The following is a 106,457-nucleotide window of genomic DNA, read 5'->3' on the forward strand; positions in this document are numbered from 1 at the left end:
GGGGACACTGCGCAGAGAGGGGCCTGGCACATCTCCCTGGGCTGCAGGTGCCGCTTCTGGCCTTGGGCCAGCCTCTCCCAGCACTGGCAGGCGTGCGTGCGGGCGCGCGGGCGCTGCCGGTTCAGGCGGGACCCAGCCAGGCTCCAGGGCAGCTCTGCCCAGGTTGTCTGCAGGTGCTGGTGGGGTGGGGGAAGCAGGCCCTCCTGGGGCTCTGTGCCTGCGAGCGGAGCTGTGGGGCAGGCGTCCTTTAGGGGACGTGGACACTTCCGGAACTGGCAGAGGGAAGGTGCCAAGGAAGCAGGAGACCTCCCCAGCCCCCATCCTGCCCGGCGACCGTTGAGGTGGACAGAGTGACCACAGATGCCCTGCTGAGGCTGGCCTTTCCCCCTTGGCCTTCTCCACCCCTCACCCATGAAAATGTGCCAGTCTGTGTCCTCTCTGTCCCTCTGTGCCTGACCTCTGAGAGGTGACACTCAGCTCCCCTGGCACCTGGTGCCCAAATGCTTCTGTCATGGGGACCCCATTTGTGATCTGCCAGGGTCCGCTGAGCCCACAGCTCAGTCAAAGAGCAGCAGCCCCAGCGGGGAGTTCTGGCAGGTCAGAGGTCGTCATCTCCTCTCCTGGGTGGTGGGGGCAGGAGCCAGCCTGCCTGTCTCCCCAGGACCCTGGGATAATGGGAGAAATTGGCTCTAAAGACCACCAACAGCCCCCCGACCCTGTCATATTTCCTCTGTACTCTGTGTGGCCCTGTGGGGAGGGTCTGGTGGTTCCAGAAAGGGTGGGGAGGCAGGTGGAGCATGTGCCGTTGGCCATGTCTGAAGGGTCCCCACGGCCCCCTTTCCAGAGGCCCGACTGCTCGGTGGCCCCGCCTGGCCTGCGCCTGACCAGAGGCCGCGGCCCTGTGCCCGGGGTGTGAGAGGGCTGACCCTTTTTCAGGCCAGGCAGTGTGTGCCGTGCCTGGGGCTTCCCAGAATTGGCGGGGTTGGTGGTGGTTCCGGTGGCCTTGATGTCTTGGACGTGGTGCATCCAGGGTGCACAGTGAGCCCGAGGCTGGGCTGGGGTGTCTAGGGGTCATGCCTGACACCCAGCCACGGATGCTGCTTTTGAGGGGCAGCTGGGGGCACTGGGAGGATGTCCAGCAGGCTGGCAGTGGCCCCTCCTGTGGGTGACCAGCCAGGGACCCCCTCAGCCGGTGCTTGGGCCAGGTCTGTGGGGTCCCATAGGTGCCAGAGGGACTTGTGGGTGGAGAGACCCCTGCAGACGCTCTTGGGGGTTCCCCGAGGCCCTCACCCTCTGTAGCTGAGAGCTCAGCTTACATAATCCCCCCGCCTGGCACACGGGTTGCTGTAAGCAGCAGCAGCCAGGTTTGACAATACGAGTTGTAATTGGATTTTAATTTTTAATGTCTGCAGTAGATGGAGAGATACGGGGCAATTTGTATATACTCTGTTACCCTGCGCCTAATAGGCCTGCTTCATTAGCTGCTGACTATTGTGCCCGCCCTGCGCCCCGCTCCCCGCTCCCTGGAAGGGAGTCTGGTTTGGAGACCCGCGGGTTGCCTGCCACCTGCTCCACTGCTGTCACTGCTGGGCCAGCCGTCCCCTCCCCTGTCCCGCACCCATGTCCACTGTAGCCCCCAGGCCCTGTGTGCTGGGGGTCACTGGGAAGGGACAGCCATCAGGGGCCACTGGAAATGCAGCTTCCTTGTGGACTAGCTGGGGCTTTTGACCCCAAGGGCCACAGGGCACAGATGGGTCTTCTGGGCTTCTGCCTGCCACTCCCAACAGCCAGGCCGGTCCCTGGGAGCCAGGGATGGGGGCAGGAGTCAGGAGTCTGCGGTCTGGTCTCCCAGGTGCTGGGGGTGGGCGTGCCCCGAGGTGCCCCCAGGCCTCCAGACAGAGCCAGGCCCCAGGCCCCAGGCAGAAGCAGGACCTACCTGCCCGGCCCCATGGCCTACCATAGCCTGAGGGGTCCTAGGAGGCTGGACGGCCTTCTCCCCTGCACTGCCCTTCCCCCAGATTATTCTTAGGTCTGTTGTGTAACAGGCCCGCATCCACGGCTTGGGTAGGAAGGGCTCCTGGGAGACGTCTCCAGTGCAGCCGCTCGCCAGCCGAGAGCGGAGCTTTTGTCCCTTCTGCTGCGGGGCACAAAGGGACAGAGGAGGCTGCCTGGCCGCCCAGCCCAGCCCAGGCTGTGGCGAGGGGCCCAGGGCCGGTGGGCGCTCGCTCCCTGGGGCTGATCTGGCTTGGGTCTCCTCCAGCCTCCGGCCCCTGCAGCTGTGTGTGTGTGTGTGTGTGTGTCCCTCTGGGGCAGAGTGGCCTGGGGGGCCCCACCCCGCTCCCGTTCTGCCCCCCCCACCCCCCGGCTCTTCTTCCTGCCTTCTTCCCTGCTCTCTGCTCCCAGCAGCCTCTGGGGCGTTGATCTCAGGGTCCCCACCCCCATGGATCGGAGCAGACGCTTCACACCTGTTTTCACAGCTGCTGCTCTGTTCAGACGGGGTGGGCCGGGGGCTCCAGGAGGCTCAGGCTCAATGGCAAGCAAGCTGGGCCTGGGGAGGCCCAGGGTCGGGCCATCCCCTCACAGCCCAGAACGTGTGTGGGGGAAGGCTCCGAAATGTTCACCTCACCTGCATCCCGTGGGGCCAGCAACCACTTCATCGCCTCCTTCCCCATGGGGCCCTCGGAGACGTGCAGACCCCGGCCCTCGTGCACACACACTCACCCCCAGCTCCCCCGGGGAAGAGGGTGAGTGGCCGGCACGTTGGGGCTCCCACTTTCCACCTGTACTCAGAGGGGGGCCCGTCCCACTGGCTAATGGGACCCAGCAGCTGGGTTGGTGTGGGGAGCAGGGAGAGACATGGGCCGGCACCACAGGTGTGATGCAGGGATCCGGGGACCAAATGCAGTCCGGGGGCGTGGGGCTTTACCTGGGGCTTCACTTGTGACTGAACCCCCGACCCCACGAGCCAGGAGGGCAGGGAGGTGGGGGGTAGGGTGCAGTCTCTGAAATGTCCCTGCCCTGTCCCGCAGGGAGGCCTCTGACCTGAGCAAGGAGCCCGGTTCCCCCGCCTCGCCTCCCCTGGTCCCCTCACTGCTGCGGGACCTTGGGTCTGTCACCAAGGTGCCTGCCCTCCCTGCTCTCCTCCAGGGAGTTATGACCAAGTGCTTCTTTAATGGAGCTCTCTGCCAGCATGGGGCGGCTCCTGGGCCTGAGGCCTCTGTGGTCCTCATCGGTGGCCTCCTGGGCAGCCAGACCCGAGCAGAGACACCCACCTCATCAGGAAGGCATCCTGCTTCCTGAACCCATGTGCCCTGCGGCCAACTCGAGAGGGCGGCATGAGTGTCCTGGGGCTTCCGGAACAAAAGACCACAAACTAGAGGGCTTAAAACTACAGACATTTATCCTCTCACGTCTGGAGGCTGGAAGTCTGAGCTCAAGGTGTCGGCAGGACCTCACTCTCTCTGAAACCTGCAGGGGAGGGTCCTTCCTGCCTCATCCAGCTCCTGGCGACCCCAGGCTTCCTTGGCTGCAGCCTCTGTCTCCGTCTTCACATGGGCTGGTCCCCCATGTGTCCTGTCCCCCCTCTTCTTGTGAGGACACTTGTCATTGGATTTAGGGCTCCCTCGAGTAACCGAGGATGGCCTCATCTCAAGGTCCTTAACTTGATTACATCTACAAAGACCTTTTTCCAAATAAGTCCTGGGATGCAGCCGCATCCTTTGGGGGCCACCATTCAGCCCACTACAATGGTTGTGTTGTCTGCCCGCTGCACCCACTGGTGGACACCTGTGAGCCAGAGGCAGGGCCCGTATCTCACCCCTCTGGGCCCCATGGGCTGAGGATGGGCTGGCATGGAATTCCCTGACAGCACGAGCAGAGCTGCCCAGGGTGGAGCCCTGCCCGCTGCTTCCTGGGTTCCCACCACTGCAGTCTCTCCTTGGGCTGGACACTGGCTCCAGAGGCTCCTGGGGGGAGGAGGGAAGGGGGCCCTGGAGGTCCTGGCCTCCTGGGGGATGTGGCGGCCAGGTGGGTCCTGGGCAGGGGCCTCACCCTCTCTCAGTGAATGGCTGCTCCGAGATCCCGCAGGCCCACTGCTCACAGCGCCCCTGCTGGGGAGGGCAGGCAGGGTCTCCCAAATGCCCCCTCATCAAAACCTGACCTCTGTGGCCAGCGGTCTGGGGGCTCCAGTGCGTCTCTGCGCCAGGAGCAGCCCGCCAGCTCCAGCGCATCGTTGGCTGCTCTGACCAGGCCCTCCTGGCCCCAGCACGGCTCTGAGCAGCCCCAGAATGGTATGTACCTGGCTTTAGGCATTACCTGGGAGCATGGAAAAACATATTTGAGAGAGGTGGGGGCTACTTTAGTAGAAATACACGTTTTAACCAGGATGCCAGGTGAGGGGTGGGTGGAGACCAGGTCTGCAGGTGGCTCGGCGCTTCCTGGGAGCACCCTCTGCTCGGGGCTGGCCCTCCCAGGATGGGCGGGATGCGGGGGTGGGAGGGCCCTGCTCCAGAGCGGGCGGGTGTGGCTTGGCTCCTGTTCTGCCACCGGCTCCCGTGTGGCCTTGGGTGGGGGTTCAGCCTCAATGTCTCCACCTGTGAACTGGGCGAATAGTAGCCTGCAGAGCAGTGAAGGGGGGGCTGTGTGTGGGGCTGTGCCCTCCGCCCCCGCCCGTGGGGACCACCGCTGCCCCTCGTCCCTCTCCCGTTCCCCGAGCTCCCCTCGGCCTGTTCCCCGCCGTTCCGCAGAACTTGGCTCTTCCCGCTGCTCTTCCCTGGAGAACCGCCAGCGCTCAGCCTCCCCTGCTTCCGAGCGCTGAGCAGCGGCTGCTGGCCTCACGGGCCTTGGGACGTGGGTGAGCGAGGCCGCTTCTCTGCACCCAGAGCTCAGCGGAGCTCAGCCTCCACCAGGGCCCTCAAGGGAGCCCACAGCACCCGCCCAGCAGTGGCCGGCACCTCGAGGCTGGTTGGAGGTGGTCAGCCCCTCCCTGTGGCTGAGCTGCCAGGCGGCCGATACCGGGAGCCCCACCCACCAGGGCCTGGTTCTCCACCTGCAGAATGATGGTGGGGGCCGTCCTGCACCTCCTACCTGCTGGAGACGTTCCGTGTCCTCGAGGGTCACTTCCTTCCTTGGTGGCCTTTCAGCGCAGGGTGTTGCTCTGGACCAGTTACCAAATGGCCCACTTTTCCAAGAGCCTCCAATTGCCTGTCTGAGCAGCGAGGCCGAGGGCCTCCAGGAGGCCCCCTGCAGCCTTCGGAAACCGGCAAAGGGGCAAATTCACAAGCCTGGTCTGGAGCCACGCCTCCCACCCACCCAGGCTCCCAGGCTGCCGCTTCCTGGGCTGTGGGTTCCTGGGCCAGATGCCGGTCTCCCCGAGCCTCGGCGTTCCCACCTGTCACGAGGGGTGCTGGGCATGGTGGGGTGAGCGAGTTAACCTGTAGCCAAGGTGAGGGACACGCGGAAGGCGGTGATCGCTCCACCAGACCTGGAGCTTCTTTGCTCGCCGTGGGGGGACGTGGGCTCCTGTTGCTCGGCCCCTGGAAGCAGGACCCAGGATGCCAGGCAGGGGGCAGGGGGCCCGGTGGTCCGGGAGGGAGGCCTCTGTTGGCCTCCACAGCGCCGAGGGGCCGAGGTGCCTCTCGATCCCCCAGGCCCCGCAATCTCTGGATGGGGGCCGGGAGGCGGCCCTGCCCCGGCTCCTAACTGTGGGTCTGGAGCCTAGAGCTGTGTGTGCTCGGTGGTGCTGCCTCATCCCACAGTTACTTGGGGGAGCATTGCCAAGGGTTGCAATCTGCAGCGACAGGCCAGGAACTGCCACCAAGAAAGTGGCTAATGAAGATGGATTCAGGGGCAATGCCGGCCGCTGGGAAGCCCAGTGAGCTCCTGCCTCCCCGGAAGCCCCTCCCCCTGCCCGGTAGCCTCTCTCCAGCCGCGGGAACTGGCTCCTCGGGCCACAGCTCACCCCCAGAGCTGCTGCCCCTACACCCCCTCGTGAGAAGGGCCGTGGGCAGCCCTGCGGGCCTGTGGTATGGACGGCCACGGCCCCTCACCCCGTGCAGGGGCTGCCCAGAGCGGGTCCCCTGCACTTGGAAGCAGAGTGCCCCTGCGACCGTGGATCGGACCCTCCCAGGGGGCTGGGCCAGCATCGCGGGGCGCAGGTGGGTGGCCCCACGGGGCAGTGGGCCTCCGCCTCCTGCGGCCATGGGCTCTGGGCCCCCGGCCCCGCCCCCCCGCCGTGCACCAGGGCTGCTGGGAGGTGACGATTCAGGCCCGAGCTATGGGGAGGCTCTGGCATCCGGCACACCGTGCACAAGCGTCTGTTCAGACAGAACACAGGTTCGGAGCCCCGGGACCTTTGTCACCCTCCACAAACGCCAAACCCGTGCCGTGGGGCTTGTGTTCCCAGCGGCCTATGCAGGGCAGGCTGAGCAGGGCCCCCCGGCAGCACAGGTACAGCTCGGCTCCCCTGCCGGGAGGGGGCGCCCCTGGGGACTGGTGGAGGCCTGTGCCACTGTCTCCTCACGGGCACTGTGTCCACCCTGGTTTACAGAAGGAGAGGTGAGCCCAGGGGATGGCTGGGCCTGGGTGCTGGACCGGACCCTTCAGGGAGCAAACCGGGGCTTCCCGGAGCAGTGCCTGGGCCGGGATCCCCAGCTGACCATGCGGCCCACCCTGCGCGCGGGAGATCAGCCTGGGGGAGGATTTAATCTCAGCTCAGAGGCAGCAGCGCCGACCTACAGTGAGCCCCGGGGACAGGGCTGGCCAAGGCGGCCGTGGTACTGCCTCCGCCCTCCCCTCCTGCCCCCGCCCCCCCTCGCTGCCCAGGAGAGCAGCGGGTGGGCCTGGGCAGGTGCCTAGATAATTCCCAGTGGGGAGGCTTGGCCAGGCCTCCCCACGCAGAAGCAGGAACAGGCCTCCCTTCCTGGGGGCCTCGCCCATCGGTCTGGGTCTTGGGAGACCCCCTTGTGCGTGTTATTCCCAGGCCTAGAAGCCTTGGTCCTGCTGTCGCCCCAGTTACATGGAGGCTGGGTGGGATGACCTGCCGTGGTCCTGGGGCGGCAGGCGAGGAGCGGGCGAGACCCTCGGCGTCCGGTTCGCTGGGGCTGTCTGTGCACACAGCAGGCGCTCACTGGGTGCTGGTTCCGCTTCCCTTCATGGAAGGGGTCGTGGGCCCCAGGCGTGCTGGCTGCGGTGCGGGGGTCAGGGCCGCTCCTCCTGGCACGGACAGGACCCTCCACCCTCTGCACCGCCCGTCCGTCCACTCCCCAAGCTCCATCTTCCCCTCTGAGGAAAGCCGTGCCTGAGGGTCCAGGTCCTGCTGCCCGCCCGGGGTCCTCGTGCCTGTGCACACTGCCCCCGGGATGCTATCGCCCCGCTCTCGCCAACCCCAGCAGTGGGCACCCCCCGGGTGTGGCCCCCCCGAGCTGGCGTGGGCTGCTGCAGCTCCCAGTGTCCCCAGGACTGTGGCCCACAGTGGGGCAGGGGTTGCTGGGAAAGCCCTTCCTGCATTTCTCAAGTGGGGAGGAGTAGCAAGGGGACCCCCATCCCTGGATGGGCAGGAGTCCTGGGGCGGCCTGGGCCTGCTCCCCCAGGTTGCGGGGAGGGGACCGTTGGGGAGCCCTCCCCAGGTCCAGGCTGGTGAGCGCACCCCGGGGAAGGGGCTCCGGGCCAGGGCACCTCTGCTGCCTGCAGCTCCCTGCAGGCCACCTGCCGCAGAGGCAGATCCCGTGACCATGGAGCGTTTCCGAGCAACCGCTTTCCAGGCCAGGCCGTGGCCCACTTCTCAGGCTGCAGCGGGATTGGCAAAGCTGAATTCCACAGCAGCAGGTGGCTGCCCGCTCCAGCCAGCGGGCAGCGAGGCCAGGGCTCCAGCAGAGCTCTGTTTGCCTTGGTGGCCTTGGGGATGGAGGGGTGGGGAGGGGGTCTGCTTCCCCAGAACAAAGCCAGCCTGTGCCCCTCTGGGTGGAGCTGCGTCCCGAGGGACTGAGCAAATGGATGTCACCGTGGCCTGTCCTCATTGCCCTCACCTGTCCAGCCTGGTGTGGCCTGCGTTGCTGTCCCCGGGGGTGGCTGCAATGAGGGGTTATTCTGTGCAGGCTCTGGGTGTCCAAGTCCTGGCCCTGTCATTCTGTAGGGCTGGACCAGCAGTGCCCTGTGTGGGCTGGACCCCTTTACCTGCAGGGGGTGGCCTGATGGCCGACCCCAGCCTTCCTGGGGATCCTGGGGTCGGGATCCTGGGGTGTGGGGCTCAGTAGGGCCCTTGGAGCTCCCCTCTCGGAAAAAGCCCCGAGTTTGGGGAGGGGAGGATTTGGGCGCCGGTGGGCTTCTGCAGCCATTCATGGAGTCCGACTGGCCTCTGCAGCGTTTGGGCCCTGCAGGATTCTCAGTGGCTGAAGAAGAGCCGCTGGACCTGATGTCTCAGGAACAGCCCCTGGTGCCGTGGGATGCAGGGAGCCGGCCCGTCCCAGGACCCTCTGGCGAGGGAGCCAAGGCACCAAGCCAGTGGGCACCTGGAACTGGGTGCCAGCCGCTCTGGGTCTGGAACTGCCAGAGACCCAATAGGCGCCTCCTGCACCTGCCCTGGACAGATGTGCACCTGGCCCGCAAGAGGCACCCCACCCCCTCAGCGGAGCCGGAGAACGGCCGCCCGACAGGCCCACCTATGCCTCCCTCGGGTGTGGGGGGCATTGGCTGCTCCTCGGGTTGGTGGGGGGAGCACAGGAGAGCAGAGAGGGGCGGAGGGCCCAAGAGGGGGCCGGGGCGGGTGGGGGTGGGTGGAGGCCTGGGTAGCCCCACCTTCTGGAAGAGGGGAGCTCATCCAGCACCGCCCCCCATGCCGGGGGAGCATGTCCCAGGAGGTCTCGTGGGCAGGGTTGGGGAGGGCCGGGGGTCAGAGCCCTTGGAGGACTTGGCCGTGGTCAGGGGCGGGAGAGCGCTTTCGGGGCGCCCCGTGTGCCCCTCCGCCTGCACCGCTGCCTGGGGCCTTCTGTCAGCCGCTGGGGTGGGGAGGACAGGGTCCCCCTCCCGCCTGTGCCCTCACCTTCACCACCTACCTGCCGGGGGCGGGGCAGGCATCCTCGAGGCGGGTCTGTGTGTGTGTTTGCGTGTGTGTGTGTGTGTGTGTGTGTGTGTGCATGTTTAGGGTATTTTTAAAGCAACTCTGCAGCTGTGCTCAGCTCAGCCGCATTCTCCGGTGAGAGCTTGGCACGTGGCTCATTGTGGGGTTATTTTGGGCTTGGCGTTATCGGGGGTTATATTCTGTGTCTGTAAGGAAACAGCATCATTGCAGGCTGAGTTGGGGGTACTTGATGCACCTTGGAAAGCGGGGCCCAGAGTGAGGTGGGGCCCTTGGGGGCTGTCAGAGTGGCAAGGTGGCCATCTCCTGGGGGCTGCCCCCCTCCGCCCGCCCATGGGTTCTGATGGCCTTGCCTGGGGAGTCCTGCCCTGGCTCCGCTTGCGGGGGCTGCTCCGCAGAGACCTGCCGGCTTGAGCTGGACGGCCGAGGGGCCGGGCAGGACAGGCTCTGGGCGGTGCCTGATCCTGGGGGGCTTTTCTCAGGACAGCAGACAGTCAGGCAGATGGACAGGGATAGATGAAGGCCCAGGGAGAGTCAGCGCGGCCGCGTGGGGACGTGGGGCACAGGGGGCCCACCAGCCCACACCCCTCGGGTCTGTAGCTGCAGTTGGGGCCACCAAGCTGCCAGGACCAGATGGCACATCAGACCACAGCTCCAGACCCCTACTGGCCTTTGATCTCCTCCGCCAGCTGCCCGGGACAGGAGGACAGGAGTGGGATGGGGACTGCCAGGCCATCCCTCCTAGGAAGACCCTCAAAGGGCCACAGCCCGTCTCTAGGACACGACACCCCCAGTCGTGCAGCAAGGCCCACCTGGCCCTGCCAGGCCAGCAAGCGCACCACGCACCCTGCCTCCGGGACGCCTGCTCCTGTTCCGCTGAGGCCCCAGCTGCAGCTGCGGCCCTCGTGCCTGCGGGATCTGGGGGGCATCCCGTGGGGGGCACGTGGCTGTGTGCTCAGCCCTGACCTCGTGTTCTCTGCCACATGCTCTCACGTCTCCTAAAAAAGACCTAAATTGCCCCCTGCACTCAGCTGTGCCTTAAAAAGCCCCGGCGGTGACTCAGCCATCGCCACTGGGCCTGGCTCCTGGAGGCACACAAGGTCACTGGAGCCACTCGGCCTCACTGAAACCCCCAGGCAGCTCCCCAGCAGCTGGTCTCCTGTGGAGCCCAGACTGTTCGTGACCGTCCCCTGGCCCCAGAGGGCGGGAGGGAAGATGGCAGGACAGGGCGCTGGCCTGCGTAGGGGACCCAGGCTGGACACTGCCACCACCTCAGGTGCCTCCCCTCCTGGGACTCGGGAGCTGGGCCTTCCTCTGACTTTGCCTTGTCCAGGGGTCTTGGTGGGAGGAGTGCCTCGGGCTTGTAGCCCACCCCGTCCTCAGAGGACCAGCCCTCAGCTGGGGTAGGACCCCTCCCACCCATTCCGGGGCCACGCAGGCTCCCAGAAGGGGAGGGACCTCGGGGTTTGCTCCCACTATTGGGACACCACGGGGGTGGTTCACACCTTCCCGGGGCCTCTGCTTTGGGTCCTCTGGCTAGCCTGGGTCCCGGGCCGCCGTCCTTTCCTAAGGAGTGGGGAGCCGTCCCCCAAACCCCCGGGCTGGCCTCCCCTGGCCTCAGGCACCCAAGTGTGGCTGCAGTGGCTTTCGGTCCTGCCCTGACGGTCATTACACTGGCGAGTCCTTACCCAGGGTGGTCTGGGGTTGGGGCACTCATGGCTCTCTCATGGTGGGCTGCATGGGGACGGCCACTCTTGGAAGAAAGCCTGGACTGACCGGCCGGTGGCTCCATCCATCAGGGACAGGAATGCGGTCTGGACCTGGGGACCTGTTCTGGGTCAGCCTGCCCCCGATTTGCTGGGACTCCTGCCTGCCTGCCCACTCCGGGGTTGAGGGCACGTCCGGTGGTGGGGTGGGGGCTGTGAGGGACCAAGGGTTTGGGAGGCCTGTGCACCTCCGCAGCCCCGTGGGCTGTGATACAGCGTCCCTGTCCCCTCTGCTTCCATTTCCAGCTGCCAACAGCTTCTCTCCAGGTCGCCCGAATGAATGAGGCTCCTGGGGGAACCGAGGTGTGCTGAGATGGGTGGGGGGTGAGCCTGCAGGACAGGCTTCCGCTCCTGAGGGGCACCGAGGAACTGCAGGTGGTCAGTGAGGACTCCCTGGAGGGGGCAGCTTTCCTCGAAGTGACTGCCCGGAGGCTGACCAGCGCTCACGCCATGTCAAGGTGGCACCGGCACCTGCAGGGGTGGGTGTGGCGGGGCAGTTTCCGTCCTGCCCACAGGGTGCTGGGCGCTGCTCCACGCCCTTTGCTGGACACCCCAGTGACTCACCTGCCCTATAGGCTGATCCTCTTGCTGCTTTTCTTTCCTTGCCCTGAAGAGAAAATAAACATTTGCATATGTAGCGCTTGATGGCTGCTGGGTCCACTCATCCGCGGGAGGAGCTGGGGGTACAGAGGGCACAGGGGAGGGCAGGTGGCCAAGGGCGTGGTGCCCAGGCTCCCAGTGCTGTCCTCCAGGGCTTGACTCCCCCCAGGCTGCCGGTGAAAGTGCGTGTCGAGGGGACCCGTGTGGCAGTCACCATGGGGCAGGGGATGTGACCGGTCACCACCCAAGGTCTGTCATCTTCGGGAGCCTGAGAGTGAAGGAAAGGTGACTGGCTGGGGTTGGGGCCTCGGGGAAGCTGCGCAGGAGGCTTATGGACACGGGTGCCCAGACCGACCGCTTGTGGCTGGAGCCTCTGCCTGGGGCTGCCGGAGGGACCCCTCCACATCCCACCAGGCACTGAACCCACGGCTGTCTGGTGGGTGGGTCCCCTGGTCGAGTAGGATCTTGGGGTCTCTGTCTTGTCTTGAGGGAAAATGTTTTCCGGGTGCCCTGGCCCCGCTCTGTATTCACCCCCCTACACCCTGAGTTGTGTATTCACACCCTCCCCTCCCCCAGCTGTGTGTTCACACACCCACCTCCCAGAGCTCTGTGTTCACACCCCCCACCTCCCTGAGCTCTGTGTTCACACCCCCCAGCTGAGTGTTCACACCCCCACCTCCCTGGGCTCTGTGTTCACACCACCCCAGCAGAGTGTTCACACCCCCCCACCTCCCCGAGCTCTGTGTTCACACGCCCCAGCTGTGCGTTCCCACCCCCCCACCTCCCCGAGCTCTGTGTTCATACACCCCCAGCTGTGCGTTCACACCCCACCCACCTCCCCAGGCTCTGTGTTCACACACCGCCCCCCACCGACACACTGCGTCCCTGTTGCTAAGTGCTCAGGGCACTGCCCGAGTCTCCAAAGGAGCGAGGTCAGGATTAGAGCCCCAGTGACTCCAGTGCAGGGGGAGGGGTGGAGGGATAGTGGCTCTGAACTGGGCGCTGGCGAGGCCTCCTGGCAGACCTGTGCTCTCAGAAGCTGGCACGGGGTTACCCCCCGACCCCCCATAGACCGTCTCCACAGGATGGTCTCGAGGCCGAGCTTCATTCCTCTCGTCCACCTCTTGTGTCCCCAGCCTCACTGGCTTTGAACATCTGTGGGGATGCAACCATCGTCCCTCTGGTGTAAAGAAGGTTAAAGCTGGGGTGTCATGGTGTGGGCGGCCGGCTCCTTGCACTGGGGCTCCCTCTCCCAGTGACCGGGGCAGCCCGTGGCCACTGGTCAGGATGACATGACCCTCCAGAGAGTTCTCGCCCCTGTGCTGACCATGGCCTTGTAGGGACCCGGCCCCTCTTTGTAAAGAGTCAGCCCTGAAGCCCCTCCCAGTCCACGTCTAGGGCTGGAGCTCAGGATGCGCTGAGGGACCGGTTGGGAATCTGGCAGGTGCCGAGTGTTGGCAAGGCTCTCTCCACGCGCCAGGAGCCCCCGGGGCTGAACCATGGGCCGTTCCCTCCGTGGCCTCGTCCCAGGCGGCCTCGCCTTCCCCGTGTAAGTCATCATGACAAATTCAGCCCTCACCGTGAGCCCTCTCTAACTTGTTTATTGGGTTTTGTGGTTGGAGACGCATGTGCAAGCACCCAGGATTTTTGAATGGTTTCCATTCTACCAGTGAACACCAAGTAAGCAGTTGTCTGGATGTAGTGATGCGGGAAAGTTGGAAATAATTTGTACGTAAAATTGCACTGCCGGGAGGACCCAGGACAGGCAGCCTTTGGAGGATGGTTTCAGGCGAGCGCCCTGTCACAGGGCTGTACATCCTCGGCACGGGGAGGGGGTGGGAGCTGATGGCCAAGGAGGGGTCTAGTATCCCACCCCCCCACCAACTCCCTCTCCTCGGCCCATTTGTGCCCTGAGCTGGGTCCTGGGCCGAGAGCTCTTCTCGCTGTGGTGAGCATGGCCCAGCCGACACCTCTGCCCCTGACCCGGCGCTCCCTGATGGTGGAGGCTGCTTCTGCTTTGCTCATTACTCCCCGGCCCCAAGCACAATGCCTGGCACACAGCAGGTGCTTAATGAACGTTGGCTGTCGGCTGGGGGTTGGGCAGTGGAATAGGTGGTAGGGGGAAGGGCAAGGGAAGATGGCCCAGGGGCACACAGGTGGCCGAATCTGGCCTGGGATGGTGGGAGCATGCCGCCTGCGCCCCCTCTGGCCCGGGAACACGTGCAGGGCCTGAGAGCCTGGTAGCCAAAAGCAGGGCTTTGCATGCACGTGCTTCTAATTTCAAGGATGTTTGTATTTTTAATCGAAGCAAGTTGCCAAGTGGCTTCCCGTCCCCATGCCTGGGTGGCACACGGGCGCCAAGACGGTGCAGCGCAGGCTGGCGAGGCTGAAGGGGACGCCCAGGTGCTGGGGGCCTGGCCTGGCCTGCCACGGGGCAAGTGGTGGGCAGCTCCGCACAGACCCTGCTGGGGGCGTTGGGGGTTGCCCTGGGTGGGCCGGGCCAGCGACTGTGTGGCCGCGTTTGGCCCGGCATCTGGCCCCTGTCTTGGTGCCAGGCTGGCCGTGGCTCTGCCCGGCACGCATGTGGGCGCGGAATCTAGGTCAGGCTGGTGCAGGGGGGCCAGGAGGTGGGGGCAGTGCCGGCTCCCACGGGCTCTGTCCAGTGACTGGGCTGCGGCAGCCTGGGGCTGGGTGCTGACCCAGTGACCCGGCCAGGCCCCTGGCTGATCAGGGCTTGAGGTTATCCTGAGGGGGCGTGGAGGGAGGCGCATGGATGTGCTGTGGCTGCAGGTACCACTGTCCAAGTGCAGACCGGGCCCCTGGGCAGCTGCGGGCCTGGGCACGAGGGTGTGGCCTCGGCCATTCAGGCAGAGCCTTCTGGAAGCTCTCCTCCCTCCCGCTGTCCGTGGCCTCCTCTCCCTGCCAGCCCATCGTCGCCCTGGATCGCCCCATTCTTCTTGCGTCCTCCCACGGGTTCGTCTGCTGCCCCAGGGCTCTGGCCAGATGAGGGCCTCAGCTCCCTCCTGCCCCAGCAGCCCTTGAGGAGGCTGTGGGGATGAGGACCTCCCCGGCCAGCGGGACTCCACCGCCCCGGGTGCATCCTGAATCCAACCATTCCGGGCTGTCGTTTCCACTTTGTTTCGTTCTTCTGCCTGGGAGTGTGGCGAAGACGGTCCTTTCGAAGTGTCTGCTGGCTCCACCAGGCTTGGGGGACCAGGAGACAGGTTCATGCCCGTGTTGGGGGCTGGCACGGGGGTGCTGGGGGCAGTGGGGGTGCCAGGCCCAGAGCAGCACCCTTCCCACCCGGTGCCTCTGCGTTGGGGGTCTCCTGGGCTGTTCACCCCATACCCCAAGTTTCTGGGTTCCTCGGGTCCCACTTTCTCGAGGCATCTTCTCAGATGCCGCTCCCTTGGTTTGCGCAGGCTGCACACCTCACTGCTACTTTATACTCCAGCCGGCCCCCTCCATCTCCCCCAACGGCCTGTGGTCACTCTGGGCAGCTGTGGTCGATCTGGGCGGCTGTGGGCAGGCTGGCTCCCCTGGGTCTGTGACCACAACCTCAGGCCCGAGCCCTGGACTCAGCTCATCACAGGGGTGACCCCATGGGCGTACCGTAACACTAACCCGTACCCTAACCTGTACCCTAACCGTAACCCGTCGCCATACCCTAACCGGTACCCTAAACTGTACCCGTACCCTAACCCTAACCCGTACCCTAACCGTAACCTGTTGCCATACCCTAACCTGTACCCTAAACTGTACCCATACCCTAACCCTAACCCGTACCCTAAACCGTACCCTAATCCTAACCCGTACCTTAATCCGGGCCTGGGGGAGCAGGGACTCTTCATATGGGGGACATCACGGGGCCCAGACAGAGGGGCTGTCCCCTGCCTGGTCCCCGTGTGCCACTTGCTTCTCCCTCCCCAGCTGCTTCCCAAAGCAGGATGTTGCTAAGCCCGTACTGGCGTGTTGAGTGTGTGTCTCAGGTGGTGGGGTGGGTCCGGCCACCCACGAGGGCCTCCCGAGCGGCTCAGTACCTTAACAGAAGCCTTACCATTTACAGAGCTCTTAAACCAACCAAGAAAGTGACACTAAATTGGCTTCAGTGTTGAATAATTAATAAAACTTCCCCCGTGTGGCTGCCGGGCCCTGTGTCTCTCCCAACAGCGGGGCTGTCAGTACTGTGTCGTCACCCAAGCGGCCGCCTTTCCATCTTTTTTTTTTTTTTTTTTTTTTGCGGTACGCGGGCCTCTCACTGCTGTGGCCTCTCCCGTTGCGGAGCACAGGCTCCGGACGCGCAGGCCCAGCGGCCATGGCTCACAGACCCAGCCGCTCCGCGGCATGTGGGATCTTCCCGGACCGGGGCACGAACCCGTGTCCCCTGCATCGGCAGGCGGACTCTCAACCACTGCGCCACCAGGGAAACCCCGCCTTTCCATCTCTAAACAAGCGCTCGACTCTTTGGAGAGGTGGCTAAGATGTGCCGCGTGCTGGCTGGGGTGGGCCGCGGTGCCCACACTTGAGGTGGCAGGAGGGGCCAGTGTGACCTTCGGGGTGACCCGACTGGAAGGGGAGCTGCCTGGGGTCAGGGCCTGGGTCCTGGTCTCGGCTCTGCCTGGCTGTGAACCCCGGGCAAGACCCCTCTGTTCGGTTTTCCTTTCGGAAAAGCAGAGAGGTTGGACCTGGTGGCCTCTGGGGCCCCTTCTAACTGGGACATTCTGAAGAAGCAGCCTAGGAGAAGCAGCATCAGGGACCCGCCGGGGCCCCTCTGCTGTGCATGGGTTCCCTGCTGCTGGTGGGCCCTCGGCAGAGCCCTGCCTGCAACTGGGCTGCTCAAATCAGTTTCTTGAGCGGGTCGTGGGGAAGTGTTTCCTTGGAGATTTATGTAGGACGGAAGTCGGAAGCCGAAATCGAGGTGCCCCGTGGAGGTTTCTGAGGGTGTACGTCTGCTTTTACTCCACTGGTGGGAAGGTGATCGCTCATGGCCTCTTGCTCCTGGGGTCTGTCAGGCTCAGTGGCTGCTGCTGCCCAGGCACGGGTCAGGGCCGTGCTCTTCGCACAGCGGCCCCCCTCAAAGTGGGCATTGCCCTTGGACCTTTGGCGCAAGATGGCCTGGCTCCGGCTGGTACCCCACCAGGTGCCCACTGCTCCGCACTGCCCTCCAGACCTTCTTCCGTGGCCTCAGGTGGGGCTCCAGGCTGGCCACCCCCTCAGACCTGCTGGACCTTCCTCGATTACAGACACGAACGCTGAGGGCAGAGGGCGGTGAATTCCACGTGTCACGTGGAGGCTGACCCAGGCTGTGCACGGAGGCGCCCCTACGAGCCTCTGGGCACACACACGTGCACACACACAGGCCCTTGCGACCCCCCCAAGACGGGAGAGGCCCTGGCCTGGTCATGGCCCACGTCTCCAGCCTCGCCCTGGGACAGGGGCTGCCTAATGGGTTTTTTGGGAGATCAGAGGTGTAGGAGTGTTTCCTGCAGGACCACAAGAGAGGGGCTGCATTATACCCTTCAAGTAAATCGTGAAGCTCTGAGTGGAAAGTGGGTTTCAGGCTGTGGCAGGGCACTGGCGGGCCATGGAAGTCGGGGACGCAGGTTCTGACCCCTGAGGCCCTGGGCTGCCCCTGCCCTTCTTGGGCTCGCGTGGGGAGCATCAGGGCCAGGTGTGGGTGGGGCAGCCCAGGGCTGGGAGGAGGGGAGGGCTCGGCAGGGTCCCCACGCGGCCCTGGTTGTTGGGCGCAGACAGTGAGGGGCTGCCCCCCTTTGCAGAGCCTGGCCCCGGGAGCACGTGTGCAGTGTTCCCATTGTTCAGGCAAGGAAACCGAGGTGACACATGAGGTTTGCCCACTTACAGGCCTGGCCGGGAACCCAGGGCTCTGGGTCCAAGGTCCAGGCTGGCCTCCACGTCTTAGGGCACAGTCTCCTCCTGGCAATGCTTGGGTGGACCCAGCTGGAGCTCATGGCCAGGTCCATCCTCAGACTGGCCCCTGTCCGGACACAGCGCTTTAGACCTGGAACGCAGGGACCCCATCCCAGAGGCAGGGTAGGGGGACGACTGCTCTAGGCTCAGTCCTCCGCTGTTTTGACCTGTGAGGCCACACCCACTGCCCCCGCCCTGGGTGTAACCCCAGGCCTGAGCAAGGCCGTCTGCCTCCCAGTCAGGCAGGTTTATGCAGCTGGGCCTGATCCCCAAGCCGGGGTGCTGCACACAGGAGCAGGGTGGTGGGAGGGAGGCAGCTCAGGCTGTAGGAGGGGCAGTGCACCCGGCCGGGGACAGAGGTGGGGCTCAAGGGCACAAGGTGCCCGCCCCAGCGACAGGGGCCCCGCGCCCACCCCCCATCACCTGACTGTGTATTCCAGTCCCCTTCCTCAAACAAGAAGGAAATTAAACCCCCGGGAGCCGGCAGGCCCTTCCTCCCACCCACTGCTAGCCAGGCCAAAGGCTCTCAAAGGCGGAATTTTGCTTAAATGCCCAGAAAGGAGATTTAGGAGATCAGAATCTTAAGCAAATTAACATGTGCCGTAGGCGGCTTTTAATCACCGCCTTGAATCGCAGGCCCAGGTAACGGAGCGGTGGGTGGGGCTAGCGACACCGATGGATTATTCATTAGAACCTGAACCTGAGTTTCATCCGACTTCTTCTTCGCACTCCAGGGAGACGAGGCGGGGCCAGCCAGGGCCCCCTCCCCCAGGGACCCTGTGGTCCGCACGCCCTCCCGCGCATTCTCACTCTCTCGGGTCTGGCTTTGGTTTTGCCTCTCATCTCCTCTCCCTTGGTCCCCTCTCTCCCTGCCTCGGTTTCTCCTCTTCTGAGAGTTTGGGGCTGCTGGGCCTTTCCCAGAGGTGACCGGACTTACCAAAGCCAGGTGTGGGCTGCTGGACCGCCCCTCCCCGCTTCGCTCGCCGGCCGCTGGTCGGCTCTTGCACATCTGCACTTGGTGCCGCTGCTTGGACTGACTGCACACCCGTCCTTGGCTTCAGCTGTAGGACCCCCTCCTGCTGCCACCAGCGGGAACTTCAGTCAGACTTGGTGCCGGAGGGAGGGTGCAGCCCCTCCCTTCCGTGGTCTCTGCCGGCCCTGCGGACCCTGGCTGTGCTGAGCAAACACACGACCAGTGTGGACACGGGAGGGTCACAGTGTCAGGTCATGAGGGCAGGTCCCCAGGGCCCAGGCGCTGGCCAATCTGGCCCAAGGGCCAGGTCTCCAGGAGGGCAGCCAAGGGGTGACGGCTGCCCCTCTAAGGGAGCTGGGCAGTGGGCCCTGGGTCTTCCCTGGGTGGGATCCAGGCGGTGGTGGTGACAGCTGACGTGCTCCCCTCCCGTCGGCACCTGGGTGCCTTGCCTGGCAGGGGGCAGTCACCCCTTGGAAGGCAGCAACTCAGAGAGCCCTGAGGAGCCCCAGGCCCTCCTGCTCAGGCCTGACGCCCGCCTGCCCGTCCCCAGACCAGGGTCCCCATTCCCGTAAACCTCCCCAGGCCACCCCCTGGGCTGTGGGTCAGCCCTGATGGACGGGGCTTCGGGCAGAAGCGGCAGCTTTCCCAACAGCCCCCCAGGGACGGAAATCTCTTTTGCTGATGTGGGAAATGTAATTTCCCTCAAATGCTGGATGCAGCAGGTCAAACCAGAGCACAGCGGGGGGACACGGGCTTTGCTGGGGATCGGGACCAGGTGGGGGCTGCTTGGCACTTGCCCTCCTGAGACTCTGCCCCCGGCTTCGCTCCCAGCAGGACCCCTCCAGGCGGCGTGCAGAGGCGGGCGTGGGAGGCTATTCTCCGGTACCCCCAGCAGCCCCCCCACCTCCCAGCCCCCACAGGCCTCTGCAGGGCCCTCCCTGGAGGATGCGTGGAAGGCGGGGGGGAGCACAGGAGGGATCTGGATGCCGAGGGGGCTGGGCTGTCGCCGAGGGGGCTGGGCTCTCACCAGGGGCCCTGGGACCCCCGCTGTTGTCATCCTGCACACTCCCCACCAGGACAGCCAGTGAAATGTCACCTTAGCCACCTCTGAAGCGCCGAGCCTTCGTGGGGGCCCCTTGTGGGGTGGGGTGACTTGTCCTGGATCCAGCCCATGGGCCTGGGAGGAGGCTCTGTGCAGTGAGGTGGGGGGATGCCAGCTGGGGGACATTTGGCTTCTGGGGGGATGCAAGCGTCTCCCGCTCTGGTAGGAGGGCCAACCTGGAGGATGGGAGGGAGGCCAGGAACAGCCAGGGTGGTGGGCAGAGCCCCTGCTGGAGGAGCGCACAGCACCACCCCCACCCCGTGCTCCTGCCTCCGCCCGCGCCCCCTGCCCCCCACTCCCACCCCTACACGTGCCCTGTGTGCACCATTCCACCCTCTGTGGTTCCCAGCCTGTCGGCGGCAGTGGCAGCGAAGGGTTAAGGCAGGCGGGGAACCCGCGGGCAGGGCGGTCCCGGCAGCAGCGGCAGCCAGCACGGGCAGCGTGTTGATCGGGCATAGGCACGCGAGGGCTGCCCAGCTTGGACACGGGGACACACGGGGCCAGCACGCTGCCTGGGGACCCCTCAGGCTGTGCCGGTGGCAGCCGGGGTGGAGCCTGTGGGCCATGGCAGTGCCCGGGGACCCTGGCGGGCTCAGCCGGGACCAAGGTAAGGGGGACAGGAGGGGCTCAAGGAAGAAGGCTGTGATGGGCCCCGTGGGGAGCCCAGGACCAGGTGCCGAGCTGCCCATCGGTGACCCGCCAATCCCACATGGGCGGTGCCTGACGCCCCCGACCAGGGACCTCGCCGACGACCCCATTCGCACCAACACCCGCACACTTCTCCCCACCTCTGGCCTCTGGCCCCCACGTCAGCCCTACCTGCGCTGGCATCCACTCTGAAGGGTGGTGACAATCCCGGTGGGCAGCAGGGGGCGGTGCCCTGTCAGAGCCGACACAGTCCCCTGACCGCCACCCTGCCCCCAACGGACTTCAGCCTTGTTGGGGGTCAGAGCTGGGTGTCCTGACCTGTGGGACCCAGGGGCCAAGCCTGTTCACGCTGTCCCCATCCAAGGCCGTGGAGGCAGCCCCGAGCCTCTGTCAGCACCATGGACAGGGCAGCGGCAGCCTCTACCTGAGGGACCTGCCCTTGTTTGCTGAACCCTGGCACCTGTGTGGGCAAGTTCTTGCTCAAATCTGTCATGCTGTCTTGATCTGGGTGCTGCTCTGGGCAGACAGCACAGATCATCAGGGCTGGCGGGAGCCCTCTGAGGCTGCCCGGAGCTGCCCGGCACCAAGGAGCTTAGATGTAGAGGGGCCGGGTGCTTGGTGTCGGGGCCTGTCCTGCAGGGACAGGATGGGGCCGAGCTTCTCCAAAGAGGGTCTCTGTCTGTCCCCAATGCAGCACTTGCTCCGGACCAGGAGTGGGAGTGGCAGGGAGGGAAGGGGGGCCGGCGCCACAGCTGCAGCAGGAGTGACTTGGGTCAGACAGCAGAAGAACTTCCTGACTGAGGGCTGGGATTCCAAGGGCAGTAGGAGCTGCCTTCTGGTGATTTGTCTGGATCCTGGTTGCTCTGGACCCGATTTGTTCTGCCCTCTGATTGGCATGGACGCGGGGGAGGGCCTGGGGAGCCTTGGAAAGCATGTGTAGCAGGCAGGGGCGTTACTACCAGGCGGACTGAGGATGGGTCCCTGCCGGTGCCTCTGATGAGCTGTGTGACCTCAAGCAAGGCACTGACCCTCTCTGAGCCTCTCATGGAGGAGAGGGGCAGCAGGGGGTTGCCTTCATAGGGTGGCCTTAAGGAGAGTGCGCCTGGCCCGCGTGGCTGCTCCGGGAACACCTGTCCCCTCCTGCATCCCGAGATGAGTTGCCCTTTATGAGCGGAGGACGGTGTGGCGTGTGCAGACGGGGCTGGTGGTGCAGGCGTTCCCAGCTCGGCCGGGTGCTCAGGCCACCCCCGGTACACCCACTCCCTGACCGCAGGCCCCAGCACAGGGCAGGGTTCCCATGGGTGGGTGGTCCCTGGGGAGGGCCTGGCCCAGCACATTCCTGCCAATCTGGCCTGCAGAGAACTCTGTGGAATCAACAGTCCTGGGCCGGCCCGGCCTCGTTCAGAACCGCTGGGTGCAGGATGCCCGCTTGAAGACGGTGCAGGAATGGCTGCTGCCATGTGGCCCCAGGGCCCCAAGGTCCAGGTAGCCCCGACATAGCCAGTGTCTTCAGCCAGCGAGGGAGCAGCCTGGGCTGGGGAGGGGGTTGGCAGCAGGAGCCTCCGTGAGCCCCCCTCCGTGCCCTGTCCTCTGGGCTGAGGGCTCGGCCAGCCTCGAGTGTGGGGATGAGCGGCGTGGCCGAGCGTGCTGGGCCCCCCTCCCAGGGAAGGAGCGGTCTCAAACGTGCAGCTGAGGATGGAGCAGCTGGCTGGAGTCTTGGGTCCGGCCTCCAGCTGCACAGCTGATGAGCCGACGGCCGAGGTTTCGGCTCTCCTGTCACCTGTCTACTGAACAGCCAGTGGTCCGGCCCCCACCGGGAAGCACCCCTCTCCAGGGGCAGGGTGCGGGTGAGGGGCATGCGGGGCCCCCTCCTGTGCCGTGCCCGGGCCGGCTCCACGTTCTCTGAGAGCTGTCGGTGGGAGGGGGCTTGAGGTGGGGCACGAGTAATCGGAAATGTCTGTTTCTTCCTGGGACTCTGCTTCCAGCTCGTGGGCTCCCGCGGGCTGGACGGACGTCCCGTGTGGGAAAGGCCAGTGGGCGTGGGCCTCCAGGTGGAGCAGTGGATGCCCGCCCCAGGACAGGATGTTTCTGTGGCTCCTGCGAACTGTGGGGAGAGGAGGTCACCCACCTGGGCAGCCCTCCACCAGGGTTTCCACCCGCCGGGGCAGCGTGTGCGGAGGGTCCCAGGGTGGGGCCTCGTGTGCCGGCCGGTCAGCTGAGGGGACTGAGCTGCTAGGAGTCTGCCTGCTCAAGTAGCGGCAGAGCCCGTGGAGCCTCAAGCTCAGTGTCCCAAGGATGGGAATGCAGTCATGTTGGCCCAGGAAGGCTCCGTCTGCAGGCGGGTCCTCGGGAGCCATGATGAAGCCACCACTCGGGGAAAGAGGGCCACCCTGTCCTGGGGGTCCCCTCAGCCTGCCCAGGTCTGGGGACCCACAGACAAGCCTCCAGGTGACTCAGGGCGGTCCCAATTTCACACTGAACGGGACCTGGCCTGGCCCATGCCCCGGGCCCTGCCTCAGCTGAGCTGCTGCTTCCTTTGGCGGTCAGGCCCCCGCGGTGGAGCTGACCGTGGGCCGGGTGCAGGCGGCTCTTCCTGGGCATCCTTCCCGGTCAGCAGTGTGCGTCTGGGGGCTTCATGGAGGGGAGTCAGGGTGAGGCCCAGGCAGGTCCACCGGGCCCCTCGGGGCAGGAGCAGGGGCAGGCAGCTGGCCCAGCCCCCAAGTGGGGTGGGAGGGGCGTCCTGCACGAGATGTGGGACACTAGTCAAACTTGGAGGACCTGCCTGGTTCTGGAACATCCCCTCTGTGCTGAGGCCCTTGGGCTCTCGCGGCAGCTGCTTTGGCGGTGGCTGGCCACCCTGGCTGGGAGGCGAGGCCGGGCTGGGGGAAGGGCTCAGCCTTCGTCTGTTTCTTGTCTCCCCCGTGGTTCTGCCTGGTGGCCGTCCAGCCCCATGGGCTGCTGCCCCCCGACTCCCCGCACGGGCCTGGGCGGGTGAGGGCTGGGGTGGGGCCGGCTGTCCAGTACCGTGAGGACCCCTCCCCTGGAGCTGCCCCCCAGCCCTGCAGGAGTTTCCTCTCCTCCCCACAGGTGGACCAGGTTCCATCTGGTGACTTTTCAGGGAAGTGCCCCCCGCCCCCGGTGCCGCTGTGAGCCTCTCTCTCCCTCTGCAGCCACTTGCTGGGGCTCCCTGGGCCCCTCCCGATGTGGGCCGGCACCAGCCTCGGCCCCCCACCGCCTGCCCGCCCTCGCAGCCTCACCCAAGTGATGCCAGGGCAGGAGCCCCCAGAACACAGGCACCAGGGCAGCTTTGAGGGCAGGAGGCCGTGGACGGCTGCTAGCGGAGTCCTCTCCTGAAGGTCTGTCGGATGTGATTAATGCCGCCGCTGTAGCTGAGTGGGGGACCGCCAGGGCTGGGCCTGTCCCTGCCAATGCGAGGAGGCCCTGGCTCTGCTGGGTGGGCAGAGGAAGACGAAACGTTGGGACCCCGCTGTGCTGCAGACCCCCCGGCCCCCCGTGGTGCTCAGACGGCTCCATGTCAGCGTGGGGGCCCACTGCGGGGGAAGGGGCTTGTCCAGGGGGCACGTGCGGGCACTGGACACCCTCTGCCTCAGAGAGTGTCCTGTCCACCAGTGCCCACTGCCACAGGAGGCTGGGACAGCTGTGGAACCCTTCTGCTCCATCACTCTCTGTTGGGTGGTGGACAGAAAGTTCCCGCTGGCCTTCCCAGGGCTGATCCTGGAAGGAGCTCAGGCCACCGGCTGGGGGGCCAGTGGAGCAGGCTGCTGCCGTCCCCACCCAGAGCAGGAGCACCAGAGGCCTCTGTGGGCAGGTGGAAGTGCAGGCCCAGCCCGGCTGGTCAGTCGGCCTGCTGGATGGAGCGTGGCTGGCCACCAGTCTGTCCCCACCCTCTAGGACACTCTCTGTCCCCGACTCCCTGAGGTCTAGCGCACAGGCCCAGAGAGGGCAGGTGGCCAGAAGCAGCCCAAGGCGGCAGAGCAGAGCCTGGCCCGCTCACGCCCCGTCCCCCTCTGGCCCTTCTCATGGCCCAGCTGGACGATACAGGGGGGCCAGGCCCCCATCCACCGCACGCTCATCTCTCCCGCTGCCTGCCCCGTGGGGGGTGGGCCCTGCAGGAGGAAAAGGGCACATCCTGGTGACAGGGCGTCTCCCTCCCCGGCTGCTGCCCTGCCCCCCGGGCCCTCAGCTCTCACCCAGGCTTGCCTGGGGCCAGGCCCAGGCCTTGCTGACCTGGCCAAAGGACCCTCCGGCCCCACTGCCGTGGTGCGGACCCCTCGGGCCAGCCAGGGCTCCTGTGTTCCCTGACCTGGAGCACAGCCACCTTGAGGTCTTGCCTGGGAGGGTGGGCTTGAAGGAGGCAGCTCACACTCCCTGATAAAATAAAAATAGTTGGGGAGGAGACACCCAGACGTGTGGGGGCGTGCCGCTTCTCAGACTAAACGTTTAAATAATCTCCACCACACGTGAGTGGGCCCGTCTCTCCCTCCTGGAGGCCCCAGCCTCCTTCCCCTTTTCCACCTGAGCACTGTCTGGGCGCCTACTGCACGCTGAGCAGGGCCCCCCGTGCAGTGCGGGGGGAGGCTGGTGGGGGGCTGAGGACCCTGTGTGTCCCGCTGTTACTGACCATTCTGAGTAAAGTGGACACGGGGAGGGTCCACTGGAAGGTCCTTCAAGAAGGCAAAGAAGCTTCGGAGGAGGAAAGGGCTGGAAGCAGACAAGCAGGGAGGGCAGATGCTGGTTTGCCCCACGAAGGGCAAGAGAACAGGGCGTGTCCCTGCTGGGGCGGGCCTGCGGCTCCGCAGGGGTCCATGCGTGCGCACGTGCGTGTGTGTGTGTGTGCGCGCGTGTGCGTGTGTGCGCTCGCGCTGGGAAGCCTGTGGGTGTAATTTGTGGGTGTTGTTGGAAGAGTAAATTGATTTCCCAGCCTTCCCTGGGGAGAGGCGGAGATGCTGCTGCCACTGCTCCCTCGTTGCTGCCGCGTTAGGACAAGATCAGTCTCGGCCATGAAAACAAAATGAAGCCAGAGCTACCCGGCTTCTGACCGCGAGGGCGCTCCTTCCTTGGAGCCATGGCCGCCCGTGTCCTGCGGCTGCCCGCCATCCTCCGTGGGGCTTGGGGCAGGAAGGAGCCGGGGGCTGGGGGCCGCCTTCTGACAGCTGGGGGACCTGAGGCAGGGGGCCGGGCGAGGGCCGTCTGAGGCCTCCGCTTCCTGGCGGCTGCTGGGCCAGGTGTCCTGGGCGGCGGTTCTGCCGCAGTGCAGCGGCCGAGGCGAGGAGGGCCCCAGGCGCCTCTCCCCTGGGGGTCGTGTGGGGTCGAGGGTGCTGTGCTCTCTCCCCGCCTCGGGAGATGGCCCTGCCCGTCCCGTGTGCTGGGCGCGTCTGCACGCCAGGCTCTGCGGCTGGAGGTGTCGGTGCTGCCTGGTGAGGCTGAGCCCTAGAAAGCTGGACGGCCAGGCCAGACGCCGGCTCCGTGTCACCTCCTGGAGCTGGCTTGGTGGCCTGGGCCCTGTGCCCACCCCCACTCGAGCGCCTGGTCCCAGCTGGTGCAGGGGCAGAGCCGGACAGGCCCGGGACGTCCCCTCCCTGGAGCACACAGCGTGCAGGCGAACGCACGTGGTCCTGTCAGCAGCCACAAGGCAGTGTGAGAAGCCTTGAAGGAATCACCGTGGTCACAGGGCAGGACCTGGAGAGGGGAGCCCAGGGGAGGGCCCGGCACGTGGTGCCCCTCTGGGTGCCGGTGGGCGTGAGGGTGGAGGGGCCTGGGGAACCCCCTCCCCGACAGAGCCCTCCTGCCCCTTCCTGACCTGGGTAGCTGGCCCCCAGCTGTCCTGGCCTGGGGGTGCAGGGGGTCCCAGTGCAGGGCAGGCCTCCCAGTGGGCCTGTCGTTCAGGGTGGGACAGGTAGGAGGGCCTGGAGGCCAGGTGTGCTGCTTCCTCCCACCTGAGCCCCACACGGCTGGGCCAGGGCGGCGGGCTGGGCACCTGCAGCAGGTGTCCGGGCTCGAGCAGGGAGGCCCCTGACCGAGGGCGTGGACCACAGTTGGGGTCTGGGGCCCTGTGAGGAATGGCAGCCCCCACCCCGGGGAAGGGTGCGTGGGTCCCAGGCAGTGGGGGGAGCACACCAGGTTGCGGTGGGCTCCCCTGCCTTTGTGGGGGTGGACCTGGCCCAGGTGTGAAGGGCGCCCCAGGGCCCCATCTGTGGCCCCCGTTATGGGGCCGAGGGGGCGCTGGGCCCTGCTCCCTCCAGGGGTCACCCAAGTCTGCTCTCAGGCAGCCCCCCGGGGGGCTGTTTCTCAGGCCTTGGGACCTGGGCCCCGAGTGGGACTCTGCGGGAGTGGGGGTCCCAGCTGGTGTTGCTGGCCTGGCACCTTTGGGGGGCTGCTGGGGGTGTGAGGCAGGGGTCCCACACCTCCTGGTTTGGGAGGCTGAGCCGTGTGGGCTTGGGGCCTGTAGGGGGTTCACCTCCGGCTTGGCAATTACCGGGGGCGTGGCCTTTGCACCCAGTGTGCTCCGCTGCACCATGCAGGTGACACAGCCACCCCCGGGAGGGGTGCTCCCCGCCAGCGTCCTGCAGCCCTGGGGCATCCCCGTCTTGCACAGCAGCTGTGGTTCTGCGCCCACCTGACTCCTGGAGCGTCAGAGGAGGAGCGGGGGTCCCCTGGGCAGCGGCCTCGCCAGCAGAGCCCTGCCTGAGGCAGATTAGCCGGACCTCATCTGCCTGGTCAGTGGAGGATTACGGCCTGGGGCAGCCGTGGAGACTCAGGGAGTCTGGGATGCAGGGGCCGGGCCCCCTCCCAGAACTCCTGCCCAGGAAGATGGGGGCACCCAAGCCCCCCGGGGTGGCGGCAGGAGACCCTTGATCAGCCAGTGGCTGAGAGCCCAAAGGCGTGGCCTGGGGGGACAGCTTAGTGTGGGGAGCTTTCGGGGGGAGGCGAGGGCACCTCCAGTCTACAGCCAGCTCTGGGGAGGGCAGAGCAGGAGGGACCAGGTGTGAGCTGGGCTCGAGGAGACGCAGGCTTTGGGGCGGGAGTGTGTGGTCCAGGGCCACGGACGGGATGAGGGCAGTGACCGCAGGAAGCGTCAGCAGGAAGGAGGGGTGGGTATCACACGGGGCCCAGGGCACCGAGAGTGTGGGCCAGTGGGCCTCGGCCGGGGCTATCCCTGGCCTTGCTCTGGTCCTGATGCTCCCGGGGCTTTCTGGTTCCCCTCCCCCCGCCGCCCATCACAGGGGCTCCGGCAGCCTGCGTCTTCCTGAGGACGCCCAGGACGGAGTCCCCTTTCCAGTTCCGTGCAGAGCCACCTCCTGCAGGGACGGAGCCAGTGCCTCCTGGGCAAAGCTCCTAACTGGGTTCGGGCACTTGACTCTGAGTCGATGACGGGACCCTGGTTCTTGTGGTCAGCCCAGGTGACCCGTTCTGACTCCTCAGAGCTTGCGCCACCTACCCTCCCTGACCCTGGACCCAAGGGAGTGTCCCAGGCTGCCCGGCCTCTGGTGCCCTCTGGCCCTGGCTCTGTGGCCTGGCCCGGGCTCCGCCCCTGTGGCTGGGGAGGGAAGGCTGATGGCCCCGGTACAGCCCAGGAGCAGTGAGGACTGGGGGGGTGCAGGCCCAGCATTGCCACAGGCGGCCTGGGACACGGATTCATGCTGTCCCTGCGGTGCCTGGGCAGGGGGCACAGGGTGGGCTGGGGTCTTGTGGGCCCAGCGGAGGAGGAACGTGAGGTCTTCGGGGCAAGACCCCAGTCCTCCCCGCTGCCGTGACTGGGGTGGGGTTCTGCCCCCCGGCCTGTGCCCCCTTGTCTGCCAGGCTGGCCTGCCCTGGGAGCCTCCGACGCCCGGCAGCCCCTGGCCCATAGGAGGAGGGGGTGCCGCCCGTTCTGCCTCTCCTGGTTGCCCCTCGTCTGGGCCTTAGCTGGGTGGCCTTGACTGGGCCTTGTGTCCGGTCAGCAGGCAGCAGGCGGGTCTCCCCTAGGCCCGGCCCTCCTCCCCCAGGACAGGTCGGTCATGAGCAGGGCAGCTGGCCCAGGCCAGCCCAGCCTCTGGGGGCAGAATGCTGTGAGGAATGTGCCCCCTCCACTGGGAAAGGTCAGTCTTGGGGGCTGGTCCTTGGGGACTGCGGCTGCATGCCAGGGGCCTGGAGCTGGGTGACGGAGACAAGGAGGGCTAGACCCAGGCTTGGGGACCTGCACCCTTCAGCCAGTGCTGGTAGTCGCAGCAGAAAGGGGCCCAGTAGGCCCAGGGTCGCCCGTGGGCCAAACAGGCCTGGCCAGGCAGGCCCGCCCAGCTTGGCTCTCGGGCGCCAGCCCACGGGGAGCTGGGTGCTGGGGGGCAGGATACTACTGCTTCCGTCCCACCTCCAGGCCCACTGGGACTTCAGGAATCCACTCGGAGTTTCCCTGGAGTACGAGAGATGTGGGGTGAGATCAGGGCCTTCTCCTGGGGCACAGGCTGGGATGCAGCAGAGCATCCAGCCTGCGGAGGGGGGTAGGGAGACCCCCTGGTAGGGCCTGAGAGTGCGCCCCAGTGGGTGGTCCCATGAGGACCATCACCCCAGGCCTTAGAGCTGTGGTCTTCAGGTCCCCGGGGAGACCACCTGTCTCTCCTGCCTGTCGTTACTCAGCCGGGGCGTGGGGGCTGGTGGCCTGGGGCCTTGGTCGACACTGCCACCTGCCTGGTCCCCTCCCGGTCCCCGGCCGGGAGTTCCCTTGGCCTAAATCCTCTGGCCAGCTGGGCTGGATCCAGGCTTGGATTAGCGCAGGGGATTGGTCAGAGGGTGGGCGGGGCGGGCAGAGGCCCCGCAGCTTCCCCACCTCAGGCCTGGGGCGTTGCTTCTCCTGGGACCCCTCTGTGGTGGGTGGGCTGGCTCGGGGGCCATCGGGGACAGCAGGTGAGAGGCCAATGCCAGAGGCGCCTGGGAGCAGCCCTGCGGGGGCCTCGGTGGGCAGTGACGGGGAGGAAGACGCCGAGGAGAGAAGGGGGCCCCGTGGAGCCCCCGGGCTGCCTGCCACCGCCTGACCTGCCGCTGAGGTGGGGCGGGGGCTGGCCCTCTCTGGCCTCCGTGAGCCCACCCCTGGCCATCATCGGGGCATGTCTGTCCCCTGGCCATTTACCCCCAGCCGGACCAAGGCAACGGTGGCCTGCCTGGCAGAGGCCCTCCTCTGGGTCGGCGGCAGCGTGGCTGTGTCCCCGCAGTGGCAGCTTGGCCTGCTAGGTAAGGGAGCAGCCTGGTCTGGTCATCTGGGGCGGGGCCGGTCTGCTCCTCCCTGGCTAGAGCCCCGCCCAGGCCCAGGGTCACTGGGCTCAGGAGCGGGGCGGGGGGCTGCTCCTGGGGCTGTGAAAGGCCTGGGGGCTCCCACCCCACCTCCATGCAAACCTGTAGCCTCCTGACCCCTCGGGTCTCCCTCTGGGGATCATGGGGCTCCGGCAGCATCCCCCGGTGCGCCTGTCTGACCCCACCTCCCGCTCAGGGCCTGGAGGCTGAACCCCAGGCGGGCAGTGGGGAAGGAAGGGGTGGGGGAGTCAGGGGTAAAGGAGGGGCCGGGGCCACGGTCCTGGTGGATGTGCGGCTGGACACTCTCTGAGGGGGTCCCTGTTACTTTGGGGGGCAGTGGCACCTTCAGCCCAGGTGTGGTGAGGCCAGCATGCTGGTGCCAGACATGTCGGCCCTTAGAGGCCGGCAGGGTGCCCGTCACTGCGGTGAGACTCTGGAGGGTACAGTGTCCGTCCTCGTGGGGCCGGCCCACGGAAGGCCCCATTCGGGTCCGCCCGCCCCTCCGGCTCTCTGTTCCAGCTGGTGGATGGGGCCTGGTCCAGGTACCACCTTCCAGAACCTGGTTCTAGGTCTCTGGGGCCCGTCCCTGTCCCCATCCCCAGCCTCCCCCCTCCCCCCTGCTACCTGTGTCCTGGCAGCCACAACACGTCTTTACCTCCCGATGTCTCCCCTGGAGCCCAGCCTCCTTGTGCACGGCTCCCCACTGCGCCCCCCACCCAAGGCCTGCAGTTCAAGGTCAGAGGTTGGCTTCCTCTGAGAAGCCCTCACTGCCTGTTCCCTCGGGCTGACGCTGCCCACGGGCCTCCACAACACCACCCGAGGGTTCCTCATCGGGGGGACCTCGTGGGGTAATTACTTGGTGCTTCACCAGATGGTACTTCCTGGGTCCCGGGCTTTCTGTAGGCAGTTGTGAAGGGCCAGAGGGGGGCCAGGACAGACCTGTCCCTGGGACTTCTGGAGCCTGCTGCCTCTCCAGCCTGGCCAGCCACGGCCTCCCCTGGTACCTGGGAGACATGCAAGCTGCAGACAGGAGGCTGAATAGATGGAGGAGGAGGAGGGGAGGAGGAGAGGGGAGGGGAGGGGAGGGGAGGGGAGGGGAGGGGAGGAGAGGGGAGGGGAGGAGAGGGGAGGGGAGGAGGAGGGGGAGGGGAGGAGGAGGGGAGGAGGAGGGGAGGGGAGGAGGAGGGGAGGAGGAGGGGAGGGGAGGGGAGGAGGGGGAGGGATTGGGAGGGAAAGGGAAGGGAGGGGAGGGGAGGGGAGGGGAGGGGACTAGGGGAGGGAGGGGAGGGGGAGGAGGAGGGGAAGGGGAGGGGGAGGAGGAGGAGTCGAGGAGGGGAGGGGAGGGGAGGAGGGGGAGGAGGAGGGGAGGAGGAGGGGAGGGGAGGGGGAGGAGGAGGGGAAGGGGAGGGGGAGGAGGAGGGGAGGAGGAGAGGGGAGGGAGGAGAGGGGAGGGGAGGAGGGGGAGGAGGAGGGGAGGAGGAGGGGAGGGGAGGGGGAGGAGGAGGGGAAGGGGAGGGGGAGGAGGAGGGGAGGAGGAGAGGAGAGGGGAGGGGAGGAGGGGGAGGAGGAGGGGAGGAGGGGGAGGAGGAGGGGAGGAGGAGAGGGGAGGGGAGGAGGAGGGGAGGGGGGAGGGGAGGGGAGGGAGGGATTGGGAGGGGAGGGGAGGGATTGGGAGGGAAAGGGAAGGGAGGGGAGGGGAGGGGAGGGGGGAGGGGAGGAGGAGGGGAGGGGGGAGGGGAGGAGGGGAGGGGGGAGGAGGAGAGGGGAGGATTGGGAGGGGAGGGGAGGGGAGGGGAGGGATTGGGAGGGGAGGGGAGGGATTGGGAGGGAAAGGGAAGGGAGGGGAGGGGAGGGGAGGGGGGAGGGGAGGAGGAGGGGAGGGGGGGAGGAGGAGAGGGGAGGATTGGGAGGGGAGGGGAGGGGAGGGGAGGGATTGGGAGGGAAAGGGAAGGGAGGGGAGGGGAGGGGAGGGGAGGGGACTAGGGGAGGGGAGGGGAGAGGCAGTGGGGCCCCCTGGGGGAAGGTGTGGGGCCTTGGTCTCGTGGAGCCTCCTCCGTGGCCTCCGGGTGGATGTGTGTGGTGCCACCCTTGTGGCGCGTGTGAGGAGGGCGGCTTTCCTGAAGATGCCACGGGAAGGGGATGCAGGCTCTCAGGAGTGCCTGCAGCCGGGCCAGTGAGCCAGGCTGGGCATCGTGGGGGGCTGCCTGCATGCCGCCCACCTGGGTCCACCCTGTGCCTGGCCCGGGACCTCGTTGCATAGCAGCTCCTGAGAGCGGGCTCGGCCACCCATGCCTGTGTCCTCTCGTGTGTCGTAGCCTTTGGGGCAGGTCATGGTGGTGGAAGGGGGTGGGTGGGAGGTCGCTGAAGCAGGGTAGAGCTGGGGGGTGGGCAGGGTCCCATCTGGGACCTCGCCTGGCCCTTGGGCCGCAGGACCATCGGGGAGGCCAACAGGAGCCTGGCTGCGCAGAATCGGTCCGATTCTCTGTGTGGACTCTGGCCTTTGATCAGGGTCCCAGATTGGATCTGTGACCTGAGCCAGCACCTGGGGCCGCAGGCAGGCCTGGGGTCTGAGTTTGGTGCCCTGGTGGGTGGGTGGTCTCTGCACCCCCTTGAGCATGTGGGGGGTGGGGCTGAGGCTGCGATGAGCACAGAGGGGCTGCTGCAGCGCTCACCGGCACCCCCGTCTGTGTCTGTCTGTCTGTGTTGGTCCGTCTGTGTGCCGGGTCGGCGGGCCACCAGTGGAGCGATGTATGAGCGCCATGCAGGCGGGGACACAGATGGTGAAGCTCCGTGGCAGCTCCAAGGGCCTGGTCCGCTTCTACTTCCTGGATGAGCATCGCTCCTGCATCCGCTGGCGGCCCTCACGCAAGAATGAGAAGGCCAAGAGTGAGTGGGGTGGCCCTGGGTGGGGGAGCGGTGGGCAGGGCAGAGCCCCCAGACCAGCACCCAGCGGGGCAGAGGACCCTCCCAGAGCAGCCACTGGGCAGCTGAAGGGGCAGCAAGACCCTGAGCCCTGGAAGTCCCCAGGCCTGGCCCATGGGCTCAGCTGGCCTTGGAGATCCTCGGGGACATCTGGACGCAGTGGGGTGAGGGCCCTGGCCCTGCTGCCCACCTAGCAGAGCCCTCTGGGACTCAGTGGAGGCTGAGTGGCCCCAGCACCCAGCCCTGCACCGGATGCTGAGATGGGCTGAGAGGCAAAAGTCCTCCAGTCTAGCCGGGGAGATAAGACCACTCATGAGCAGAGAGAGAGACCCTGCTGGGCACCCTGAGGGCATGACCCCGGGTGCGGTGCCGGATGCTGGCCCAGGCCGCCTGGGGTGTGAGCAGCTGACAGGCGTGTGGAGGCTGCAGAGCTGTCTGGATGGGTGGTGGCGGGTAATGAGCTGTGAGGATTTGGGCAGGGACCAGGCTGGGGGTCCAGGGGGTCAGGAAGAGACACATGGGTCCTTACAGACGAGAGAGGGGACTTTACGGCCCCTCCTCTGGCTTTGGTGACTGGAGAGACGCAGGTGTGCCGGGGCAGGGCCTCAGCCCCGTGGTTGCTAAGGGCACTGCTGCCACCACGGGGCCCAGGAGAGAGCCATGCTGTGGAGCCCCCTGGGAGGGTGTCTTGGAGGAGGGGGCTGGGACTGCCCTGTGGGCCCCGGGGAGGTGGAACCGCCACTGGCTGCTCAGGCAGGAGCCCCTGTGCTCCATCCGGAGCGCCTGCTCTGTGCCAGGCACTGTTCCCAGCACTGGGCATCCTTTGGGAACTGAGCCGCCATGAAGCTGGTCTTCTGAGTGCGAGGTGGGTGACACCACCTAATGCTAGGACAACTTCATATCATGCTGAGTGACGAGAAGAACACAGGACGGCAAACAGAGGGGAGCAGCCGGGTGGGGGTCGTGGAGGCCCCTCTGGGGAGGGAGTGACAGGGCAGAGACCAGCAGGCTAGGACGGGGGGAGACCAGGGGCTCTGGCCGTGGAGGGGTCCCCAGGAGGGAGGAACAGTGTGGGGGCAGCTGTCTCCTGACTGTCAGCGCCCCCTAATCTGGGGGCCCAGAACCCCCACCCCTGCCACGAACGTGCGTGCGCACAGGGAGCTGGGGAAGCGGGAGCTCCCAGGGAGGGGGTAGTGGGGGCAGAAGACGGAAGGACTCGCGCACCCTTCACTGCGCGAGTGGGGAAGCCCCATCGTTACTGCCCCGGACACGGTAACGTCCAGGGTGGTGCCGAGCCTGCCGCCGGGGGCAGGAGCCGGGCAGGGGGTGCAGGGCTGGAGTCCCTGGCTGTGCTGAGCCCAGGGTGCCTGCTGCCAGCGGGGATGCTGCCCACCTGTGCCCCGACTGCCTGAGAGGGGGCCCTGCCTCAGGCACAGGAACAGACCCTACAAACGCCCTTCTCAGCTCATCTCCTTGCGGTGACTCAGCCTCTGAACAGATGCTCCACGGAGCTGCAGGCGCTGTAGCCAGTGATGAAATTCCTGATGGTGCCTGAGCTGGCGCGCGCCAAGCGGGACCCCGCTGCACCCCCGGCCCCCACCTGCTGGTGCCAGACTTTATTACCGAGGAGGCCCCAGGCTCAGACGGGGCGGGAAACCCCAAAGGGCCCCAGCTGTTGCTGAGAGCAACCTTGGGGCCTGCGGGTGGAGGATGCCTGGCCCCGGGGAGGGCTGTGACCGTGCCCCCCGCCCCCTGCAGTCTCCATCGACTCCATCCAGGAGGTGAGCGAGGGGCGGCAGTCAGAGGTCTTCCAGCGCTTCCCCGACAGCAGCTTCGACCCCAACTGCTGCTTCAGCATCTACTACGGCAGCCACCGAGAGTCGCTGGACCTGGTCTCGCCCAGCGGCGACGAGGCGCGCACCTGGGTCACCGGCCTGCGCTACCTCATGGCTGGCATCCGCGACGAGGACAGCCTGGCCCGCCGCCAGCGCACCCGGGACCAATATCCTCGCGGACGGCGGGAGGGCCCCAGGGACCACCCCTCACTGTCCACCGTGTGGGGCGGGTGAGCCCCAGCTGGCTCACATATTTCGGGAAGTGGAGCTTGGGGGTCTTCCACGCCTTCCTGCCCGGGGAGGGGAGGGGAGGGGAGGGGGAGAGGGGAGGGGAGGGGAGGCGAGGGAGGCACGGCCGGCCTTGCTGCACCTCCGTTGGCCCCTAACTTGGCCCCAAAGTGGCTGAAGCAGACGTTTGACGAGGCCGACAAGAACGGCGACGGCAGCCTGAGCATCGGGGAGGTCCTGCAGCTGCTGCACAAGCTGAACGTGAACCTGCCGCGGCAGAGGGTGAAGCAGATGTTCAAGGTGAGGCCGGTGGGGCCGCCAGGGGTCTCGGGCCCCGAGCGAGGGCTCCTGGGGACAGGTGTGTGTCCGGCAGCAGGCCGGCCCTGTCCAAGCTGCAGCAAATGGCAGGGAAGCAGCCATCCTGCACCTGTGTGGGGCGGCCAGTCAGATGCCCCAAGCTGTCCCCTGTTCGCGGCTGTGCCGGCACCACTGCAGCAGCTCCTGGGGCCTCCCCAGGCTGGCGGACCGGGCATGTGGGCAGGTGCCGGGTCAGCGAGGGGAACCACCCACGGGGCCTGCACCCCACGTCCCACACTGCCCCACGATTCCCCAGACTTAGTGGGGTGCACGGGCCCTGCCTTTTGGGCAGCAGCTCTGGTTACCCACCGCCCAGCCTGTGGTCCCCAGCCACCCCGGTGTTAGCAGTTATGAAAATGCATCCTCAGCTGAGCGGCCGCCTTTATTGTCTGTAATTAGTTTCTCTCTTTGCGGAGCCCCTGCTGGGCCGGGGGAGGAAGGCGGTGTCAGCAGGTCCTGGATCCGGGTGGGGACGGGAGAGCAAACGCCACCCTCACTCAGGCCTCACTGTCTTGCTGCCACCAGGGAGACACACACACACACACACACACACACACACACACACACACACACACACACACACACACACACACACACACACACACACACACACACACACACACACACACACACACACACAGAGCCAACCGCTCCACGAGGCTCGGCCCCCGGCTGCTCCCTTCTGGGCTCTCATGAGGGACGGGAGGTTGTGGTTGGCTGGAGGAAGGGGAGCTGGCGGCTCAGAGCACGTGGATCCGTGCGTGAACGGCGGGGGCGGGGTGGTGTGAGCAGGATGCTCTCGGACTGCTGGGTGAGGACTGGGGGGCCCACAGGGCCCCTCCTGAAGGCCCCAGCGGGACAGAGCCTGCCTGGGCCGTGAGGGGCCGGCAGATAGCTCAGGCCCGCAGAGCAGCCCCACCGTTCCCTGCCTGCCCTGCTTCCAGGGGCAGCTCAGGGGTCAGCAGTGCCTTCCAGAACGGTGAGGCTGTGTCAGGGGCTCAGATTGGCCTCGGAGGCAGGACGAGAGACGAGTGCCCCCCACGGAATGGGTGCGAGTGGGCACAGGCTTCTGGGACCTGAAGGTCCACCACCAAGACCTGGCTTGAAAATGCCCCCCGCTGGGAGCTCCGGACAGTCCACGCCCCCTGCCCCTCCTGTAAGGAGGCTGGTCCTCTCCCGCACCCCCTGGGCACAAAAGGGGCTCCCCACAAAGCCCTCTGACCAGCCCCAGGACTAGTGGTGTCTGGGCGCTGTCTAGACTGCTTCAAGGAGGACCTGCCGGTGGGGCCCTGTAGAAAGGCCAGCAGGGGGCTGTAGGCCAGAAACTGCTGACCCCAGACCCTGGGCAGCTCAGCCCCAAGTGGGCGTTGTCCACAGTGGCCCCTGAGCACCTGGACCTTCCTGCCCATCTGCACCGGGCCTTCTGTGGGCGCTCGGGAGCCCAGGGAGGGAGGGCTGACCTCCAGCCAGGCAGAGCGACTCTGATAATTAGTAACAATTTTATGGTCGAGAAATCTCAATATTGTTTCCACTGCCTGGAACTGCCCCAATCAAAGGAGAGGTCTGTATGGTGGGTAAAGAGTGGCTTGAGCGTAATTTCATTAAGCCTAAAATAACCGTGGAACATAGGCCAGGCCGCCCACTGGGCGGCTCTGAGGCCTGGCCCAGCAGCACAGCTCCGGCCGGCGTGTGCTTTCACCCGCTGCGGTTTCCCTTTGTGGAGAGGAGAGCGGCTGCGTGACCTCATTGGAGGCGTTTCTGGGGCCGAGGGCTCAGAGCCGCCTTTCCGGCCCCTGAGGGCCTCGTCATCACAAAGCATTTTCAGCTACCACCTCGGCATGCTGCCCAGCTCGGAGCCTGCGGAGAGGCCAGATCACCCTGCAGGTGGACACTCAGCAGATGGGCATCTCTGCCCAGCTGCAGCCACGGCCCCTGGGAGGGCTACCAGCCGGCCTCTGTCCCGAAGGGGCCCTTTGACCTGCAGTGAGTGCCCTGCCCGGGTCTGTCTCACCAGCTCTAGACACAGGGCTGCCCCCAAACCTGGCACAGACACAGGGGTCCTCATCTGGCATCCACTGGCCCCGTGCAGGTGGCCCTGGACTGGGCCCCTCTTACCAAGCTGGCCCTGTCCTGGCCTTGGTGTGAGCACCCGGCATGGGCACCCGGGTCCTGGAGGGAGATGCTCGGGCTGTGCTGGGCGCCCACCTAGGGGCCAAGCCACCGGGCCGGGGCAGGCAGGGCAGCCTTCCCAGGAGCCCTAATCTCTCCAGGGCCAGGGACATGGGGGTGGCTGTGGCCTGCACCTGGCTCGCTGGTGATCCTTCTGGTTCAGAGGGGGCCTCATTCCCATCTCCAGCCACCCCAGATCATGTGGCCATAGGAGAAAAGACAATGCAGACGCCCCGAGAGGCTGGCGTGCACTGCTATCCGTGGTGCTGAACCTGGTGTCTCTTTTTGCCAGGCAGTCGCCCCCGCCCCCCGCCCCCCACCCCCCACCCTGCTCACCGGGCTAAGGACCCAACCTCGGCACTCGGGGTCTTGAGCACCTTCCACGTGGCCCTTCTGGCCCAGCTCCAGGGACCCCCATGACCTTGTAGCCCCTCAGGCTTCCTAGGGGCAGCCTGGCCTCCATCACTGGGTGCCCTTGTCCTCTGGGTCTGTCCCTGGCCTTGGCCCTTGGTGTCCTCAGCAGGTGCTCCCTGAGTGAGTGAATTCATGAGGGAGTCTGTGGTCTCATTAGCAGCCTGGTGGGTTTGCCTGGGGGGTTCCTGTGGGTATTGTGTGAGCTGCTTTCTGGGCAAAATGAGGACAGTGGCTGAGACCAGCGTCCTCTCATCTCTGCTGTGCCAGCCAGAGTCTGGGATTCCTACATGCCCGGGGGCCCTCTGCTTTTCTAATCAATGGATGGCCAACCCTAATTACAGATCACAGCCCAGTGTAGGCATTAACTCCTGGGTGGGGTGTTGTTGGCTGCAGGGTGGGGTATTTCTCCAGGGTGGGGTGACTTTGCTGGGTTCAGATGCAGGTTGACCTTGGAAGGCTCGGAAAGAGGAAGGTGGGGTGAGATCTGTGTTAACGGGTCACTCGGTGGCTTCTTGGTGGGAGAGGCGAGGGGGAGCCCAGTGAGGACGCCGGGGCCGGGCTTGGGGAGCACTCATGAGCCCGTGACCTGGGCAGTGATGCTGGAAGGGGGAGGGGTGATTCGACTCAGGGTTGACGGAGGAATGGGGAGCTTGGAGGCACCCTTGCGGTTGAGGCCCAGGATGGGATGTGAGGGGACCCGGAGGCCTTGCGTTACAGGAAGCAGACACAGATGACCACCAGGGGACACTGGGCTTTGAGGAGTTCTGTGCCTTCTACAAGATGATGTCCACCCGCCGGGACCTCTACCTGCTCATGCTGGCCTACAGCGACCACAAGGACCACCTGGACGCCGCTGACCTGCAGCGCTTCCTAGAGGTGGAGCAGAAGGTGAGGGTCCCCAGCGGGAGCTGGGCTCCTGGTGGCGGTGGCCTCACCTCGGCCTCCCGGGGCATTTGAGCCCGTCCACAGTGTGGCTGAGAGCTTGGGGAAGTGTGGGCACCAGTCTGGCATTCGAGGCCCACTTACTGGACCTGCCTCGGTTCCTAGCACGGGCCAGCCGCCAAGCCGGTGGGGAAGGAGAGTGGCTCAGCCCTGACCGTGGCCCCCCCGGAACTTCCAGAGGGGAGCCCGCGCTTGACCTCGGCCCCGACATTAGTGTCGCGCATCTCCTGGCCTAGGTCCCTTGGCCCAGCCTTCAGGCCTGGTCCAGCCACGTGGGTCTGGCCGGCTCCCACCCCCAGGGCTCTGGGCCCATTGCCAACTCACTCCAACATTTGTCCAGCAGACGTGCAGGTGCCTCTGGGTGCCAGCAGGGTGTGCCTGCCCACTGTCCTCGGCCCCAGGCCGCCCCATGCCTCCTGAGAGGCCAAGTGCTCCCTGGGCACTGCCTAGCTGAAGCTCAGGGTCCAGAAGCTCAGGGGTCTGGACCCCTCATCCCGGGCCCGGGTTGGGGAGGGGAAGGCCACCCCCTGAGGGGACAGCGCTCCCACAGGGGGGCTCGGACCACAGACAGCGTGGGTGCGGCTACTGTGGGCAGCACCAGAGTGAGGCTGAGGGGCCGCTGTTCCAACAGGGGTGGAGGGAGGGAATGTGGCCCGGGCTGGGATGGGCAGACCTGACCCGTTGCTCCCTGACCTTTGCCCTAAGCTCTACAGAACTCTTCCTACCTTCTGGGGCCAAAGCTGTCCACCGGCTGGGTGGTTTGAGCCCTGGCCTCTGACTCTGGGCCTCCTGGGTCCACAGCTGCTCCGAGCTCTGACCCCATTTGCCCCTCCCCCCCACTACATACCCATCCCCCCATTCCTGGGGACGTCCAGGTAGCCCCGCTGGTGGGCCTGCCTCTGGGAGCGGGGGCCTCCTGGGGGCTGCACCGTGGGGCCTCTGACACACGGGTCCAGCGATGGGCGAGGCCACCTTGGGCTCGGCTGCCACGGGCAGCTTTCTCGCGAGGGACTTGGGGAGGTGACAGGAGGGGCCAGGTGAGCCCCCTGGGCTCCTCCCAGGTGGGACGTGGCCCTGGACCTCCTGCACCTTCTCACACCAGGCCTCGTTCCCTGCCAGCCCACCCTGGTCCACGGCTCTCGAGACCCCTAACGCAGCAGCGGTGGCGGGTGGCCCGGCTGATGCTGCCAAAGACGCCTCCCCTGCCAAGGGTCCTCAGTCAGCACCAGCTCTTCCAAACCCAGGGGACCCTCTGTAGTCTGCGGGTCACTGAGTCCCAAGTCTCATGCCACTGGGGGTGGCCAGTGAGCCCCGCAATCGGGGGAGCACGCCGCAGGGAACAGGGCCTCAGCCTTGCGTGGTCAGCGCCCGTGCACGGAGGCGGCCCACGGTGGGGCTGGAGATGGGCCAGCCTGGCCTCAAGCCCTGGCTCTGGCCTAGATGACGGGCGTGACCCTCGAGAGCTGCCGCGACATCATCGAGCAGTTTGAGCCGTGCCCGGAGAACAAGAGTAAGGGGGCGATGGGCATTGACGGTGAGTGGGCGCCACGCTGGCCCAGCTGCGCTGCCAGGTCAGCGGGGGGCGGAGGGGTCCACGCGGCATGGGGGCGGGTGGTCCCGAGACGAGCCCACGGCGGGGCTGGCACATGGGGCTGAGCCCCTCACCCCCACCCTGCTCCCCCAGCAGGTTTCACCAACTACACTCGGAGCCCCGCCGGCGACATCTTCAACCCGGAGCACCACCGTGTACACCAGGACATGACGTGGCCGCTGAGCCACTACTTCATCACCTCGTCTCACAACACCTACCTCGTGGGCGACCAGCTCATGTCCCAGTCGAGGGTGGACATGTACGCCTGGGTCCTGCAGGCCGGCTGCCGCTGCGTGGAGGGTGAGTGCTGGGGCTCCGGGACCCAGCACGCCCCTCGGCCCCGGGGGCCGGGCCTTGGCCGCGGGCTGACGTCTTCTGTGGGAGGGCGGGGTGGCCCCGAGGAGCCCTCCGGAGCCTCTGGGCACGGTTTCTGCCCTCTGCCTGGCCGGGGCTGGGATAGGTCTCTCCTGGTGTTAACTGTGGAGCAAGAGGACCGACTCTGGTTAGTGTTCATGGACTGTGGGTCTCTGGGCATTGGTGGTCCGGCCCCTGGAACCCACTGAGGCCTGTCTGCCTACAGTGGACTGCTGGGATGGGCCTGACGGGGAGCCCATTGTGCACCATGGCTACACCCTGACCTCCAAGATCCTCTTCAAAGACGTCATTGAAACCATCAATAAATACGCCTTTGTCAAGAACGAGTGAGTGGCTGGGACTGGGGGGCGCTGGCCCGGGGGTTGGGGGGGAGGGGCTCAAGGGCCTCTTCCTGCCCCTGCTGTACATCCTTTCTGCGGAGCCGTGCAACGCTTTGGCGGCTGGTTTCTTGTTGAGGATGAGGGGCAGGGGAGGGGCGGAGGAGCGGCGGGGCGGTGGATGCAGGAGCAACAGCTGGGCCAGGCAGGGCGCGTGTGTCGGCGGCCCCGGGCCACAGACACCTGGTGTCAGACGCCTTCGACAGTGGTGGCTCTGGCACTAATTGCCCTTAAGAAGTTACTCTGTGTCCAGACTCAACTTGCTGTCACTCAGGACGGCTGTAGACACTGTTGAACAAAATCCAGTTTGGTTTCTGGAAATAGAAGGCTGCCTCCCCACAGTTACCCTGGAGTCTCAGCTCAGTGAGGCCCACAGGTGGGAGGGAGGAGCTAACTGAGTGAAGGACCGGGGAGGGGAAGTGAGACAGATTTAAGAACTAGGAACAGAGGTGCCCCTCCGGGAAGACCTGGCACAGGCTCTGTCTTGGAAGGGAGTGGGAGTGAGGGACCTCTGCAGGACCTTCTGGCCTCTGGAATTGCAGGTGGGGGGGCGTCTCAGGGCAGGGGGGCTGGGACACACGGGTCTCCCGTAGGTGCCAAGGAGCCAGGGGCCTGCTGGGGTCTCAGGACGGGGCTTGCACCTCCCATGCCAGCATAATCTTTGTGGGCACAAGGTTCTCCCCCAGGCCTCGGTTCCCTGACTGGGAAATGGGGACGGGAGCACCTTTGCCCCAGGCCGTTCTTCTCCACATCGCAGGACTCACCCATCTCTTGCTCTAGTTTATGACTTCTAGGTCTGGGTCATTTACATTTTCTAAAAGGATTATGTTGCTTTTGGGCAAAAATCCAAGTAAATGTGCACATGACTGAAAAAATAAATCAAACAACTGAAGAACTTATCATGAAAATCCCCACGCTGCACTCCGCATTCTGCACCACGTAGGTAATAATGATGTTCCCCCCAGATGGTGTGTACCAGGCTATGTCTCCTTCCTTACTGGGCCAACGTTGGGCCCCAGGGCCATGCACAAGACCGTGTCTCCAGTATCTCGGTGAATGGGATCATCTTTCTCACAGTCTATCCATTGCTCCACATTGCACCTCAGTGTAGTCCACAGCATTTTTTTTTCTGGCTGTGCTGCGTGGCTTGTGGGATATTAGTTCCCCCACCAGAGGGGAACTAACCCTAACCCTGGGCTCCCTGTGGTGCAAGCGCAGAGCCCTAACGCTGGACCACCAGTGGGGTCCCCCGCGTCATTTTCAAACCATGACTTGCTTGAACGTTTCCTTCTGTTTTTCCTGGAGTTTCTAATCGTCTTTGTTATTTTCTTATTGGGAGAAGAAGTACATGTCTTCTTTACCCATCCCTAAGGTCTCCCAGTTCCTTTCCCCCACACTCACTCGCTTTTGAAAGCCATTGGTGGGCCCCCTCCCAGAGTGGCTGGCAGCCCCGTCTATCCTGGGCTCCTGTGAAGATTCCTCCTCATTCAGTGGTGCAGGTGACCTGCAGTCCTACATAGGTGAGACCTAGCCTTCCCCTGGCCTCATTCTGCGCCTTCCCTCTTGGGGCCACAGGTATCCGGTGATCCTGTCCATCGAGAACCACTGCAGTGTCGTCCAGCAGAAGAAGATGGCCCAGTATCTGACTGACATCCTCGGGGACAAGCTGGACTTGTCATCAGTAAGCAGTGAGGATGCCACCATGCTACCCTCTCCTCAGATGCTCAGGGGCAAGATCCTGGTGAAGGTGAGCCCCTGCCTGCCCCTCCTGGGGCCAGCATCCTGCTGAGCCTCTGACCTCCGACCTCTAACCTGCAGTCAGGTCAGGGGCAAGGCCCTGCTCCAGACAGGCTGGGGTTCCACACCATCTGTGATAGATTTGAGGGGTCACAGCAAGCCCTGCCCCTGACCTGGCCTCCATCTCCCCATGGCGATCAAGCAATTTGGGGCCTTTGGCATGCACACCCGGGCATGTCCCCCCCACGCTGCTGCTGCAAGGATGGGTGGGCCGGCCCTGCCCCCGGCCTGAGAGCCACAAGCCAGCTTGGGAAAGGCTCCTACGCTTTGCTGCTGCTCCTGTGGGTGCCGGCCCCCCAGCACTTCCCACAGGGCCCCTGCCGAGGTCCCCCTCCTCCCCCAGGGCAAGAAGCTCCCGGCCGACATCAGCGAGGATGCTGAGGAGGGCGAGGTGTCTGATGAGGACAGTGCAGATGAGATTGATGACGACTGCAAGCTCCTCAACGGGGATGTGAGTGGGGGTGGGGGGTGTTGGGGGCCGGGGGAGCTGCAGCCCCGAGCAGCCAGCTCAAGCCTTGTTGGGGCATGGGGCAGATTCTGAGGGTGATTTGCAAAGCTGCCAGGCTGCTGGGCATGCACTCGGCCTGGGCCAGCGGGGGACCCCCTGCCCACCCCTCCACACAGGACACGAACCCCGAGTTCCCAGCTAGCGGCTGTCACCTCTTCTCAGAGAGTCGCTGGGACCAGGGGCAATGCTGCGAGGCTGAGGAGTCCACAAGGGCTTTGAGCAGCCAAGGGGTAGGCGGGGATGGGAGGGGGACTCTCTAATTAGCGTCTTCCCTCTTCTGGGTACCGCCAAGGTATTATTTCTCCCTGAGGGGCCATCGGATGGGAAAACAATTGTGCAGCTGGCTAATTGTTTTAGAAAGCCCTGAGGCAGTGGATTCCTCCCGCTCCGGGTGGGTTTGCACGTTTCCCTGCCTGGCCAGGGGTGATAGTAAACCCTCTGTCTGTGGTGGCCACCTTGCACCCACTCCAGCCTGGGCATGGGGGTGCCCAGATGCCCAAGGCCCAGGCCCTGCCTGGAGGGTCCAAGTTGGTCAGGGCCACACTGGGGGCTGTCCCCACCCCGTCCATCTCCTTGAGGCGCACGGTGGCTGGTGGTGGGTTCCCAGATCCTGAGCTGCTGAGCGGCTCTCAGAGCCCAGAGTGGCCACTGGATGCCCGGTGAGAGGTCCACTTGGTCCCGCGGGCAGCATCTGAAGGAGACAGGTGTTAGAATCAGATGGGCCTGGGCTCAGGGCCTGCTCGGCCCTGTTTGAGGCCCCGGGACAAATCACATGCCGGGACGCACAGCAACGTGATGTAGGAGCGAGCCTGGGGCCAGCTCCAGGCGTGAGCTGGAGCTCACATGGGGCGAGCGTGAAGTGGTGCTGGCCCTGCCCGAGACTGGACGCTGTCCCCGCTGCTGCCCGCAAGCTGGGGACCGAGGCCAAGGGGCTGGCCGTCCGCCTCTTTCAGGCCTCCACCAACCTGAAGCGTGTGGAAAACATTGCCAAGAGGAAACTGGATTCCCTAATGAAGGAGTCAAAGATTCGGGACCGTGAGGACCCCAGTGACGTCACCGCGGCCACGCTGCCCCCGCCTGGCAAACGCGGGCACAAAGCAGAGGCCACAAAGGTGAGAGCCCCGAGGCCGGCGGGGTCGGCCTGCAGCTGGGGGAGGGACCAGAGCGTGAGGTTTCTGCATAGCTGCACGCACACACCACGCACACACACCTGCCCCCCCAAACCTGCACACACGCACACACCTGCACACACACACCTGCACACACATGCCTGCCCACATACACACACCTGCACACACGCACACACCTGCACACACACACCTGCCCACATACACACACACCTGCACACACACACCTGCACACACACGCACACCTGCACACACACATACCTGCACACACACACACACCTGCATGCATACACACACACTGCCTCTGGTGTACCTCTCCACCCCAGATCCTCCAGGAGCTCACACTTGGCTCTTCCAATTCTCATCATGAGGGACCCTCAGCTGTCACCCTGTCACAGGCAGATGGCCAGGGAGGGGCTGCCCTGTTTGTGTGGCTAACAGCCTGTCCCCTGGAGGCCTGCGACAGCTCCTCTAGCCCACACCCTCCCTGCCTGTGGGCAGGAGCAGGCTGGCAACCCCCAGGGCACCTGCAGCTCCTTGCAGAAGAGGATCTGGGCGTGGCCTGGGGGGTCTGGTGGTGACAGGGAGGGGCTCCAGGCTCTCAGAGCCGAGTGAGTCCTGGGCAGCTGTGCAGTCCCCGGCCCGGAGGCCCTCCAGCTGCATAGGGAAGGGCCGCTGAGCTCTGGGAAGTTCCTCTGTGGGGGCCGTCAAGGCGGACGTGAAGTATATGGGGGCTGGGCCAGTGCTGCTGAGCAGTTGTGGTGCTGTCTGGAGGGGCCGGCAAACACTGGAGATGGCCACATCAGCTGAGTGGCCTGAAAGCCGGCGCCCTGCGGGGGCTGTGATGGGCAGGGCAGCTGGCCTTGGGGCCAGGAGGGTGCCGGTTGGCCCCGCAGACCCCATTTTGCGAGCACGAGGCCCATCAGGCGCTGTGTCCTGGTGGGAGGGGCTGCCCACACCCCCTGAGGACGGCAGGCGGGTGCTGCCTCCCCTGCTGAACTTGGGGTGCGCACGGTGGCAGTGGGTGACAGCAGATTCTGGCTGTGGCCATAGCACTTCTCCAGGATCTGGGCCTGCAGGCGCCTCTCCGCGCTTGTGCCCAGATTCAGGGGTGCTCGTGTGCTGGGTGACCGCGGGGTGTAAAGAGCCAGGAGGTGTGTCACCCCTGCCGGCTCCTGACACGCCGTGAACACGGCTTCCCGTGCCTCTGCCAGCTCGTGGGTTTTCTGAGCGCCTACGTTGCTGTGCCTTGGGCTCTGGACCAGCGCCCCTCGGGGCAGCCAGCCAGCGGGTGGGAGACAGCACTCCCCAGGGGGTGGCGGAGGGGGTGGGGGTGGCCCCGTGGCCGTCCCGACCCCTCTGCCCTCCTTGGCCGGGCCTGGGGGCCTCACATCTCCTGCTCGGCGACCGGAACCCAGACCTGAGGGGCTCTGCTCATTTTCTGGGTGAGGCCAGCGAGCCAGGCAGGGGCGTGGCCGAGGGAGGCGTGTGTGCGCAGGGGCGCCCACAGGGGGGTGCGTACAAGCTCGCGTGGGTGCACGCAGGGTGCGTGTGCAGATATGTGCAGATGTGTGTGCCCCTGGCTGAAGCCCCTCCTTGACAGGGAACCTCGGCTGCGAAGCCAGCTCCCGCCCTGGTGGGCACGTCCTGAGCAAAGTTGGGAGAGTTCGGGGGCGGGGGGGGCATCTGTGGAAGGGGCTGGGGGCGGCTGGTGATGGCTGTGACGAGGGACCTCGGGGACGCTGGCACAGACTCCCAGCCGCTCCAGAGGTGTGACTGAGCTTCAGGATGGATGAGAGCTTCGTGCCTCGGCCCCAGAGGGGGAGGGACAGGCCGGGGTGCCGCCAGGACCGGGGGTCCCTTGGGTGGGGGCAGCCGCCAACGCGCATGTCCTGTAACAGCAGCGAAGAAGCTGGCCCTGCAGCCTCAGGAGGTTCACCGTGGCCCCGTGTGCGATCGGTAACGGTAAATGGCCACAGCCTAGGGGACTGTCTAAGTAGGTAATAGCTTTGCCGCTGCAAGAAGCAGGCGGGGACTCCTGAGCTGCGGGATCCCCGTATGAGGATTACCTAAGCGGGCTCGCCAAGGAATGTTCCAGACACACAAGCGGCATTTATTAGGCCGTCACCATCCATGGGAAAAAATCAGGACTAGGCACTCGATGAGTTTCGAATGGCACATCGTGGGGAGCCGATACGGGCGCGCGAGCGGGCACTGTTCTCAGGCCTCTGCTCTCGGCACCCCGGGGGGCTGGATCAGTGGCCAGCCTGTGCCCCGGCTCCCCCCTTCCTCCACGCCCCTCCCAGCTCCCTCTCTTCCAGGAAGGCGGCCCAGGGCCTCTGGGAGGAGCTGCCCATCCCAACCCACGGTGGAGTCTGAGGCTGGGCTCACCCCACCCCCGCTGTCTGTCTCTCCTCCCAGGCCGAGGAGGACGTGGAGTCTGGGGAGGAGGCCGGTACCAGCAGACAGAACAGCCGGCTCCTCGTGGGCAGCTTCTCCAAGCGCAAGGTCTGCCGGGCTCCCGGGTGGGCTCCCTGCCCCCATGTGCCCCAGCTGTCCCTGCGCCAGCCAGAGTTGGGGGTTCTCCTCCAGGACCGAGGGCCTCTGGGATTCCTGGAGCCCTGGTTGGGGCCGGATGGAGCAGGGGCCTCGATGGCCCTCCCCTGGTCCACACTGGTCGATACCCAGAGTGCAGGTCACCCAGGGCCCGGGCCAAGCAGGGCACTGCAGAGGAGGGGGGCGCCAGGACCCCGGGGCTGCAGGCCCTTCCCTCGCAGCCTCCTGGCCTCTGCAGACGGCGCGCCTGAGCCTGGGGCTCCACCAGTCCTGACTGTGCCCTGGCTCTGCACAGAAAAAGAGCAGCAAGCTGAAGAAGGCAGCCAGCGTGGAGGAGGGGGATGAGGACCTGGACTCCCAAGGCAGCCAGAGCCGAGGGTCAGTGCCCTGCCTCCATGCCGGGCCCTTGAAGAGGCACCGCGGCAGGAAGTGCTGAGACTGTTGTCCTGGCAACAGTAGGCGTCAGATGCGCAGGCTCAGGGACCCGCACGGTGGGGAGTGGCCGTGGGGGCCCAGGGCAGGGACCCCGGGGTGCAGGGCCAGACTGGACAGCGCGGGTCCCTGTGCTCGTTCCTGTAGCAGCTGTCGCGGTCGGCCACCTGCCCCCTCCCCCAGTGTCACCTCTCAGCACGTCCACCGCATGTCCCGACGCCTGGAACACAGGGGCATAGTGGACGCCTGATGGACGCTCCCCGGAGCCTGAACAGGGAGGCGTGCGACCCAGGTCCTGACCCCACCCCTCCCGCAGGGCCGCCCGGCAGAAGAAGACCATGAAGCTGTCCCGGGCCCTCTCAGACCTGGTCAAATACACCAAGTCCGTGGGCATCCACGACGTGGAGATGGAGGGTGAGGGGCCCCTGGGTGAGGGGCTGCTGGGTGTGGGCCCCTGGGTGGGGGGAGCATCGGGGCCCCGGGGGGGTTGCTGACCCGGTGCCCTGACGCCGCCCGTCTCACCCGGCAGTGGCGTCCAGCTGGCAGGTGTCTTCCTTCAGCGAGACCAAGGCCCAGCAGATCCTGCAGCAGAAGCCGGCCCAGTACCTGCGCTTCAACCAGCACCAGCTCTCTCGCATCTATCCCTCCTCCTACCGAGTGGACTCCAGCAACTACAACCCGCAGCCCTTCTGGAACACCGGCTGCCAGATGGGTGGGTGCCGGGGCCTGGGGCGGCCGGGCTGGTGAGGGGGTGCAGCCGGGTTCTCCGCGGCCGCTCTGCTTGCCCTTGGCTCTGGAGAACCTTCGCGGCATCCAGCCAACTTCACCAGGATGGCGCCGGGGCGGGGGCCACTGGGGCGGGGGCCTTAGGACCCCAGGGCAAGGTGGGAAAGACACAGGTGCGTCCAGGCTCCTCAGGTGCGCGGGGCCGCTGTGCTGGCTCTGCGGGAAGTCCTGCCGGGACGCACGGCCCTGGTCGTGCCCGATGTGAGCCCCAGGGCCCCTGCTCACATAGTGGACGCGGGCTCACGGGCAGCGGCGGGGCGGGACACATGGGCTGGGCGCTGAGCCGGTCACCTCACGTCCTTCCCCACAGTCGCCCTGAACTACCAGTCGGAGGGGCGGATGCTCCAGCTGAACCGGGCCAAGTTCAGCGCCAACGGCAGCTGCGGCTACGTGCTCAAGCCCCAGTGCATGTGCCAGGGTGAGGCTGCGGGCCCGGGACGGGGACACGGGGGTGGGGGCTGCTGCACGGAGGTGGCAGGGGGCGGCCACGGCGAGGCCACCTGTTGGGTCAGGCTGGGGCACAGGGAAGTGCCGCCAACCTGCCGGGCATCTGCGGCCCCTCCCCACCCTGCCCCAGTGCGAGGGTCCCCGGGCGAGGTGCCCTTGGGTGAGGTCTGCCTGGCACTTCCTCCCTTCTTGGTCACCTCAGTTTTCTCCCCGGTGTGCTGAAAACGACTTGTGGGTTTCTTCCCATCTTAATCCTAACCCATCCTCCCACGTGCCTCTTGGCTTGTGCTGTGCAGCGTTTATCTGCAGTGGCCTCTTTGAGTTATCGACGTGCACAGCCCCAGGCCCCCCACCCTGGACCCTGTCCCCGGGCACCCGGACCCCCACCCAGAGGCGGTGTGGCCTCGCGCTGAGCCCCCGTGGTCCACCTGTGGGAGGAGTGAGCTGGGCCCACATCATGGGGAGGCCACAGAGGTGACCGGCCTACGGCCCCCGGCGCCCACCCCTGCCCTGGAAGCCTGCTTCCCCTCCCCTCCCGCACCCGGGGCTCCCATCCAGTGGATGGGGTGGAGGTGGGCGTGGATGCACCGGGGCTGCCCCGGGAGCCGGGGGTGGGTTTGCCCTGCCCGCTCAGCCTCACCCCGGCCCCTCTCAGGCGTCTTCAACCCCAACTCCGAGGACCCTTTGCCTGGTCAGCTCAAGAAGCAGCTGGTGCTTCGGATCATCAGTGGACAGCAGCTCCCCAAGCCGCGGGACTCCATGCTGGGGGACCGAGGGGAGGTAGGAGGGAGGTCCTGGGGGGCCGGGGAGGGCCGGGGCGTGGCCCGGGGGTGCCACCCTGCGCTGTGTGCCAGATCATCGACCCCTTCGTGGAGGTGGAGGTCATCGGGCTCCCCGTGGACTGCAGCAAGGAGCAGACGCGCGTCGTGGACGACAACGGTGAGGACGCGGGAGGGCCGGGGGCGCCCGGAGGCCAGCCTGTGCCCCGAGGCCCCGTCACAGCTCCTGTGCTGGTGACACCAGTCTGACCGGGAAGGGAAGGGTGAGGGCCACCGCCTGTGACCCACATAACTGTCCAGGATGCCCCCTCGGCTGGACGCCCAGTGACAGCCGCCTGGCCTTCCGGGGTTGCTTCTCTCAGCTGGTGGCCAGCCCAGGAGGAGGTGCTGGGAGAGGGCGTGGGCCCACGTGGCCTCCAGGCTGGAGCTGTGGTGCGGACGGGACCGGCCTGTCTGAGAGGTGGGGGCGGGGCAAAGGTGACAGACACCTCCTCCTGGTGGCCTCCAGGATTCAACCCCATGTGGGAGGAGACCCTGGTGTTCACGGTGCACATGCCTGAGATAGCGCTGGTGCGCTTCCTCGTCTGGGACCACGACCCCATTGGGCGTGACTTCATAGGCCAAAGGACGCTGGCCTTCAGCAGCATGATGCCAGGTGGGCAGGGGGCCGGGGGGGGTCGGGGAGGGCAGAGACCTGGGCCAGTGCCCCCCGTAGCGCGTCCCCCGCAGGCCAGCAGAGGACGCCAGGACGGGGTGGGGCTCAGCTTCCTCCTGCGCGTTGCCTCCTACCACGGGTGGGCCTGGGGATACCGAGGGGGCTGAGGAGGAGGGTTCAAGGCCACGGCCCTGTGTGGCCAGGGTGGGGGAGGGGAGCACCAGCTGCGGAGCCCCTTAGCCCCCAGAAGGTGGTTGCTCTGCAGGAGACAGCAATCCTGGCAGGCTTCCTGGAGGAGGCAGACTCCCCAGGGCCAGGCTCACAGGTTGTATTCAGGGCTTTGGGACCTTTAAGTAGAGTGTGGGGGACGTGGGTGGGTAGGAGCCGTGGTGAGCATGACCCCGGCTGTTTCAGGCTATCGGCACGTGTACCTGGAGGGGATGGAAGAGGCCTCCATCTTTGTCCACGTGGCCGTCAGTGACATCAGTGGTAAGGTGAGTGCCACCTGCAAGGTCACTTGCTGTTGGGAAGGGGTGCCCCAGCCCCCCCCACCCCCCACCGCATCCGTGTCCCTGGGGCCATGAGGCCTAGTGGTTACCTTGATGGGCCTGTGTCTCCATCCACGAAATGAGTGGCCGGGGCCCCCGGGCGCGCCTCTATGTCCCGGGGCCAGTGTGGCCACCAGCATATGGAAGCCATGGCCCTTCCTGGGCAGCCCCGGCCCCTCCCATCTCTCCTGAGCCTCCCCTTCTACTGCCCGGGGCCCCCTGGTTCTCTGTCCCCCCTTGAAGGCGTCTGCCTGGCTTTGCCCCGTCCCTCACCTGCTCCCAGTACATTTGCCCCACACGGGGTCTCACTCTGACTTCCCCAGTCTGCAGAGCCCAGGGGTCCCTCGTTCTAAGTTTGGGGCCTAGCAAGGCTGCACGCGGTGGTCTGTCAGGCACACACGCGGGTCCACGTGGCTTCCGGCACTAACCGTCTCTCTCCTACCGTGTTCCTCGGCCCTGGGTGCCGCCGATGGAGGCCCCGCAGGCCTCCCAGCTCCGTTGTGCATCCGTGGTTGCCCTGTCGGTCCTGTGTCTCCGTCTCCGCGCTCCACGCCTGCTTTTGGTGTCTCACAGCCCCACTCTGTCTCTTTGGTCTTGCAGTGGGCTTCTGTATGTCCAAAGTCTACTTTTAGAAGCACGGCCCTGTTAGGAGCTCAAAGGTACCCCAGCACGGGGGCGGCGTGGCCTGCCCGCCCCCCACCTGCATGCTCAGGCCACCCCATTAGCCTCCGTGAATTCCTGGTAGCATTTTGGAGACTGTCAGCTCATGTGACACGGGTCGGGACGTGGTTCCGGGTCCCCTGGGCCATCCTCAGGCACAGAGCAGCATTTACGAGGCAGGTCCAGGACTTCAGCCGGGCCTCCTGTGTGTCCGCCCCGAGGTCTGGCCCATCTCCTCCTGCCCTGGGCCTTTCCGACTCCTGCACCTCCCCCACGCCCTGCCCTGCCCTGCCCCCCACCGTGTCCGGTCCTCCAGCCGCCGGCCCTCCCAGCACCCGTACCCTCCCCCTCTCCCCACCCTTCCCTCTGTGCTCTGCCTGCCTGTGTGCCCCTCTGATCTGTCTGTGCTTCCGCGCCCAGTGCTGGAGGGAGAGGGTGGGTGGGGGGGGCGGGGCTAGATCCCAGGGACCAGGAGCTCCGAGCTTGAATTCTGGACCTTCTTCTAAATGACTTTCTAGCCAACTTTGACCAAATTGCTCTGGATTTGGGATCTTGAATCAGACAGCTGATTCAAGTGCTGGCCACTAACGCCTCTGCCCAGATGTGCCCCCGTGTCGCGGGGACCGTGGCTGTCTCCAGGGTCTCTGCATGTGAGGACCCTGCCGGCCTCTCCGGGGTTGACCCAGGCACGTGCCAGCCGGTCCTGGGGACACTGGCTTCCTTCCTTAGGCCGGGAGGCTGCGGGGAGAGGCCTTGTAGGGGCCTCCCGGGCCCGGCCATCTGGGAAGGACTGCCTGGCAGGCATCTGGAAAGGCTTCCCGGAAGAGGCAGCACCTCCAGGGGAGAGGGCCGGGCAGGAGTATGGGTGAGCCGACCGCGGGGCTGCACCTGGCTGTGCTTGCTTCCTCGGCCACGGTGCCTGGGGGCGGGTGGGAGCGGTGCTGCTCTGTCTGGTTCACACCCTGTCTTGTTCTCCACACCAGGGCCACCCTGGGGGCCCCATGCCAGCCTGCCCTGCCAGAGCTGGGGCCCCAGGGGCTGGAGGGGTGAAGAGTGCAGTGGGCACAGGGCTGGGGTCCAGGTCTCTGCTTGGGAGACCCTGGGGAGGCCTCCCCGTTCCAGCACTCCCTGGCCACCTGCCCTGAGAGCCACAGACCGTCCTCCAGCGCCCACTCCCTCCACCCTGGTGCAGGCAGGCGCCGTCCACGCTGTGCTGAGGCCACAGCCTCCTCCGCCCCTGGTAGAGCCTCCCTGGAGACTGTCCTCCTTACACACAGCCCTGAGTGGTGCCCCCAGCGAGCCGGCCCGTCGGGCCGCAGCAGGCTCTCCTGGGCCACGGCCTCCGGAGCACAGCTGGATGGGGCTGGGCAGTCTCCGGCCCCTGGTGCCCAGCTGTCGGCTATGTATCTCCTTCTCTTGCAGGTCAAGCAGGCTCTGGGCCTAAAAGGCCTGTTCCTCCGAGGCCCAAAGCCCGGATCCCTGGACAGTCATGCTGCTGGGCGGCCCCCGACCCGGCCCTCTGTTAGCCAGCGGCTCCTGCGGCGCACGGCCAGTGCCCCAACCAAAAGTCAGAAGCCAGGCCGCAAGGCCTTCCCAGAGCTGGTCCTGGGTCCGCAGGACGTGGGCTCTGAGGGGGAGGCCAGCGACGCAGCACCCTCCAGCCCCGGCCCCGCTCCCGAGGCCCCGGCCCTGGAGGAGCCGGGCAGCCGCAGCCCTCGAGGTAAGGCACCGGTGGAGAGGAGCCCGGTGCAGGTGCGGCCCCCGCAGGCCCCCGAGGGCCCTGGGCCTGCCAGGATGGCCACCACCTGCATGAAGTGCGTGGTGGGCTCCTGCACCGGTGAGGACGCTGAGGGCCTGCGGAGGGGGCAGCTGCCCAGCCCGGGGCCCGAGGGCAGGCACGCGGCCATCAGCCAGCAGCCCCGCGCCTGGGCGGGCTCGCTGGGGGCCCCGCCCACAGCCCCGGGGAGAAGCAGAGGGGCCCCCAAGGGCCCTGGGTCCCAGCAGCCGGGGCCGGGCGGCCGCGGCTTCGTGTCCTCGGACTCCAGCAGCCCAGGCAGCCCCGAGGGGAACCCCCGCTGGCCTGAGGGCGCCCGCAGGCAGGCAGGGGCCCCGCAGAGGGAGATGAACGCCCTGTTCGTTCAAAAGCTGGAGGAGATTAGGAGTAAGTCCCCCGTGCTCTCCACCGGTAAGCCCAGACGCTCCTCTGCAGTGTCCCCGTGGTGGCTCCCACGCTGCCCCCGCATGGCCTGGCTGGCGTCCCCACTGTGCTTCTGTGTCCAGAACCGTGGCCTCCGTGTGTTCACTGTGCCTTCGTTTCCTTGCTCCACTGGCTGGTCCCATGGGCCCCTCAGCCCCCAGACCCCCGTCTGACCATGATTTGCCCTGCAGGCCCCCGATGCCCCCCAGGGGCTGGGAAAGTGATTGCGGCTCTGGCTGCAGCCGTCCTCACCCCGGGCTGGGGACTGGGGAGTCCGAGCCGGGTCTGCTTGCCGAGGCCTGCAGCCCAAAGGGTGGCCTCTGGAGACCAGCCCCAGTGCCCGGGCCGAGCCTCCCTCCCTGGCCTGACCACCAGGGCCCGGGGGCAGCTTCCAGGCCCTCCTCCTGCCTCCCCCTGCCTGGCCCCTGGCCGGCACCGCAGTCCTCTGGGGAGTCTGGCCTGGGTTCCTGGCTGGGGCTCAGAGTCCCGACATAGAGGCCTCTGTTTGCAAAGCGTGAGGGGAGCAGATCGACCGTGGCCCTTGGCCTTGGGGACGCACGTATGAGCAGCTCTGCTCTGGACACCCCCCACCCCGGCCCCAGGGCTGGTCGTGACAGAACTGCCTGTGGCCCCTGGTCACAGGGAGCAGTCCCAGCCTGGGGAGGGCGTGCTGGAAGCTGGGCCATCCTCCCGCTCCCCCTCTGTACCCACCCAGCCTTGCGTCCGTCTGTCCACGGCCAGCCCCACCCCGGCGCTGACCACCCTCTTCTCCTTTCTGTCCCCATGCTGCCTTCCTAGTCAGGGATTGAGCGCGGCCAAGTGCCAGGTAACGGGGCCCGGCCGCGCATGGGCCCTGAGCTGCGCCGGCCCCGGGAGGACCCTGCCTGTGCGCCCAGGCCCATCTCTTCCCCCAGCAGCAGCGGAGCCGGAGGGCAGGGTGGGGGCAGCTGTGAGCACGTGGAGGGGCCTGGAGCCCTGCGGGCGCCCCTGACACCTGCCTCCCCCTCTCCCCGCAGATGCCCACCCCTTCTCCTCCCTGTGCAGCCTGGAAACCATTGCCGAGGAGCCAGCCCGGGGTCCTGGCCCCCCACTGCCAGCGGCCGTCTCCCCCAGCCACGCCCCTGGAGGGCCCCAGTGCTCCTCAGGGCCCAGCACCAGCCCGGCGAGCCCCCCAAGGGCGGCTCTGGGAGCTTCCGGGCCCCTCCAGCTCGGGACCGGGAGCCAAGGGAACACGGAGCCAGCCCCCGAAAGCAGGCGGTGGGCGTGCCACGGCAGGGGCCCTGCTGGGGCCTGCCAGGGGGCCCCCGGTAGCCAGACGGACAGCAGGGGCCACCCCCGGGCTCTGGGCCATGTGCCCAGAAGGGCCAAGAGCGAGGGGCAGGTCCCCTCAGAGTCCCTGGGAGGATGGTGGCCCCTGGCCGGGCCCCGCCCCGTCGTGTCCTTGGATGCCACTGGCAGTGACCAGCTATGGCAGCCGCTGGAGCCAGGCAGCCACTGTGGCAGCGTGTCCTCGTCCTCCAGCCTGTCGTCTGGTGACACGGTCATCGACCTCTCCCTGCTGGGCCTGGGCTTGGGACTTGAGAGCCTCCCAGGGGCCCCAGCGGGACGCCTGCCCCTGTGGCCCTGCTCGGCCTCGGCCGCCTGCCTGGACCTGCCCGCTGTGACCAAGAGCAAATCCAACTCCAACCTGCAGGCTGCTGGCCAGCTGCCTGTGGGGCCTGACGAGCTGCAGCCCCGCCCCCTGGCCCCATGGCCACCCTGGGCCCGCCACCCCCTGGTGGGCCTCCTGGTCTGCACTGTGGCTGCCAAGTCCAAGAGCCTCGGGGACCTGACCGCGGACGACTTTGCCCCCCACGTGGAGAGCCCGGGCCGCGGCCTGGGCCTTGCCGGGGAGAGGCCGGCAGGGCGGGGGGCGCGGCCGGACGCCCTGACGGAGCAGCTGCGCAGCCTCATGGGGTTCCTGAAGGCTGGGGGCATCACGTTGCCCACCAGCGGGGGCCCGGCTGGGGAGCGGGCAGCGGGGGGCCCGGGCTTCCTGCGGCGCTCCTCCTCCCGCAGCCAGAGCCGTGTGCGCGCCTTCGCCAGCTGGGCCCGCCGGGCCCAGGAGCGGCAGCAGCGGCTGCAGTGCCCAAGGGGCCCCCCAGAGGAGGAGCGGGGTACCCCTGAGGGCGCCTGCTGCGTGGGCAAGAGGGCTGTGGGGATGCGCCGGCCCCCCGCCAAGGGCGCTACCAACCAGCTGTCAGGTGCTGCCACCACTGGCCTCCCGCTGAGGCTCTGAGCCGCCCTCCCTGCAGCCCAGGGCTGGGCGGGGCCCGCGTTTGCTCAGGATGCGGAACTGCCGCCCCCGAGGCTGCCCCCCTGTCCGGTGTGGCTGTGCCCCTCCGCCCTGCCCCTCTTCCTGGGATGAAGGAGCCCGCCCTGGGGCAGGGCGGAGTCTTCACGACCTTTTAAGATCCACGTACACAGAGAGAGATATTTAAATTTTTAGAGGCAAAGCTTCTACAATAAGAAAATGGTGCCGTGTCCTTTTCCACTTTCCCCTGGTTTCAGCTGCGGGGCGTGTGCGGGTGCGCGTCTGCTGGGCCCTGCCATGCGAGGCGCCCAGAGTGACCTGGAGCGTGGCCATCCCCGCCCTGACTGCTGGCTTGTTCTGCACACACTCTGCTCTGTACGGGATGTTGTAGACTCTTGTAAACTCCCAAACACAACTCCAATAAACACGCTTGCGCTTGCTCCGAGTGGGCTGCCGGCCCGCTCCCTCTGTGGCCACGTACCCGGTGTTGCTGGGCCGGAACCCAGAAGATGCCCCCCACCCTCTGCCCGCAGATGGCTTGGCTGGACCGCGCCCAGGGTCAGGGCCACAAGCCCCGAACACACCCCTGTTCTTTCCCTCCCTCTCTCCCAGCCCCACTTATCGGGGGCAGACATTGGCCCTGGCAGGGACCCCAGGCCAGAGGGTCCCCAGCTGTGGGGCTGCTGCTCCCGAAGTCTCTGTGCCCACGGTTTCAGGACCGCTCCCTCCCTCGAGAAGCCGGGGGGCTGACTGCTCTCCCCACCCGGGCACCTGGCCTGCACAGAAGCCAGCTGAGGTGTCAGAGGCCACCCCAAGGGTGGACTCTCTTGGTACAACAGGCAGGGGCTGGGAGCAGCCCACCCACGGCTCAGTTCGGGGAGGCCTCGGGCCCCGCACCAGGATCAGCCCTATGGTCCGGGGTCGGAGGCCCTGGGGACGGTGGGCGCCGGGCAAGGCATCTGAAAGGCCGGGTGTTGGTGGGCGCCAGGCGCTCTGTGGGGGGCTGTCTCTTGCTGTGTCCCTCGTAGGCCCCAGGGACCCACGCTGGCCGCTTGCCCAAACTCAGCAAAGGCCTGGGGGATGGGCAGTTGTGCCGGTGCCACTTTCCTCCCAGGACCCGTCAGGCCCCTCGGAACCGGGAAGGCCCTCCTCCTTCCTCTGGTTGGGGGAGCTCAGCCTGGGGGAGCTGTGGCCCAACCCCGGAAGGGAGGGGTCCCCAAGGCAGGGCGTCTGGGCTCCTAGAATCTTGGGGGCAGTGAAGGGGAGATGGGGGCAGGGAGGGACACAGCCTGGGGCAGTCTGCCAGGGCTCACAAGATATGGGGGGGCGGTCAGCCCTTCTCCAGCCCCATGTGGGCACTGCCTCTTGTTCCGTTACCTCCCAGGGGCTGCCCTCAGCTGCTGGGAGGCCCAGAGCCTTTCTGTCCCAGCTGAGAAAGGGACAGGGCATCGCAAGAGGGGTACCTGAGGGCAGGGCAGGTGCTCAGAGCCCTGGTGCCCTACTCACTGCGGGGCCACCGCAGGCTCCCCCCGCCTGTCCAGCGGCACTCAGGGGAGGGCCAGGGCCTGACAGGAGGGAGGCCCAGCGACGCATCATGACACAGGCCGAGCTGGGCACTGATTGGACCTCTGGAGTCCCCCTGGGTGTCTGTGCAGGGCATGCCCTGCACAGGGAGCCCCAGACCAGCTAGGATGATGCTGCTCCACCACCAGGGACGGGAGGACAGAGGGCGGCCTGGGCAGAAGAGGGGCCAGGCCAGGCCTCAGAGGCGAGACCACAGGACCTGAGCCGTGCCTGGGTGCAGGCCGGGGGGTAGTGAGGGGCTGTGCTGGGGTCAAGGCGGGTGAGCCTTCCCGGAAAGGGGATCACAGGGACCACCCACTGGACAGGCCTGGCCTGTGCCCTCTAGACGGCCGTGCCCCCTGCTCCCCCTGGTGGCTGCTCACAGGACGGCCAGGGCCCTCTCTGCCGACAGAGCAAGTGCTTTGAGTTCCGTCCATCCAGGAGTGGGGGGCAGCACGTGGGTCACCCAGGGGGGCTGCTGTGGTGCAGGACGGGCTGAGCACCCTCTGAGGTTCAGTGCAGGTCCCAGACCGCTGAGCTCAGTCTCCCGAAAGGGGGGTGCAGGGCCCCGGTTTCCCTGGCCCAGCAGGGCAAGTGCAAGGGGGTCTTGGGCAAAGAGGGCGGGGCTCAGGTCCCTGCAGGGGCAGCCCCGCCGGCCTTCCTCATCCCGCCCGTCCTCACGTTGCTGGGTGCTCCAGCAGTGAGGGACCTGGGTGCTGGGCAGTGGGGCTTCCTCAGTGCACAGGGCCCGGGGCCACGGCAGCAGGGCCCCCGCACAACTCTTGGTTCCTGAGACCCACGGCACACACAGGTGGCCTCGCAGCTCTGTGGCCAGTTCCCCTGCCGCGATGTGGCATCTGAGGCTCAGGTCTGCACCCCGAGGGACGGGTCCAGCGGGGGAGGAGCCCCCGCCATCTCGCAGCACCTCCAGCGCCGGGCCCAGTGAGCCCCCCACCCGCCTGCCGTTAGGCAGGGCTCTGGGCATGGGCTCAAGGCCGTGGCGACAGAACCCGTGTGGTCTGAGGTGCTCCGAGCAGGAGAGTGGACCAGCCACCAAGTCCCTGAAAGTCTTCGAGGGCCCTCGAAGCCCGTGGCCTCCTCTCAGCAGCTCTTGAGTCAGGAGTGCTGCTCAAAGCCTGTCTGTCCTTCCCGTGTGCAGCGGGCCCAGGCAGGGCAGGGGCGCAGGGGGAGGCCTTCTCCAGACAGACACGCTGGGGAGTGATGCTGGAGGCCACGTGACAGGGCAGGGGCCATGGCCCACGGGCCAAGGTGGGCCTAAGAGCTCTAGAGATCACCTAGGGAGAGACCCCACTGCTGGGCTCCCTGGGGGAGGGGTGGGCAGGGCCCCCCAGGGTTCTGCCCACCCTCACACCGAACAGCAAAGGCAGAGACGCTCTGTTCTCACTCTGGAAACTATTTGCTGTGCCCTGACCTCAGCGTCCTGTCAGAAGCGTATACGTATATATTTATATTTATATATATATATATATATATGTATATATATATAAAAGATTATTTAACAGTTAAATATATTCCAATAAGAACGTCTCACGGGACAGAAGTCGTGTCTCCCCACCACGAACACGTCAGCACTGAAGAAACACCGAGCTCGAGGCCGCGGGCGCCGAGCCCACACCCGGGTGCAGCCGGCTCACTCACAGAAGCACAATATAAATATTCGGATTTGAACGCGGGTCCCTGTTGCAGTCGAGACACGTTCCTGACGCGGCGGGCAGAGCAGCCCGGCGGCGGGGGCGCCTCACTCGGCCGGGACCTCGTACTTGAAGATGACGCTGAAGAGCCGGCCCCCCAGCCGCTCGGCCAGCCACGCGTTCTTGATGACGGCCAGCTTGAGGCTCTCGCAGCGCAGGGCCGCGTGGTAGTTGGTGTGCACGGCGCGGCCCATGCCCTCGATGACCACCAGGTCGGCGCCGCGCTCCCGCACCAGCACGGCCAGCCCCTTGTCCAGGCGGCTTCGGGGAGGAAGGGGGCAGTGAGGAGGGTGCAGGCAGGGGGCCCGGCACCCTGCACTGAGCTGCACCCGGGGCAGACGCCGCACCCTGCCTCCCGCCAAAGGTGGCGACTGGCAGGAACGCCGGAGACCCCTGACCCTCGGCCCCCCCAACTACGTGGGCCCTGGGTCCAGCCTGCTCCCCGGACAGCCAGCCCGGCAGCTGCCCTCCCGTGGCCCGGGGCCTAGGGTCTCGGGGACCCCTGGCAGCTGCGCTCCCGTTACTACAAGGAAGCCGGTTCTGAAAACTGGGCCTTGATGATACTTCTGTATTTTGAACTTTAAAGAACCTGAGTCCTTCCTACAGCTTTTTATTGTCCCTCCTTGTTGGTTAATAGCGGACCTGGAAGGGGATTAAGTCAACACTGGAGAATCGGCACCGGAACAGACTGAGAGCCTAATGGTCCCAGAGCCCCGATGTGCCCTCCTTTACACGGGCCGCTCCAGGTTCTAGAAGCCCCAGGGTGGAAAGCACTACGGTGATGAACTGATTATCCAGGGATAATCATCCAAGGTGGGGACACGGCCCCCCTGCTTCTTCCTCCCAGGGTCCCGAGCCCAGAGTGCCTGGACCCCACCCGGGGCTGCGGCTGGCAGAGCTGACTTCTGCAGGGGACCAGGGGGACCCGGGGGCAGAGGGGCCACATACCTGAGGTCGAGACACGGGGAGCTGGAGCCAGTCTGCATGAGCAGCAGCCTCCCTTCTCTGAGCGCCGAGCTGCCGAGCACAGGGGTCGTCACCCGTGAGGCGGCGCCCTGGGAAGCTGCCCCGCCACGCCCCCGCCGCGCCGCGCCGCGCCGGACCCCAGCCTCCCGCCCAGCTTACCGGACGACGGGGTCCATGGCCGCGATGCGCTCAGCCACGATGAGGGACTCGCTGTAGGTCACGTCGTTCAAGGCGGGGCCCGAGTTGCACGCCAGGATGACCTGCGACAGGACGCCGGGCTCTTTAGGGGCCTCGGCCGCCGGCAGTGCCTGGGCTCGCCCGCCCGCCCGCCCGCCCCCCACCCACCCACCTGGGGCTGCTGGCGGAGGAGCACGGCCTCCGGCCACCTCTCACGGCTGGGCCGGCTCTCGGGGAAGGACGGGAGACGGCCCCAGGGCCCCGCGGTCAGGCCGACCTAAGCCCCAGGACGCGACCGGCTGGGTCTCCTCCTCCGCTCCTGCCGTGCCCCCGCCCACTCGGCACCTACCTGCACACGGAGGGGCCCGGGGCGACGCCAACCCCACCGAGCACAGGAGCTGGGCAAGGGACCCGCCACGCGGCCTCCACACTCACCTCCGTCCCTCTAGAGAGAAGCTCCCTGACAAAGGGGAAGACTCCCAAAATGACGTCTACTCCACTGTTATCTGCGAAAATTAAGGCACATTTGTGAGGGGGCCCCTGTAAGACAAAACCAGGACGTTCAGTTGGGAACAGGCGCGTCCAAGCGATCCAGACACCTCCACGCTCCGCGCCCCGCGGCCGGGCGATCCAGACACCTCCACGCTCCGCGCCCCGCGGCCGGGCGAGGGCTGCTGGGCCCTCTGGGCACTGGGGGCACAGGGGCAGCCCCGGCCTCTTCCAGAACTGCTAGCCCGAAGGACCTCTGACCTGAGGCCAGTGACCTCATCACTGTCCCGCCGAAGTCAGGCTTGGAGCGGGGAAGCCAGCTCGTACTTGTAGCTCGGGGCGGGGGGCTGAGGGGGACACTCCTGGGGGGCCCTCGGTGCACTGCGCGGGCCTGCTCCCCACCCCAGGCAGCTCTGTGCCTGTCGCCCGCGCCATCTCCCCGCCCGTGAACCCCGCCCGGGCCCCTAGGGCACAGGACAGAGGCGGGGACAGCTCCATGTACCTTCAGTCTCTGAAGCCACTTGCTGTAGGAGTCCACGAGCCACGGCCGCTCTGTGGGACACAGGGACGCGGTCACCCGCCCGCCGGCCTCTCCCGGGAGCCGGTCCTCACCTCCCCCCAGCTCAGCGGGGACGCGCGGCCGCCTCGCTCCGTCCCCCCACCGGCCCGAGTCCTGGCACTGGAGGAGAGCCCGGGGCGCCCCTACCTTGCAGCTTCCTCTTCGCCTCCTCAAACCCAAACTGGGGGTCAGATTCAAGGACGCTGCACAGGGGACGAGAAAACAGAGTCACCCAAGCCCCGGACCTCGGCCTCCGTCGCTCCTGTGGGCCACGAAGCCCCTCCCGAGCTGGACGAGTGCACTGTCACCCGTCACTGCTGCCGCGTCAGCTCGAGGACGGGGGAGGTGGCACGGGGAAGCCTCCGTGCCTACAGCCACAGGCCAGGCCCCCGGGGAGCACCAGCCACCAGCCTCGCCCCAACGTGCCGCCCAAGGGGCAGCCAGTGCCGAGGGCAGGGAGGGGGCGGCGGCTGTCCCGGGTGCCCGGGTCCGAAAGCGCACGTTGGGTGATCCAGCAAGGCCCCTGCACGGGAGCCCCAGGGAAGGCACCAGACGGCGGGTCCCGGGACGGGACCCTTGGGGGGCCGGGGAGATGCGTGCCCACCAGTGAACTTCACGAGGCACCTGTGCACTCCAACACCCAGCACCGTCTAAGCCCACCCACACAGTCACTGTGACGCGGAGTTTCACACTGACGACACCCACACCTGCAGCCCTCCATGCGCCTGCTCTTGCGTGCGGGCAGGGAGGCTGGGTCCCAGCACCTGTCCCGTCCGTTCCCGAGGCCACACGTGCCCAGCAAGCCCCGAGCAGCACCCCATCTCCCGAGAACCCCCGGTGCCCCCACTGCCACCTCCTCGAGGGCCAAGCTGGGCCGGCTGAGGCTGGGACTGCCGGAGCCACGAGTGGCCCAGGCGTCAGTTTGGGCCCAGGGGCTGTGGCTCTAAGGCCGAGCTGGAAGGAGGAGGGGAGGGGACGGGCCTGTGGGGCTGTGGGGACAGCGGGCACCTACTCAGAGACGGCTTTCGCTCCCCAGTCGAAGACGTTGCCGGCCAGGAGCCCTCGCACCAGGGCCAGCTGCCTCTCCTCCCAGCCCAGGGCGTCCAGAGAGTGGATCACCCTCTGGAAACACTTTAATGCCACGCCGTTGTCTTTCTGCTTCACCTGCGGGGAGACGCGCATGAAGACGTGGTCTGGCCTCCCCCAGGCCCCTGGGAGAGCAGGGAGAGGAGGGCGCCGTGCCGGCACGCTGCGGAGAACGTCACCGACAGTGCGCCTGCTCTAGGGGACAGAAGACTCCCACGTGACGTCACTGCAGGAGGCTAAACGAACCCAGATGGCGTCAGGTTAAACGCAGCGCTGACTCGGAACGGCGCGGGCTGAGAGCAAGTGCGGGGAGCACGCTTATGTCGGAGCAGGTTTGAGGTGTGCACTGAGGGTGGAGGCTCAGGTGTGACTGCGCCGTGGCCGAGCGCGGAGGACCCACACCCCCACGGGTGCCCACTGCCCTGACCGTGAGATCCTCAGCACCCAGACCCACCGTCCCCAGACACTCCTGTGCGAGGGCAGGGAGGAGGTGGCAGGGAGCTGAGGTCGGCTGGCTCTGGACCCCGCCCACGGCTCCAGGGCACGCGGCTTCCTGGTCAAAGAGCCCAGGGAGGCACCTCCAGGCCACCAGCCAGGCCCTGGATGGCTCGTGGCCAGGACGGACACCCTCAGGCACCAACTCTTGAGTTTCCAGGCTGAGCTCAGGAGGCCAGGAAGAGGCGAGGAGGCCTCAGTGCCACATGCCCGCCGCCCTCACCGACGGCTGGTTAGAGCCCCCAGGACACGCTGCTGACGAGGTCACAGGGGCGCCGGCATCGGTCCACAGCTGTTCAGCCGGTGCTGCCGACCGAGGGGCCGCGGCCCAGCGCTCCTGGGAGATGGACCCTCACCAGGGCGGCTCCAGGATGCAGCCTGTGGCCAGCGCCGGGGGTCAGGGCTGCCAGCACACCCGCTCGCTGGACAGGACGGGACTGACGCCCCGTCCCCCACGGCCCCCTACAAGCATGTGCCCACCCACCAGAAGGGGGTGCTCACCTTGGAGTAGGGGTCCGGGAAGTTGAACTCATTCAAACAGTGCTCCCTCGTGTCCAGGAGGCTGCGCACGGTCAGGGTCCCGTAAGCGCTGAAGACAGAGCCGGACGGAGGGCGGCTGAGGGGGTGGATGGCTGGCTGCGCCGCCCATCGCACCCTCCACCCCCAGGGGCGTCCTCGCGGCATCCAGGTGCCAATAGGAGAAGCCCAGGAGGCCAGCAGGGTGCTGAGCGTCCCCGAGTGTGTGCCAGGGGAGGGGCGCAGAGCTTCCTGGGAAACTTCGAGGGACTCGGCCCTCGGGGGTGAGTGCATGTCCCCATAGAGGCCGCCTCTCGGGGCTCTGGCCCAGGGCAAGCAGGTGGGCCACTCACAAGGGCTGGTGCCGCAGCGTCTGCAGCTTGTTCCAGTACTTCTGGCGGAACTTCTCGGCCCTCTCGGCTGCATCCACGGAGCCTGGCTGGCTCGCCACGGCGCGTTTCACGACCTATCAAGAACGGGGCAGCCAGCAGTGCTCAGGGCAGCCCCCAGCCCGTGAATGGCAGGCATTGGTGGCAGCCACTGGGGGCTTCCCTTGCCAGGTGGGAACGGGGTTGCCGCCAGCCCTGACCCAAAGCTCATATCCGTGTCCTCTGATACCAGCCCCAGGGCCCCACTGCACACCAGCTCCTGCTCTGCTGAGGGGACTGGTGGTTATGGACCATCCTCCAAGTCTGTGCAGAGTCCAGAGCAGGGTGGGACCCCTCGCTCTGAAGACAGACCCCATGGGCCTCTCTGAGGGGTGTTGTGGAGGAATGGGTGTTCCCAAGAGGCTCCCGTGGCCTTGACCCTCCTGAGCCCGGAGCCGGAGGCCAGCCACTGCTGCCCCTGAGCCCTGTGCAAACTGCTTGCTTTTTTTTTTTTTTTCTTTTTTTTGCGGTACTTGGGCCCCTCACCGCTGTGGCCTCTCCCGCCGCGGAGCACAGGCTCCGGACGCGCAGGCCCAGCGGCCATGGCTCACGGGCTCAGCCACTCCGCGGCACGTGGGATCCTCCCAGACCGGGGTACGAACCCGTGTCCCCTGCATCGACAGGCAGACTCCCAACCACTGTGCCACCAGGGAAGCCCGAACTGCTTGCTTTTTAAAGAAACAAGGTAGCCGGGAAAGCCACTTGCGAGCTGGTGAGGACGCACCTCGCTGACACCACGTCCCAACAAACTACTCGGTCAGGTTCCCACCTGGGAACTATGAATCACACCCCAAATAAAAAGCTCCTGGAAACCCCCGCTCTCCTCGTTCCCGCCTCTCACTGCCCTTGGGAACCTGAGACAGTCAGAGACGGCCAGGACCCCCAAGGCCCACAGCCAAATCCCTGGACGGATGGGTGTCTTCTTCCTGGGGGTGTCCAGCCCCGCCCCCAGCCCTCATCCCAACCTCACCCCCGCCCCAGGCCCTCACCCCGTCCAGGGCCTCCTCAAAGCAGGTGAGCCAGTACTTTCGGGCCAGCGCGTCGTCCGTGAGGTCGACCGTGTCAGGCACGTAGGAGGACGGGTCCAGAAGGAGAGGCAGGTTGACGAGTGGCCTCTCCAGACGGTCCATTTCCAGCAAGTCGAACTGGGAGGACGAGAAGCAGGCGGGCACGTCAGCCGTGTCCTTCCTGAAAGACCAAAACCCCCTCCTACAGGTCTCGGAACCGGCTTCTCCTCACGAAGGGAAGCTGCCGTGCGCGGCTCGTGGAGAGCCCGGCTCCTCCCCGGCCCTGGGCCCTGCCCGCCGCTCACGGCCTCTCTCAGCCCGGATGAGCCCTCCACTTGTCCGGGGGCCCGAGCCCGACGCCCCGACCCTGGGTCCGCTCATGCCCCCCGCCTTCCTGCCGCGCCCCGTGCTCTGAACCATGCACACCGACCGCCTTTCTGGTCCTCCCGCCCTGCCCGCCGGGCTCTGTCCTGCGGCTCCTGCCCAGGGTCGGTTCCCAGGCGGGGACACACTGCCCCTTCCCCCACACCCCGCATCCAGACCCACTGCCCCTGCCACGCTCAGCAAGGCCGGAATGCTCGATGCCCACGCCAGGGTCTTTCAAACGAAGGGTCCTGTGTGCCTGGCCCCGTCCTCGGATGAGAACTGAGTCAGGCAGCTGCTCCAGGGACGTGACAAGCGAGTGAGCTCAGGGCTAGTCCTCCAGGCACCCCTCCTGTCCCCCACCCTCCAGGGAGCTGCCCACCTGGGACTTGGCCCTGTGTTGCTGACTTGCCCACTAGCAGGGTGAGGCGGCAGGTGTGCTCGGACCAGGGATGGTCTGGATGACAAGATCCACCCCACGAGGGAGAGATGGGCTTTGGGGGCGCGCCATGTGACCGCACGTTTAGCAGGGAAGGAGCTGGTGTGTTTCCACGGGGGTCAAAGGCGGCAATGGCTGCCTCCTGCCCGGCCGGCCTGCAGGGGCTGCCCTGCCCTCCGATGAGTGGGAGCTCAGACCTGAGCTCGGCCTGGCCTTGGCCGTGGACACCCAGAGAAACGGCCTGGTCCCCTGCCCCTGGGGATCCCCACGCCCACTCGCAAGGCCACCCCAGCACGACAGGCGCGTGGGGTGCCCAAACTGTCATGGAGAGGGGCCGTGTTGCACGTCAGCACTGGCTGAAAGGCTTCTGGCCTGCCCACCCATTTCATTTTGCCATCTGTGTGGCTGGCATCCACGTCGCCCTCGACAAGTCAGAGACGTTAAGGCCTTTCTCTGCACACCCGTCACGGTGGGCCTGGGCCTTGCCAACCCTGCCCCTGGCACCTGCCTTTGGGAAGGGCCCAGCTACCCCCGCACAGCTGGCTGCAAAGGATGCGGTGCGGAGCTGTGGGAACTAGGGGTGCCACATGCGGGGGACTCTGCCCAGGAAGTGAAAGGCGGATGAGGCACATTCTTGCCATGTTTACACCGATTTACAAGAGAATCTCCATCTACGACTGAAAAGCAACTTTCCCTCCAAACGGCCAGCAACCTGCCCTGAAGGTGGCGTCCCGACCTGTGTGCCCAGGACAGGCCAGGCCAGGCCAGGCCAGGCCAGGCAGCTGCAGGCCTCGGCCTGTCCTCCAGCCCCGCGTGCGATTCTGATAAACCACTCCCTGGGTTATCAGGGACGTGATGTCAATAAGACGGCAATGGGCTTCCCTGGTGGCGCAGTGGTTGAGAGGCTGCCTGCCGATGCAGGGGACATGGGTTCGTCCGGGAAGATCCCACATGCCATGGAGCGGCCGGGCCCATGAGCCATGGCCGCTGAGCCTGTGCGTCCGGAGCCTGTGCTCCGCAACGGGAGAGGCCACAACAGTGAGAGGCCCGCGAACCGCAAAAAAAATAAAAAAGTAAAAATAAGACGGCAACAGCTCGTCCAACGATGATCTGGGCCAGGACGGGGCCATGGCAGTACCATCCCGTCCCAGCTGGGAGACCCTCTCCATACCGGCTCGGCTGGCTGGGGGAGCCCCCATCCAGACATGGTGGGCCTCACCCCAAGGGGCGACTGAGGAAAGGGTGGAATCGCCTGAGGAAATTCGCAGACTCTGCAGGCTCGGTACTGACTTGAAACCATCATGCAAAAACGTGGTCTAAGAGAAGGGGCCCAGGCTGGTGCCCGCGACCCACGGTTTTAACCCGATCCTGCTGTGAACGGTCCCAGAGCCCTAGGAGAGACCCCCTGTGCTCCCGGAACTTTATATCCTCCCTGCAAACACGGCGGGGACCGCGTGGCCCCGGGCGCTCTGGCTGAACACCCGAAGAACGTGAGACACTACGGGAGGAACGAGAACAGCCAGCTGCAGGCTGCAAACGTCTCTCTTCGGCCCCGGAGTCTGCGGTTCATGACCGGCCTGCACCAGGAGGAGGCGCCTTCGAGCCCGGCCACGGCAGCACGGGGGCTCTCCTCGGGGACCACCAGGAGGCCCTAGCTGAGGCAGTGCACGTGGGACCCAGCACCACCCGAGCCCGTACTCACGGTGCCACTCCTCGCCCGCTGCGTCGGGCAGAGCTCGGGCGATGAGCTCATGAGCCCGGAGCTGCCGGCGTAGTTCTCTTCCCAGCTGTACTGGTTCGGGTCTGCGGGACAAGAGACCCGGCGTCAACCGAGGGGCGAGCGGCTCGGCAAACCTTGGGCGGCCGGACTGCCTCTGGGAGGACCAGCTGCCGAAGGCCTCCCTGGCGCCGGGCGAGCCGGGGGCGTCGTTCTGTTGTGTTATTTCTTACTGGCACGGAGACCTCTCAAGCTGAGCAGTAGCTTCCGAAAGGTACCGTGGTTTATCTCAAGTAAGAAGCTGGACTTAGGGACGCGGTGAAGGTCTGCCTGGGCTGCTCTGATTGGCGCTGACCCCCAAGCAGTCTGCCCTGTGCTTCCTCGGGCAGAATCACGCCTGCGATTCCCTCACGTGTCCTTCAAAGAGGACAGACAGGATGCGCACCTGAAGCGACAGCGGGGCAGACGGCCGGGCGGCGCCGGAGGGCCGAGGCTTTCAGAGGGGAGGCCATGTGCGCGGCCCCTGCACGGAGCCCTGTCGCTCACAAGGACCCAGGGGTTGATTACGTGGCACCCACGCGAGTCGGTGTCCACTGGCCCCTCAGGAGAACCACAGCCAAGGCTCCTGCCACTGCCGGGGAGGCCCACGAAGACACCATGTCCACCCACAGCCCTCGACCGTCGCTTAGCACGAGCAGCCCCTCCAGTCACTCCCCAAGGCCCCCCCCGCCTCCGAGGCCGCAGCCCAACACAGGCCGCGCTGTACTCACTGTCTTGCTCGGCTCCTTTAAGAAACGCTCCTATGGCGCCCAGGTAGCCTTCGTGCCTCAAGAACAGCGCCTGGACCTCCCCCTGCCACGGAGACGCCCCTGAAGCGCCACTCAGCCCAAGGCTGCAAGTCCACCTGACACAGGTGGCCTCCCTCCCAACTCGGCACTTGTCCATGGGGCTGTACGCACACGCGGAATTCAAGAGCCCATCGTTTAGAGCAGCGGTCACCAGCCTTTCTGGCACCAGGGACCGGTTTCACGGAAGACAACTTTTCCATGGATGGGGGTGGCGTGGGGGTGGGGGTGGGGGGGCGTGATGGTTCGGGCGGTAATGCGGGCGATGGGGAGCGGCCTACTTCCTAACAGGCTGCAGACCGGTGCCGGTCCGCAGCCCGGGGCATGGGGAACTCCAGGTCAGAGGGTGAGTAACTTCTTCCACAAAATGGACACCCACCCAGTTCCCCACGCTTGCTGGGGGCCACAGCCCCCCCCCCCACGCCATGACTGACACCTACAAGCTCACCTGGAGTTCGCGGACAGTGGGAGGTGGTCCCTAGACCCCACCCCCAGCAACGCGCCAAACTCAGGGATGGCCACGGCGCCCCAAGCGCAGGATGCCCGGAGCCAGTGGGTGGGAAGGGGCTGGGGGCAGGGGCTTGGGGGTGCTCAGCGGGGTCCCGCCTTGCTCCCGTCCCCTCTCAAGCCTGCGAGTCTGGAGACACGGGGGCCCGGGCCAGGGGCGGGCAGAGCAGAGGAAGGACGCGGCGGCCGTTACCTTGGAGAAGAAGTTGATGCTGTAGGTGATGGTGCGCATGGTGACGGGGTGGCCGCGGATGAAGAAGCCGCCGAAGTACACCCGGTCCAAGCAGTGGAGCTTGGCGTACAGGCAGGCGAGCTGCCCGATGTCGTTGCTGATCATGTGCAGCAGGCTCTTGGCCATGTCCTCCCTGGAGAACTCTGGGGGCGGAAGCAGCAGCTGGGCAAGCGGCCGGGTGGGCGCCTCGCGCCTCCGGGGGTGAGAGCGGTTGCGAGGCTGGTACCTGTGTCCGCAGTGGCCGACTTCCCGAAGCTGCTTGCGATGAGGTTGCCGCTCAGCCCCAGGGTCTGGTGGGCCCCTCCGTAGATGTCCTGCACCAGCATGTCCACGTTCGTGTGCTGGCCTCGGGAAGCCAGATGCAGCAGCTCGTCAAACTTCTGTGGGGGCAGAGCAGACGGGAGCACCTGAGGAGCTGCAAGCTGGCAGAAGCCCACGGCCCTGGACGAGCCCACGGAAGGGGGCCAGCCACCGCGCTGGGTAGGGAAGGCCCTCTCCTGTCACGGCCCAGAGATGGGGGGGAGACGGGCAGCCTCTGTGGGCCACCTAGCTGGGTGACACTCTGGCCACTCGGACGCCCATCCTTCAGAAATGCGGGAAGCAGGACGAGGTACACGGAAGAGCCACCTTCGCAACAACCCCAGCCAAGCACGAGCCTCCGAGCCCACAGCCGCCAACCCTCTCCCGAGGGGACCAGGAAACAGGCTGTCCCGTCGACCCAGGAGCATCCTCCTAGAGCCGCCCGAATACCTTAGTTTTGGTGAGCAGAGCCCCGAGCCCCCAGAAGGTGCCGCCCCCGATGGAGCTGCCGCCGACCCACTCGAACCTGTCCTCTGTCTCCACCTGCAGCGAGATGAGGGCAGGCGCGTTAGCAAGGGGGCCCCCAGCCACTGCCCAGCAGGTCCCGGGGACGCGGTGGCTCAGGGCTATCCCCCGCCCTGGGTGGCGGCGCTCTTGAAGGCCGAGTCTGGGTGGGCTCGGCAGGTGCTCGTGCTGGAAGCAGGGGGCCCACCTCCCCGCGGACCGCCCGTGCCAGGCACTCTGCGTGCGGCCTCGTGCCCGTGAGCACCAGAGGCAGGCCTGGGTCTGTGCCCGCCTCCCCGTGCCCGCGTGCCTGTGCCTGGCATGGCTCCGACACGCAGCCAGTGCTCAACAAAGCGCTGCGGAGGCCCGTCCTCTCCCACGAGCCAGGCCCCACCTTCACGATAGAGACCCCAGAGCCGATGCTGACGAGGAGGTACGGGAAAACGCTGGGGTGGCTGGTCTGAAACCGGAACTCGGGGTTGGAGCCCTTCTGGTACACGAAGGCCTCTTGCGGGATGTTCTTCAGCACGAAGTTGCAGCCCTTGATCAGGCAGGTCATCACGTCCTCCTTGTCAACCCTGCCAGGGAGCAGCCCAGCCACTGGCACCGGCACGGGCCACAGCACGAATGGCCCCTGCCTCCCCGCCCCCGCGGCAGGGCCGTAGCCCCGGGACCCTCCGTCCGGCAGGACGGCGAGCATCGCGGCACCGCGGGAGCGGGGCCGACTCGGTCTTGGGGCTCCGTTCCTTGCCTTTCAGCCCTCGTCTCTCCCCACCCACCATCTTCAGTCCCCTGAGCCTTCCTGAGTTTCGGCCACCTGAATCCTACTGCAGCCAGCCCAGAGCGTGGCCTCAGGCCCGCGGCCACCCACCAGCCACCGGGAGCCTCACTGGGTCCTGAGGTCTTAGGAACCCCCAGAGCCGGGCGAACGGGCTGGTGCAGGAGGGGCCACTGCGGCCGCCACGTCAGGGCCCGGCCCCGTGAGCGGAGGCCAACCGGCCCCCACGCTCCCCCTCCCCACCCCGAGGTCCCCACTCACTTCAGCTGCAGCTTCTCTTCGATGAGGTCTTTGAACTTGTATGCCCCGCCCCCGGTCGCCTGGATGACTTTGGTCTCGGTGTTGACCAGGTGGTCTTTGATGAAGTCCAGGCAGGCTTCAATGTAGGTGTTCTCGAACTTGACAAAGTGCAGCCTGGCGGTAACCTCCTCCTGGACGGAGATCTCATAGGGCGGCTCGTGGTCCTCCTGCTCTGTGTCCTGGGGGTGAGGTTGGGGAACCCGCGTGTGTGCACTGCCTCGGGGAGGGGACGACGCTGACACACAGCCCCTGAGCACCCTCAGCAGCGCCGACGATTTCTGCCTACCCTGAAGTCCGTGGGAGTCTTGATGGCGACGCAGGTGGGAGATTCGGGGCGGGGAGGCACGAGCAGGCGGGGGTGCCCTTGCCAGGGCTGGGATGGAAGGGGAACTAAGCTGGGAGCATGGAGGGAGGGGCATCGGCACTAGAAGCTTCCGGGGCCTGCCCGGGGTCCTCCCAGGAGGCTCACCTTGTCTGAGTGGTCGAAGGACCGCACTCTGGCAACTTTGTGCTGCACGGTGGAATAGTAGGCCAGCTTGGTCAGCGACCCGCCTACGGGGGAGACACAGATGCAGCAGATTCAGAAGTGGCTGGACGGGACCCGAGGCTGCCCGTGCACAGGCCCTCATCTGCCAGACCTGGGTCCTGCCCACAAGGAGTTTGGTGCTACTTGAACTTGAAAACCCTGCAGGGCACCAAAGAGAGGAAGGGAATGAACTGTGAGACCTAAACACACTCTGCCTTCCTTGAAAAGCTCTGTTCCTCCTCGGGGCCCAGACTGAAACGGAGATTGTCCGTTTCTCCACCAGCACTGAGTCCTTGACGAGCAAGGAACCTGCTGTTTCTGGGTGACTCGGCGATCCTCAGTGGTTTAGGAAAATTCTGTTTCAAACTCTGATCTTGAGGATGAACCAAAGGAAAATGCTGACAAATCCACTGTTTTCACTGAAAAGCACACAACTGACGGTCCGTGGAAAGAGGTGGAGAAGGCAGTGCAAGGAGCCCTTCCCAGAGCGGACGGGCGGGGGAGGGGCTGTTTTCACCAGGAGTGTGCAAGGAAGGGGCCGCAGAGCGGCAGCTGAGGCCCGGACTCACCAGGGAGGCCCTGCAGAGGGCGGTGGGGACTTGTTAATGCCCCTGGGAAGCCTGGATGCCCCTGGCGTGTGACCAGGGACAGAATATCAGGAAGCAGATGAGGCCTTTGGGCAAGTTAAAAAGATCCCCAGAGCAGTCCTTCTGGAGGAGGAGTTCTGGCGAGCCCCGCTCCTGAGTCAGAGAGGCGGCGTCGGAGGCTACAGGTGATTCACGGCTGTGAAAGCCACGAACGGCAGAGCAGAGAGAGGCAGGAGGCTCAGCTCTGCAAAGTGACCTTGGAACAAACTGTGTTTCCTAGGAGGCCCGACAAAAATCAGGGGGAAACCCCTTGTCTTGAGAAGGCGGCGAAAATTATTAACAACTGTTGTTTTGTGACAAAACACTAAGGGAATATACCACAAATGCTCAAGTCAGAAACACAGATTTGGAAACACAGTATCCGAAGGCCAAAGCTCTTCCAGGTAAGAAAAATCAAACCCCAGCTTCCGAGACCAATCACACCTGTCCCATCGGAGCCGCCTGCCTGGCAGTGTGGACAGGGCCTCCCGGGACGTCCTGCGACCTGGCCTCGTTGGGCCATGTTTGGTCACTGATCACCGTCGTCCTGGGCTTGCTCTCATCCCCAGACCGTGAGCTTAAGACACTGAACTTGGCCTTAAGCCTCCTTATCCCTCCTCCCTGCCCCCAATCCCGGCCTAGCCCGGAGCATCTTTCACTGAAATGCCTGTTGCCCGATTCACCTCTGTGAATAAATCGTTTCCTAAAAAGACAGGCAACGCAAAGGGATGAAGACATCTTTTGAGAAGCTCATCAAAAGTTACCCAGGTCACAGAAATCCAATTCCAGACAGTGTGCTCTTCAAGTCAGCTATAAATCACAACCAAAACACACAGTGCTGGGGTTTGTGGGGGGCCGTGGGGGGTGAGCTGGGTTCTGTGCACCGCACACCATGCACCCCGAGTGGGGCAAAGCCCGGCACTGCCCAGACTTGTCTCCCACCCCAGCCAGGAGACAGCGGATGGGGCACGGGGCTGCGAGCAGAGCAGTGAGGTCCGTCTGAGCCAGGGTGAGTTCACAGAGCAGCACAGGGGGCGCCTGCGGGAGCCCACCTGCTCTCAGGGTCCCTTGCGATTAGAGTGAACGCCAACTTGGCCCGGGGCCGCACACGTCACACCTGACGAGGGCAGTGACCAGGCGGCCAGCAGAGTCCCGTGCTCTCTGGTGGACGCCATGGGCTCTCCAGGCCACCCCACCCCATGCTCCACCCTGGGGCCCACAGCATCCTCGACTGATGGGAGGAACATGAGCCAAGACCCGCCAGTTTATCCAGAACCCCGGGGCCTGGTGCGGGGCTGTCCTTCCACTCCAGGCACCTCTGTGCACATCCCTGCCCTGTGGCCCCTGCTGCTTCACCCAAGGGACCCTCCCTCCGCCCAGCAGAAACCTGGAGTCAAGTCAGCTTCAAGTATGTGTTGACCCAAAGCGTCCCCGAGGCTTTTGAAGCAGGGACTCCACCAGCGGAGAGGGCTGCCCCATCAGAGCTGGACTGAGAGGCTTGGGGAGGGGAGAGGAAACCGGCAACCTGCTTGTGAACCACACCGCTGAGGAGCACTCTGGCTTTGCGGACTCCTGGCTGGAGGGCCCCTGCCCTGAGCCCTGACCTCCCCTCAGCTACACTAACAAGAGTCTGTCCTTGTGAATTCCCTGGCGGTCCAGTGGTTAGGACTCTGCGCTCTCACTGCTGGGGGCCCAGGTTCAATCCCTGGTCGGAGAACGAAGACCCCACAAACCTCGCAGGGTGGCCAAACCCCGCCCGCCCCCCCAAAAACACAAATGTCTGTCCTTAGTAGCAATACACGTGTCTTTTAAAGAACCAGACAGAGGACCCAGAGCCAGAGGGAAATTTCAGAGAGGAAATAAACACGGACACTGAAAATATGCCTTTGAGTGTCCTTCTGCTAAGTAACCCTGACAGGGCTTGCCCCTGGAGGACAGGCAGGCACTCCTTCCGCGCCGCAAGCTAGGGCCACGCAGAACGACCCAAGTAAGCCCTGTGGCCAGCCAACTGTCAGGGGCGCTTCAGAAACGTTAGGTGCCGACCCGTAGGAGCAGAGCCCCCAGGGTTAGGGCAGCAGCATCACGTGCGGAAGCTCCGAGCACACGGCCACTGGACTGCCATCACATCAGGAGTGCACAGGGCTCCGAGGACAGCGGCAGGGCCCCGAGGGGCTGACTTGAGCCCCCAGGCGGCTCCTCCGCGCTCACCGTCTCTGGCCCAACGTCCAGCCGGGCACCGTTCAGGCGGGTCCCCTTCGGGGGGACGACCCCAGGCTCACAGCTGCCCTCGCCCGCCCTCTGCCTGGCTCCGCCCGGCCTCCGGCTTTGCAGGTGGGGGCTCAGGACGCTCCCCACTTTCCTGGACACCGCCCCTCCCCCAAGCCCGTGACTCCAGGGACCGCCCCCCCCCCCCCAAGGACAGGGGAGCGGGGCGGCCCAACCCCTCCGGGGAGAAGCGCAAGGTCCGTCCCTGCATTCACTGAGCGGCCACGGCGGGCCAGCCGCGCGGGGGTCCCGGGCCGGAGGTCATGGACCGGCCGCGGACCGCCCGGGTATCCGCGCCTCGGCGTCCACATCCGAGAAAGCGGTCAGCGGGAGGCGTCAAGGCATCGGAGAGGGAAGGAGGGACCCGCGGGGGGCGGGGCTCGGGGGTGCTTCCGACCTAAGGTCTGCGCCCAGGTCCTCCAAAGCCCCGGCCCCAGACATCCGGTCCCCGATCGCCGGCAGGCGGGGAGCTGCGCCGCCCGGCGGCCGACCCCCACCCCGGCTCCCGAGGCGGGATGCCAGAGGGGCAGCCAGGCCGCCTCTCCCGCGGGACTACGAGCCCCTGCATGCCCCGCTCCGGCCGCGCGGCGCCTACCGGGAGCTGTAGTCCGGCTGCCGCGGCGAGCGGGCGCCGCCGGCTGCCCGCGGACTACAAGGCCCGATAGGCCGTGCGAGCCGACGGCCCGCGCCCCGCCCTTCGTCCTTGCCACCGCCCCGGCCCGCCGGCCTCGCTGCCCGCGCCCGCGCCCGCCCCCGCCGCCCCGCTCCCCGCGCCCGCCCGCGGCGACCTATGTCTATGGCGAAGCGCTTGGCGTTCTCCAGGTTGCGGAAGATCTCGTCGGGGGGCAGTGTGATGCTCTTGTCCAGGCTGTCCCCGCTGCTCCCGCTGCCGCTCGCTCCACACTCCGCCATTTTGAATGTGCTCGGCCAGCCTAATCAGCCATGGAGATATATGCGCATATATTTGACTGCTAAACGCCTCCCGCGCATAGATTATGCTAATGAGCGTTCGGGCCGGCCCTCGCCCCTCCCGCCGCGGCGGCGGTGGCGGCTGGAGGGCCGACTCACGCAGGCGGGCTCGGGTGCCCCAGACCGGACCGCGAGGCCGCTCAACACAAAACCTCTGGGCTGTCGTCGTCTTTGTTGTTCCTTCACTGAGTTGGCCGGATGCTGACCTCAAATGATATGAGCTAGTGCAGAGGGGGCACCTGGGGTTTGGAGGCCACCAGGGTAATCGGTTTCTTTAGTGACTGCGGTTGTGAGTCTGGCACCTGCACGTGAAGACGCTTGGGACCCACCAGCTTGGTTCCCTAGGAGTGCAGGACCGTGGGTGTTAAAAACCCTATGCAAACAGGGGGAGTTGGGGACCCTGCCCTCTAGAAGCCTTTCTCACCCCGCCTGGAGTAGGAGCTACCCTTGCAGTGAATGATGGTGAGATCCTCAGAAAGTGCAGGGGAAAGCTGGGCAGCCTTCCTGGAGGAGGCCATTTTCTGGCAAAAGAGGGAGTCTGTGGGAGTTTGCAGGGAACAAGCTGAGAAAGCTTCCATATGGTGTTGGGGACAGGCTTCCAGGGCTAGTCTCTGGGAAGGCGTGGAGGCTCTTCTTAAGGGGCGCGTACCCCTCAAAAGCAGTGGGCACTTTGCAAAAGAGCCCAGTGTTGGAAGCATGCCGAGGGCCTGCTGTGGCTTTGGCACCTGCCTCCTAGGTGACCCTGGGCCAGTTACTTTGAGTCTCTGGACCTCAGCCTCGGTCTGAGCATGCCACCAGCTGCCTGACCAGGAGGTACACCCACGAGGACAGCGATTGCCTCCGCTAAGCTCAATGATGTGCCTGCCGCACAAGCAATAAACGTGAGGGCTGTGAGAGGGGCTTCCCATCCCTTGCTCACCACTCCCAGGGCTCAGCAGGGACCCCAGAGGCCACTAGCACTACTGGCCTGGAAGGGGTGCTATGGACCTCCGCTGCAGAGTGGACAGAAAGGGATGGAAGGCAGAGCAAAGAGAGGTGCCAAGCAGGAACGAGGGAGGGCCAGTCTGGGTACCTCTGGGTCCCTGCAGACTCAACCAACACCCTGGGCCTGCCTAAAAATAGGTGCCCTTTCTGAGACCAGGGCCTGCCCTTGGCAGGTTCATTGCCAGCACTGCCTGTTTCAGCCTTGGTGAGCGGTCCACCTGCAGGAAGGCAGGGCAGCTGGCCACCTGTGGGCCAGCCGAGAAAGTTACCCCAGGAGCTTGTCCCAGGACAGGGCCGCCGGGCAGGGAGGACCGTGGAGGGGCAGACCCCTTCTGTGTGTTTGGCCCGGCTACACCCTTTTTGCTGCAGCAAGAGGTCTGCCGCAGGCTGTGGCTTTTGGGTTGCTCTCAGCTGGACAGAGCTGGACATTCCTGTCACTTCGCCACCACCCCCACCTGCAGGGAGCTATAGTGAGAGGTCTAGGGCGGGAACCCAGGTCCCCCGCCATGTCCCCTCCTACTACACACGGGGGACCTGATATGAGGCCCTCTCCCTTCCAGCCTGCCTCTCACTCACTTTCTCCCCCCAACCCCGTTTCTCCCCGGCCTCCTGACCTGACCCCTCACCCCTCATTTCCAGCTTCTGCTCCCCCCCGCGCCCCGCCTGTCACCTCCGCTTCCTCCCTTCCGGCTTCTCCTCTGCCTGCCCTCCTCCCTCCCTTCTCCCTTCAGCAGGAGCCCAGCCCTTCTTCCTGTGTCCAGGGGGTCGCTGGCGAGGACACTGCCCACCCGTGGCTGCATACCACGATAGTGCCCACTCCCCGTCATCCCTGCAGACCCGCCTGCCCGGTGGCCACCAAGGACACGTGTAAGGCACAAGAGACAGACAGCGGAGGGGGCTGAACTAGTCGGATTTTATTAGAAGTCTTTAGAGCAGTCCCGTGGCTCCCACGTGACTGAGAGTTCAAATTCTGAGTACAAAGTTGTGCCCACGCGCACCCACCCACACGGGAATCCTTTAAGGATCGTGGTGGAGACCCCCAGCCGCCCCACACAGCCCCGGTGTGAGCCCGGACCAGACAGCAAAGCATCCCCAGGGGCCTTGCGCCCACGGCTCTGCCCTGTCCTTCCACGCCCATCCAGGCTGACACTCTCGTTCCTACGAGGATACACCTTGAGTTCCGCCTTCACAAAAGGCAAATGTGCCCACGGCACGGCCTGCGCCAGGCCCACTGGCCTGGCAGCACCGGATCTGAAGAAAGCCCTCTACGCATGGGGCGCCGGCTGGCCGAGCCCCGCCGCCTACAAATATCATAGAACCCCGGCAGTGGGGACTTCCCAGAAGTCACTTGCTGAAATGCAAACACAGAGCAACCCCATGGGGTCAGACATTTGGCAGAAGATGGGCCCTAAATGACAAGGACACTGCACGCACATTCTCTGAGAATGACCCTCCTGCTGGCCCGCCAGCCTGGAGAGAGAGCCTTCCGGAGAAGGGGCCAGTCCAAGCCAGGGGCGGCACGGACGATGGGGAGGCCCTTCCCTCTGCCAGAGGAACGCGCTGGCCCTCTGGTCCTCCGGGCAGGGCGGCCGCCCGCGGGTCACCACGGCCGCCAGAGGCCGCAGGCGGGCTGGCGCGCAGAGGCGGCGGCGGCCTTGGCCGGGGCGGGCGCGGGCGCGGAGCCAGGCGCCTTGGGCTCCTTGGCGGGCGCGGCCGGCGCGGCCGGCGGGCGCTGGAAGTGGTAGAGCAGCTTCATCTGCGTGTCGCTGGCCGCGTGCAGCGTCAGGAACTGCACGGCCTCCTGCAGGCACCACGAGTAGCCCTCGCTGTAGTCCTGGTGCAGGCTCTTGGGGCCGGCGGCGGCGGCGGCGAAGGCTGCGGGGAGTCGGGGCGGCGGTGAGCGGGGCCGGGGAGCCCGGGGCGCGGGGCGGCGGGGAGCGGGGCGGGGCGGGGGTCGCGCGGGCCGGGGCTCCAGGGCGCCGGGCGGCTCACCTTTGCTGTGTTTCAGGTAGCTGACGGCCATCTCCAGGATGTCGGCCTTCTCCAGCTTGGAGTTGGGCTGGTGGCGCGCGAACTCCTGCTCCAGCAGCAGCTTCAGCTGCTCGATGCTGCTGTTGATGCGGTCGCGGCGCATCTTCTCCACCACCGGCTTCCGCAGCTGCGGGCGGGAGGAGGGGGCGTCAGCGGGGCCGCGCCAGCGCGGGGGCCGCAGGGGCCGCGGCCGCGCACTTACTCGGTTTTTCTCTTTGGGGCTGAGCAGCTCCACGGCCACGGTGCTGGGGGCCATGCCTGGCGCGGGGAGAGGCGAGGAGGCGAGGAAGCAGGGAGCGGAGCGGGCGCGTCCCGTGCTGGCGCGGGCCCCGGCCCCTATATAGGCGCGGGCGGCGGGCTGGCGCCTGGGGCCCGGGCGCCGCGGCCGTTCCCACACTCCGCGGCCAATGGCGGCGCGGGCCGCACAAAGGCGCCGGCCCATTAGCGCACGCTAAATTGCCTGTGAATTGGCGCGGGCACAATGGGCGCTCCCCGAGGAGCAGGTGGGCCGCGCGGCACAATGTCGGGGCTGTGGGAACGCGCTCGCCCTCATTAGCATCCCGGGGCCTGATGCTGGGAGCCCCGCGCCTCAATATGCTGCCTTTTCCCAGGCCGCGGGGACAAGGGTGGGGGCAGGAAGGAGCTGCGCCCCTCCCCTCCCCTTCCCTCCCTCCCCCTCTTCTCTCCCTTCTCCCCCGCTCCCCAGCGACTCCTCGATGCTGGCTGGCAGAGGCCAGGAGCCCAGATAAGGGGAAGCTTTAGAATGCACAAGTGCGGGCAGCTTCCAGGAGGGTGGGCACCGTCCCTGACAGGCTAGGGGGACGGAGGAAGCCGCACTTTTCCTGAACAGACACAGTCACCTCCCTCTGCACAGGTGGAAGAGGGGCCCAGGCTCTCAGGATCAGTCCTACTGGCACATGTAGCAAGTCCCCAGGCTGTCACCTGGGACACGTGACTTCAGAGCTAGAAAATGGGCCGCCACGCCTCCCTGGCTGGGCTCTGGGTAGCTTCAGGGAGCCAGAGTACCCGAAACGCCCAGCATGGAGCCTGGCACCTAGGCGGTCCCCCCAGGAGCTGCATTCCCTCCTCCCTGGAGCAGTTCAGCAGACTGTGGCATCTGGGGTGCTCTGAATCAGCAGGTGGCCTCCAGGGTCCCACCCCACCCCCATCTGGATGGGAGTCTGACCGTGGCTGTCCATGGAGCACGGGAGGGCGCGTGGCTCCAGGCGTGCTCCGTACAGGTGTGTGGTCACTGCTCCTGCGTGACTCGGGGGAAGCCTCGGCTGCATGCTACCCTCTGCACTGCCTTAGGAGCACTTGTAGGGCTTGCTGTCCCTAGGCATTTTGCCAGTGGTGAGGAAGGGGATGCCAGGTGGCAGACATGAGGCTCCTGCCTGGAGCCCACACGAACGCTGTACCTGCTCAGACCCACTGGAGGAACCGCTGATCCCGGTACTTGGTCAGCCCAGCTGAGGGCCCGCCGCTGCTTGGGGGGCCACCGGCCCCACCCTGGGTCCCTAGGGGAGGGCTTGTTGGGAGCCCCCCTCCACCCAAAACAATCACTTTACTTTGATTCTCTGCAGCCAGGAATCCAGTTCTGCAGGGACTGCGGGAGGGGGTGGGGCTGGGACTACCTTCTAGGGGCAAGGCGGGCCCCAGCAAAGTCCAAAGAGGAGGCAGGGCTTCAGCCCGGGGAGCCAGCGGCTGGCATCAGGGTGCGTTAGCCAGAATCTAAATCCAAGAGCACAGTTCCCTGGACGGCAGCCATGTCCGAGTGCAGCTGGGAATTGCAGGGCCTTAACAAGGGTCTTGGCAGTGACTCACAGCTACGAGTGGCCTGCTTGGTGGACCTGCTCAAGAAGCCTGCAGCACGAGGAGCCTTTGGGGACCTGGGGACGGGCCCATCTGGGAAGCAGGAGGGTGGTGTCAGGACGGCCAGGGCGGGCTTGGCTTGGAGCCAGCACAGGGCAGCCCCAAGAGCCTGCTGGTCACCCACGGCGTGCGTTAGGCTGGGGGGCTCCCGGTGGGGAGCCTTCAGGTGACTTTGGAAGGGAGTGGAGGGCAGCCCCATTCCCCCTTTGGCACCTGCTCTTCCCCCAGAGCCCCCCTCTTGAAGGGGAAACAGGCCCCAGGCTGGCTTTGGGAGGTGGGTGACCCTGAGCCTGGGCTCCTCTCGAGCAGGTGGACCCCCTACCACAGATATCCGGCCCGATCAGGTTTGATGCAAAAAGGCAGAGGGCACCCAGGCAAACTGGGATGGGCATGCTGGAGACATGTGCTCTCTGCCCTCTGCTCCACAGCCCTGGCTGGCACTGTCAGCGTGGGCTGGCAGATCCCATAGGCTGCAAGGGGCACCCGGTGATGCTCAGTGTCAGTGGAGCCATTTTTGCACCAAAAGTGGGGCTTGTGCTGGGCGACCGGCACGTTTTGGTGGGTCCCTTGCCTGCCTATGGACTCCCTGGAGGTGGACTGTCGGGGGGAGGGCAGGATGGCTTAGTTCCCTGTGTCCCATCGCCCACACCCTGCCAGCCCGGCACCTGGCGCCAAGGAGGAGCTTGGCCAAGGAAGAGGGAATGCAGGGACAAGGGGCGTGTGCTTGACTGCCTGGCTGCTGGCAGCGGGGGCCCCAGGGCTCTGCCCGGAACTGAGGGCAGCACCCAGGCCGGCCCCGTCCCCCAGTCCCCCACCCCCACAGCTTCAGAGGGGCAGTTGGCCACCTCCCCCAAGCCAGCTCTCGGCCCAAAGGAGACACGTGCCAGAGACGTGGTCCACCCCCTACCCCACCCCACCGCAGCTGCACGCCCACCCGCAGTGGGCCAGGGTGGAGGTGAGGGTGGCGGGTGGGCTGTGGGGGACTGACTGCTCCCGCCTTCCTCCCCTCCCCCCTCCCCCTGGACAGTAGCAGCTTTGATCCAATTTTGAGTTGTGGGAAATATGAAATGAATGGTGTTAAATCTCAGCCCGGCCGGATGAAAGGCTTGATCCCTCCCCGAGTGCGGGCCAGATGGCAGCGCGGCCTCCGAGGCACACGCCTGGCCTTTGTGGGCCGTTTAACACTGTGAATGGGGCCAAAGTGTGGGAAAGTCGCTGGGCTCCCGGCTCACACGTCCGTCCGAGGTGAGTGGCCCAGCAGCCTGGGGGGGCTGCGGAGGAGGGAGGAAGGGGAGAGCCCAGGGCCTCTCCTGGCTGGCAGGCTTAGCGCAGAAGCATCCCGGAACGTGGAGGGGGCTCGGATCCTCCGCTTTGGCTGCCCCCAGCAGCTGGAGGGGCGGGGAGAGTTCGTCCTGCCCCCACCCTGGAGAGCTCGGTAAGTCTAGGGTGGGGTGAGGTGTCTAGAAACAGCCACTGAGGCAAGGTGCCTGCTGTGGATGTGGGGCTCCAGGCCAAACCCACGAGCTGGGTATGATTATGCTAGAATTCAGGGATCTAGGCCACAACCCGTTTCTTTTTTTCTTTTTTTAAAAAAATTTAATTATTTATTTATCTTTGGCTGTGTTGGGTCTTCGTTGCTGCGCGCAGGCTTTCTCTAGTTGTGGTGAGTGGGGGCTACTCTTTGTTGCGGTGCGTGGGCTTCTCATTGCGGTGGCTTCTCTTGTTGCAGAGCACGGGCTCTAGGCACACGGGCTTCAGTAGTTGTGGCGCGTGGGCTCAGTAGTTGTGGCGCACGGGCTTCGTTGCTCCGCGGCATGTGGGATCTTCCTGGACCAGGGCTCGAACCCATGTCCCCTGCATTGGCAGGCGGATTCCTAACCCCTGCGCCACCAGGGAAGCCCCATAACCCATTTCTAAATAACCCACACCCCAACTCCACTCCTCCCAGGCTGACTGCAAAGCAAAGGGCACCGTGATGGGGGCGGTGCTCCAGGGGCATTTGCTCCCCATGACAAGGGAGGTCTTCTCATACGGATGGTGCAGCTGCTGTGGTAAACAGTGTGGTGGTTCCTCCAAAATTAAACGTAGAATTACCACGTGACGTGGCAATTCCACTTGTGCTCTGTACCCAAAAGAATTGAAAGCGGGGTCTCAAAGAGACCCTCGTATACCCATGTTCACAGAAGCATTATTCACAATCACCAAGAGGTAAAAACAACGTGTGTCCATCAACAGATGAATGGATAAGTGAAATGTGGTCCATCCATACGACAGAATGTTATTCAGCGTTAAAAAGAAAGGCGATTCTGATACCTGCTCCAACGTGGATGGACCTTGAGGACACTGTGCTGAGCGAAATGAGCCAGCCACGAAAGGACACATCGTACATGATCCCGCTTCTGTGACAGACGGCCCTGGAGGAGTCACGCTCACAGAGACAGAAAGTAGGAGGGTGGGGCCGGGGCTGGGGGAGGGGGTGGGCAGTGAGTGTCTCATGGGGGCAGAGCGTCAGTTTGGGAAGATGAGGAGGTTCTGGAGATGACGGTGGTGATGGTTGTACAACAGTGCGCATGTGCTTAATGCCACTGAGCTGTGCACTTATAAATAATTAAGGTTATTTTATGTTATGTGTGTTCTACCACAATTTAAAAAAAATAAAAAAGGAGGACTCCTTGGAGAAGAGCCACACACTCCCTCCCACCCCCCACCCCCATCCAGGCCCAAGTGACCCTGCCCTGGACCTCCCAGTGCCCTGCAGACTGGGCCGGTGTGGAAGGGACACTGCTGTACCCACTGGCCTCTGCCCAGATCCGCACTGCCACCTCCGCCTCAGCCCGGGGCCAGATTCCCTGGAGCAGGTTGTGCCATCCACAGGGTTCTGTGAAGTCCCAGGCTGTCCACAACCTGGGTGTTTCTGGTCCCAGGAGGGTTTCCTTCTTGGGGTGTGGGGAGTGGGCAGGCTGGCCTTCTGGGAGAGGAGGGACAGTGACAACCCACTGTGACACCCCCATGTGCCACCACAAGGACCCCAGGCTGTGCACAGCCCAGAGACTGGTGCCCCCTGGGGTGGTTCTGTGCCATGGCTCTCACCCTGGGCCCATCCAAACTCAGTGCTGTGCCCCTCTCCTGCCCTCCAGTGGCTCCCAGTGGGGCCCCCGGCCAGCCCTCCATCATCAGCCGGTCCACCTGTGGTGGCCACTGAAAGAGCACCCAGGACAGCAGGGAGGCGCCCGGCTCGGGTCCCCAGGTGTGAAGGGGCAAGGCTGGACTGGGTGCCTCTCACAGTTGCCCCCAGCCAGGCAGGCCCCTGGGAGCACTGGAGAGGCGGTGGCTATAGGTTGCTGAGTCTGTCTGGGGCGGGGAGGGGGTTTGGGGTCTCTCCTTGGGGATCCAGGCGGGAGCTGGATGGGGTTAAGAGTCCCAGTTTCTGAGCATCTACTAAGCACCAGGCAGGGAACAGGAATCTGCCTTCTTAGAACTGCCCTGTGAGGGGAGTGTCCCTGCCCCATTTCACAGATAGGAACCAGAGGGTTTTTGAACATTTATTATTATTATTCCGTACTAGACAGGGATAAGAGCTCTGGTGTATTTCCCAGGCTAGACCTGCCTGGGGACCAGGCAGTATTATTACTTCCTTTTTCCGAGAGCCCCCAGGCACCGAGAGGTCGCTGAGGCCACTTGGGAGGGTGAGGGTGGGAGCTGGGACTTGGACCCGTGGAGATGGAATGGGGGAGGGGAAGGGGCGCAGAGCCCCGGCCGTGGGCCTGGGGCGCTGACGTGAGTGGAGCCTGCCGTGGAGAGGGAACCGGGGAGGGGTGACATGCGTCTCCCCCGTGGCACACAGGAGCAGCCGCATCGATCCCTCGATCCCCTGGTCGGAGTCTTGTTCCAGATGGCGGGTGGCCAGGACCGTGGACAAAGGGCGGCCGCAGCTCCCAGGCGGCCTGCGAGGCACGCAGTCTGCCTTTGTCGCCGCGCAGGCGGAGGGTCCAGAGTGTGGGAACCTCCGGCTGCGTGGCCGCTCTGGGGGAGGGGTGCTCTGGGGGGTGGGAGGAAACCCCGCCCTCCACTCCCCAGCCCCCCTCTGCCCTAGCTCCCCGCGCCCCCCAGAACCAGACCAAAGAACTGGATGCGAGAGGGGGCTCTTTCCTCCCTCCCAGATGCGGGACTCTTCCCTTCCCTTCCCTTCCCTGGGGCAGCGGACACCTGGGCACACCTGGGCTGAGAAGGGACTGAGGCCTGGCCCCTGCCCTGGGAGGTGGATGAGGACTGAACTTGGGGCTGGGGAGACCTTGCACGTAGGAGGTCACTTTGGGGGTGTAGTTAGCCCACCATGGAGTTACATCGAAGACCGAGTGTCCACCTGACATTGGCAGAGAGATGGAGGAAACCTCCCAAATGCTGACATTTTGGGGGCCAGAAACTTGGTTAGTTTTTCTTATGTCTGCTTTATCCAGATTTTCTTGAAGGAGTGTCTACTGTTTGTATAATTTCTAAAAAGGCACGTTTAGGCTCCCACAGGGGCCCCAGGGAACAAGGGGGCGTCTTGGGGAAGGCTTGAGATACTGACGTTTTTCAGAAGAGCCCTGGATGTAGGGCGATGAAGGGAAAGGCAGGGTTGCCAAGGGAGGGCCTCCTGGAGGAGGTGATGCCTGAGGAGGTCCTTGAAGGGAGACTGGCTGTGTCCCAGGTGAGGAATTCTGGGAAGATTTATCCAGGAAAAGAGAATGGTGGGATACGGACTTGGGAGTGAGCGGAAGCAGGCACCAGAAGTGTCCAAGAATGGCTGGGAGAGGCTCCCCTGTGTGTGTGTGCCTGTGCATGTGCGCCCATGCACGTGTGCCATGCACGTGTGCCCGCCTTTGTGCGTGCCCATGTGTGTGCCATGCACGGGTGCCCTTGCATGCGTGCCTGTGAATGCACGCCCGTGCCTGGGCTCTGGAGATAAAGGACCTGGCACTGCCCCCCGGCCCCTCAGCTTGGCCCGCTTTCCTTGGCGGGTCAATGTGTGGACACACCTCAGGCGTCCTCTCCTCCCTGCCCACTGCCCAGCGTTAGAGGCCCCGACGGGAGGGGTGCCTAAGTTGGGCGGAGCGCTGCTCTGGGCACCCCTCCTGGAGTAGGTGGACCCTGGGCCCCGGGTGGGTGTGAGGAAGACCCTGTCTGTCAGCAGCCCCTCTCCTGCACTGTCTAGGGGTCAGTGCCCTGCCCAGTGTGGCACCATGGCTCATCCAGGCCTCCAGCAACGTTCAGAGGCAGGAAAGATGATCTCCGTTTCATGGGGGAAACCGAGGAAGCTGAGGTGTTGAGGGTGCAATAGCCTGCCAAAAGGCCTGTGGCCGCGGACTGCCACCACCCTACCTGGGAGTGGGCTGTGGTCCTGGGCCACATGATGGGTCAGTCAGCCCCAGAGCCCAGAAGGGGGCTGGGGGTGCAGGGTGGCCGGGGAGGGGCCTCCCTTCCAGCACGGCCCTCCGTGCTCAGGACCAGCCCCTCCACCCCAGGGTTATGCTGGACCCAAGAGGGGGACCTGGAGTCCAGTGATAGTGGGTGGGGGGAAGCTTACACAGAGCGGGAACCTGAGGCCCCAAGGAAGGGGGGCAGGGGCCAGATGCCTTCTCCTGCCCCTCGGCCTGGAGCCCCTGTAAAGGAAGCCAGGCTGCAGAGGGGTGGCCCCCAGACCTCTCCCCAGGGCAGCTGGGGCTGCAGACAGCTTCTCAGCCGAGTCTGGGTGCTGCTGGGTGGGGGGTTCCTGGTGGCAGAGCCCATTCGGCCCCAGGACAGAGAGCAGGCTGCAGGGGGTGATTTGGGGAGGGAGGGGTCTGCCATCCTGTCTCCACATCTCCTCTGTCAGAGGTTGGGCATCTTATCATCCTAGGTGGACACCAGTCAACCCTCGAGGCCGGGCTGCCCCCAGCTCACAGGGCACTGACGTAAAGCTGGCATTTACTGAGCGCCTGCTGCACGTCGAGCCCCAGAGGAGGGGCTTTGTATCTGGACAGCAACTCTGGGATTGAAGGATGATTGTTATCCTGTCCATCGCACAGATGAGGAAACTGAAGCTTCGAAAGGGGAAGGGACTGGCCCAAGGCCACAGAGTGAGCCAGGCAGCTGGGGCCCTGCAGCTCTTCTTGCCCACAGGTCAGAGGAGGTGGAGGCTCCAGGGGCAGAGGCAGGGGCGGGCAGCTTTGTCTTCTGCACTCACCTCCTCTCTACCCACCCCTTAGCTCCCGCCTAGAGGTTTTCTCTCGCGCCCTAAGGCCCCAGAGCCCCTGCCCGGGCCCGCCCCTGGGGGTCAGACTCTCAGCCTCTGTCTTGCAGCTGCTGCCTAAGCTCCGAGTTTTCCAGGCTGGGCCCCCATCCAAAGCGGGGTGGTTTCCAGGTTGCCATTGGGATCAAAACCAGTGCCCGTGATGGAGCCTCACCCTGGGTGCTGAGTGGGACCAAGATGCCCTTCCCTTGGCTGGTTGACTCCGCAGCTGGCTCCCAGTTTCTGGGGTCTGTACTGCCCCCCTCTGCGTAGACACAGACCGTCCTCGCTGAAGAAAGTCTCCCTGCCTCCGACATTTCAGTGCTGCACTGTGGGAGTTGGGTCTCAGGGGAGGAGGGACTGGGGGAGATGGGCATAGGGGGTGTCCAGGCTGAGGCTGGGCTCTGCCCTTGGTTTTCTGTGGCCTCAGTTTACCTGTGTAGCATGGGCTTTCCCTGCTAAGACCACCTGAGGGAGGGACTGGCTCCAGGTTGCTGGAGATGACCGAGGGTGGCCAAAGCGGGGCTGGGGCATTGCTGGGCCCCCCGGCCCAGGAGGAGCCCCCACTGCTGGGGCTGGTCGCGTGGGCTGCCTGTGGCTCTCGCCTGAAGTATGGCCAGTGCGCAGAGTCAGGGCCACAGAGTCATGGGACAGGCCCCTCCGTGCCCCAGGCCCACGCAGCAACCTCTCCCTCTGCAGCGGGAGCCGCTGGGGGCTCCGAGCCGGGAGGGATGCTCAGGAAGGCCTGTGTGCAGGTGCCCAGGAGGTAGGGCTGGGCTGGGGCTGCAGATGTCCATTTTTGCGGCTTGCCTGGCCCGGGTCTGGCCAGCTTGGGGGTCAGGTCACAAACCTGATGACTCGATCAGGTTCCGTGATTCGGGGGCTTGGACCCTTCCCCCGAAGCTGCCCTTGGATGGCTGCCCAGCTTCCCCCACTCCCTTCTCTCATCTCACCGAGGTCAGGCTCTACCCTGGGACCTGACTCTGGGGTTGGGGCAGTGTGTCCGTAGATCTGAGGGACCCCTGCCCTCCAAGGCGGGGTGGGGGGTGGGGACGGTGGTTTGCCAGTTTCTGCAGTCCTGTCAAGTCCCCAGGCCAGACTTGGGGACGCCCGCTTTTGGGGACCAAACCAGGCCCCAGGTTCCCAAAAGGGCTGCGCTCCGGACTTGGCAGACACGGGCATAGACCCCAGGCTCGTTCAACCCCCGCTTCCCGGGCCTCCCAGGTGTAAAGCAGGGGCCAGGGCGGTGGCGACAGGGACGCGTAGAGGTGGGCGGTGGGAAAGCGCGGGAGCCGCGCGTCTCACGGGCGCCTCCGGATTAGGGGCCGCGCGGGCCCACGTGGCCGCGCCCCGCCCCCTCCCCGCGAGGCCGGGGCAGGGCCGGGTCGCTGTCCCCAGCTGGTTAAAAACCCCGCGGTGTCAGAGAGCAGCTCGTTCCCAACCTCTGAAAGGCAGACAAGCCCTTTATTGCTCTATTATAACGCGGAGCCAGATGGTCTTTTGGGAGTTGCCCCCCCTCGGCCCCCGCGGCCGCCCTCATTCATTCAGAGGCAGACCCCGGCACTAATGCCGCGGGGGGCAGGCACGCTTCCGCGCCCGCCGCGCTGTGTGGGAACCGCCTGGCAGCGCGGACCCACAGCCCGCCGGCCGCGGGCGGGGCGCGGATGGGCGCGCGCATCGCAGCTCCCGGCGGGGCTGCCCGGCGCCCAAGGGAAGGCTCGCGGGTCGGGGCCTGGGGCGGGGGGATTCCCGGAGGCCCCTCCCGGAGTGTCTCGGCACCGGCACCGGATGACTCGGGTAGGCCATGAACCCTACCGGTGCCTCGTTTTTCTTATCTGTAAAACGAGGCCGATGCCTGCGCACACCTGCTAGGCTTTGGAGGATCATCCCGTTTTAGGACCGGGCAAGCATCAGGCCCGTCACCATTTCTGTGCCTTCCAAGAAGGACTCTGTTACATTTTTAAATCCTTAAAAAAACATCCAAAGGAGAAAAATATTTTGAGGCAAGTGAAAATGAGATGGAATTCAAATTTCAGCATACAGAAATAAACTTTTACTGGAACACAGCCAGGCCATTCCTTTACTATGAGTGTTGCTTTCCTGATGCAAGGCAGAGTCGAGTGGGTGAAACACAGTCACCTAAACCCTAACATATTTACTGTGGGGCAGGTTTGCTCCACCCGCAGGGTGGAATGGCACCCACCACGCTGTCAGCCGTGTTAACTGCTGTCCTTACCACCCCCGGGGGGCGGGCGGTGGGGGGGCTTGCCCCGCCCATCCCTCTCGCTTCTGGGGCTGGTGTGGGAGCCCCACTCAGGGGTGGCTGCCTTGCTGAGGCTGAGGGTCTTCCTGCACATTGTACAGGTAAGCAAACTGAGGCCCAGGTGGTGGCTGAGGCCAGACCGGACCCTGGGTTAGGGCAGATGGGGCGGCTCCCCCTCCCTGGAGAAAGCACCAAGGTGGTCACTCAGCCCCCAGGCCCCTCCTTGTGCTTCTTCCACGGCCTGGGGGGAATCTTCCCCGTCACACCCACTGGGTGGGTCCGTGCCTCCCCCCTTCCCCGAGCGTGTGTGCTATTGCACACCTGGGGAAGATCCATTTTGTCCTGAAAGCATCCCCCTCCCTGGCTAAGGTCACTTTCACACAGCTGCCCCCACTTTCTCATCGGGGGCCCTAGACTGACTCGTCCACTCCTTTCCTCCACCAGCAGTCCAGCTGTGGGCCTGCTGGAGACCAGGCAGCCTGCCTGGGCCTCATTTTCCCCACTGATTGTTGCGTTGGCCTGGCTGATCTTTAGGGAGCTCCACTGACTCCTGGTCAGGTCACTGGGGGCTTGCAAAACAAGCCCGGGGGTGGGAGTACCCTGCTTTCTTGAGGGGCAGGAAGTGCAGGAGGGCAGCAGCTCAGAGGAAGAGGGCTTTAGGGGTTGGCAGGAGAGGACAAAGGGCCCCATGGGGGTTGGGGGCTGCCTGCTGGTGGATCAGTTATGGGGGCTGGGGTGGTCAGGGGACCTGCAGCTCTGGGGCGCTGAGCTTGGAAGTCCTTTCTCTTTGCCTCACCGGGCTGACCCAGGCTCGCCTCCCCCCATCCTATGATGGCTGAAAGGAGAGAAGAACCCCAGCCCTGCAGGTACCATCCCAGCCGGGACGCTCGGCTCCCAGGTATTATGGGGACCTGAGGGATCACAGACGTGGGGCTCAGGCTCCTCGCCCTTCAGGGTCATTGCTCCCTGATGCCTGATGCCCCAGCTCCTCCCCAACCCGCCACAGGACCGCTGCCCTGACGCCAAACAGCAACTTCATCAGCATTCCCTGCGGGTACCTGCCCGGGCTCCCACCTCCTGCAGACCCCGCATTATGACCAGCAGTCAGAGCCAACTGTCAGGGGCTCTGGGCTTCCAGTCCATTGTGGGGACCCCGCAGTGAGGCTCAGCAGTGGCCCAGGGCACACCTGATGCTCCTACAGCCACTGGGCTGGGGGTCTCCTTGGACCCACTCAGTGGGGCAGGGGACATGGCACCCTGGTTCACAGATGAAGGCAAGTGTGGCCAAACCAGTCCTGGGCTCCCAGCTGGCCGAAAGCTTAGAGGAGGAGGCCAGAGCAAGGGTGCCCACCCCCAGCTGGGCAGTGATGACCCACTTGAAGTAGCTGCTCTGTGCCAGGCAGAGTGTCCAGAGCCTGGCACGGGGTAGGGCTCGGGGGTACTGGGTAGAGATGAGGGCTCCGGAATCTGGCCCTCCCTTCTCTGCTTGTCCCTGAGTTTGGCAGTGGCCTCATCCTGTCTCCCGCCTCTGCCCTCCAGGACTCAGATGGCTCCTGGTCTCAACCAGAGGTGTCCAGAAGGCCACCACCTGGGCTCACCCAGTAGGCTCTGGGCCCCATGGGGCAGCTGCCACCTACCCTGGAGCCCACTCCCATGGGAGAGTGAGGACTGCCCCTGTCAGTCCCCCAAGGGCCTCTGCTTCTCTGCTTGTGCAGAGAATTCCAGTGGTCTCGCTGGCCTCATGGAGCCCTGTTTGTCTGATGCTACTTGAGAAGGCCCAGGAGTATGGGGCACGGGGGGTGTGGGCTGCCCGCCGCTGTGCCACCGGATCTTGGCTCTGGGGCTCCCCCTCCACCAGCAGCCGCCCCAGAGCCCTGCCCGCCCCCAGTCTTGTGAGAGAATTCGGGCGGGAGGCCGCTCCGGGTGGCTTCCCACACCCCGCCCCCCTGCTGAGGACATTCATCCGGCACAAAAGGCGCGTGCCCGGCGACAAACTCATTTACATGGGCCGCCTGGCTTTGTGTGCAGAGCTGCGGGCCCAGAGGCCATCTGGGGAGCAGTTGTCCCAGCGGGGCGGGGCCCCGGGTTGCCTTTGAAGGTTGGGGAAGCGGCAGCGGCTGGAAGGCCACACATCTGGCCCAGCGTCGCCTTCCTGCCCCACAGCCCCCGGGTGTCCCGTGCACGCCCGGCCTGGCATCGCTAGGCATGACAGCATGATGGCAGGAGGCAGGACGAGGGGACCAGGGGGCCACCTGCCTCCCTGTCCCCAGCCCTTCGGAGTGCTACCCCTTGGATGCGCCTGCCAGAGAGCCTCTGGAGCCAGCATGGACTTGGGACAGTGCTGTGGGCTCAGGATTCAAGTCCAGGTGCTGCCACTCAGTACTTGGGTTCTCTGGACCTCAGTATCTTTATCTGTAAAATGGGCCTAATAACAGCCCACTGTGGGTATGTGCTGAGGACTGGGGGAGGGGTCAAAAGCAGAGTATTCAGGTGGCCTTGCAGCCGCTGCTGGTATTAACACCAGGGTCACCCTGAGCCTTTGCCTCCGCCCACCCCACTTTGTTCCGTTTCTTGGGTGGGTGATCCCCACCTACGTCTGCGCCACCTGGAAGCCAGCTGATGGAACAGGAAAAGGCCAGGCATGGGGCCAAGGTGCACCCAGGACAGGGTGACCTCAGCAGGGAGCTGGGCCTGCTCTGTTCCCTGCTCTGTGGAGCAGCAGTGGTCCTGCCTCCCTCTCGGGATTCCAAGCAATTCCAGGGAGAAGGCACACGTCCCGCTCAGCCTGCATGCAGTAGGTGCTAAATAAGTGTGCCCACCCTCCCCTTCCAGGCCTCCTGACCTCATCCCTGGGCCTGCCCTGAGTCAGCCCAGTGCGGGCACAGCCCCGAGCATGACCTTCTGCTGACCAGCCCCCCAAAGGGCCAGGGGCCTGGACAATCAGAGGGGAGAGCCCCAGAGGGGCATGGTGGGGGGCACTCTTGTGTGGCACGCTGTTCTGAGCCTGGCAGCTGGATGGCTGGGGGCAGGGTTTCCACCCAGGGGACCCTTCCCAGCCAAGGGGCTTGTAGGGCCAGGGCTTGGTGGACAGGACCTCTGGGAGGCGCCCTGCCCCCACCCCTGCTGGGAGGGATGTCCTTGAGAGGGTGTCCTGCAGGCCCCAAGATAATCCCTGCCTTTGAGAGGCTGTGAGAGGCTGGCCCGGGGACTTTCCCACAGCCCCACATAAAGGCCGGGCCGCCAGCTGCTCTCCCACAAAAGGCTCCCAGCCTTTCAGGGCCCGGAGGCGGGTGGGGTGAGCAGAGGCTCAGCCGCAGCCTACCTGGCCACCCCCAAGCAGTGCCTGTGTCCACGGGGCGGTGCCTGCCCACTGACCACCGAGGGCCCAGTGGTCCCTGGGGCTGGGCACTTGGGAGAGCCTTGTGGGGCCACCCGGGCCGGCCACTCGCGCCCCCCGCCATTTGCCCGAGGCTGGCACGGTTCCTGGGCCCCATCACTCATCCTGGGCCTCCTCTCTCGGACCCTCACATTCCTGCTGCTGTGCCTGCTGCTGCCATCGGGCTGCTGCCCCCACCTCGCCATCCACGCTGGGCCGTCACCTCGCTGGCACACTGCCTTGCTTCTCTCACCTCCCATTTACTTTGAAACCCTCACCCACCCCAACCCCGTTCTGCCCCACAGTGCCGGTGACAGGAGGGGGACACGGTGGGGGCAGAGGGCTGGGCAAGGCCTCCTCCCTGACCTTAGCTTCGTCATCTGACGTGCGGGACAGCACTGCCACTTCCCTGGGCTGGTGTAAGAGCTCCCTAAGTTCAGCTGTTTAAAAATAGCAGGTCCTGGAGAAGCAGGGGTGGGGTTGGCAGGGAGGGGAGGCAGGGTACCTGGCCCCAGGAACTAGCTGCCCAGAGCACATCAGAAGAGGACCAGCCTGGGGGAGGCCAGGGGAGGCCAGGGGAGCTTCCTGGAGGAGGTGGCAACTGGAGCCTGGCTTCTCAAAAGCAAGGGGGAGGGTGGGAACTCCCAGGGGCAGAGGTGCTGGCCCAGTCCGGTGGCCCTGACCCCTGGGTGCAGCTCTGCTGGTAGGACCCTTCTCTGATTAGGATGTGTCTCCATTATGCTCCCATATCCTGGGTGGCCCTTGCACCACTTGTGTCACCCAGTGAGAATGGCCTGGTCCAGCAGGTTCCCTGGCTGAGAGAGCTCCTGGTCAGGTGTGAGGAACTGGAGAGGTTCTTAAGAGGGACCAAGGGTGTCACCGGTGGACAGGCAGTGACCAGAGGGTGGCCAGTGGGGACGCTTGTCCTTGGTGTCAGGGAAGGAGCTGCTCCGTATGCTAAGACCCCAGGGAAGGACCCTTCTCCTGGCCCTGCATCCTGGGGAGGCGCTGGACCGCTGGGGGCCGGTCTGTGGGGCTTTGAGGGCTGGACTCAGGGGCAGGACATCCAGCTTGCGCCCCACGTGTCCCCGACAGCCCTGCCCACGCCCCCACCTGCTGGGGGCGGAGGCACGTCCTTACCCAGCCCAGCGGCCTCTGGTGTCCCGAGCTTTGTCCAGCTCCAGCCTCCGATTGGCTGCCGAGAGTGGGGAGGTGGGGAAGCCCGATTGCCCTTGGGCCCCCCCACCCCGACCCAGTCCCATAAAGGCACCACCACTACCGCCTTCCTGCCACCCTCCTACGCCAGGCGCTCCAGCCCCTCGCGCCCGGCGGCAGGTGTGGCCCCGTGAGTACCCCCAAAGTGAAGCCCAATCAGGGTCTGGTGTGACAGCAGCACAGGGCGCCCCCGGGGGTCCCAGCAGGGTACTGCGGACGCCACGCCACCGCTCTCTCTCCCTCCTGCTCGGGACATTTGCGCTGGGGAACAGACATCACGGAGACGGAGGTGGCACCCTCCCTGGTGAGCTCCGCGCCCGGCCTGGGGGGTGGAAGGGGTTGTGACAGGGGTGTCACCCAAACCGGGGGCTCGGCGCCCCGCCAGTCCCCGCTCCCCCTGCGCGGTCTCCAGCTGGCCTCACTCTTTGCAGCACCCCAACACTGAGAGCACCACGGATGGATCCAGGGAAGGCACGGCGCGCTGCCTCCACGAAGCCTTCCTGAACCCCCCCATCACCAGGCGAGGATGGAGACTCAGGCGGAGCTGAAGAGCGACTTGCAGAAGAACCCCCTCCCCCGCCGCCCCAGAGCAGCACGCCCGCACAGCCCCGTCCCACAAGGGTCCGGGTGAGGCCCTGGTGGGGACTTTGCCAGGCCCCTTGGACCCAAAGACGAGTGCCCGGGCTGGCCAGGCACCGCGCTCCTCCTGAAGAAAGGAATGGGGTTCCCATCCTTTTCCTGCCCACGCCAGGGCCAAGGTTGAGCAGCCCGGCCTGCCACTGGTGGGGCCGTCAGCTGCAGGCAGTGCCTGGGTCTTTTTAAAAAAATTTATTTATTTATTTATTTGGCTGCGTTGGGTCTTCGTTGCTGCGCGCAGGCTTTCTCTAGTTGCAGCGAGCAGGCTTCGTTGCGGTGTGCGGCCTTCTCATTGCGGTGGCTTCTCTTGTTGCAGAGCACGGGCTCTAGGTGCATGGGCTTCAGTAGTTGTGGCACGTGGGCTTCAGTAGTTGTGGCTCGCGGTCTCCAGAGCGCAGGCTCAGTAGTTGTGGCGCACGGGCTTAGTTGCTCCGCAGCACGTGGGATCTTCCCAGACCAGGGCTCGAACCCGTGTCCACTGCATTGGCAGGCGGATTCTTAACCACTGCGCCACTAGGGAAGTCCTGGGTCTTAACCTTGAAGGAGGGGTCCTGGGGACAAGGGTTTTGTAGGTTACAAAGGCTGTAAGTGGTCAAGATCGTCCGTGGCAGGGAAGTGGGGAGGGGCCTGGGGGAGGGTAGGTGTGCCTGGTCATCCCAGCCAGGCGTTGCAGTTGGACCTCTGCTTCTTCCAGGCCAGGAAAGGGCTGGATGCTTTATGTTAGAGAGGGAGTGGGCTGGGAGGATGCTGTGCGTTTGAAGGGCGTGGCCACCTGCCCGACACCAGTGGGGGCAGGGGGCACGTGAGATCCCCGTGGGATGCAGGTGTATGCATTGCGGATGCGTGCAGGGTAAATACTGTGTATGTCTCAGAGCTGGATAACATGGGGCTTGAATAAAAGTTCTGGTCTGCAGACTCCCCCTGGGTCTCTTGTCCCACCCCCAAGCTGACCACCACCCCTGAGATTCAGGGCCCCTGCCCAGCGCATGGGGAGGGAACTGGGCCTGCTGGGGTGGGGCATTGTGCCAGGGTATCCTGGGCTAGACCCCTGCCCTGCTGGCCTCTTCTCTGGAACCATGGTCAATGCCCAGCCCACTCCCCTGGCCCCTAATGACAAAGAAGACCCTCAGGATGCTCTGAGCCAGCCACAGCTCCTTCCCTCCCCAGGCCTCCCGGGGGGAGCCTCCGTTTGTGTGAGCCCCGCACGGTGCCCAAGTCGTGGGTTCCAAGGCAGGAACGTCATTGTCCCCAGATCACAGCAGAGCATTCCGAGACTTTGCTGACTCAGGGACCCTGCCACGTACACACCAGGAGTCGGGGGTGGGCTGGTGCCCCTCAGCAGTGGGGGCTCGCCCCGACCTTCTTCGCCCCCTCCCTGCCCCTGCTGTGGCCGCCCAGCATGACGGAACAGAGCAAGGAGCGGAACTCCCCCTGCAAACCTCTTCCTGGTCCCCCAAACCTCGCCCCCCGTTGATTCCCCACCTTCTCCCACGTGGCAGCGGGGCTGAGAAGTGTCCCGCACTGAACCCGGCAGGAGGGGGCGTGGGGTCACAGTCTTAAAGGGAGTGTGGCCCCAGACCCCTGCCCACCAGCTCCCCGACCCCGCGGTGGAGGCTAAAGCCCGCCCAGGAGAGACCGGGGCACAGGTGTGGGGTTTGCTGCCCCCTGGCGTCTCGCGGCCTGGCCCTGCCGCCTGGCAGCTCCCGGGAAGGGAAGGGGCGCCGAGGTCTCTCCCGCGGCGGAGGCGGAGGCGGAGGCGGACGCTTCCTCGGCTCAAGCCTGCCCCAGCCCCGGGTGTGTGCGGGGCACGGTGGGTGGGGATTGACAGCCAGGGACCGCCCCGGCCTGGGCGGGCCTTCAGGCAAGTTCTGGGAAAGGGGTGGGGTTACGCTGAAACCAGAGGGGCGTCACCTTCCGGGAAGCACCGCCCCGTGGGGGAGGGGCCCAGAGGCCGGCCTCACGCGGAGAGGGACCAGAGAGGGAGGTCAGCGGGCAGGGGTGGGTGTTGGGTGACCACAGCAGCCTGCGGCCGCCTTGTGGATACCGCTTGCTGCCTCTGTGCCTGGAGCAGCTCCAGATCACGGGGTCGTGAGCTGCTCCCACCGCAATTCAGGTGCCCACCTCTGAGCCCCCTTGTCCACACTCAGGATTCTAGTTACCCAGTCTACCAGCACATGACTCCTCTGGGGGAGGGGACAGCCCCAATGGGCCATCCCCTGCCCCATTCCCTGGCATGCAGTAGGGCTAATAAATGTGGGCTAAACAGAGCATGGCTTTCTGGAGGCTTGAGGAGCCTGGACTCCGGGTAAGGCTGCACTGGCTCAGGGCCCTCCAGCATCCCTAAGGGGGGGGGGGGGCGGGCAGAGACCCTCAGCCATGCAGCGGGCGACCACTGGGTGCCTGGGCCGATGCCCCCTCCTCTCCCCGCCAGCCTATCTCAGGGCCTTTGCCCAGGGGCAGGGCTGGGGCCGTGGTCGCGCCCCCTGCTTCTGGGTCTCTTGGGGCAGTTGGTCAGTGTGGCTGGATGGCGAATCCAGGGATCCGATCTGTCACCTGTCAGATATCTCAGCATCAGTATGGGGGGGTGCCCCTGATAAGATGGATTATTTGGGGGTCAATCGAGGGCTTGTGCGCAGGACCTTCTGTGGGACACAGGAACGCAGGTGTGGGACATACACTGAGTGTGGAGCGGGACAGCAGCCCGGCCCTGGGTGTCGCAGCCTCTCCATGGATGTGCATCAGCGTGTCCATTTCACAGGTGGGTGGGGACTCAGGGCTGCCCCACAAATGCTCGAAGGGGCGAGAGAGAATGAGTGGGGGATGGGGAGCCTCTCACCAGGCTGTTGCCACACACTGATCTCCGGCGGCGTCAGCCTGCAGAGGCTTGAAGCAGGATCTCTGTTCCCAGACCAGAGATTGAAGCCAGGCCGCAGCAGTGACAGTGCTGAATCCTAGCCACTAGACCACGAGGGCCAGTGGCCAGTGACAAGACCCTGGCTTGTCTGCTTTGTAGAAATGAATTTCAACAAAGAGACAGAAAGTAGTGAAACAAGTAAAGTGTTTATTAGGAGGAAAAAAGTATGTGTGGATAGACACATACAGGCGGGCTCAGAGGAAGAGTCGTGCCCTTGGGGTAGTTTGAATTACTTATATGGGGCATTTCTTCCGGTTTCCTCTGGCCAGTCCTCTTGGTTTGCCTGGCTCTGATTCCGTATTTGGTTTATCTCAGGGTCCTCCCCTGTGTGCGTGCTCATCTCTTAGCCAAGATGGATTCTAGTGCAGAGGCCTATGGGTAGATTGGCATCACCTACTATGGGGTGGCACCCCCTCCCTCTTGACCCCCAAGGAGGCTTTCTGCGCATGTGCAGTCGGGAAGGTCTCCTTGACCTCGAGAATGAGGACTATGTGGTCTCTTGATCTTTTATCTGGCGGGGCTCAGCTCCTCCTTTGCTCCTGTGACTCTCTTTATCTCGGAGAATCTGTCCACAGGGGACAGATCCCAGCTGCTCAGCCTGGGGCCCATCTATCTCCTGCCTCAGCACCAACATCCCCTTCATTGTCCCAGGTTTTCTTTGTGAAATTACATCCTGTGACCCTGTTTAAACAAAGGAGACAGGCCAGGGTGAGCTATCTTTTCTATTTCTTGATGACAAACATGATTATGGGGAAAAACATGTTCAAGGTTCACATTAAAAAAAAAAGGAGGGCTTCCCTGGTGGTGCAGTGGTTGAGAGTCCGCCTGCCGATGCAGGGGACGTGGGTTCGTGCCCCGGTCCGGGAAGATCCTACATGCCGCGGAGCAGCTGGGCCCGTGAACCATGGCCGCTGAGCCTGCGCATCTGGAGCCTGTGCTCCACAACGGGAGAGGCCAAGACAGTGAGAGGCCCGCGTACCGCAAAAAAAAAAAAAAAAAAAAAAAAAAAAAAAGGAAACTATAGCTGTTGAAGACAGAGGACAGGACAAGCACTCCAGGCCCAAGGGGCCTAACCCTCCCAGGTCACCTCCTGGGGGCAGTGTGTCCTGTTTCTGGCCGAGGACCGAAGCTGGTGAAACACCCCGGGTGGCATCTCCGACGGTACAGGGTCCATGGCCGGTCAGCTTGGGCACCTGTTGGCCAATTTTCCCTGCACCTCGAGAGCAAACTTCAATTCACAGTGCTTCCCTTTTATTTGTATTCTTTTAGTTGAACGTTTTGTTTGGAGATAATTCATAGGGAATTGTAAGAAACAACACAGAAGGATCCCATGCACCTTTCACCTGGTTTCCCTGTCAGTAACATCTCGCAAAACTATAGAACAGGGATGAGAGCAACAGGCATTGATCGGGTCGAGATATAGAACATTCCGTCACCGCAAGGATCACTTCTGCTTTCTTTGGAAAAAAAAAAAAACTGTATTGAATCATTGATTTCAGATAGTGATAAAACATACATACATAATATGAAAGTTACCACCTTAGCCATCTGTAAGTGTACAATTCTGTGGCCTTAAGGACATAAACATTGCTGTGCAGCCATCGCCACCATCCGTCTGCAGAACTTTTTCACCATCTCGGTAGAAACTCTCTCCCCATTAAACACTCACTCCCCCTTTCCCCTCTCTCCCGGTGGCCCTGGTGGCCCTTCTTCCACCTGCTGTCTCTGTGAACTTGGCTACTCCAGACACCTCACATACCTGGAGTTCGTCGGTACTTGTCCTTTGGTGATGGCTTATTTCACGTAGCATCATATCCTCAAGGTTCATCCACCCTGCAGCAGGTGTCAGAGCTTCATTCCTTCTTCTGGGTGAACAACACTCCCTTGTACAGGGGTGCCATTCTTCTGTGGCTGGATTCCCAGGTGTCTTCCACCTTTTGGTGATGGGGTGACGAATGCTGCTTTGCCACATGGGTGTACAAAGCCCCGGACGTGGCCGGGAAGGGCTGGGCCCGATTCATTTCCAAACCCCACAGTCCAGGACTGAGGGGTGGGGTCCCAGCGTGGAGAGTGGGGAATGGGGTGGTGGTGCAGTGGACAGGGAGTGCCTGGCAGGGCTCCCTTCTGGGGACAGCATGGGGCCCCCCGGGGCTGGCCTGGTGACCCGGCCTTGACCAGCAGTGAATGTTAATCCATGTCCTGATCAGCCTTTGTCTTGTAAAAGTGAAACTTTCGGTTACCAAACCTCACACCACGCAGAAGAGGATAGAGGAGAAAGCGGACGTTGTCTGTGGCAGTCCCCTACCCCCACCCCATTTCCCCCATCGCCCCCAGCCCCAGCCCGGAAGCACACCTGGCGTGTTTCAGGACATGGAGAGGCATACGCACGCAGGAGGGACTTCTGTGGTCCACAGCCTCGGCTGGGCCTCTCCGTCCCTTCTGCCATCTCCTGGCCTCCCTGTCCTCATGGCTGGGATGTGCGTGCACACACGTGTGTGGATGCTAGCGCACACTTGTGTGTGGGTGTCCCAGATCGTTTAGCAAATCGATCCCCCAGTTCTGCCCCCAGGGAGAGCCCCACAAGCAAGAGGACGGGCCTCTGTTCATCTCGTTGCTACTTTACCCGAAGAACCCAAATGCCAGCCAGAGCGCTGCAGCCAAGTGCTGGGAGCACGCCCACCTCCCGTAAGGATGTGGTGATGGCCCGGCATGGTGAGGGTGCCCCAGTGAGGGTGTTAGACGGGAATTTGGGGTCTGACGTTGTGCAGGGTGATTGGGGGAGGGCTCAAGGGAGCAAGCTGTGCCGGATGGAGAGCTCTGGACGCCGGAGCAACTCGGCCTCTGTGCACCAGTGCCAGGTCATGTCTCAGAGACAGAGTTTGGGTGAAGTAGAAAAGAATAGCTTTCTTGCTCTGCCAGGCAAAGGGGCACAGTGGGCTCATGCCCTGAAAAATTATGTCCCAACCTGGGGGGATTTGGTGAGGAGTTTTATAGCCATGGTTCAAGGGTGGGGTTACTGATAAGGACCAGGGTGTATGCAGGGCCTGCTTCCCTTTAATCTGGCCTCAGGTGGTCTCCTAATGAGCTTCTGTGGTTCTCAAGGTTATCAAACTGTGACCTTTTCTCTTGAATGAAGAATGCTTCATCAAGTAATTAACATCTTCCATTTGTCAGGGGTTTTAGTTCTATAAAGGGTTCAACGACATTGTCTTGTGCATCCCTTGAGGCAGAACCAGGACCCTGCCCCAAGGCTGCACCATCGTTTCTTGGCTGCTCCTCCCTTGTCTCTGCATCCCCTCCCTTCCCTGATTAGCAACGGCTCAAATCTGCCCTTTGGAACTCAGGGAAAGTCATGGAGGCTGGAGTCTATTCCCTACAAACAAGAAACGGGGGACACAGAAAGGTTTCAGTGCCCAGGATCCCCAAAGGCTCCTGTTCGGTTTCACTGTCAGGGGCGGGGTAAGTCTGTGATGGGGCATCTCAGTACGTCTCATCCAGGATGTCAGTGGATGGAGCGGGGCTGGAGCTGTGGGTGTGGAAGGAAGGAGCTGTGGTCACCGCATCAGCCTGGTCACTTTTGTGCGCTGACGGTGTTTGAGTTCAGTCTGAGGTCAGACCTGGTCGGCGTGTTCTTGCAGGTGTGACATGGCTCAGTTCACCAGGAGGGCAGTGATGCTGGCTGAGAGCACCAGGTGGCTCTCCTCCACCTCACCATTCCCCAGCAGATTTGTTCCGAGTGCCCTCTCAATACCAGGTGCTGGCTACATAACACTGAGCAGGGGAGAGAGTTCCCTGCCCTGGGGAACTGGCGTTCTGCTCAGAGACTGTTTGCTCTGAATTCACGTGTTGAAGCGCTGGCCCCCAGGGTGGCTGGATCTGGAGACAGGGCTCTCAGGAGGTGGTTCCAGTTACAGGAGCTCGAAAGGCAGGAGCCCTAATCCCATAAGACTGGTGTCCTTGTACGAAGAGAGACACAGGGATGTGCACAGAGAAAAGGCCAGGTGAGGACATGGCAAGAAGGCAGCCATTGGCAAGCCAAGGAGGGAGGCCTCAGACCAGCCCTGTGACACCTTGATCTCAGGCTTCCAGCCTCCTGACCCGAGAGAAATAAGTTCTTGTTGTTTAAGCCCTCCAGCCCCAGGTACGTTGCCATGGCAGCCCTTGCCACTAACCCCGGCCCCTTGCGGGCAGGCCCCAGCCCCGGTCCAAGCATCCCTGATTGGCTGTCACTCTAGGTTATATCTTCCTGCTCGAATTTCGCGTCCACGCGGTCATGCAGCCTGGCTCCTTTGGGCCTGGTTCTCCCCTCAGCATCGTGACTGCAAGGTTCCCCCGTGATGCTGTGCATATCAAAATTCATTTTCTTATTACCGACTAGTATCCCACTGTATGAATATGCCACACTTTGCATATCCACTCACCTGTCTGTCTGGGTGGCTTCCTGCTCTTGGTTGTTACCAGGAAAGCTGCTCTGAACTTCTATAAACGAGTTCTGGTGTGGACACGTGGTCTCATTTCCGTTTGTTATTTACCCAGGAGGGGAATGGCTGGGTCCTATGGTAGGTGTGTGTGTAGCTTCGTAACAACTTGCCAGCCCGTTGTCCAAAGTGTCCGTTCCACTTTCCATTCCCACCGGGAGCGTTGAGAGTCCCAGTGGCTCCAAATGCTCGTCAACACTTGGTCAGACTCTAATCTCAGCCGCTCCGATGGTTTTAGCTTAGGTTTCCCTGGGGACTAATGATGTTGCGCCTCTTTGCTGGTGCTCTCTGTGCATCTTCTCTGGTTTGAAGGATCTGTTCAAATCTCTTGCAAATCGGGTTGTTTGTCTTATTGAGTTGGAAGAATTATATCTTTTGGATCCAAGATATATGTGATGTGAATATTTTCTCCTGGCAGGTGGTTTGCCTTAGCTCCAGCCTCCCTACGGGATGGGCCATGGCCGGCGTTGTGTCGCCACCTGCTCCAGGCCTCACCAGGAGTGGGCCCTGCCACATTGCTCAGCACACACCCTTCCTCAGAGAGCGCCTTTCTCACCTTGTCCCTCCCACCCCCGCAGGGCTCCTATTCATCCTTCAGAGCCCTGCCTGGCATCTGCGGCCTATAAGTGAGCCTTCACCACATGAAGCTACTCTGGCTTTTAGACTTGGCTTCCTCACTAGACCATGAGCCCCAGGAGGGTGGGGACCAGGCTGCTTTGCCCATCAGCCCCATGCCCAGCCTGGGGCTGCCACAGAGCAGGGGGAGCTGAGGCTAGCCTGAATGCAGAGGAGAGGAAGGGGAGCCTCCAGAGTGGGGCTTGGGATGCCCCGTCCTCCTGCCCCCCAGGACTGTGGCTCATCTCACAATCTCTCTCCACCCTCAAGACCCTGGAAATCGCCCTCTCAAGGAGAGAGGGGAAATGTGATCAGGGGTTTCCAGGAGTCCATCTGGAGGTGTCTTGACAGGGTGGCCAGGGTGTTGGGTGACACAGTGGGAGAGGCAGCTCCCTGGAGGGCACAGTTGGGGCTGTGGGAGGATCTCGAGGGGACAGTGGGTGATGGGGGCTGGAGTTGGGGCTCCTCCAGCTGTGGTAGAACTGGGATGGGGGAGAGGCTCAGCCTTGTGTGAGGGTCTGTGGTCCTGACAGGGCACAGCCCTCCCCTGGGCCCTGAGGGTGCAGGGGGGTCTCTGGCACAGGCTCTGGCTCAGTCAGGAGAGGGGAGAGGAGGCCCTGGGTCCCAGCGCCGCAGTCACACAGGGAAGTGGAAGGAGAGGCCCTGGGATGCGGGCTCTGCCTCTATCCCCCCAAGTTTAGATTGGGTGCAGGAGCCCCATGGAGCCTCCAACAGACACAGGGCTCTCTGGGGGATACTCTCTGATGCCGCCCTGCCTGCTGATCCTGGGGGCCTGGGGCCGAGGGAGGAGAGGGGACACCCAGCAGATGACAGCAGAGATGGGGACACATGGTGAGTGGGGAAGGGCCCCGCCCCAGCCTCCTCCAAGGATGCAGGGGTGCCCTTTCCCCCTTACTGGAAACCCCCAGGTGGCCTGCAGGCAGCGGAGAGGTAAATAGCAGGGCAGGAGCCCAATGTGACAGGCCCTCCCAGGGGGATGGGAGCCTGTGCTGGTGGGCGTCTCACAGGGGCTCCCAAGCCGCTGGGTCGCACTTGTCCTCCACCCTGCCTCAGACTCCTGGAGTCTGTGGGGCTGAGCTGGCTGTACTGGGGGACAGGGGCTGGTGGTTAGCTCTGCGTCTGAGCTCTGGGAAGCTTTGCAAACAGGATGGTAGTCGATCCCCGCCCCCCCCGCCAACCCCCATGACTGCACCCCTGCCCTGTCCCTTCCCTGGCACCCAGGCTCTCCTCCCCAGGCTCCCCTGGAAATGGAAGTAGGTGGTGACCATGAGGACGTGGTGGCCGCTGGCCAGTTCTACTGGTGTAGCTCCTGCCTGGGGAGATCCAGGCAAAGGTGGCTGACCCCACGTGCCTGCAGCCTGGTGACACCCGCACCTGCCGGTGGGGTCCCCACCCTCCCGGCGTCCTGCTCCAGTGTCATGTGAGGTGGGGCTCTTCACACCCTCCTTCTGCAGCCCGGAGGCACAAGAGGGTGGCAGTGGTGGTCCCCACCCCCAGGCCTGCCCCTGTTCACCAGCTCTGAGGGCAGTGGTGGAGCTGAGAAGCCTGGGTGAGGAGAGCCCCAAGACCCACTGGACAGGAAGATTGGGGTTTGGGTCTGAGCACAGTTTGCACAGGGGAATCTGGGCAAGGCCCATCCCCTTCTGAGCCCCTGTCTCGCCTTCAGTGAAATGGAGCAAAATGACCCAGCCCTGCCCCTTTCCAGGGACAGGTGGAGTGTGGAAAAGGTGGGGAGGCCCTCTGGTCATCAAAGACAGCAAAGTGCGTGCTCCCACATCCCCTCGGACTCTGCAGAGCTGAGCTCAGGAAGGCGCAGGAGGCAGCCGGACTCACAGCCTGGCAGGGGTGGGGACGCGCATGGGGCACACTGCGTGCGGGTGGGGACTGGCACCTGTGGAGGCTGGGACGGGTAAAGGGAAGCCGAGCTGGGCCCCCTTTGTGGGCTCAGTGCTGTGGGGTCAGAGTACCAGGCAGAGCGCACATGACATCTGGGGGGCCACCCGCGTCTACAGGAACTGAAATGTGGCTGCTAATGCGCAGGGGCGGGGCCAGGACGCTGGCACTGGGTGGGGCAGGAGGACCTGTGCCCGGAGACTGCACCAGTGGGGCCTGACCTCCCCGCTTACACGCCCCTCCCCTCCCCCCCCCACCCCGTCGGCAGCCCGCACCCCCAGCTGGACTCCGGTCTCCCCGCCTCTCCCCTGCACGCAGCCTGCACCCCCGTCTGAGCTGTCTCCGAGGGGGCCTGCTACCCCAGCGGCTGTGGGCCCAGGGGACCCTGGGAGCTGGAGAGCAAACACTTCCTGCCGCAGGTCACCCCTCCTCCCTGGCTTTCTGGGGGACCGTAGCCAGGGTATGAATGGTCCTGTGGAGGGACACAGAGCCTCTGGGAGGCGGGGGGCTGCCACCCTGGTGTCCGGTGCCCAAGGCTAACGCTTGGAGCCTGGGGAGACCCCTGAGCTTGTCTGCCTGTCCCACCACCCAGCAGTGTCCCCACTCTGCCCCCTGGGTGTGCCCCAGTGACCCCTCCCTCCCCATCCCGGCCTGGGCCATGTCCCTGTCCTGACTTCACATGGGCCTCTGTCCCCCAGTATCTGGCTCTCCCGGGCTGACCCAGGCCCTGGCACCCTGTCCCCCTGACCTCAGGAGAGCCAGGCCCACCATCAGCAGAAACTGCCCTCTGCTGGCCCCTGTGCCGCAGCCCCATTCAGGAGTCTCAGGTGAGCCCACTGCAGGCAAGGATGCTCCCTGGCCTGGCTGCTTTTGGAAAGCCTGGCTGGGATGTGCCCTTGGGGTGGAGCTCTGCAGCAGGCAGCCGATCTCCACCCACAGCCGGCAGCCCTGTTCTGGGTGATAAGCCCAGGTGTTCATGCAGGGGGCCGGAGACCACCTCCTCCTGGCCAGTGTGGCTCCCCTGCTAGGCCAGGTCGTTACTCCTCAGGGAGGGGCCCTGACTGCCAGGGAGAGCCAGCCCTGGAACCAGGGCCCCAGCGTGGCCTCCCCCAGCCCCGGGCCCAGAGCAGCCTGTCTCCCCGACTGGGCAGGCCTGGGGGCCTCCCCTGCTCTGATGCTTCCGGCTCCCCAGGGCTCAGCGGGCCCAGCACAGGCCAGCAGGGAGGCTGGCACGCTGTCCAGACCACAGGGCCTTGGGCTCCCTGAGGGTGGCGTTCCCACACTGCCAGGCAGGGGGAGCCAAGACCTGAGCGGGATAGTCATACTCAGGCATTCCCGGAGCCTGTCCTGGGTCCACCAGTGGCATCCCTGCAGGGCATGGCCAGAGGCGGGGCTGCTGCCCCATTTCACAGAGAGAGAGACTGAGGCTCGGTGCCATCTCCCTTAGGAGATGTACCTCCTGCTCCCGGGAGGGCTTCCTGCTGGGCCCTGGCGATGACCCTGGGCAAAGAGGAGGAGGTGGAGGCCGAATGCTGCCCGAGTGCAGCCCTGGAGGGACCCTCTCTGTGGGGCTGGTTTGGGGGTCCAGCACTGTGGGCTGAGGGCAGAGCCCCCCACCCCTTCCCTGTCCAGGAGCCCCTCCGTTCACAGCGCCTACCACCAGGGGTGGCATGAAGCCCCTGGCAGGAGGCACAGACGGCAGGAGTGGGCCATGGGCCCCGTAGGGCGGCCCCTGTGACGGAACCAGGCCCAGGTGTCCCAGGAGGGCTCCACGTTCTCCCAGAATGATCTGACTTCCCCCAGCATGCTCACCATGGGGTGGGGAAGAGCCCAGGTGCCTTTAGGCCACTGCAGATGGGGTCGTACCTGCCGGGGGTGTCCGGTGATGGGGGGCTCCCTCCGGCCCTCCCAGCCCTGAGTGCCCTGGGTCCCTGGGCTGCAGGGCACCGGGCGAGGCAGCCCTGTGGGAGTTGCTCCCCGCAACCCCAGGGCCTCCATGGCCCACCTCAATGCCTGATCGAGGGTCTGCAGTGCCAAGTCTGTGACCCAGGCAGGAAAGGTGACCCCGGCCCCCAGATCCTGCTACTGCCCCACCCCCAACATGTGGAGGACCAGGTGCCGCCCCTGGCCCGGCCCCAGCCCACCTCCTACGGATCTTCCCTGCCGGGAGCCTTAGGCCTCTGTCCACACCTGTCTGACCCCCAGTGGAGGCCAGAGCCTCCAAATGAGGAAACGGAGCAGAACACGACTCCAGTTTAGAAATCCCTTCCAAATGTGATGTTCACATAAGGCCACATTCAGGCCCATCCAGTCCAGGCCCAGCCCCGGGAGGGAGGTGCCCACAGGTCCGTCCTCCGGATGAGCACCTGGGGCTCAGAGGGCCGGGGATTGTGGGGTGGGGTGCCAGGAAGGGCTAGTGGCTGCCTCCTCACAGGGCTGGCTCAGTGCTTGGGCAGCTCAGGAGTGAGGCCTCCTGCAGTTGACGGGGAGGTGTGTGTGAGGGGTCTGCAAAGCCCCTGAGCAGCGGCCCCTCTCTCTGCTGGGCAGAGTCTGAAGCGAGCTCAGGAGGGGTCCCACCAGCTCCCCTTGCCTCCACACTCGGGCCCGGGGACGCTGAAGCTCCCAGCAGGCACGGCCCGAGGTATCTCAGGCGCCTGCGTCCCGGACCCGTTGATCAGCAGGTCGGCCCCTCGCAGTGAACTCGGTTGCAGCGTCCTCCACAGCCTCTGCGGTGACACCCGGCAGGGCCTGCAGAGCCTGGAGAGCTGCGTCCACTTCCGCACCCTGCTGGGCACGCTCAGCTCCAGCCTGGCTCCAGCTCCCAGGTGTCCCAGGGACCCGGTGTGTATGGAAGGAGTTGTGTCTCTCTTCCCAGCTTAGCAGGCAGGGCTGTAGACTAAGGACTCAAGACCATCAGAGGCCTGGGAGCGTCTACCCACCCCAGCAGCATCACCTCCAGTTGGGGGGACAGCTATTAATACCTGGAGGGAGAATCTCCCTTTGGCGAGTCTTCCTGTGAAACAGAGACATCAGGAGGAACCAAACAGAGATGTGGGGCCTCTCCCCCAGGAGACTGAGCTTTTCAGAGACAGGCCAGGCCAATGCAGACAGGGCTTCTTGCTGGCCTGACCCCCAGGGGCCCAGGACACATGAAGAGATATAGGGGGAAA

At 65.1% G+C, this 106,457-nt stretch overlaps 3 protein-coding genes across 4 annotated transcripts; 1 reads left to right on the forward strand and 2 right to left on the reverse strand.

Moving 5' to 3' along the window:
• Nucleotides 1–29,191: 29,191 nt before the first annotated feature.
• On the forward strand, nucleotides 29,192–55,808 carry PLCH2 (phospholipase C eta 2; the record flags this gene model as incomplete). The annotated part of the gene is made up of 22 exons (XM_079698497.1): nucleotides 29,192–29,315; nucleotides 32,115–32,261; nucleotides 34,056–34,362; nucleotides 34,456–34,660; nucleotides 38,018–38,188; nucleotides 39,683–39,776; nucleotides 39,930–40,133; nucleotides 40,414–40,534; nucleotides 42,161–42,332; nucleotides 42,726–42,833; nucleotides 43,844–44,002; nucleotides 46,439–46,525; nucleotides 46,869–46,951; nucleotides 47,322–47,419; nucleotides 47,535–47,717; nucleotides 48,102–48,209; nucleotides 48,894–49,018; nucleotides 49,093–49,177; nucleotides 49,526–49,672; nucleotides 50,087–50,166; nucleotides 52,303–52,600; nucleotides 54,094–55,808. The coding sequence occupies 22 exons, from the start codon at nucleotides 29,192–29,194 to the stop codon at nucleotides 55,353–55,355; spliced, it is 4,368 nt and encodes a 1,455-aa protein (XP_079554623.1). The 3' UTR covers nucleotides 55,356–55,808.
• Nucleotides 55,809–58,362: 2,554 nt separating this feature from the next.
• On the reverse strand, nucleotides 58,363–74,682 carry PANK4 (pantothenate kinase 4 (inactive); the record flags this gene model as incomplete). Of its 2 annotated transcripts, XM_079724904.1 has the most annotated exons (19): nucleotides 58,363–58,906; nucleotides 59,594–59,662; nucleotides 59,771–59,871; nucleotides 60,224–60,328; nucleotides 60,780–60,829; nucleotides 60,984–61,039; nucleotides 61,849–62,000; nucleotides 62,919–63,006; nucleotides 63,287–63,399; nucleotides 64,351–64,506; nucleotides 66,873–66,973; nucleotides 67,658–67,739; nucleotides 68,433–68,614; nucleotides 68,698–68,851; nucleotides 69,222–69,314; nucleotides 69,670–69,853; nucleotides 70,315–70,532; nucleotides 70,823–70,905; nucleotides 74,559–74,682. In XM_079724904.1, the coding sequence occupies 19 exons, from the start codon at nucleotides 74,680–74,682 to the stop codon at nucleotides 58,693–58,695; spliced, it is 2,325 nt and encodes a 774-aa protein (XP_079581030.1). In that variant the 3' UTR covers nucleotides 58,363–58,692. The 2 variants fall into 2 exon arrangements, with proteins under 2 accessions (XP_079581030.1, XP_079581031.1); XM_079724905.1 differs by lacking the exons at nucleotides 67,658–67,739; nucleotides 68,698–68,851; nucleotides 69,222–69,314; ... (2 more) ...; nucleotides 70,823–70,905; nucleotides 74,559–74,682 and having other exon boundaries at nucleotides 68,433–68,474.
• A 2,641-nt stretch (nucleotides 74,683–77,323) lies between these two features.
• Nucleotides 77,324–78,010, reverse strand: HES5 (hes family bHLH transcription factor 5; the record flags this gene model as incomplete). The annotated part of the gene is made up of 3 exons (XM_079697378.1): nucleotides 77,324–77,598; nucleotides 77,716–77,881; nucleotides 77,957–78,010. 3 exons carry the CDS (start codon nucleotides 78,008–78,010, stop codon nucleotides 77,324–77,326), a joined length of 495 nt encoding a protein of 164 aa, XP_079553504.1.
• Nucleotides 78,011–106,457: the final 28,447 nt, after the last annotated feature.

The sequence above is a fragment of the Hyperoodon ampullatus genome (genome assembly GCF_949752795.1).
Source record: "Hyperoodon ampullatus genome assembly, chromosome: 2".
Lineage (NCBI taxonomy): Eukaryota > Metazoa > Chordata > Mammalia > Artiodactyla > Ziphiidae > Hyperoodon > Hyperoodon ampullatus.